Source organism: Apus apus, chromosome 1, assembly GCF_020740795.1.
Source record: "Apus apus isolate bApuApu2 chromosome 1, bApuApu2.pri.cur, whole genome shotgun sequence".
In the NCBI taxonomy this organism is placed as follows: Eukaryota; Metazoa; Chordata; class Aves; order Apodiformes; family Apodidae; genus Apus; species Apus apus.
This window is the reverse complement of record NC_067282.1, coordinates 168,347,018-168,491,196: the sequence shown is the minus strand read 5'-3', so window position 1 is coordinate 168,491,196 and position 144,179 is coordinate 168,347,018. Positions and strand designations below refer to the sequence as shown.

General features: G+C 38.9%; 1 protein-coding gene across 1 annotated transcript; it reads left to right on the top strand.

Moving 5' to 3' along the window:
* Positions 1 to 38,518: 38,518 nt before the first annotated feature.
* On the top strand, positions 38,519 to 127,486 carry LGR5 (leucine rich repeat containing G protein-coupled receptor 5). The gene is made up of 18 exons (XM_051621911.1): positions 38,519 to 38,736; positions 74,296 to 74,367; positions 88,753 to 88,824; positions 90,416 to 90,487; positions 101,140 to 101,355; positions 104,136 to 104,207; positions 106,767 to 106,835; positions 109,947 to 110,018; positions 110,817 to 110,888; positions 110,993 to 111,061; positions 111,202 to 111,273; positions 114,171 to 114,236; positions 114,442 to 114,513; positions 115,441 to 115,512; positions 117,468 to 117,593; positions 122,466 to 122,611; positions 123,329 to 123,412; positions 124,665 to 127,486. The coding sequence occupies exons 1-18, from the start codon at positions 38,519 to 38,521 to the stop codon at positions 125,753 to 125,755; spliced, it is 2,733 nt and encodes a 910-aa protein (XP_051477871.1). The 3' UTR covers positions 125,756 to 127,486.
* Positions 127,487 to 144,179: the final 16,693 nt, after the last annotated feature.

Sequence of the window (144,179 nt, the reverse complement as noted above, 5' to 3'; positions counted from 1 at the left end):
GCACAGGTTTCCCAGGGAGGTTGTGGATGCCCCCTCCCTGGAGGTGTTTCAAGGCCAGGCTGGACAGGGCTTTGTGCAGCCTGGTCTAGTGGGAGATGTCCCTGCCCTTGCAGGGGGGTTGCAACTAGGTGATCTTCTAGATCCCTTCCAACCCAAACCATTCTATGATTCTATGATTCTAAAGACTGAGGCAATCTTAGGATTTTAATGGCTTTTAAGCATAGAAGGACTGAAGGGCAGTAAAGTCCTGAAGCTCATGCTGAATTTTAGCCAAACGTCTGTTACCACTACTTAGCACAGTACATAGCTATGCACTGAAGCCTCATATTGGACTGTTTCCTAGCAGTGATATGGTTTACAGGCTTCAAGTGCAGTATGCTCACATGTTTTGCTGAATCTCATTTACTTATCCTTGGGGAAAATACTATTTCAGTATACCACCTGCAGCATCACTGGCAAAGAAAAACAAGATATTCAGCATATGTAAGTTGGGCAGCATTTACTCAGGTAATAGAAAGCACAGAAAGGCTGAAAGATTACAAGTTAATTAATTCCCTTGCATCAGCTTAGCAATTAGGAGCCCTGGCCATGGACCATGACGGTAGAACACAGAGCAGAAAGAAAAATCTCTCCTCCAAAATCTGACTTCAAAAGAATGAGAGAAATGGCAGAGATGACAGGAAGCTAGAAAATATTTAAGATGGTGATAAGAAGAGAAAAAAAATATCTGCTAGGCTGTTATGGTGATACCCTAGCAGTCTATCCACTGATATGTTTTTTGCAGACATCAGCAAGGGCAAGTTTTGAAGTGGGATATGTAAGATAACAAATGTAGTGTTTTACAAGTTTTATAAGGAGCTCTTCCCAACTGGATCAGAAAACATCACATGATAAACTTTTATGAGAAACATTAACAACTGAAAAAGCACTTTGCAGTGAAATTTGGTAGGATGACCACGAGAGACTCTGGCTTCCTTTTCTGATTAACTATTAAAATGTTGACAGTCAGCACCATACAAGCCTTCAATAAATTCATTCCAATCACAGAGGAAGAAATAAGTTTTAATATCCACTTACTGGGTAATTTGTGCTGTTTTCCTGAATATTTCAGTAACTTCTCTAATGTTTTCATTATCATTTTCATTTAAGCTTCCTTCACTCTGTAGTCTCAAGAAAAAAATCTTAAGTTCTACTTTACTTCTTACAGGTAAGTAATGCAGTGTTACTTTTGTTTCAGTATTTTTAAGTGTAAGTCAAAATCAGAATTCTTGTAAGAAAATTCACAGAAGTTGCCCATAGAACGTGTACTCTTCACTTTTCAAATAATTGAGTGGAAAACGTGTTTGCTAGTGGGCCTGCTAATACAGTTTTAACTCAGTGGCAGAAAGCAAATAGCTAAAACTGACTTGTTCAAGATTTTAAATAAACTATTTACAGTAAAAAAATAGGACTCTGTTAGTTCCAGGAATAATAACAAAATTGTTTTTCATACACATTTTTTATTACAAACTGGAATCTTATTTTTTTTAAATATTAAAAAACTGCAGACCTCCCTCCTTGAATTACCTCTGTTTATGTTATTAGAGACAGCTTGACAGGCTTTTGAGACACATGATTTGAAAACACTGCACATCAGCTCCATGCTCTTTGTTCTACAATGGTATATAGATTTATAGCTCATACTTAACAAATTTATGCCAGTAGAAGTGACATTCACCATAGGGCTTAATCATCCCTGGACTTAGCATAGAAGTCAGTTAAAGGTAGAAGAGCTCTATGGCTCTTTCACCTTCCTCCCTCACATTTACGTATTTAAAGGGATTTAATATGCAAATATCCCTCACTTGAAAAATGTTGTTGCATAAAATTAATTGACAGAAATTATATGCAACAGGTCTCCTGTTCTGACACTCAGTCAGATCTGCAGTTTGTGATCTCACGACCAGCTGCTTTATTTGATAGTGTGATTCATGTGCATGTAAACATGAAGCTTGAAAATACCAGTGCTTATTCTGAAATGCTCGATTGGATTTTGCTCCAAGAAGAAAGACAGAGGAAAAAAACATAAAAAATATAAAGAGTTGGCACAAGAAGAACTGCATATGCAAAACTACAAGTATAATTGAAAAGCCAGATTCAAGCTCTTTTGAGCAGCAAAGCAGTTTAATCTGGTAGAGTCTTGATCACATAATGGCAACCAACTCAAAATACTCTTTCATTCCTAAGGATTACAATAGAGGAAATTATCTGGGGCCAAGGGATCTTAGAGTGGGTGAGATTTTATCACCATTAGTGCATATTATCCTCAGTGAGAACAGCAGGATTTAGTCAAATACAAAGAATCCCTCACAATGTTTTCTTAGCAAAATGTGGTCTTTTTGAAAGAAAAGAAAAGAAAGAAAAAAAAAAAGGGAGAAAGCTTTGTATACCCAGGCAGTTTTGGCGATAGTAATTCCCATCCCAATCTCAGTTTTTAATGTGCATGGAAAGATGGAATACAGAGGCTGACAGAAAAGATTTACAAGCTCGAACAGGAAGGTGAACAAAGCAGTGCAAGAAAAGCAAGGCCATTTCCTCTGATTGATCACCATAGTCTAATTAGAGCAACAACATTGTATCCAGTTCCCTCACCTAACAGCCACTGAGCCATAACGACATAACAGAAATCACCAAGAGGGTAGGAAAGCAAAGCACAGTGGAAAGTTCCATTAAGTTTTCCTGCTGTGGATGGCTTACAGGGTGCTCAGAAATTAACACTTCACGTCTATTTTGCCATATATACATCCCTCAAGAGATGTTCATTAGAGTCAAGGATGTCTGTGTTGAATGACTTTGACAGTAATAAACTTCTTAGTAGTTTTATATTTAACATGGAAAACTATTTCCAAAGTACTTTTTGGATACCAGCTCAAAAGTATATCCAGTTCTTGAATTGTCTAACTAATGTATAACTCTCACAGTGCATAAGGCCAGTAAAACTCTTATTCTGAAGTTCAGTCTTTGTTGTGACTGTTTCCCATTTTAATTGCAAGGAAAGGTTGGGCTGTTTTTCCAGAATCTGTTGCATGGAATAAGATATAATGAGTCCCTCAATCATGCATTACATTATACAAGTGAAGGGCCAAATCCATGTCCTGTCTTTCAGCTCCAGTTTGTTATCCAAAAGAATGCAACATTTTGTCTAACCTTGTCAGTGTCATTCACGGTGAAAGGATGCAACATATTTAGGGAGAAATGTACAGATGCTGGACCACGGACACAAACAATACAGTGGCATTTGGCTGACAGTAAGATGGTTGGTTAGCTGTGCCTCCTTGTCCAATGTGAACATAAGCCCTTCATTTCTGACTTCCAAATGACAGTCTTTTTTCTCCAGATGCCTTTTTAATTGTTATTTTCCCCTGTGTTGGTGTAACCTATCATGTCTTCTGTTTGAGCTGACGCTACTTGCCTAGGAGAAACATTGAGTTTAGGCACCAAATGTGGCACCAGTAGCAGGGAGTGAGAGGACAGCCCCAGCCTTGCTGTTTACTTTCTCCATATCCTTGGAAGGAGTTGAGGCAGTGGGAAATATCTGGGCAGAGAAAATCACCTTGTTTTCTCTGCCAGCAAGAAGACCTGTAAGCTATTGATGGCTCTACCACTGGGTCATCTCACTTTAATTCCCCTTTGGAGCTGCAAACAGCAAAGGTGTCTACATTTCTGGGGTACTCAAAGCAGTGTGGTGAAAGGTATTCCAAGCCAATGCTTGCCTTGTTATGCTGTTAATTACATTTTGGCTTCCTCTCATTTTCCATTTCATTTGTCTCCAGAGCCTTTCATTTGTGATTATTTTTTGGCCACTGGTTTAGCTGTGCTTGCCTATATAGAGCTAGACTATAGCTACAGTTTATAAAGAAGTGGAGTTCAGACAGCAGCAGCTTGACATGTTTTCAAATCGCAGCACCATACAGTAAAACAGCTTTTACAGTGGTGTTAGGTATATAGAACTTAATTTTGAAGGCAAAATTTCTGTTTCTACATGGCATATGTTTCTTGCTATTTTGGTCTTAACTTCAGTTCATAGTAACTTACTGTATTTTTTTCCTATTCGCATTTCCAGTTAACTTACTGTACTTAATTGTTAAGAACCTACTAAATAATTTCATTACTGAGGTTTATTATTCATAGCACTAGGAATATGCTAATAAACAAGATCAAATTCTCTTATCTTGGTGCTTCGTATAGGGGTATATGTTTGAAGATTTACATACATCAATACTGATTTTTAAATTACGTATGCATCAAATCCATAAAGACATACCCACATATGTACTCTGTATTGATATTTATACACACAAAAGACATTTATAAATATAGTTAATTGGTACATAAAGATATCAACAATTTCTTATTTAATTGATAGTTAGGAAAAAGGAAGAGCTCAGTAAACAGGGATCCTCACTTTGGAGGATCACAGGCTGATTTTTACTGCATGATAAATAAATGAGCTGTTGAATATAACTAAACATGAGGATAGAGATACCTTGGAAACAAGACAGCAAGTCAAACTCAGAAGAACATGGATACTACCCTAAACCACAGCATCACTGAAAACTTGTAAAAATAATTATTATTAACTAATGTCTGTTTCAAATATGGTATAGGCAGAGAATATAGAACAGAGGAATGTGTAACTGTGTCAGGACTGGTAATTTCTTAGTAATATGGTATTAATGAGATCATTGCTGAAACACATTGCACTTCTAAAGGGATCTTGACGGCAGGGACTCAGAAAGGAACTACAAGAATAGCTGGTGGTCTGGGAATAATTATTTTGTAGGGAGAGAGATGAAAAAAGCTCTGTTCATTTAGTTCATTAAAAAACTGACTGGATCATGTTGTACAAGTAGCCATCAAGGGGAGGGATTTTTGATAGCAAATTGATTTTTAGCACATCAGAGGAAGGCATAAGACCCAAAGCTCATCTTGAAAATGGCAAGTAGAGTTTCTAGCCATCTAGTATCATGGCAGACAGAAACCATATTTCTGTTTCCAGTTGATGAGTTCTCAGTTCATAGAGCGATTTTGTATTTTCTCTACTGTACCTTTTTGCAAGGCTTTGCAGTTCTTGCTGCTGAATCTCATGCCTAGTTCCCCAGCCCTCCAGGCAATGTAGCTTTTTCCATCAGCTATACTGAGACTTTCCTCAGTTATCCAAGTTTCCCCATACTGTACTATCAGGAAGTTTTAATCCCACTTCTTTTAAGACTATCAGCAAAAAGATTTCTCCTAATATAGCTTCTTAAGGATCAATCCTAACTCCCTACCCTTCAGCCTAATGGCTTCTTTTTCAGCACTGCCCTAAATCATCTACCATGGTCATCCCACAGTTGCTGTCTTAAATTCCACTTTCTCCATGCAACTAAGTAGTTTTCCTTTCAGCAGCATAATGACTGCATTGTAGAAGGGCAGGCAGAATATATTCCCTTCAGTTCCTTTCTCTTGAAAATGAAGTTATCCTATTAATAAATAAATAAATACATAAATACAGTGGGAAAGAAAAAAGAAAAGATTGAGTTAGTTTAACATATCCTGCTTTGGTAAACCAATATTCCACTTCCGTTTTATCTGTAGCTTTAATCCTCTTTCATGCAAAACACTTGTCTTGAGTCTGGTACTATAACTAACTAAATAGGCTTGATTTAAAATAGTTGCTATTAGACCTGTATTTTGGTACAAATTCTGAAAGAGGACAGCCACTGCTGAGACTGTTACCCTTTTGGTAAAATCACCTCTAACTTTGTTTTTACTTCTGTTAGAGTTCTTTCCATTATTTCATTCCCATTTATACTTCATTTTTCTCCTGTAGCTGGCAGCAGTTAACTTACTGAAAAACAGAGCACATTATTCTTTCCTTTTGGGTCAAAAGCTATGGTTTCTTTAACCTTTTCAGCATTCAGTTACTTATCTTAGGTCTTTAGTTTCTGTCTTCATCCCAAAGTATCTCTAACCTTGTGTTTAGTGCATCAATACAGTGATGAATTGCTGCAGAGCAATCATCATCTTAACCTATAGTTTTTAACCTGCTTCTCTGTGGCTGTCTCTGCCCATCCGGTGGTTAAATGCAAGGCTGTTGATTAGTTTCAGTGTGGCTTGAGCTAATGGGTTTTTTCATTATTAAGGTGTGTTTACAGACTATTTCTGTAAGTCAGCTGACAGGTGGTCACTTGGAAAGCTGTTGCTATTCATCAAAGACATGCACATGTACCCATAACCTAGCAAACTCTGGTCTTTTGAAATCCTAAAGCCACTTACAGGTCTGAATCTCTGCATCCTCCTTACATCCTTCCAATTGCCCAGTCTAAGGTTATTTTCTACAATGTCTTCTTTAAATACAGACTCCTCCAAGTACTTAAAAGTTTATAAGCCTTTCTACTGCCCTCCAGTTGTGCCAGAAATTATTGATGGTTGCTGTAACAACATAGACTTTTAACTCTATCTTCAGAATGGTGTTTCCTAAAATATGTCTGCAAAATAAGTGTGTCATAATTACATATTCCCACCAATACTTCTTTCCCTAGTATAAGCAATGAAACAGATTTGAGTAAGCAATTATATTTTTCTGCAAGAGCAGGGAATAATGTGAAAAACAACAACAAACCAACCAAACAAAAAACCACAAAAACCCAAACCAAAACAAACCACACCCAAAACAACAAAACAGGATATTGCAGAGATGACTGACTTACGTTCAGTTCTTTAAATGTTTTTAACCCCAGCAGTGTCCAGGAAGTATCGCATCGCACTGAATAAAGAGGTATGTGCACAACCCATATTCCATCTTAGAAGCTGCCTTCTTTCAGCAATTACTTCCTTTTATCACCTTTGTATGCTCATGTGTAAAGTCTGTGGAACCCAAAACTCCTAAGTTTTGAATTAAAAATCCTGTTTCTTAATGTGATCTCTAAGAGTGATCCCTTAATGTTGTCTCTCTCTGCCTTTCATTTAAGTGAAGTGATTTCAGTCCAAAAACTGACCAACTTTCTATTTTTGACTGAGGAAGGTGAAACACATTTTAGGCTGTAACGTTTAAGCATAAGCTTGATACTTACTCCCATTTTTTTCTAGAACTAAAAGGGCTTTCAAGAAGATTAACTATAAAATGTTATTACTCTCAGTTATTGACTAATACTCTACCCAGACATATGTTTTCTTGTACTTTGACAGAACTACCTACCTGAATCAAACCATGGCACTTTTGATGCCAAAGGCAAAACTAAATTCATGACAGGATTTTACTCTATAGGATATATTCTCAAAGTATACATTTCAACAGTATAAAATGTCCTGTTAGCCCCATGCCAACACCACCAGCACCACACATAGCAGGACATTTTTGCATTGGCATGAACAATCCTGGCACCTCCCTTCCTGTGGTTTTGCTTTTTCTGTACACAGGCATTTAGATTTAAATTTTGGAGGAAAATGCTACTTCTGTATCTATCATAACATCTACATAGCTGCTCGTGCAATATAAATAACTGTTAATAAATAACAATAAAATTATGCTTGTTTCAGTATTTACACTACCTTTATGTCAACTCTAACCAATGTTGTACTGACTTTGCATTTAAGTTTTTCTATCTTAAAGTCCTCAGCAGTGTGGGCCTCTATTATATCAGAGTGGTTCTTGATCCTTGTCATAACAGGTATATTCTCAGTATCAGTAGCCTTTCTGGCACTCTCAACAGAGTACTCATGAAACATTTATCATAGTGTGGTGAGTAATACGCATTTAGAATCTGTTTGTCTCTATTATGTTTCACAGCACTCTAAAAAGCAACCCAAAAAGTACATACCATAAGCAGAAAATTTCTTATGGACTTTGTATTGTTCCTAGAATGTATATTTTCTTGAGAATAGATTGTAATAGATCAGAATCTACCCTTGATTTGACTGACTAGATACCCATACTTAAAAAAAATTCTCATTGGCTTGGTTCACCAGGATGTTGGAGAACACAAACCTTCCCCAACACAGTAAAAATGCAGTAGCACACAGAATAGTGAAAATTATATGTTAAATGCAACTCGGAGAGGAAACATTACAGGTTTTAATACAAGGATCACATAAAGATAGCCCAGAGAATCAGAGATGATAGACCAGTACTCTTTCACTAGTCTTTTTTTTTCTATAGAATCCTTCTACTTAGCAACATCTATACACATTTGATTAAAAAAAAAATATTCCATCAAAATTAATATATCTTCATAAATTTAAGTTGAATAACAGTTACCTGTGCTTTGAAAATTATTCTAAAATAACCATCTTTGGTAGAAGACCTGCACAAAACTAGAAGTGAATCACAGTCACAAGAGCTTTTGGCATAGACAAAACATACTTTTACAAAGAGGTGAAAGGGCTACTTGGCAAAACTTGTCCCTTGCAAGCATACACCATCCTCACCAGAGCTGAATAATAGAAATATTTATTTATTTTATTTTAATCCAGGGTTCTCATGTATAAAAATGTTTTATTGTCGCAGATCTTGTTTGTGCATGACTGTATAGAAAAGTTTAGATTTAAAATGTAAAAAAAGAAATTGAAGATAAAAATTGTCCAGTTTTTTATAACAAACAAATAAACAAAAGTTACACATGAGTTTTAAACAGATGTCTTCCATGTGTAGGCTGCTCATATTTTCCCACTTAATGTAGTGTTTCTGTATACAGTTACAGTGCATGATATACAACTTAAAAATGCCAGAGAACTGTCATACACTACACTTGTTTTCATTGGGTGAACAACCTATGCTAGAGCTCCTTGATCAAATGTCATACAACAGTCACACAACATTCTATTAAACAGAACAGAAAAAAACTTTGCAATCAACACTCACACTTGTTGTAAATATTATCTTCTTCCTCAACTGCCCTGCTTCCTCTCTGATTATTACGTTTGAATCTGCTGACTTTATTGACATAATAACCTTTATTTCTATAAGCCCCACAGAGCCATTACTTAAAAGTGGTTATTACTAGATGTACTCATATTTGTGCAAAACTGCAGAGTTGTTTGCTAATTCTAATCAGAGTTATCTTTTTCAACTCTATTGAAGAAGGCAGAATTACATGGAAATCAGCAAGAGACTAATTTACCCTTCCCAAACTTTTAAATTGGTGAGAAAATGTCATCAGGACAGCTCTCATGTTCACTGTTTGCTCTCAAACAGTATTTGCAGCATTGGCAGTTTACACAACACATTTTCTTCTCTCTTTCTGCTCTTTTGTGTTTTTCTGAATTGTTGAGACTCAGCAAACATGGAACAGAGTGGTATCGGTTTTGTTCATTTTTCTGATTAAGAGTCAGCTTTAACTGCTGTTTAAAATCCTTCCCCAATCCCATGGCTTGTGAAGCACACACTACCCCACCATGTGAGCTGCGCCTTCACGTGCACCTGACCTACTCCCATTTCCTGGCCTACCTTCACAGCTCAAAGAGAACTGCAGAAGATAAGTTCTGATACAGTCGAGTGGCTACAGGGTACTGAAAGCAACATTAAATAAATGAACTATTGTTAGCTATCAGTTTGACTCTCTGCCAACCAGCAAAATGAATCACTTTGAAAAATTAAACAAAAAGAGGTTTAATTTGACATGACTGTTGTTTGACTTTCCGCTTTTTTGTTTTAGTAGGGACCCAATGTTGATGCCGTGCTATGCCAGCCAGAGAATAAGCACCACATATCTGTCCATTGCCAACCCATAACTAATGCATTAAACCCTTTTATTTTTCACTTCTATTGTTTGTTATTAGAAATGTGTAGTGGAGACCCATAAGTCTACAATAAAGCCTCTGAATATTGCACAATTACAACTTCTCTTCCTCTTAAAATGTTTAGCTGTTTTACTTTGCTCTCTATGTAGTAAATAAGCCTGGAGGAATACTGAATACAGATAGCTAAACAATTTCAGTTCTTCTAGTAGTTTATATGTGTCCTTCAATCTCTTGGAAAAGACAAAGGGCAAGGTTTTTGCAATAAAATGCTTTATACAGTGAATTTGGCTTGGTTGTATAAAATATTAATGCTGGAGTAAATCATCAGTTTGGCAAGAAAGTTCGCAAAAGGCCTGCTGCCTGACCATTTACAGTTTTGTGTTTCTTCTCCTCAATAGTTATTTTTTTCCTCTCTTACTATTAACAATAAACACTCTTTTCCTTATTGCTATTTACAATCAACACTGAGGGCCAATTTTTCTACCCTGTTACAGCATGCGACCACATTGGCATCAACTCCCTAACACTTGGTGTAACCAAGGCAGAAGAATTTGCTTTTCACTTTTATAGACTGCATTTCATCTAAGGATATATAAGAACAAGCCTGACCAAAATCAAGTCCCAAGATCTAAACACTCCCAAACTTTGGGAAAGTATAGAGCCAGCCTTTGCAGCCTGTTCCACTTCTGATCCACATTTAAGGCACTTCTGCCTTCAACCAAGAGGTGCAGATTATTTACAACACTCTCTACACAGAACACGAACCTGAAGGGAACATTCAGAATTATTAAAACTTGTGGTTTGTTTCAAAATCAGTTTCAAGTTTAGACATAATTGTGGTTATAGGGGGCATAAACCCCAAACAGTTCTGAATATTTATTTTCTGCCTAGTGCAAACTGAATTGCATCAATAGTTTTGCCTAAAAAAAACCAAGAAAAACACCTATCTAAGAAACCTGAAAACTTAGTTCAAGTTGGCTGCAGAAAGAATTAGACAAAATAAACTGTTACTATGATACGTGTTATACCATGTTCTAAACACAACAGCAGAAAAACATTGCAGTTTCTAAAGTCAATCAATCAGTTCAGTCAATGTGATCTATTTCCTGCAGTATTCAGAAACTGAAAAGTGAAAAATACAAAACTTTCATTAATACAAAAAGAAATAATTATTTTAAGAAGAACCTGCAGTAGGGGTCATTTGCACTGAGGACAAGTGGCTTCCACTACGAGAGTTTCTTTAAAGCTATGGCCTTGCCTGCTTATGAGCCCTGGCCCTGCCAGACACAAACTCACCTGGGCAGCTGACTGGGATGCTGTAAAGACACCACGGCCTGTTTCAGCTTGTGGTGATGGAAATAACAGGCATGGCTCTTCTTCCCTCCCCACAGAGGAAGCAAGGGGAGGTCAGTGAAGCTTCCTGTTACTTTGCTCATGAGCAGACAAGAGAACTACACTTTTTCAAGCTACTAGAAGGGGCATTTATTTTCAAAAAAAGAGAACAGTAAAGATGAACACAGGGTAGAGAATTACTCGGCAGGAGTAAATCCTGAACTGCATTAATTGCCCGTAGTTTTTCTCATTGATTTCTAAAAACTATCAGGGTGGGGAGGGGAAGAAAGAATAATTAAATAGAGAATACACAGCTGGGAAACTTAAATACCCCAGCCTTGGCATGGGACATCACTCCCTCTGTACACAGAACTCAGCTGTGGGGCAGATTTAGATGAGAGCAAAACAAGATTTCTAAAAGCTGTAAGTCTGCTTATGTTATCCTAAAATATGACCAGAATGCTAATGGGGCACAGTCAGACTCTGTTTCATGGACCTCCCACGGAGTTCATGCTTCATGCACAATACAAAAAGAAAAGTTTTGCGTGTTAGGATAAAATTAACTCTTCCTTTTCTTCCCTCCAAATGAAGAAAAGAGGCACTATGCATGATGTGGCTGTGGGCCTGGGAATTCAATTCCCTCAGTGCTGTCAACACCACTGGCAAGGCTGTGAGGAGAAGTGCAACTATCAACAGCAGCTTCTCTGCCATGAGAGTTACAAGTGGGGTAGTCCGTCCAGCAAAGGGATTGCCAGCCACACGATTTCTATCTGCCTAGATCACCCTTGTGAGCTGCTGAAAAGCTGTGTCACAGCTGACTTCTCTGGCACACGGTTTTATATTTATCCCTCTGAGAAGTATTCTTGGTAGGCTAACCTACAGATGTAAGTGAATTTTAGTTTTGGGTTAGAAATGAATGGATGGTAAACAGTGTAAATATCAGATACGCTCCTCTGGGAGAATGAAGGCCTAAAAACAAGTCACCTTTCTATCTGCAGTCTTTTCTACGCCTCAAATGCCTGTTCCCTTACCACCTGCATTTTACAGGCTGAAATTATTCATTGAATATTTACCAACAGGCAATATATACTTTATTTTCTGTGGGCAATTGATTTATAAAATTAATTAGAGCTGTAAGCTCTTAAACCCCAAATTCACTACTTTAATGTTTTCCAGTGTTTAGCATCTGAAAGCAGCCAAAAAGGTCAGTAATAGCTGTTGAATGTTTTGATGCTCTTGGCAGACTAACTGTAGGTTCTCTGTTTTGAAAGGAGGGAGAGATTTATAAGAAGCTTTAAAAGCAAGAACAGTATTTGCAAGTTACTGAATGCAACACTTTTTCCATTTTAATATATATCCATATAGTTTTGAATAGTAGTAATATAATTGTTACTTGAAGTTTCCCCTGAGAAAATATAGAACGATTGTATTCACCTTTTAGAACATTTCTTCTAACAAAAGAAATATGTGTACACAGCTTCTAGGTCAACACTCTTCAAAAGAAAGTCCCTGTGTATTTTTGTAACAACTGCCCTTTCTTTCCATTCCAGTCCCGTTACAAATCTCAGATTAGTATGTGGTGATTTTGTGGTGTGTGAGATTAGATTAATTAGCTTTGCAAAAGCTAATTAACATGCACAGAAACTCATATGTTACAATCTACTTAAAGCTTAATTCATAAATGCAATAATGAATAAATAATAAAATGTTAACAAAATCACACCGAAGAAACCAAAAATCCCCAAGCCCTTTGTTTGGAGCATCTGAGCCCTAAGAGTAGGGAAAAAGAAAAAAGTTACATCTGAGATCTGTACAGGCCATCATGAACCTGTAAGTTTTGTTTACTCAAAAATGAAAAACACGACAACACATGCTGTAGTATGGAGTCTGAAGACTATAGAGTATCATCTTTTCCTCAGGGGCTCCAAGCAAAAGCCCACTTGGACCGAGGCACTAGCATTCTCTAAAGCCTTTGTGCTGTGTCCAGGAAGGATGCAGGCATTTAAAACAGGACTAAAGTTGGAACTGAGGCCCTGAGACTAAATTGTGATCCAAATGAGAATCATCAGCTGTTGCCTAATCTTGACATTGCTTAAATTCACCCTATATATATATATGTATGTATTTATAGAAATATATTTGATTCAGTTCTTTCTCTGCCACTGTCAGCCTAGATATGGTCAGGATCCAGAAAAAAAACATGTTCCACTGGCTTCACATCTCTGAGTAACTGAATGCAACAGACATTCAGGGAGACATTTAACACATAGTCATGGAACTGGACTTTCTAGAAACAGCAGATGTGAGCCATCAAGTTGGTTCTTTTAACACTCAGAGGTGGGAGCATCCCTATTTACAGATCTTACAGTATATACCCAGGAAGAGAAAAATGCAAATTCAATAGCTTTAGGATATGTTTTGACCTCTGGAGCTGTTGTCTAGTATGGATGCCATCATGCAGAAAAGATTGGTTGTGATGCAGCAATTAACAGCAGTGAGTATTTTTCTGAATGGTAGCAATACAGAACACTTGTCATTCAGATTGGGTATTCTGGGTTGTGTTGTTTGTTCCTAAGTCTGGACAAAAATCAAGAACATGACTGTGAGGTATGTGTCCTAAATAGGAGGTACAGACACAGATGTGTTCATGGCCTTTCTGGATCAATGAATTCGGAGTGCTTTTATGGATGGTGTCACAATTTCAGCAGTACGGGCAGAGTGTAATTCAAAGGCACCTTTTGGGAAGTAAGAAATTTTTTCCTACCACTGATTATATGGGATTCCTGAATCTTAGTAAATGCGCCTGCCACATAACATCATGCCTCATTGTGGAACAACATGCAGGTCTGTGCCACCATGCCACCCTGGGGCAATGAAACTGAAGCACACAGCCTGAACTTGAAGCCTCAGTGTGTTATGGCCAAGTTCATGATGTGAGCTTTTGTTGCCTCCTCTCTCTCCATGCTCAGCACAGGATGTGGGATCCAGTCTAGGGGCATGGTGCCGGGTTTTTAAACAGCCTTTAGAAGGGCTAGTCCCTAGGCTCTGAACTAGACAAATTGCTCAACTCTCATGAAGGTACAATTGTCTTTGAAAACACTTTCTAAATAAACAGTCTGTGATTAATTTTTACTCTTTTTTTTTTTTAGGCTCAACTTGGTAGTGTCTACAGTACTCTATGAGGCTTCTCATATTAAAAGCACTGTAAGTCTTGCTATTTCAGGTCAGTTAGTCAGGAACCTGTCTAACACTTAGATTAAGGGAACCATGTCCTCACAGGGTATTTAACTGAAATCTATTTAAGAAATTGATGTTAAACCAATGCAACTTGCTTCTTCAGGCAAAGCTCAGGGCATGCTGCCCTGCATTTATCCTGCATATGCCGACTCCTCCAAAGGAAGCACAGGACATAAGTTCCCAAATTTGAGAACAGTTCATTCCATATAATCCTGAACTCACTTGCAAAGAGGCCAGGCTGTGTTGGTTAATGCCATTCTGGCTATGGTTCAGTACACACTGTTCCCTCTAGTGCTCTCATTGCTCCACATCCTTCACTTGAGCCCTGTGCCTGCTCACTTTTTGGTGTAACATTCATATTTCATCTATCATGCAAAATTCCTCATGGCATCCCTAGCAGATATGCTGGGTGATCTAGAGACATCACAGCCCTCATACATAGCTCTAAAAAAGGGAGCTTGGTTTATTGCCCTGTCCCTAGCAAAATCTTTCCACTCAAAGCCAGTACATACCAGACAGCATGAGCAAAGTTGACTATCCTTATTTCTTATTGGTGCTAAAAACCAAAGAGTATCATTGCTATATGAGGACGAAGTGAACTAAGGTAAATACAGCAAAGGTTTCCTGTCCTCTTCTCTGTGTTTGACTGTTATTGATGCTTGCATGAGCTGAAGCCCAAATTTTAAGAAAGATTAATATTTAGAAATATAAAATCTGGTCACTTTTAACTGAAACTTAATTCATGTTTCACGTGTGGATTTAGGAGACTTTCACAAAACCTCTGGTCTGGTCTTGGATGATTCTGAGGTATTTTTGTTGGGCCCCAAACTCTATAAACTAGCCACTACTAACAGCTTCCTTCTGTGAGAGGCTCTGTTTCAAACTACAGCAAAACTCAAAGGTTAAGTCCAAAATAAACAGTTCCTGCAAAAGTAAATTGATAAATAGCTCCCCTGTAATCACATAATTAGTGGTACAATGTGTTAACCGCTTTTGTGAAAGCAATTTAAATGCTCACCATTCACATTGTCAAAAATATCATTGACCCAGTTGCTTAAAAACAATTGATGAAGTGAATGTTGGTCTTAACTGTCATTATTAATGCTGGAGCAGATCTTACTGTGTGTAGACAGCAACAGACTCTTCATCTGTATGTATCCACACTGTGGCTTTTTATTCTTCCCTAAGAAAATGTGAAGGTTGGGGCAGGGTGGCAAGGATCCACATCTGGCCTATTCACTTATCTCCAGTTGTTAGATCCACTAGCCAAACTTCCTACATACTGAGAGCATCAGTAGCTGTTAGGAAAAAATGTACCTCAGCAAATTCAAAACATTTGATATCCAAAGCTTTAGCAATACAAACATATTTCATAGAACATTAAATGGCCACAGTTGAGTGATTTGCTCCCTAAAGGCTTTCACATCAGAGAACACCTGAAAAAATTACAGGGATAGACTCATGTTTGCAAAAAATGTAAAACCCACAGTAACAAAAGGGATTTAAGGAAATTTTCCACCCCTCGTTTGGGAAATAGAGATCAAGATGATTAGATCTAAGTATGATTAAGTCCAAATTAATGTTGGAATTCAGTCAACAGAAGCAAATACCCTCATTTTAACTTTATCCAAGATTATCAGCAAGACTGCAAAATTTCTGCAGTCTGCAAAATGTTTTCTCTTTATAAAAGGTCTAGTCCTTATGTGTGAAAAGAGTTCTCCTCCTGCCTGCTATTAACCTGGTAATTATAGAATAACATTTCTCAGTATGTAGAACTTCCTTGGGATATGGACTCACTTTCATGGGCAACTGTCCTAACAGAGGCTGAGTTGCCCATTATAAAAAATTAAAGCTCTGACTCTTGTGATTGTGAAGAGTGGCTGCAAAAAATTGAAGAGTTGGCTCAGAAGGGTCTGCCTGAACTTAGGCTCTTGGTCATGCACTAAATCCACCAATGACAAGAGGTGCTAATATCAGTGCTGCTCATTATTTCACTACTGATGCATGTACCAAAGAAAAATAGTATGTTAGCAGGAATTCTCACCCCAGTGTTTCTGAGAGTAAGCAGCAAAAGATGGCAATAATAAGGATAAACTTGAATATACGAATGCCAAGGTGTTTCACTTTAAAAGCTCATGGAAAAGCACTAGGTTCCATTGATTTCATTTTGAAAGTGAGCTCAGCTTTTAAAAGACAGGGAAGTACTGTTACAGGAAGATGTAATGATTTTACAATAACAGCAGATACCCAAATAGCAACAAATTACTGCACACAAAATGCCCAGTTTGCTAGTGAACAGCTGTGCAGCCCACACCTATAATATTAAATTTTCAATTTTCAATTCCTTCACTCCTGGGTTTAAAGAAAGATTCTTTACTAATAAACAAATAACCATACCTGTTTATATTATCTTCCATCCAAATGTCATTTAACAATAGTTTTGACCCAGATGAGCTGCTCCCAAGCTTTTATATCAGCACACCCGGTTTCAGGACCATAACCCCACTTCTGTCTGATGTCCCCAAAAACGTGACAGCTCCTCTGCCTGGGGAGGCTACACTGGCCATGATTGTAGCCTCATAGGAGAATGAGCAAAAACATCCCCACCTTCAGAAATAAATGTATAGACAATATACCTTTCACTGTAAGTTCTGAATATAAATACGGGCACACGTGGTCACATGCACAGGTAGACAAATGTCCATTCAGGCAAGCTATAAACTAATTAAGATATTTTTCCTATACCTTGAACAAGAAAAGGAAAAAAATAAAAGCTTATACTGTTACAGATATTTTATTTTTGAATACTTAGAAAGAACTTTGACACTTCAGTAACAAGCCAAGTCCTAGAGGGACTGTACAAATAATTTCACAAAGAATCATATCCAGGGCAACAGTATCAGTGTTGATGTGCACATAAAGCAGGATTCTGACGTGTGCAGCTCCTGTGATAGACTTGGAAGAAGACAAACCAATTTTCAAGGAAATAGGCAGCCAAAGCTATTAAATAATAGGCATGACGTTGAAGTCAGTAATTCAGTCTCCACTAGTTCAAATATTCTTCCATACTGACAGGGTTTGGAACCCAAGTTTTACTGAAGAATGCCATTAACCATCAGTGAAGAAAATCATGAAAATTAAGACTGGAGCTGTAAAAGCAAATGAAAGAATGTGATGGGGGATCAGGGTTGCCATGTGTTGTTTGTTGTGGTAAAATGCCTAAACAGTGACTTTGTCTATAAAATGGACAACACCTACACTTTCACTAGAAAGACACAATAGAATAAAATAGCTCTAGATCAACAGGAACAACTGAGAAGGCCTGAATTTGGATTCTAGGCATTCAACACTTAGATGAGCTCTATGCTATAATTATTCTTGTTCAGAAAACTACTTTTCTACAAGCCCATACTATTGAAAAGAACAAACACTTCAAAAGACCATCACCTGATTGTTGTGTGTTAGCTCCCCTCATGGTTTGTATAGTGCAAACACAGTAATTTCTGCCCAGCCTCCGGAAATGCAGCTTAGCACTGATACAAGAACAAATGCTAAAGGCAAAACCAGCGTAGCTACATCAAGCAGGTAATATTTCTGCTCATTTGCTTTCTGCTTCTTTCCTCACTTTGCAAGTATATCTCTTTTTAGAAAAGTAGAATCAGGATCTGCTCAATGATCGTATTTTCATATTTTTAATAGAAAACAAAAGTTAGATCTTTCCATGGCACAGCTGCATAGAGCAGAGTAGGAGGAAACTCCAGCATGTTGGGGGAGGCCTGGGGGGAAGGGGAAGCAATAGACTTTCATAGTGTTGTTCCGGACATGCAGGAAGAAAGACAAGATGCAAGGGATGTGGTTTATTTTGGCTGCAGCTTTATTAACTCAACTCCTCTGGGAACTACCATCAATAACTTGTACAGTACAGGTCGTCATTCTTTCCATAATCATTCCCACCTGCTGGAGAGCTGCAGTTGGCCTCCTTTCTCCCATCACTCTTCCCCTCCCCCCTACACACACCTTCACAGCTGGCCACCAGCTCGCTACTGACCACTGTATCCTCTAAAAAAATGGAAAGGGGAGAGAAGAAGCAATTTTCTCCTCACTGTTACAGACTTTAGCAGTTCCTGCTCCCTCTCAGCTTCTTATCTTTCTCTGAGTCCTCCTCCAGTTCCAGCTTATGAAACATTCAGATCTGCATGGAACAAATACCCGTATTGTACATCTGCTTTATGGAAGAGACAGCAATTAGATTGGCTGAGCTTCACCACCTCTCTGCCCTGTTCCCCAGAGAGTTAACAGTTCACATTTGCTACTTAGCATAAAGCTGTTAACAAACTCTGTGTATACAGACTCAACAAAGTGACTCAAATAGAAATAAAAGCCATTTATCCAGAATGCTGACATTTGAGATTGTTGTAACAATGTTTACTTAGATCAGTATTTGAAAATACTGTTTTAAATAGCAAAGGAAGTTGTTATTTTACACTAGTCAGAAAAAAGCGAGAAGCAGAGAGCAATCTCATTTCCATGATTTTTATATATGCATCAGATGATCTGTTGGCCTCACATTCTTGATTTTGTTCTTTAGCTTTAAGAATGGGCCTGATATCAGCAAAGAGAGAGAACGGAGGGCTTGGAAGGAGAGGGACAATGCGTCTTACAAGAGCAAAGACTATATTGAAGTGATTATGTGCCCTCTGACTATCTGCACATGCATTCAATCTCTTGGGCTGCTCACACATGAAGTTTCTATGAAATGTGTGTCTGCATGTATACTTGCTCCTCACCTTCCCTGGCAGGGAGATGGGCCCTATATGTGCAAATGGCATGTGGAGGGATGAAGGGTGAGCAACGGGAAAAAAAGAAAAGGCAGCAAGAATTACACTTCCATCAAAAGTCTATCCTTTAAGAAAACAGCAAATACACAGCTGAACGCATGCACAGAAAAAGGTTTATCAGATAGGCATTTGTCAGATAAAGGGCACAAAATTGTCTATGGAAAAATCCATGAGAGTCCAGTGGTATGACCACTACATCTTAAAAAAAGCAATCTGTCTATTTTTATACTTCTGTTCCTCTAAGATTTTTGTTTGTTTGTTTTGGCAATGTACCTACATTTTCTATCAATTATCAGCAAACACAGGAAAGGCTTTCTAGGATCTTCAGTGCAACAAATGTTTTGGTTTGGAAATACTTATACTTCTTAAGCCATTAAAACACAATTGTATGCAGTAGCTATGCTATCACTGACATGTCGTTGGAGATAAGTATCTCCCTTCCACAAGCAACAGCTGATGCATGCCCACTGACTCTTCTCCCTACTGAACTGACCCTCTTTTGTCCTCTTTTGTTGCTTCAGTAACGAAATTAAAATAATTAAAAGTTATGTCAGTTGTAGATGTGGTGCAAGACCAGAAATAGGTCTGTTACCATTGGCTTCAGAGAAAATGGGTCATAGGTATGCATGATGATGGCTCTAGGAATATGAAATTAGGAGGATGTTGCATTTCTGTTTTCATGTGCTTTTTTTTTCCACACCCAATTAATAAGCCAACTGCATAAAGAAAAAATGTGTATATCAAGATGGAGCACATTTTCATCTGGCTTTTATATTTTCTGAATTTATTCCCTCGAAAATTAAGTATATAATTGAAACAGAAATTATGTATATATTGCTCTTAAAAATCTAGCATGCACATGATGTTGAATGCTGAACTACTTAGAGAAATTTACTCCTTTGCATTGTTCACAAGAAGCTCCATTATGGGAACTGATGGATCTTTTCTGGAATCAGGGACATTTGTCTCTGTTCCCGAATGCAGAAGAGCGGAAATATGGTATTCTATCATTTTGCTGCGCTTGGTCCAGGTCCATTCAATTTTTTCCTAATGTTTTGGAAACATACAGACATGAAAACCAATGTCTGCCTGGCTCAGCAGGAGATGGTAAAATACTTCACAAACACCAGATGGGATTTTAACAGTGTTTGTAAAATATAAAATGCTTGAAGCGTTCTCTGCAAACCTAAAACTGAACATGTTTCATCTCATTATAAGCCTTATTTTCACCTAGTGAATTACTTTTTATTTTCTGTTAGAAGGCTGACAACACTAACAGACTTCTCATGTTTAAAAGAAAACTCAAAAATCAACCTCTTTGGAAACTAATATAGATATTTATGATAAAATACTTGTATGATGTCACCATGGTAAATCCCATGAGATCATTTTAATGTGACTAGGAAAAAAATATTAATGATATTTTTTGTTTCATTCTTCTATTAAATGACTATGGCATTTGTGGATTTTAAGGTATTGTATTATATTTATGTTTTTAACCATCAGATAACACTTTGAAAGTAAAAAGCAGACTGCCTATCCATTATTGCATTGAAAGAAATAATAATGAGTCCCTGCTCCTCCAGGATTAGGAATGCTGCTGACTGGAAAATTTAAAGAAATCTACTTTTGCCACAAGCTACAAAATGATTTAAACTGAAATTGTTCAGGGAAGATGAGCCAACTGCACTGAGTTCCTTATTAAAAATAAAAAAAAAAAATAAAAAAGAAAAAAAAATGGAAACATTTCAAAAGTATTGAGAAGAATTTTTTAGATTACTTTCTAACTAATTTTGTGTTTGATCAGTTTTCCTTTCAAAGCTTTACTCTCAAAATGTAAGGCACTAATAGCTGAAATCATTCCTTAAAAATGGAATTATATATATTTAGAATCAATCAAAAAGAACAATTTGTGTGAAAGCAATAGTGAAGTTCACAACCATTCTGAAATTTCAGCATGTTGCCCTGACAGGGAATGGACAGAATCATCAAAAACTTGAAAGCTTTCCCAGGAAAGAAAATAATTTTAAACTGGATGAAACAGTGAAGGTAATTTGCATGCAATATAATATAAATGTCTAGAAGGAAACCAGGTATATATACAACCAGACTTGCAGCCTACTTGTTCTTCCAAATCCAAACAGTATGTGAATTAACTGAGTATTTTAAAGTATATTTCACAGAAGTACCCTTATTTCCCTTACTAAACATTTCTGCTTATGGGGTACCTGCACTTTCCTCAATAGAGGCTACATGACTCTTACATAATTTGATCATTTCCTTTCCATCAGACAAAGCAGTTACTCCAAGGCTAGATCTGTAGCTAGCACTAATAGATATAGATGTGTGCATTCCTGATCCGGGAGCCCTGGTCTCCCTGACTTGGTAAGCTGTGAAGTCTTACTTTATGGTTCCATTCTGACAGCACTTGCACATTCTGACAGTCTCTTGCACTCCCAGCAGCACAGCAATGGGGATATGACTGAAGGACTCTCTTCAGAAGACTGAGGGGGATCTAATTAATGTCTATAAATACATGAGGGCTGTGCATCAAGAAGGCAGGGACAACCTCTTTTCACTTGTGCCCTGTGATAGGATAAGGGGAAATTGATTCAAACTCAAGCACAGGAAGTTCCACCTCAACGTGATGAAGAACTTCTTCACTGTGAGGGTTACAGAGCACTGGAACAGGCTCCCTGGAGAGGCTGTGGAGTCTCCTCTGGAGACTTTCAAGACCTGTCTGGATGCCTTTCTGAGTGTTCTACCCTAGTTTTTTTTTTGGTCCTGCTCTGGCAGGGGGGGTTGGACTCGATGATCTTTGGGGGTCCCTTCCGACCCCTAATATTCTGTGATTCTGTGATTCTCCTCACTCACCGCAGTTGGAGTTGGAGGAAGTGACAGTCAGGGACTCCAGAGAACCTGGAGATCCTCCTTCTTACTCTCTGGCTGAATACTGTAATACAAATGGAACAGTAGCAGTTGGCATTGCTCTAGAAGGCGAGTGCTCAGGGCCTCACCACTGAGTGCAAATACAAGGTTGGCTTTGGATGGAGGAGGCATTCCAAACTCCTGCAATCCAGAAGAACTCAGGTGGGAGAAGAGGACCGTCTTACCTGCCCTGGGGGTACTTCTTCATGGGACCAGGGGCAAGTTCAAGGGCAATCAGGGCCACAGGGAACGAATTTTAGTCAGCACCAGTTGTAGGTAACGGTGGAAAATGGCTTTTTTGGCTACTTCTTTGAGAATTAGGTACATCATTTCAATGCAGTTTTAGCAATCTGCAACTTCAGTTTTGGGAACTAAGTGGTGGCAATGCAATATAGCTTAGTTTAGAAAACTTTCATTCCAGAAATGCCTATTGCCATCTGAAGGTACTTAGTAGAGAGCAGCAGTCTAGATGTATTTTTGCATCAGGTTTACCAGATTCTCTCAGTTGTGATTTATATTTATCATTTAATTTTAAAGAGGTGTCAAAGGAACTGTGGCCCCTTAGAATATGCCCCTTTTAGTGTGACTCTTGGATGACTTTATGCACAAAAGTGCAGGGTGTCGATTGAAGTAAAGCCACAAATGAGTTATGCATGGTCATCTTTAAATCAGAAGAGCATTAAGTGCCTTCAAATTTCCCTATCCCTTTGCACTGCAGGCCAGATTTTCATAAGGTGAAGCCTGATAGATGTATATTTTATGAGCCTAACTTATGCACCAGCGAGCACTGCAATTGCATCCTCAAAAATACCTTTATTTTGAGAAAACAGACGGATATTTGTGTGACTGAGGGACCAGTGAGGTCTGACTGAATTCATTGTGAACCTTTCCACCAACTTCAGTGGAATTTATGTTAACAGCAGAATCATATTTTTACTAAGAAGCAAAAGATTTCTGTAGATAGTGGCATAAAACAAACAGCAAAAGGATGGAGCCAGATATTTCATGACCTCTGGCTTGCTTTGTGAAAATCCCACACTGAAGGTCATCCAAGAAAGAATTCTTTCAGGACAGCCAATGCTGGTATAAACTTTTGTTATGCTTTTTGTAAAGTTGCTTGTTCCATTAACTCAGTAGCAGATATTACTTTAGCTTTTGAAGTGCTATGAATTATTAATTGATTATTTTTATTATTTTTTCCTGTGGTGCATTATTGTGCTTCCTGAGGGTTTTATCCAAAGCGCAGTTTGTGCTTTTTGGTTAAATATTTTTAAAACATTAACACTGTCAGGATAAAGCAAAGCAAAAATAAATTCTACTCATGAAAATTTTATTTTGGTTAAGTAATGTATATGCATTGCCTACACATTTGGCTGCATCCATTTACAGACAAAATCAGCCTTTATAGAAATTTATGTGCTGAAACAAGGGACAAACTTTAAAAGCTGGAACACTTCGACAGAGAGCTTTTTACAAGGGCCCTATAACATGAGTTACTCAGTTCCACATGTGGCACCGCCTTGAAACCTAGAGCAATTTTGAGCATACAGTACCAGAAGAATCCTTACCCTGTGCTTGAGCATCTTCATGAACTCTGAAAGAGCCCATAACTATAGACCATGAGTCCTGTGGTCCTAAGGGCTACGTGAGAGCCACTGACTGGGAAGTACACTCATCCCTAAAGTCAGCAAGTAAGCTGGCAAAGCTCAGCACACAGTGGAAGCAAGAAAACAGCAGGAAAAATTGTCCTTTTTTGTGGGCACCTTCACTTTATTCACAGCAATTGTCCTCAGAGTTCCCTACAAGGTAAGGAGTAGTCTCTGAATTTCAGTGGGGAAAGGGAATCTGTATCTCCCTTTGCCACCTTTGAAAATGGTAATCTGCACAATGATTTTGATGCTGCAAGGAAAAAAAAATCAGATTGATTTGGTTTTTTTCCTATTGCTTTTTGGCCATACAACAAAACTATCAATTATTTTTGCTACTATGTGCATGTATCCAGATGCTGCTTTTCAAGTAACACAGCCTACCCAAGCTCCACATTATGGCTCCATCCATGTCCAGTGCCTTCAACTGCACTACATTCTCATTCCTGTCTTCCCTTTCTCGTCCAAGAGAGAGTCTATGAGGCTGAATGAGCCCTGAATTATACTGCTTTTCATGGACCCAAATGCTAACTGCCCTTTCTGTATTTCAAAATTTACATCTGGAAACAATAATAAAGCCACTTTGCCTATAAGTAATTTTATCCATGCTACTTACAACTTAAAGAACATTTTCTTTGTATTTCTATTTAAATAATTTGACAAAGAGGTTTCTCAGACACTGGCTGATTTTCTTGTCTTGGCTAAAGGGTGCAGTGCACCCTTTCAACCTCCAAATGTGCTCTCTCGCTTTCTTCTGAAAAAAAAATGCCTTTGAAGTTACTGAGGCAAGCCAGTGGTGTTGGTTCACCCGCCTGCTTCCATAAAACCTATTATTCATAAATTGGAACACCTACCTGATGACTGTAAAGGTGCAAGCTACAGGCTGGAATTCAGTCCATTTCAACAAACATTCTCCCACGTTCTTATTACAGCAGGCAAACATAATGTGCAGAAGAAAAGATTTTTAAAGAATTTGTGTGTAAAGTAGATAAGCCTAATATAAGATGAAGTTAGGGGGAAAAAAAAATCATATTTAATGAACAATGCATGCTTCTCCAAGGATTTTTCAGACAGCATATGGAAGACTTTTTTCTTTTGCATTTTGTGATAGGATCAAATAAGTTAAAACTCAGATAGAGCAGAGAGCAGGTTAATCATATTCATATTTTTACATCACTTCTTGAAGATCCAGGCATTCATATCAAGACTGTAATCTTTTCTCCAGTGCATTGAAAATGTGCTAGAAAATAAAAAACATGTATAAATCCAATGCCTAAAGCCATGCCTCTTTTTTTGGCTTCAGAAAGCAATTCCTTCTTAGCAATGGCCTTGACTCTTCAAGTATATCTGTGCTGCACAGTACTAATGCAGCCACTTGGCTATTCACAAGACTGGAACTAGCTCAGCTTTGCATTTGTCCTGAAAGAACCAACAACTCTTTCAAAGGCCACTCAGGTATATCAAAGTAGATACACAGAGGCATGTAAACACCCCCATTCTGTGTCATGAAATAGACCTTGTGAATCAAAATTCCCACTGACTTGAATTGAAATTAACAATACAGAGAAGGAACTGAAAGATTGGCCCCTACAGCTACAGACTTAAGATTACAGAGGAAGAGAATGAGTCCCTGAACTTATGCTTGGATCAACGGGGGCTGATCCCTCTACCATTCACATCTAAATCCTAACTCAAAAGACTCCTTTTTGTATGTATGGCAGAAAACACAGGTTTTGAAATCTCACCCCTTAAATCCTGATATTGTCCATCATGACTCTCAAAAGTCGGGTATAAAGGAGAGAGAAGTTCCTAATGTGAGGGTGCTTTCAAAGCAGGTTGCTTGCTCTGTTCATTTGCCTGCATACAGTCCAGAGTTGTAACTGATGTTAACTGACAGTGCCTTAATGGTCAAATGCAAGTGAATTCTGCACAACTATCTAATAAATACTACTTACATGGGGCACTTCTAAAGTAATAACATAAAAGCAGTGAGTTCTAAAAATCTCCAGTTTATTAAATCTATATATGAATCCCACAAAGTCTGCATTCTGTTGTCCTGGCAATGTCTGGGTCACTGCTGAAACACTGAAGGTGCAGATGGTTCACAAACCTGAAGGAATATGGTCCTGTTTCTGTGAAGTACTACTGTCATGCCCATTAAGTATCAAAAGGACAAAACAAGTTACAGACATGATAATGTAACTAAATATATTTTAAGTAAATGTCCATCAAGCTACAAAGCAAATCAAAGTGTGATTGTGACTTCTCTGTTTATAACATCTAGAAGGTGCCACAACAACATCTGGAAAGAACAGCAATATCCACTCCACAACTTTCTCCACTCTTTCTGATAGGCTCACCTGGGGGCATATGCCAATACTACCATTAATCCTTTGGACTACATTGTATGTTCAGCATTTTCAGTAAGAATAATTGAACAAAACAAACTGGAAAACATATATCAATTTCAAAGACAGTTTTGCCAACAACATTTTCAATGCCAGTTCCTCTTGGTAAAATAGAGGGGCAACTTGAACCACATGAGGCTCCTCTAGTTTATCTGTGTAGCTTCTGATTATAATTTTTTTTCTATTTATTGAAAATCTGTCTGGTAAATCTAGGGTATATTGACCACAGTGGACAGTCTTCTGGAAGATTAGTAGGAAAAGCATAAAAGCACAATCATTTTTTTGACAGTTACCTGTAACTGAAATCCCAACACAGGCCCAAGCAAACCTTTCATCTGACATATTCATGGACGGATTATGGGAACCTGTTGTGGAAAGTTGATCTCACCATTTTTTCACATATAATTCAAATTCATCAAATGAAAAGCAAACTCCATATCCATCCATGGCCTAAAGAACCGAGAAAATCACACTGGACACTTGAGTGGGGAAAGGGAGTCCTCACAAAGGCTATGTTTAGCCTTCAAAGACCAGATTTTCTAGGCTACTTTCATTGTTGATAGAAGGAGATGAAGCTCCACTGTGGGAAAAAACAAAGATGCCTGGATTATGGCTTCAGGTCTGAATAATGTTATAAAGAAACTTCTCTCTCATGTGAATATTGTATGTTTCCCTGCTTTCCTCCGGCACTGTAAACTTCTCTTTCACATAACTTAGGTACTGTTCAATACTTTGGGGAAGGATGGAGAACTCACATTCACCCATTTTCTCTCCCATGCAGTGCATGGTTCTGTCAAGCAGCTCTGCTCTAACAGTTGGACACAACATAGAGGTGTTAAAAACATCCCCTTATTTTCACACAGCCTGTGCAGCCTTCCCTCATTGTACAGGCATGTCAGAGACTATTATCTGAACCCTCAGTCTAAGAAACTGTGTCCAGAATTCCTTTTGAAATGAACTGTATGTGGTTTAGCACAGTTTTACTAATAGCTATTAGTTGGTACAGGGGACATGCAGCCATTTTCAAGGGGTAATGTTTTTAAACTGAAAGAAGAGAGATTTAGGTTAGAGATCTGACAGAAATTCTTCAGCGTAAGGGTGGTGAAACACTGGAACAGGCTGCCCAGAGATGTTGTGGGGGCTCCACCCCTGGAGGTGTGCAAGGGCAGGTTGGATAGGGCTCTGAGCAGCCTGTTCTAGTGGGAGGTGTCCCTGCCAATGCAGGGGAGCTGGAACTCGATGATCTTTAAGGTCCTTTCCAACTCAAAACATTCTGTGATTCTGTAATTTTCCTTAATGCCTGAGGAGCTCCCTGATCTGCAGCCTCATACTCTGCACCTGTTTTACACCTCTCTTGTGAAGGCCTGCTGGTAGGCAAAGACTGAAAGGGCAGAAAATGGATGCAGACCCCTCCCTTTGCACAGCTAGAATGCTGTTTTTTACCTTGGGATAGAAAGGGCTTTCAAGATAAACATAGGCTTAAAGGCTATATCATACAAACTCAAACTTTCCCTCACATTTAGGACAGAAATGCAGAACAATGTATGTTGGAAGGAGCTTAAGAGGGGTTATCTGGCTCAACCTCCAGCCCAAGACAAGACCAAATTTAGTTCAGGTTATCAAGGCCTTATCCAGTGGAGGCCTAAAAAGAAAATAAAGAATCCTGAAATAAAGTATGCCTCAGAGTCTGGGGACAAACTAAAAATAAGTGAGAGATGAGATCCTAGTTTTCTTTTGAGCATTACACAAGGAGTTAGGAGTGGTTAGAAGGATCATCAATTCTCCACTCCCCCCATCACTTTTAGTACCGATAATCACAGAAAGTAAAAACTTGTTTTTACCTACTATTTTCTTTTCTGGTCTGTCCGAGGGGTTTTTATCATAAAACTATTGTTACTTCAGTGTCTGGACATTTCTAATGCAAGTTTGCTATTGCTGCTGTATTTTAAAGGCCAGATGAAATCCATTCGAGCAGCCATTTGATTCTATTTTTGCGTCAAAGTGTAAAATTGTTTAAGCTGCAACTCGTGCCTTCTCAGTTCCCCTCTCCGGCACCCGCAGCCAGCAGAGGGAGCCCACGCTTCGAGCTTGGGCTTGTCCGACTGAGACCCGTGAGCGATGGAAAAAGGCAACACGAAGCGCAGGGCTCCTGCGCGGAGAAACTCAACCAGTTCTGATAAGAAATGGTAGCCAGGTTACTTTTTAATTCAAGCAGAAGTACCCCTCTCGCATGTGTGTGTGTGCCTTTGGCAAAACAATAAATAAGATCCACACCTTCTAGTAATAAGCAGTAAAAAAAAAAAATATTTGGGGTGTACACACAAATGCATGGGAATCCATTCAACTTCTTCACAGATCAACTTGTAGATACCGTTGGAATCTTTTAATTAATCATTGGCCTCATATGCCTTTTGTCTGCTGCTGCTTCTTCAAAAGTCAAAATAATGTCTTAATCTACTGCTTTATCTCCTTCACTTCAACCACTGCTTTAAACTTCAGCCTTGCAAACAATCATATACACCTACTTTGCCCATATGCAGAATCCCAAAAAAGCTATGCAATGTACAAGAAAGGGGTAATGGATACAAGTTGGAGCATAGGAGGTTTAAGATGAATATCAGGAAAAATTTTTTTACTGTAAGAGTGACAGAGCACTGGAACAGGCTGCCCAGAGAGGTTGTGGAGTCTCCTTCGCTGGAGACATTCAAAACCCGCCTGGATGCCTTCCTGTGTGATGTACTCTAGGTGACCCTGCTCTGGCAGGGGGGTTGGACTAGATGATCTTTCGAGGTCCCTTCCAACCCCTAGGATTCTATGATTCTATGATTATAATATATACCTGTGACTTTTCCAAAGAGTAGTTTGTCCTTTAAGCGTCTTACTGAAATCTAGTTGTTTGGGTTGTTTGGTTGGTTTGTTAGGTTTTTTTTCCAAATAGTTTTGTCATAACTCATGTTGCTTTTTGTGTGAAAACATTAATAAAAGGTACCATATTTTTCATGTGTAATGGGTGCAGTTTTACAGAAGTTTCTCCAACCAGCTGCAATTCACCTGAATACAACTCAAAACTTGTTAGGTTTAACACTGGTGAGGTACCGGGATACAAAAGGGAAGAATGGCCTTGCAAGCTAAATGCAATGGAATTACCACAAAAGCCTCTATTATTTGGACAGAAAATAGTAATTAAGCTGCATTTGAGAAATATCTGTGTACCTAGTAATATATATATTATTATTTTTTTTAATCCATACACCCATAACAGTGGTAGGAGTTGAAATAACTTAGCCTCACCAGATTACTCTGAACTTCTACACCTCAGAATAATTTAATGATAAAATTAACTTAATACTGATTTTTATGTTTTCTTTCAGATACATATGCTCAAGAAATATAAAGTAAGAGTTCTTACTCCATGGAAAAAGGTTCCCAAAAACTGCAGTGGGAAAGACTTTGCTGATACACTGCTGGACAGCTGTGAAACTGGAGGAGATTCTAAACATGAAAGCTCTGAAGTAAAATATACCATAAATAATATTTTTTTATCACCACAGTACATCTTAATTTAGGATTTCAAAATGGCTTACTTAGTCTAGCTTTTAAAAATGTTTTTAAGTTGTTTTCAATTTGTAATTAAATTATCCAAACTTAGGACAGCAAAAACTACCAGTGCCTCAAAATAAACTGTGACATTTTGAGAAGTAAATAAACAGACATACCCCGATCTGAAGATTGCTGAGCACAAAGGTAGAAGAGTAGCATCTGATTTGACTCAAACTCACCTGTGGATAACATGTTCCTGCCCTAAAAAAAGTTGAAGATGATGCTATTATTTACATGCGTATACATAACATAATGCATAATCTGACAATTTATCCTGAAATGCTGACACCGTATGGAAAGGGCAGATCTTGCCCTGTTACAAATGAGTCAAGCTGCAAATTGTTGAGAAGACAGAAGTCTGAAGCAAAACAAGAGGACAGCTGCATTCTGCTTGACCACCCACAAGCAACACAGTATCCCTTATGAAGTCTTCTCTTCCCAAAAAAACAGTTGTTTTAAGTATACTCCCTAAAATCACCAGCCAACAGATCCTGACTCTCATGACTTCTTTCAACATAGTATTTTCTAGAATTCTGAATTAAGCATTAGCATTTTTAATATTAAGTGCATATTTGTTTCACAGATTAAGATGTGTTTCCTGAAAAGGAAAACCTATATAATGGAAATGAAAACAAAGAAATACAAATACATTGCTTTTGACTTGGTCCTTTTGACACTCGTTCCAAGTGGTCAAACTTGAAAGTAATTATTTTTCAATACAATGCATTGCTTTCTCCTTTTGTAATTTTCTTTCTCTTTGTAAATTTTAAGTTCCATCTGTTTTTACCATTGTTCACAGAAATATTTCAGAAAAAAAAAGATAAACTTGACCAAATGCTGCTTTCTATACCACTGCTGCTTCTGACAGGTTCCAAGTGGCATTAGACCAAAATGATTAGTACTGATTTACTTTCAACCTTCTGTTTCACCTATCTCAAGGGCTCTTATATTGAGCCAAATGCAGACCAAAAAATGTACATGAACAGAATATACTAAGCCTGGGCTTTTCATGTTCCTGCCAAAGTTTCCTGTTTCCTGCATATAACTTCTCCGGGCTCTGCTCTGCTGTAGCAGCAACCCTAATCACAATCAATGCAAGAATACTTTTGCATAGCAACCTTGATTTAACTATCCACAAATATATAAATTAATTAATATACTGCTTTGAACCACCTTCTGGAGGAGTCTATTACTCTTAATAAGCTTCAGAGAGATGCCTGAGAGATTAAATTTGGGTGGTATGAACACTCTCTCCTCGTCTTCTACAGTCTCCACTAATTACTACAGAAAAGTAGCCAAACGCTCAGAGGCCCAGGTTAACAGATATGACTATATTGGCTTCCATGAAACTGTACTCATTCTGTATTACTGAGAATCTTGCCTTTTCAGCTACTACAACAAAATTAACCTCACTCTGGATTTGCAGAAGTTTAACAGATCTGAACCAGGTCTATAAACTATAAATTATAACTTATTTCAAACACTCTTTTAAAAAGAAAGTCCTGCAGCAACCATGCATTTTTAGATTTCAGTGCTAATGGCAGCAATTAGAGGAATATTCAGCATGGGCAACTGTATTGGTCTTATTAGAGGCTCTTAGGTTCCCTGTGTGATCTCAATGGACACAGAGAAGTGTTCTCTCAGCTTGAAGGCAGGGGCCAGCAAACGCCTTCTGCAGGTACCTCTTGGTCTTCAGTCATGACAGATAAAGCTAAATGATGCAACACCCTGTTCCCTGCTTTTGTGGAAATGCTTTATCTCATAGGTCTATGCTGACAGCCTTTTAAGGTGGGGGTTATAAATAAAAAATTCCTTCAAATATGTTGCTTGCCTCAAAGGCAAACACATCCCAAAGTAAATGTGCCTGCCCTACAGTGAGGTAACCAGCTTTGCCAAGGCACAGAAGAGCAAACATGTTACTGTTATATAAGGCCCTGACTCTGACATTCAGTCCAGAAATGTATCTCTATCTCTCAAAAACATTTAATGCAAATACACAGCAATTCACAGACTGTGAACACTATCAAGAGCAGTGGTTGTAGAAGAAAGGACATAGAAACTTCAGAGATGTGTATTTCAGTGAGTTTATTGCAGGTACCAAAAATTCTTGCCTTTCTCTTGCATTTTTTTTGTGGCCCACCTTCCTTCTTCTTCTTTATAAAGTCCTCCTTGTCATTCCCCTGCTCTAAATCTTCTAATAGTTTTGAGTGTCCCTATTCTCTTTTTTAAAATACAAGAGATTCTCCAAGTCATCCACTCTTACCTTCCTATAAACATGTGCTGCAATCATTCTTCCTCTCTTTGCTCCACATTCCCCAGCATAAGGCTCCTTCTATCTTCAGTTCCTTGGCAGCTGTCAGCACACAATCCCACTTTTCCTTCCTGCTGGTTTCTCAGTCCAAATTTTTGACCAGTTCCCTACAGCAGGGTTCCAGCATGTTTGCCAGCCATGCAGAAGAAATAGCATTTCTTGTACATCCATGTAAGCACTCTATATGACCTGTGTCACTGGCAGGCTGTAGTGGAGCCTCTGTGCGTGTGCTGAAGCTCTCAGACCTACATTTTGCTCCTTCCCTCCCTTTGTGTCCCTCTGCCTTACTGCAGATAGGACAGCATCAACTTCAAAGAGTCCAAAGAGGTGGGTAACGAATCTTGCCAGTGGTACAAAGTGAGGATGAACCATGTGAGCCACAAAAGCACAGACATTTCAACATCTGTTCTGATTAACTACATACTAAAAAAAGCTTTGTTGATTAATTTTCACTGGGCAATATGCAAATAGTTCACAAAAACCTCTTAAAAAAGGAAGTCCTATAAGGTATTTCCTGTTTGATTTGTCCAAAGCCCTATTCAAGAACAGGAAAAGCACTGTTATCAGAATGATGGAGATATTTGAAATGTTTTGGTCTTACTCATTAATGAAAAATTCTTGACTGCCCTCTTTGCAAAGAAATCTGCTTTTTCTGTGCTTACACCTCAGAAGCCAAATACACAGAAAGAGATAAAAATACAGACCTCTCCCCCTTCTGGAGAGGAATTTACAGGAAAACAAGGTATTACACCACATCTAAAGCCTTCCTACAATTTGTCACAATTAGGTGCTTCTTTCTTAGATGTATTTCTTCCTTTTGCCTGCCAGCTGATCCCAAAATGACTAGAACTATTACAACCACCACAAAAAAAGAAAAAGAAGAAAAAAAAACACGTTATGGTGACCTCCTTCAAACAACAACAAAACAATGTAATCACTCATTATGCAGTATCATGCAAATACACTTCAAAAACCACAGGAACCCCAGGGTGTTTGCCACACAGACACAGTGGAAGAAGGAAAGATGAAAAGAATTGGACAGAATTTCTATATGAGCTGCTAAATTAAGAAATTACTCTATGCATGCACATGGTATGTATCAACTCTTGTCTTTTACCCAAAGAACGCAGATCCCCACAGCACGTAGAGGACACAGAAACACATCATGCATCTCCACACGCACACACATTCAAAGGTTTTATGTTTTACAAGTGTTAAGGAAAAAAGCAACACCAAAACAAACAAACAAACAAAAACAACTACAAACAAACCAACACCTGTAACCCTCTATAAACTGGAGTAAACTTCCTCACAGATGTGGAAGTATAGACTTTCCATGGGAGTGCTGAAGTTTTGTTGCATTGAGTGAACAATATTTTTGAGACCCTCCTCAAGGTCCCACCAAGAAGCACTGAAGAATGCAGCACTCTCTGGACTTACTACTGTGCTGTAATGAATGGTAATGCATTTTTAAATGTTTGACACTGATAACTGCTATTATATGGAACAAGTAGCTATTGATTACTTACGTGGGGTGATAAAGCAAGGTCCCAAGACTGTGCAATTCCAGAAACTGCCAAAGGGGTTCATCCCTCACAACGTGTCCTACCAAAACTCGTATCTTTCTTTCAGTCTCTTCTAAGAAACATTTGAGCCCACCTGCCATTTAGGTTCAAACCTACTCTGTGTTTTCCTGTGCATGTAAAAAGAGGACAAATCAGTTCAGAGACCTGTTGCAATGATTTACTGATTATCAGAAGGCACAGTTAAGACCACAATACAAACACCTGACTAGAGGAAGGCTACAGCTGATTTGACCTGCCTTGCTGCCACACTCTCATGGGTCACAGTTCTTAAGAAACTGTATCATGGCTGTTGATATGGTTTTCTAGGGCTATAAGTGAGATGAGCTTTGAATGGCCAGCTAGATGTAGCCTGAGAAGACTGATAAGTCAAAAAGAGAGCTCTTTTCTGTTTTCAAATATTAGTTGTTCTGCTACAAGGTATTACTTCTCATCTAAGGCCTTGCTATTCTTCATGTACCTTAATAGATAGCTTACATATTCTCTTCTTTTAGTGTTACATGAGACATATACGGATAAGGTAATAGACCATTAAATGTCAACTTTAAAAAGCAACCTTTAAAGTACTCTTTAAAGCACATAGTTTCTGTATTGGTGAAATATCCACTTAATGCTTTTGCAGCCTGGCTGTAATTCCCTAAATGCATGTCACATCCACTTCAACTCAAAATAATCAAAGCTTTTCTTCATATAGCTTATTTGCACATCTTCACTCTAATACATGGAGCTTATTTTCTAAACAGGGGATTACTCTAATGATCAGCTTTCATTCCCTCCAAACAAACAGTAAATCTGCATTCTACATATTTACATTTTTTCCTTGTTTCTTTTCCCAAATGCCTAGCTATTTAAAAATGCCTGGGTAATCCTGACTTTTCCACTAATGTTGCATGCTTTAGTATCAGATATTTTCTGATTAAAAATAAAGTTCATGTCAGCATTTGCTTCAAAATTATATGGATAAGTCAGCTGTCACTGTATGAATTGTAACAGTAATAATAATTCTGCTTTTCTATTTTTGTCCCTTCTTCTCATCAGCAACTTGACTATTGAAGAATACTTCACGTGAACCCAAGTAAATCTTACCTGTCAAATGTTTGATCTTGGTCCTACCATCACACTACAGAACTGTTGAGGGAAGAGTGCAGCTAGGTGGCAGTGTGCCAAGCAAAAGAATCAATATTAAAAGACGATTTCTAAAGATGCACGACACAACATGCCTTAAATAGCATGAAACCTGGACAGAAACAAGTTGATTCACATAATCCACAGTATTATTGGGATTGACAGGCTGTAGCCATGTGGTAAATTGGGCCAGGGCAATTAAGATTCCCATATTTCTTTCCACTTCTAGGGGTGACTGCTCTAACAATCCCACATTTTGGGGTACCAGCATTTATCATTATGTAAAACAGAAAAGGTTCTATCTGCCCTGGTCTAAAGAACATGACTTGGCTTAATGAAGTGATGTAAACACATGCAGGAATGTAAGATCCTCAGTGAAACATGATAGATACATGATGCAAATGAATGTGAATGCATGCTGACAGGTAAATACAGAAACAACACAGCATACAAATATACTTTTGCTGTATTTATAAAAAGTCTATATAGTGATAAATCTTAAAAGACATGCACCATTCTCCAGGGCTAGCCAGAATAAAAGGATAAATCAGGTGTCCTGCAAAGAGGAAAGGATCCTTCTGCACAGATCAGTGGGCAGCTGCACTACTGGTCTACAGTAGCACAGCTTAGTGGCTAGTGGAACTTCACACTTGCCCAATGAACCCTTTCAGTAAAATTACTTGAACATGTCCAGTGAATAATTTCTTCCCCAACAGGTAGAAAAAGAAATCCCATCCTGCACAAGAACCTTATTTTGTCCACAGCCTAACCACAAAGCTGTACTGCCTTCTAGGAATTAAGCTTCATTCATAGACAGGAAAGGGAAAAACAAGCTATATTCAACTGTAAACTACCTCATCCTTCACTACTGTCCTTTTGACTGCAGCCTTAATATTTAAGCACTAGCTGCTACCTTTGCTAGTGCAGGATCTGTTAACATTTCTGCTTTAAACTCCATTTTGGCTGGAACAACTCAACACTTCAGGATTCAGCATTAATTGCCATGGATAAACACTCTTTTGAAAAACTAATTCATCCAGCTGAAGCTTACAAAACAGAAATAGCAATGAATATTTTGGATATTCGATTTTCTTTTTACAGACCTATATTTTAAAACAAGCTTTCACATAACGTTTAAAATCTGTCACGTGCTACGTAACAATCTAAAAGATGCATGCTAAATATATATCTGCTGTGCATTCTTGACATAAGCTTTTCTGTGCTAACAATACATGACACAATGCATCGTTTTGCCTATTTATATGTAACATTCCACGAAGATATATTTTATCCTGATAAATTTCAGGCTGGAGGGTCATCACATTGTATATCATGTTCAGAAGACAGGTTATTTTGTCTATCAGGAAGTCAAGAAGAGATTCAAGAGAGTGCTCTGCTGAGATCCCTAAGGGGTTTGGGTTTTACTACCTTGATGAAAGCCAAAGACCACTGATGGCTGTACCATGGATGTCACTCCAAGTGACCAGGACATTACGCTGAACTGTCAGAACCTGCAGGAAATCCTTCTGTTCCAATGGCCTTTTGGAACAGTAACAGCACCTCCCAGAGACGTTACCAAACAGATGTTTTTCCTTTTTTCTTTAGGGAGAACTAGAGACCTATGAGAAACATGAAAAGGAAGTAACTCTGTGACCTAATTTAAATGTACAAAGGTAGGAATTATCCATATCCATTTCTATAAAATCCTTCTTTGAATCTTCAAGCTACTCTTCTTTCAAAAAACCTTCAAGTACAATGGTATGTAAGTAAATTAAATATTTCAAAGAAAGTCCCTAGCTGAACTAATGTATTCATGCAAAATAAAAAGCACTCAAAGGAGGATTTTTACAGCTAAACCCTCACTAATAATTAATCTATAACTTCAGATATCATGCGCAAGCTGATAAATCCTCAACAGAAAATGAACAAACAGTATACACTTTGCTTTCTAGAACAAATAAAACATGTAGCCTGAGGTTATATAAATACTATTCCACTACTGTTATGAAAAATATTTACTTATTTGCTAAGTACAACTATTCTGATGTCTTTTGGCAGCAACATCATGCAGTACAGGTGCCTAACAGAAACTATTTCACTCTACAAGAAAGTAAAGTATTCATAATTTATTGAACCATTAACATGTACATATTCAGCACAGTGTGAAACTTCTTAAAAGACGTTAAATTCAATGATTAAAGTGTTGCTGCTTCACATGGACATTAGACATGGATAAGAAACAGTCAGAGGGTTTTGGGGAAATAGCCTTCTGGACAGGTATCATGGTACATAATGAAAAATCCTCTTCCTGTAGAATTTTTCTTCTCAGGTGTTTCTTCAGGACATTCTATGCTTTGAACCATTGTTTTTATTAGTTTAGGATAAGGTGATGCTTGAGGAGAGGTTTCCCAGCAGCCCCATGGGCCTAGATTTATAAAACATTCTGGTCTGTCTAACCAGCCAGACAGCAGATCCCTTTTTTATTATTTTAAATAAAGCACTTGAGCTCCGTTGCAAGATCCTTCTGCAGCTCAGATTACATCAAATGATGGGCCAGAGGTGAGAACAGGGATTATAAACTGGGTAGAACATAAAAGCATGCTTTTTTCCGGCCTTTTCATTAGGCTGTCATTTTAGACTTAATTGTAGATTCAAAGACAGTGGTAGCAGAAAGCCTTTAACTAATGCTCTCCAATGCATACCGAGTAGCCCGACCTACCATGCAGTCACCAGTTTAAACAGGAATTGGGCTGGGGCTGGATTATTAACTGGAAGCTGGTCCCAAGTCTGGAGCTTGTGGTCAACAACAAAAAGGTTGAAAGAGATTGCCATCCTCACCTTTCCCTTACCATTGGCTTTGGCACACTTAATCACAGAAGACTTGTGTGAAGGCAATTTTCCACTCAACGGGAGGAGCAGAAACCTTTGGCAGGAGGCTGGGTGAGAGACAGCTCAGGAGCCTTTCAGTGGCAGGCTCCCTGCAAAGGCTGTTTACCTTGGCGGCCGGTTGCTTTCAGAAAGCTGCTCCCTCTTGTCAAGCCTGTAATTTAACTGAGTGGGAGCAAGGGAAGCAAGTGGATCCCCATCTCTGAACAGGACCACCGCCCACCACCGACTGGCTTTCCGCACCAGAATTAACATCTGGGATAGGAGCCCCCCACTTCCAGCCCAAAGAGGGACCTTTATCCCACCACCTCACAAAACCCCCAGAGCCCTCACATGCCAACCGACTTAAAATACAAATGCAGGAAGGAGTGCGGGGTGGTGAGGACAAGGTTCTACTGCAGCATGCCATGCCCAGCCGCCCGCCCCGCCGCCTTCCAGAAACGTCCACCCGTGCGCCCCTGCCCCGAGGGGAGATGACCGTCCTGAGGGGAGATGACCGTCCCCAGGCCAGCCCCGGCCTCCGGCGGCCGCGGGCCCTCCGGGAGGGCGGGGATCGGGGGGACCCCCCCAGCCTCCCGCCCCCCCGCCGGGCCCGAGGCCGCCCCCCCCCCGCCCCGCTCGCACGGCGGCGCGGGCAGGGCCCGGCGTGCTGCGGCGGGCAAGGCTGGGGCGGCGTCAGCGGGCGCACGGTGCCGGCTCCAGGGCTTTAAAGCAGCGTGTAAGCTGAGATGCTACCACAGACAGCGGCGCGGCGGCGGCGGCCGCAGCAGCTCCCCGAGCCCAGACGGGCGCCCGCCTTTCGCCCCTGCCGCGCCGCGGGGCATGAGAGCGGCCGCCCCGCAGCTCTAGGCATCCCCTGGGTTCCATGGCGACGTCCCGCGGTGCCTGCGCCCTCCTCCTCCGCCTCCTCCTCCTCTTCTGCCTGCCGGGGCTGCGGCGAGGGGCGCGGGGCGGCGGGCAGCGCCCGGGGGGCTGCCCGGCTCCGTGCCGCTGCGAGCAGGAGGGCATGCTCGTCCGCGCCGACTGCTCCGACCTGGGGCTCACGGCTGTTCCCTCCAACCTCAGCGTCTTCACCTCCTACCTGTAAGTGTGGGCAGCCCCCGCGGGCGGGCCGGGGAAGGGGGCACCGGGGGCCGCCCCCGCGCTGGCGGCTGCGGGGCGGCCCCGCGGGAGGGCCCGGGCCGGCCCCCGGCGCTGACAGGAGGCTGGCGGGGTCGGTGCGTTGCCGTGCCGCTGCCTGCAGAAAACGCCCGACTTCAAATAAGTTCCTAATCGCTTTTTAATCAGCGGGCGGGTTGTAAAGCGTTTACGGGTATCTCGCTATCTCGGTGCCCGGTCCGGCGCCTGGAGGATCGCTCGTGTGATGTGCCGTTTCGAGGGTAATTAAAAGCGATTGCAGCAGCAGCAATTCGATTAGATCTGCAGGGACGTTATCTTCACCTTTGCTTCCCGGGACAGGGCTTTGAACTGCGATTGCTGGTGATTTAATCTTTAACAGATCTCCCCTCGGGCTGAGGAAAGGCAATAAATACCGCCAGCTCCCGGGAGGCGGGCAGCGCGGGGAGGGAGGCTGGTGCTGTGCCCGGGCGGCCCCGCTCTGCCTCCGCGGCGGGCAGGTGGCTCTGCCCCGCACCGGGTTCGGCCGGCGGGCCCGGCCCCACCGGAGCCCTCCCTCTGCCTCCGGGTGCCCGCCGCGCCGGGCATCCGCGCCGGGCCGGGCTGCCGGGCTCGGAGGCTGCGCTGCCCGTCGGGCGCGCAGAGTTGCAGCGTGTTAGGGACAGGGACGGCGAGAGCGGAGAAACTTTGTGTGGACAAAATAGACACCCCAAACCGGGAGGGAACTTTTTCTTTGTTTCCCTCTTTCTGGCGAAGGAGTCATCGTTTAGCCTCTTGGTTTTGTGTGTTGAAAAGGGTTGGTGCACTGGAAGTGTTGCTTCAGTTCCTTCCTTACTGATTTCATGCAAGTTCACTGTGTTCGTATGTCCAGTAGCTTGTTAATTTAATACTTGCCCTCCATATCCAGCGTACAGTCTGTCTGTTTTCTGAAGGCGTTTGTCCATCTGTATATTTTGACATGTTGTTGACATGCTGGCTACTATGGTTACTGTAAAGATGCTTTCACAGTGTTACATCTGGCGTACTAAAGTGATAAATCCGAACTCACTTCTCCATTAATGCCGTACTTCAAAGGACATATAACATATGTTACATCTAAGAAAGTAGTTTAAACTAAAGTAGAAATGGCCTTTCTAAGAGAAACACAAACATTACAACATCGGCAAAGCAGAAATGAAATGCAACCAATATCATCTATGTTAGGAGAAAGCTTAGTTTTGTGAAAACAGCATTGGTTTAGCATGAGGATGTGCAGCTGAAAGATTTTTCTAAATGTTATTTATTTAAATACTGTTCTGAAGTTTATCTTAATAAGATAAGTTTTAGCTTATTTTGTCATAATCTCAAAATCAAAGCTCTTAGTAGTGCTAAGAGGCAGGAGTCAGCGTTACTGAATGACCATTTACAGTAGAGTAGAACTTTGGCTATACAATAAATGCCATCTTTAAGACACATACAAAGTCTGCCACCGATTTTAAAAATAGCAGGTCAGGGTTTGAGGTATACACAAGATGCAATATTTCCTGATGCTTTGGGAAGTCTGAAGCAGAAAGACGGATAATGAAGGCATAAAGGCACACTTATACTGTGCATCTCTTGTCTCAAGAAGTAGATGTCCTAAATTTATGGTTGCTTGGAGGAATGCTAAAACTGGGAAGACTTTAGAGAACCCACTGCTTGACTATTTTATGAAGAAAAAGTGAAGCCAAATATACATGATGATGTCAAAATACCACTATTGTGTTTTCTGCTGTTGAAAAGTCATATACCTCCAGTAACCTGCTTCTCAGTGAGACTGTCATCTGGTCTGCACTTTTGTTTTTAAGTCTTCCTGTCTTTCAGCAGGGGAATGTCTTTCTCAGTCAAGATTTCTAAGCTGTTCAGTAGCATATACCCTAAAGTAAAGAAAAACAACACTGTGGGACAGGCAGATTTTTACATGACGAAGGCTCCAGACATGCAGTGTAACAGGATAAAAGGCGTCCAGGAGAAAAGACTAGTTTATACACATAGGCAGCTACACTTACCTTTTCCAAATTTGCCAGGCTGTTATCCTTGGATTGATTAATTATTGCCTAATTATTGCAGAGTTGTAGCTCCTGCCTGCCTTCTGTAAAGAACTGTCAAGCCTCATTTTCTGTAGATGGCTAAGCAACGGCAAATTTTAAAACATGCCTGCTTGTTATAGAGATGTTTGCCTCCTTGAGCTTCGTAGTGGCCAATCAGATGCTCCTTGATTTATTTTTTTCCCTAGAAAAACAGAAACGTCTTTTTGCACTGTCACAATTATTACTTAACATCAAAGCAGGAGACTAAAACCGTGTAGTCATTTTAAGTCCCTTTCCAGCAGAAAACCCTGTCTTCTCCAGTTGTTTCTGATCTCACACAGTAGATCTATCTGGCCAAAAATGGTCTGTGATACTACCTTGTGTTAAGTTTGGCCTTTTAACTTTTTTTCCTAAATTTTTGTCATTTTTATTTTATCTGGACATTTGCATGGGGGTGGGGAAAGGTGAAGGTTTTCTTAGTGTGCACTGGAAATTGTGTGAAAAGTGGAAATGCCAAGGCTATTAAGGTTTGTTGAGACAAATGTGTACAGAGCATGATATATTACGGTGACTGAATTTTGCATGTTTTTTTTAATGATGGTACTCTTGTAGCAGAGCTAAATGTAGTCTGCAGATGGACCTGCTACACATTTCTCCATTCTCATTTATATTCCCAGGCAGGAATTCTTGCCTGCCATCAAAAATCTTTGTATTTATGATTATGTGTCTGCTGCCATGAATGGCTAGACTTTTTAAAAGTGGACAAGGAGAATCCAGGAGTTTCTTTCCGTTCCTTTTTCTTCATTTACTTTTAGGCTAAATAATGTACTCAATGTATTTAATGCCATTCCTGTTGACTTAAATGTGAATTCCACATGCTGATGAAGGGCAGCACTGAGTCTCTGTTTCAAATTAAGAACGTGTCACTTTCCTATCAGTGAAAAGAAGACGCCAGGATCTGCAGGTCTCTTGCATGTGGGACCCTCATTAATTCTCAAACCAAGTCTGTGAGTTAGTGAAATATTGTTACCATTTACTGTGATGTGGAAAACTGAGGCAAGAAGGACTTGCTGAAAGTTAGAGGTAAAGTTTATGACAAAGCCTGTAATTAAAGCCAGAATGCCTTATCCTAACACCATTATTTAACCACAGGCTCACCCTACTTCTCCTAAATAATTACCCATTAAAAATAGTATAGAATCTGGCAACTCCTGTTCAAGAATATTTAATATGACGAGCATTGAAAAAAAATACCCGTTTTTGTATCTCATGTGATGACAATATAGAAGATGGCTCTTAAAGATTTTGAGGGTCTCTATTCTGTGTCTGGATAGCACAGAAGAATTAATTTATGATAAATACCAGGGCTACCCAACAGTTCAGATGCTGTGTTCTTTGTGATCAAAAACTGTCAGTGATAAAACTAGTGGAATATTTTCATAATGTCACTGTCTTAGATTGACATAGACATGCATGTATACATTGCAGCATACTGCATGTTACCTTTTACATTAAAGTTTAATTAATGAGTTATTTTGGGATACATGTTATTTGCATATAAAAAGTTTAATTTTGAGTACATTGTAAATATACATAGTAACATTTTGGAAAATATGATTCATGTAATTTAAAATTTTCCATAGGAATAATTGATTAAGAAAAATTGTTTTTCAAAACTATGATAACGTTGATAGTATTACATTAAAACCTATGAAGAAGAAATCCGTGCATATTATAACTTTCTTAACATATTAATCTTCAAATAAATTTTGGCCTTCTGCTTTATCCATTGCCATATTGCATTTGCTGATAAATATTCCTGTAGAGCACAGTCAAAACTCTGTAGGGTATGTGAAACTTTATAAGACTCTTAAACAGAAAAAAAAAAAATTATAAAGAATTTGAGAGGAAAAAACCATAATTTTTGAAGATTAAAAAGTATATTCACAGAAATTAGCCACACTTCTGAAATAAGAAAGATAATTGTTCCTGTTTCAGGAATGCCCCAAAACATTAAGAGCAACCGTTTGTTATAAATTTGCACTGTTTTAGACATTCTTATCTCACAGTGCCAACTCACATCCCATCTGCATCCTCATCTAAGGTGTCTTGGGAATAACTGTAGTTTTTCAAAGAGATCAAACACCAAGGTATCTTCTTACGAAGAAGTAAACTTTATAAAGAAGTCTCTTACAACTTCCAGATCCCTTGCCAAGATGTAGGTGTTACATAGTTAGTAAAATGTCTGCCTTTTCTTAGAAAGCACTTCTTTACATAGCTACAAGCTTTCTAAACCATTTTTTAGCCTTTCTATTTGAAATAAATTGAATTATTGCAGTGTGGCTTCAGTTAATAATCTGAGTCTTGTCCCAGTTGAGGATGAAGGTGCATCCAGCTTCTGGATTTAGAATTTAGTGTTAAATTCCCCTTTTGAGGAGAAAACAGGGCATTTCCTCTCTACTCATGGCCATAGGACATATGCAAAGGTAAAATATATGCATAGATAATAAATTGGAGGTACACAAAACCTGAAGTAATAATTTAAAATTTGTTTACTGGTTTTCAAGGGATTTGCTTTAAATTTCAAAACATTATGTGTCAACTCAAAGTCAGTTTCTTTGTGAAGATTAAAAATATATTTAAGAAGAGAATGTCACTCTTCCCACTTCAGAATACAGTACTAAAAATAACTCTTTATGCTGCTTCCTAAAGAGCCATGTGCTCCTCAGAAGGGGGAAAAAAGCACTCACACACTGCCTCGCTCCTTTGTAGTGTTTGCTCTGTGGAAATGCTGCGTAAATTGACAGGTAAATGGAGACTTTCTTTAAGCTGGTAGAATATAAGGAGCTGGTAGAGTGAAGGCACCTTCAATTTGGTTTGGTATCTGAAGTGCATAGGACAATTGGCCGGGCAGAGGGAGCCTGACTCCAGCTGAGAAAACGTGCACTGGGCTGACCTTCCCAGTCAGCATGCCAACAGAGATTAGACTTTCCTCAAGTGCTCCCTTGTTAACCCAGTCTTTTCTCCAATGCCATTTGTCTTTCAAATGCTTAAAATTGCTACTGATTTTGTAACAGTCCAGACTGCTTTCTTTTATTCTGTCTGTTGGCCAAGATAATATTTCATCTGCATGCACTGCTTTCTTAATTCTCTGTTGGTTTTTTTGAATGGTCTTGATTAATACAATTTATGGTATTTTCCCTGACTTCCTTCCTTGAACTGTCCAGCAGATCTGATTCTTTTCCCAGTAAAAATCATGGTAAATAAGGTGTGGTTCCTTTGGCTCCAAGTAAACTGACTGAGGGCAAGAACATGATGTGGTGTTTTTGACATACCAAAACAGCTTTAGACTTCAGTTAGAATAAATTACCCTAACATCTTTAAAAGGAATGAGATGTGATCAAAGCATGCTTACTCCTCAGAGATTTAGCAATTCATGTGGCAAATCCTTGTGCTACATGCTCTGTACTGTTTGCAGAGAAGACCTGAGAAACTTCTGTACAATTTTACTGATCAAATGTGAGAAATGTAATGCTTAGGGAATTACAAAAAAAATGTATGTAGTTGGGTAGGTATAGGGCCTGCAGTGATGCTACTGTTACTTGCTGAAGGAGTGTTATGCTCTTCTCTCTTGGGAGAGAGAAACTTCAGAAACAAGGTTGAAATGAGAAATGCCCAGAACTAAGACAATGGACAGCTTCAACAATATATGACAATAACTCATGGTAGCCTGTTTTTACTCCCAAGATGCATGCTCATGGACAACAGCTTGGAATTTTTGAATTAGAGACCTTGGGATGAGTATTAAAGCAGCAGCACCCAAATAGAAGTACCATCCTAGAGTGCGTGTGCCATTTAGATGAAAAAAAACCCAAACATAAACTGCTACTCAGAGCAGTGTGGTTGCTCAGACTGAGAGAGCACAAGCTGGCTAGACATCAGCAACAGCTGGAACTCCAAACAGGAATGAAAAGGGGTAGCAATGCAGATCTCCAGGAGGTAGATGTCTCCTGCTTGACAAGACCTTTGCTAAGATAGTACATTCCATGTCACCTCCCAGTTTTATTATTTTGCTGTGTTTTACTAGGTTTTAACTATGAGCTTTGGATTTTTAGGGTGGTGGCCACAGCACTGAGGTCCATCCCAGAAAGGACAAGTTACATAGTCATGGCTAGACACTGCTGCAAAAAATAATTATTCTGAAGTGTACTGTTATCCATCAGTGATCATGATAATAATCAGCCAATCCGAACTTAAGATTTCGTTGGTAAAAAATGGGCTCTTAGTTTGGACCCAATTGTATGATTTGGCTCCAGTCCTGCAAATACATATCCAGATACTTAACTTTAGTGTCAGGAATGTCACTGAAATCACATGTGCAAATGTTTGTTGGATCAAGGCCTTGAGTAATTCTAAATCAATTATCCCTTTCCCCAAATATTAACTCATTTGTGTGGAATAGTTTCACTAAGATATTCTGCTACAGTCTCATTACACAACCTAGAGCATTATGTGTATCAGAAATTGCTTTAAAGCCTTTTTAATTTATTATTTCAAAATTTTATGTAAAATCACTGCTTAGATTAATCTGGAACTCAGTGTCTTTCAGCAGTATAAGTTATGTAACTGCAATTAAGTAATTTTAAGGACATGTTTTTGATAAAAAATTGCTACAGTTTTTTGCATTATAGTATAAAAGTGTAGGGTTTTTTTACAGGAGATGATATTGCGTATGTGGAGATGTGTGTATAGATAAGCTTTGGGTAAATTTTTAAAAGTGTCTATCAGCCTAAAGCATTACAGCCAACCATAGCTCCCACCACACAGAATCTCTCCCTTCTTTTTCAGACACTTGAATAAATGCTTTTTTTTTTTGCTTTTTTTTTTTTTAATTGGGAGCAACTATGCTTACTAACTACTTACTTAAGCATTAAAGTACTTAAGTAATGCAGAAGTATTTGCTGGACTAGGACTTAATTTTTATACTGATTGTGCATAAACATAACCCTTTAAGTCTCGTGATTTTTTTGTGCCTATGTTATGCAATTTTTCCCATGAAAAGTGTACAGTAATTTGAAGCTGGTATTTATGAAGGGCAGGTAGGAAGTAGAGAAATAAAACTGGCTTTTAGTACTACTACTTTTCTGTTTTCTTCTTTTTTTTTTTTTTTTTTTTGCTGTTCCTTCCTTTACCAGACATTTCAGTCTCCTTTGATTGAGGATGGAATAGTTACAGCACTGAAATAAAACTTTCCTAGCCATTGTTTCTGCGGCAGTAGGCATCTTACAATGCCAGTTACACCATGTCTTCTGGATCCTCTGATAATATAAATGCTAGTCTAAGTGAATGAGAGAACAGATGTGAGATGATGTCAACATTAAGGGAAGTGTAACTGCACTGATTTGGCATTCACTGAGTCTGCAAATGAGTCTCTGTGTACCCTGAGGGGAGAAGTAGGTCATAGCTGGCAAAGAAAGCAAGTGAGATTAGACAAAATTCTCTCTCACCCATCACTGAAAGTTACCTGTTCTGAACCAGCTTGATGAGTAACTTGCCTTTGGGTCTTTTATCCTTGATCAATTTGGCATGGAGGCTGCCTTGGAAATTAAATCTTTCTCCTGTTGGTCTTGCACACGATGAGGTTGCAGTTAGGCTTGTGGTAGGGGGCAGACAAATTGTCCAGTGTCCAGAAATGAGATACATCCATATGAAGACACAAGAGACCGAAGTTTCTTCAACACCCTGGCTCACTGAGATTGCCATTTTGGAAGAATGAGGAAAAGGCAGGAGCTGTTTCTGGGTATAAAGAGTATGATCAGACCACTATAGCACAGGTGCAGGTAGCAAGACCTTTGAGTTCTTCTCCTGGATACAGTAATGAATTAGTTTACAAATTTAAGCAAATAATGAAACTTCTCTGTAGTCTTACTTGTTATATGTGATGGCTGGGACATCTGAGCTTGTGCGATTTGGTAGTGGCTGACAAAGGCTGGAGATCTGTAGATTAAAAACACTTAATGAGGAGCTAATTGTGAGTATAAGATGGTAAAATAGGGTGAAATCCCAAAGGATTTTCTTCTCTTCATGAGTATATATGTCTGAGTTTCAATTTTGCCGTGGCTCTCTATGTGGGCAGAACTCTGTGATATGTAGGTTCTTATTGGAACAAGTAAAGTCTATGCAGGTGTCTGAAAGCAATATTTGACCTGCTGACAAGAAAATACAGGATCCATATGCTTGGTGCAGTATGGAAGTATTGCCTGCACTTGTGCTGAAGTTGTGTAAAGACAAGAATTTGGAAGAGGACCAAAAGAAGTGCAGGTTTGACTTTGTGACCTGACAAGGATCTCAGGGAGTAAATTCCAGTCCTACAGTGTCCCCACATAAAGCCTCACTATATTAACTTTAACTTGCAACAGACATACACAATTAGAGGATGATGTGAAGAAAGAGGCAGCAGATAGCTTGGGGATCTGTCTTTATCAGTGCTACGGAGTAGTGAAATGTGGCTCTCACCAGGCAGCTTCACCAACTTTAAACCTTAAGGAGAAGTGGCAGTAATGCAAATCACAGTTTACAATTGTGGCATGTGTCTGCAATAAGACTTTGTAAGGTACAATTACCCTGATGTAGTTATTATCAAAAGCATTTGTGACTAACTGGCCCTAGTGGAGGTAATGCCTAAGTATATTGTTGTGGTGGGGTGAAGAGTATGGGTTTGCAGTACTGCTGCTGGATGTTTTGAAAAATTGAGTGGTGGGCACTGTGGAGGACTAATTCATAGCAGAATAAGCGGTTCACGTAGTGCTATTTAGACCTAGCACTGAAAAGGGACAATGTGAAAGCTTGTGATCTGAGAATAGGATCTGGGAAGGCTGTAAGTTTCTCAGCATGTGGAGGCTTCACATTGCCTCTTACCTGTTGCCTGTACATATGTAGAGTAGTGTGAACTGTTAAGTGCCAGAACTTCTTTCTGGCTAAGACAGAAGATGTGAAAAGAAAGGGCAGGACAAGCATCTCGGAACAACCTATCTGCCTGAACACCAGAGATGGCAGAGAACATAGCTGAACACGCTCTTGAGATCTTGAAGTACAAGGTTTTAGTATGTAACAAATACTTACTGAATACTGCTAAACCCAAAAACTATCATGTAGGATAGAAGAAGCCATTGTGTAGAAAGAGACATATGTTAAAGAATAATGTAGCAGAAGTGTTTGGATGGAATATTTAAAATAAATCATTACAGAGAATGGAAAAAAAAAATCAGTGCCAAATTAATCTCTGTATGTCATTCCATGCTGTAATTAAATAGGCTTTTGCCAAGAAAGACTTCAGGTAGTTATTGTTCTGCTTATACTACTGGAACTTAATTCTGTGGAGTACTGCTAAAGAAAATAATTTGAAAATTTTGAAAATTTTTGAAAAGCATTCATTAAGATAATTAAAATGAAGCATTCACTTCAGTTTTAATGTGCCAACTTTTCAGAGAAAAGCTTTTAATATGTCATTATTGTTGATGGTGTCTGTCTTTCTGAAAAAATAAGTCCCTTTATTTTTTATTATTTTTTTTTAAATACTATAAGCTTACAGCCGAGTGTTCCTTATTGCCTTGTTTGTGTCAGGATGGAGACTCTGGCAGGAGAGTTGTGTTGTGTTGTGTCAGGCAGTTGTGGTTGACTGTGCAGACTTTCCAGCAGTTTGAGGAAGGAGGGATTTTCTTTTGCTTTTCAGTCTTTTTGTTGTTGTCATTGATAGCAACCAGTGAAAAGAGCAGCAGATTTTTTTGGAGGATGCTTACACAGCCCTGTGATACATTCATTCCATTTATCATAGACAGAACTGTCACACCAAATGGAGTTATCAAAATCACGTTTCTGTACATATTGGTGCCTTAGATGGTTTGCCTTCAATGGCTGTCTCCGGTCGATCTGTGAAGAATCCCATAAACCTGAAACCAGATGTGCTCTGTTTTCTACATTTATCATCAATCATGGATACAGCATCTTGCAGTCATGTAGCTCTATGTTCCTGCCTGTCTGACCATGGAGCAGTGCTGTTAGGGCATCAGATTTCACAAGGAAATAGCCAGATTCACTGGATGGTATTATTTGCAGTCTTATGTCTCTGTGTGGGAGGTACATAGGGAAATGCTGCATGCTTTCAACATGCTGCTAGTTTAATCTCTCCTGATAAGGATTTGTGAAAACTATTTATGAGCCAATTTGGTTCCCAATGAAGCTAGAACTGAAACTCCTTTTGATGATATGGATTGAGCTCCTGGTATGTCACAGTTCATTTTGTTGTAGAGGGTTCTGTTGGGTCATGGTGAGTCTAATCTAAGGGAAATTACTCACTCTTTATCCAAATATCGCCATATGTTGAGTACACAGATTGGTTTTTCATATTTGGTGAATGAATAATTACCTAAGTACACAATAATAGTAATTAATTGTAAATGACATTCGTGGTTTTGTTTATCTCAGGATGGAGAGCTTCCATTAAAGTGGGCAAAGCTTTTATAAGGCAGCATTAAGGTGGTTGTTAAATAAATATGTACTGATCAAGATTAGACCAAGTGAAAATTAGCGCTCTGTGTATCATCATGTAGCAATGAGTTTGGTAAATGGATGGATGTCCTAGCCACAGGAGAATAATAACAGACAGATATAAAGAAAAAAAATACACATTACCAGCAAAGCATTATGCCCATATTCTTTCAGTCAGTAATATCACTACTAGCATTAAAGATAGATGACATACATACCTAGCTGAAACAGAAGGCAACAAAATCAGACATGAAATAAGCCTTCTGTTCATTCTTATCTGTAAAATGGTGGTGTTTATCAGAAGAAATTCTGGCAATTAAAATATTTGGTAATCTAACATTTGTTAGCAGGTTTAGACATTAATCAGAGTCTTCCTCTTTGTTACTGAGTCTGTCACAGAGAAGTGCATTGGACCAGTACTGGCCAATGTGACTCCTTGGAAGATGAGTCTAAAGAGTTCACAAAGCAATTGATACTTGTATGCTGTGTAACTCGTGGAGCAGCTCCTGGCTTATTAGGCAAACCGAGGCCTTCAAACAGTGTAGCAAGCAAATGTCTGAGTTAGTCCGCTTGGGTGCAATCAGAGCAAGTTCGTTGCTACTGCGGTGACCTCAGGTGCACTTCGGCAATGTGTGGTTCAAGACTATTTAAGCTGACCTGAAAGAAAGAGCCCAGAGCTGCACCAGGTGGGAAAGACAACATGGAACAAAGGGAGCTTGAGGTGTTTCTTTATGTACTATGGCACCATTATTGATGAAGATGAAATATGAGGTGAAATTTCTCAGTTGTTACAGTGTGAGAAAGAGACTTTGAAGGTGCATACTAAGATGATTCTACAGTGCTGCTTCGGAGCATATAATTCTTAAGTGTTTTAATGATCTAATATATATGTATGTTTTTCACTTAAATTAAAAAGAGAGTTTTTGAATATTTTGTCAGATGTCAGGGCAAGCATAATGACATAACTGCACACAGAAATTGAACTCAGTGCACTGGGGTTTAAATATGGAGACAGAAACCCCAACAACATCCAGAGATCGGTCTCTCCTTTTATGTCATCATCAGAATGGATACTGCAGCTCATGTAAAATCAAAAGGTTTATTTCCTATTAGTATTTTTTTTTCATATTAATAATAATCTTGTTGACAGCATTGTCTTTGACTACCAGGTTTAGAAAAAATACATAATTAAATGTTCTGATAGGCAAGCCAGTGGTTAGGTTTACTGCTGGCATAAGTATTAACGTATTAACCTAAGACACAATATTGATGGCTAAAAGTTCAAATTATGCAAGTGAAATTACACATTAGACCATGGAATAATGTCTTCAAATAGATGACGTGGAATAGACCTGCAATTTTATCTAAATAAATAATACTTAAACTTCCTGCTGTAGAGAAACAAGCTTGAGATGTCACCATATAAGTATATATATGAGGCTAAGTGATATTAAAATTAATAAAAGGTTGGTTTTAATACTGCTTTTTTACCTTGCGCTGGTCTTTCAGTATTACATAAAGTGTGTGTTGCAGTTGACTTTGAAAGATACTGCTTAAGAAGAATTCAGCAAGGAATACTGGATTGGACTTTATGCTGCTTCCAAAATCCAGGCTTGGCAAGGGAGGCTAGAGGTACCTTTTGCCATTTAAAAATCTTTCTTTTTTGTAGGTTTCTTAAAACAATTCACCAGGAAAGTATAAAAGGCCTAAGCCTGGTTTTTAGAAAAGCAGTCATCTCATAGATATCCTGGGAACTTTTCCACTAGTCACACCTGTCAAGCAAAAAATCTAGGTGTCCTTCTCTGGCTTTTGAGGAGGTTTGCCATATACCATTGTCTGCCCCATCCAGAGAGGGTTACTAGGAGGCAAGTGAGCCCCACTCAGACTGATTCACAGCTGGGTCAGTGAAGCACTGTTCCCCAGTTCTGTGAAAAATGATGATCTGTCAGAACTATCAATTTAGCTCAGTAGTTGAAATTATTGGGTTTTCCTGGATCTTAAAATCTTACATCTGTGTGCTTAAACGTTCACCTTTAGAAGACCTGACAATATAGCTGCAAGCTTTGCTAGGTATAGGTAAAGGTCTCTGGTAAAATGATTAGATTTATTATAGTTATTATGTTTTCTGGAGACATAGACAAATGCAAGCTCATGCAAATGTGTGCATCTTCAGCCTAATGGTATCAGCTGCAGGGCTTCTGTATAGTGCAGATCCTTCAGACACTCCTGAAGTCTTACTCTTAAAGTGTAAAATACATTAAGATATAGAAATTAGTGTATTTTTTCTCGGTATCTCAATCTTTCTTTCTGTCAAAGTGGAAATACTTTTGAAGTTTTGTTGCACATTAAGGTTTTTCATTAATACCAAGGTATCCTGTATTCATAGGAGTTCGGCAGTTGCATACTTTGGGATACAGCTGCAGACCTGGATGGTTTGTGTTTGGAAGGAAAGACACATCATGCTGTGACTGGTGTGTCATCAGGCAATCCAGCTGTGGGGACTGTTACCTCCATATAATTTTCTCAGGGTCTGGTCCCTTCCTACGAAGTGTGTGTTTGCTATCTGCATCTCTGAGTGCCTGATGCAGCTGTTAAGCCTCTGTCCTTACCATCTTTAAGCTATTCACATGGGAAAGTGACATCTTAGACCAGAAAACAAAGTTTCTTCAAGCTTCTAAGCTTACTATTCCAGATTTAGGAAAAGGTTTTACATAAGATTTTTCTAGCTTTTAAGTCTGAGTTACAATGTACATATACAGTGTAAACATTGTATTAGTCTTCTTTCTAAACAAAATAATTTTTTTTTTTTGCCCAAGCCTTTTATGGGAAGGTTATAAAAATTACTTTAGAGTTCCCAAAATAGTGACTGTTCAATGAATACTTTTTTTTTCAATTCTTTGGTTACCAAAATAAAAAAAATACACAGTAACCCAAAATCAGTGCCAACTTTGAGACCCAAATTTGTTTTTTTGCTATCATTACTTGTGTCTGAAAGGACAACAGAATGAAGATGTTGTGGGCATGTTGGATTCAATCCAAGGGTGCTACTTGAGGCTAAGTGATGATGTCTTATAAAATTGATAACTTAGTGAAAAAAGATGAGAAACAGGGCAGGAAAGGCTTGATTTATGTGCTTTATTTTCTGATCATGTTTTATCTATACACTTTTTCTTCTGGTCCTGTCACCACAGAATCTTTTCATACAAAAGCATAAAAAACAAAATGGAGTTTTTCTCCAAGCTGTGAAAGGTAACAGATTTAGGACTTGCTAGATCGATAAGGAAAAACAACTTAGGAGAGGTAAACCACCAAAAGTCAATTTCCAGGGTGCCAGCATGTGTGCTGAGTCCTGACACTCCCAGCGCCAGTACTATTGCTGATTTCACTTAGCAGTGTGGAGCACTGTGAAAAGAACTTACTCTCTGCAACTGAATTCCTTGAATAGGATCTGCTTGTCTTTGCTGATTAAGTTTCTGAATTCACAGAATTGGAAGAAGATAATGCTCAGAATTTTCCGGAAGATTTGATTTGGAATAGGAAACTTGGAAAAAATATGCTTCTGTATTAAGATTCCCTCTCCAAAAGAGACAGTTTAAGATGTTCGTGTTGGCTTTCCCCATCTAAAAACCAGTTGGTCCCACCCTCCTGGTCTAGGTTTCGTCTCCTTCAGCAGTGCTGACTCAGATGTTTGTTGGGCCATGCTCCTAAGCACATCTGTGAAATAATCCAATTTAAAAAGAAACACATTTCCAGTCTTTGAAAAATACATATCTTATTTCACTGATCTGTTTCAGAATGTAGCCACAGAAACGGCCAGACCAGCACAGCTGAAGGGACGGGGACAACATCTACTTGAGAGTTCAGTGAGCAACTGAAGGGGAATGGAAAACTATTCTAGTACTCTTATACCATTGCAGTTTCCAATGCAAAAATGAACATGCAGAATCTTGTCTTTGATTTAGTTGTATTCATGTGCTCATTAGCGAAAGTCTTTTGCCTCAATTAGTTGGATAGAGTTGATAAATACAGATTTTGTAAAAATTCCATTGAAAGTGCCTGTAATAGACTCATCAGATATGAACTTACAGCTGAAAATGCCACCTTACTCAAAAATAACTGTGAAATCTATCATCCAGAACAGAACTTTAACAAATTATTAGGAAGACTCTAATTATTATTATTATGCAATGGGGAGCAGTATGGCTCGTTTGTACATAATGGACATCTTTCTACAAGAAAAATATAAATCCTTAAGACGCTGTGGTACTATTATCATGCAATAACAAAAAAAAAAGCATTGGAAAAAGTGATTGCAGCAACCAACTTCAAATACGTATTCTGTTTTTGCCTTATGCCATATGCAGAAGGGCACCTTCTCTTCTTCCTCCCAGCTACCAGTGCTTGCTTTGAAAATCAAGCCAAACTCTGCATCCCCAACCAATGCACAAGTAAAAGAGATAAAAGTGCAGTAGTCACATTTATCATCTCATATATCACTTTCCAAAAAAAACACCCCAAAGGTACACATTTTTTGTATTTCTAAAAAACGTAATCATTCTCCAACTACATGTTTCATTTTTAAAAAAGTTCAGAAATGTAAGAAATGGTACACTTGGGACACTAAAGAAAATGTACCTCTGTAACTATGAATCATCTCATTGTGTGTTCAAGTAGCCAGAGACTGCACTTTACAGGAGACATACAACATGACAACATTGATCAGAACTTCTTTTGGTGTTACTAAGATTTCTATTTTAGCGTTTTCAAGGCAGTTCTCTGTTTCTTGGTTACCAAATAGCAAATCCCCCAAATATGTTTTACAATCACATTCTATGTATATATATGACATTATAAGGAATTATATTTAACAGATAAGGTAAACAGAATTGGTTTTTTAAATCTTGCTTCTCCTACATGGTGTTTAAGGCAAAGAAAACTGTTATATATGCTTCTGTAAAAAGTGTTTCTTAAAATTGACTTTATTTGTTTTACAGTTTAGAAAACTCTGCAGGTAGCCTTAAGAGCCTGTTCAATTCATTATCATTAAATCAACAACCAGAGCTTCTTTCTGCCGTTCCCTGGCAGGATTAATGGATTTTGGCATGATTTGTGCATTTAGCAGTGAAAGCTCTTGCTGGGTAAGCTAGTAAGCTTGACTAATTCTCAGTTGTGCTAACTTCATAAACCTATTTTAAGGTTTTAACTTTGACTAAAGAGTAAAGGTAATGACTTCATGCTGCTACCTTTGAATATATGATCCCCTAGTACTATTACGGTTAATAAGGGTAAATAAAATACTGAATATAAATTGTATGGTACACGTGAAAAAACGTATGTAATGGATATTTTGCAACATCCTCTAAACGGTCATTCTTGGTGGTTTAAAATGAGGTTCCACAAACCAATTCATGTATTAATATTAAAAGACCTGCATATATTTAAATGCTTGAAATATTAAATGATACACAGAATTATTAAACTCCGTAACAGGAACAGATCATTTGTATTTCAAAACAATTTACACCTGAATCAGAAAATTGAACAATTATTATCTCATTTGAATTAAAGCTAGCTTGCTCAGCAAAGCCATTTTAACCTGTAAAGCATTCCAGCTACGATTGGATTTTTCACCTTTCCAGACAACCCTAGAATCAGTATTCAGAAAAGCCTGAAGGAGGAGAAAAGAGAGGAAAAAATATTTTCAGCCTGTCTGACAAGACTACATAAAAAGCTTGTGATCAAAGGGTGTTAAATACACGTTACTGGTGTGACAAACAACATTTTTGTCCCTTTATTAGATTTATTTTTCTTCTGAAAACTGCAGTGGCCAGTGTATAGTTTGTGAAAGAAAGCCGGCAGGGTTGTATTCTTTGATTCCTAATTAACACCTTCAGTCTCAAAAGAGAACTAACAGAAATACCATAAAATGTTGCAGCTGCATTGTTATTCCGCTTGGTTGGTTTGTTAAAAGTCGGCTGGGCATTGGCAGCTGCAATAAAGGAAAAGCTCAATGGATGTTTTGTATTGTGCCCACTGAAGTGAAAGAAGGCAACCATTTTATTTTCAAATGGGCAGCTGCATAGTGATGCTTAAATGGAGCTAAATGTGAGATTTACTGTTAATTTATAGTAATTGGTTATAAATAAAGTAGCAGTATAGCTTGGCTTTCATCTATTAAAGCCATAGAACATGAAGGGAAATGAGTTATGAAGGGTAAAAAGTGAATAGTAAAATGCTAAAGTGATAGAAAATGCTGCTTAAAGCAGTTACTTAGAAGGAGCAGTGGTACTCAGTTGTGCAGTGTAAGGCAGCAGCCACCTTGGAAGCAGCTAGCCAAGCCATTCTTTATATCATGTTTTAAGAAGTAAAGGTAGACATTGCTATGTCCCACTGTAGTGAAAACTGAAATTTTAATGCTGGGATCAGAACCAAATGCAACTCTGTCTGGAGAGCACAGGTTTGTAATTTGGGTAGTAGAATAAAGGAGGCATTTAACTCTGGTCAGATAAATCTCACTCACATTCAAAAAATGCAATTAGGGAAATATGTAAATCTAGATGTTTCATCAAATGCTAGCTAAGGGGTTACCAGTTCTTTCCTTGCACAATGACTGAACTAAAGAACTTCAGTGTCTGTGTAAGAACCATTGTCCCAGCCCCAGAGCCTGTTGGAAACAGAGTCCAGACTGGCCGTGGGAAATACCTACATATTTGACACAGGCCCCATTTCTGAGAGAAAAGGGGGTGGAATAGAAAGTATGGAGATTTTACTGTTGCATTCTAATCAGCCATGATCTGCCTAATTTGCTTTGATCAGGAAGATAAACTAATTTTCCTATAGGCTGGATAAAAGTAATTAGCAATCCAATGCTTTCATGTTTTTGAAAAGGGTAAAAAAAAAAAAGAAGAGCAGAAATTGTAATGGTGGGAGCAAAGTACCCCTTTTCGGCTCATCTGAAAGCATTGTCAGTTGAAAGTAGGATGGTGCCATAGGAGAGAGGCCCTGATTAAGGTGGCTTTATGGTCTGGGATGTCATTGTACATACACCGTGATCTGTAATGCTACTTAGCTAAACGTTTCTGAAGATTAATTTCACATCAGTTCTAGTAAATTTAGCTCCTGTTACCTTCTATGGAAAAACCATAACCCACGTAAACAGTATTTCTGCCATTCTCTGAGGATGCTGTTTGATTTCCCAATACATTTTGGTGTCTTTCTCCACAATTGCATTAGAGTCGGGGTCTGCTGCTACCATAATGCTTTAAGATGAGGGTTTCTAAAGCCACATAATGAAATATTAAACTCCATAGCAAAAGCCAATTTACTGGATATCCCCGTCTCCTCATGCTGTTCGGTAACGATGGTGTGGTTCTGTGGGTCCGAACTGTTAGCCTGACATACCCACCATGGTGTGCTATGCTTCAGCTGGTTTTGCAGGAGCTGTTAATCCTCTTCTCTTTGGCTTTGGCCATTCCATTGAAGTATGAATCAAGGTGTCTTGGAAGGTACGAAGTTGCATTATAAAACCAGTGATATGCAGGTATAATGAAATGCCAGGAGGCAGAATAGTCATCTTTACCCAGGCAAACAGTTCTCATTCAGATAGTCTTTCTGAAGTCCATAGGCTGCAGAATCCCCCATTTTAAATCACTGTCTTTAAAATGAAGATTGTTTTGGAAGTATTTTTTAGCCATCTTAACTAGTATTAAACTGAGAAGCTTTCAAAGAATATGTGTTCCTGCAATTGTTGCTGTATGACTGCTGCCAGTCAGCAGTCTGGTGCTCTCAGTAACAAGCCCGTTATCATAAGCAAACATCTCTAAACTGTCCGTCACACATGACTTCAATGAAATTACTGGACTGCGTTGTTTTTAGCTTTTAGCTCGCTTTCACAAACTTGACTTACAAGGATATAGAAGGTATCTTGGGGGGGCATTAAGGGCCTAAAACACCCATTTCTTGTGGAGGCCAGACAGACCTTCTGTGAACATTAGGGCCTCACATTTGTACATACTTTTGTGCTATGCAAAAATAATGCAGAAAGGAATCGTGTAACCTTAGCCTGTACTAAATGAAGGTTAAGGATTACATCTGCCCCTAAATTTTCCCATCTTTTGCATGAACTGAGTAGTTCAGCAGGCAGTTACAGCCAGCTTGCTTATTAATTCTGTCCACCTACCTCTTTGTATTTTGAAAGTTCTATTTAAAAAGTCATATAAGTATAAGGACTCTACTTATCATTTGTATTATGGTTATACTGTGGTCCACAGCTGTAATTGGGATTGTGGATCCACCATGTCAGGAACAGTTAAAATACAGAGGCAGGCTCTATAAAAGCTTTAACAGGAAAAACACAGCTATTTGTGATGAATGGGAAAACCATTTTATGGTGTGGATAGAGAAACTGGGGCATATGTTCTATCTCAAAGACGCTCCTATTAAAAAAATAATATCCTTTAAAGACTGAGTTTGGAAAATTAATTTCCCCTGCCAGCAAGATGCACTGAATAGTGTTTGGGGGAAACAAACAAAAAAATGTTTGATAGCACTCTTCCACTGCAGTAGATAACAGATTTTTCAGTTGTTTTTCTATGATGTCCTAAAATATGTTGGCATTATGAACATCTGCAGTATTTGTATTTTAACCCACGTGGTGTCAGCTGCAAAAGCTGTGTTAGTTTGAATGTGAGAACATGGCCACAGAAACCAAAAATTGATGGAAGCATTATGAAGAAAAGTAGAAGCATTCATTGAAATACCCCTGAGAATTGCAGTTAACCTGGGAATATGTATTTGTTTTACGTAATGACACAGCACCACCTTATAGATAAAGCATTGATCTGAGATTCAGAAATGTATTTTACTCCCTTTTCTTATTGCATTGCTTAGTGTCAGAGCAAAATTAGTTTGTCTTCCTATCTACAACCTCCTCGACTCCTAAACAGTAGTTAACTTTTTCTTTGTTGTTCTTTGAAAAGTATTGCATAATTGAAGTTTGCTGTATAAAAAATACAGGATATCACTTGTTTCTAGTCCCAAAGGTTTCAACACACGTGTGAAGTCACATCTACATAGAAATTTTTAGGAAGATTTGTGTGAGTCCTGCCCATGTTCTGAACTGTCTGCAAACCATCAGCAAAGCACTGAGCCTGACTTTGCCTGAGCACTAACTACCCTTGCCAAAAAGGGTGTTTTTTTATGTAGAGACACCTAAGAATCTGCATGGGAGAAAACCTCACTCCATCTCATTGAACCCAGAAGAGTCTGACTACAAGATAGAAACTCATGTGAATCTGGACTCCTGAAGCTCTGCTTTCATGAAACACATCCTGAGTTACAGAGAAGATTTCAAAAGTCCTTAAGTGTTGTTACAGTCTAATTTGCATTCACTTTCATTAGGGTTTTACTAATTTTTGGTAAACCATCCTCACTAAGTACTCTGTATTTCTAAGACCTACCTCTTTATATTTTTATAAAAGAAAGCCCAACAATCAAGTCATAAGTCTTAACATATACTGAAGAAAGTACAACTTCTCGCTTTCCAACATAAAGAAAAATAGTTTCTTTCATTAAAAGAAAAGCTTGAGTAAGCACCCAAGCATTACAGTATGCTTCAGATGTCAGAAAACCTAAGCTGTGTTGGAGCAGAGGAGGAATCAAGGAAACATTTAATCATCTGATTTCCTTACACCACTACTAGTGTAAACATTTTGCATATATTTTATCTTGTAACTTAGTTGCGTCTGAATTCAGCTGGTGTTTGGCTCCAGATTCACATACTGATCTAAAATGCAGCTGTCTAAAGTAGTGTGTTACTCTCTAGTCAGTGTAGTCCTAGCTGTTGGAGAGCATTGACCAAAAAAGGTCACTTACCTGAAGATTAGATAAATCCTTCTAGGTTTAACTAACACTAGGAGCCCAGAAACCTGTTTCACACGCGGACAGCTAGCTTAGGGGTGTTAAGAGCTGAATCCCAGCCTTGGAGGTCAGTGTGATTGCATAAGCATAGGTAATCTATCTAGTGCACTCGATTTGCCATAGGGTATCTTAGCTGGCCTTCAGTTTTCCCTTCAAAAGGCAGCAGACCATATCTTAGGTAATAATATTATGTTTGCTAGGTTCATGTGGGTGTCTCAAGTAACCAAGGATGTTTCAAAAGACTCTAGAAGCCTGTGTTTAGCAAACTGAGTCTCCATTCTTTAATGCAGTTGGAGCTTCATTTAGATTCTCACACACAGCTGCCTTTGTGCCATTTAAGGTACCACAGGTTATCTGAGGTGTCTCCATGGGGGGATATGATATGGCCTCTACAGGAAGTGCATCCCCTATCATTTGGAGAGTGTTGGTTGGAAACCAGGCATGATATGCTAAGTCATCTCAAGAAGTGACCCATGGATAAAAAAAGTCTGGCCTAGTTTACTTTTCATCAGCCAAGAGCCATGGCGTAGTTACCCTGGTAATCTTCAAGACACATGGAGAACTGCAGTGTTATTAATGCAGTAACTTGGGCAGGTTTGGCATAGAAAAACCCGTCAGTTTAAAGTTGTGTGGTAGGCTTCATACTAGTTTTACAGTGAGTTGGGCTGAGTGTGGGTGATCTGTTACTAGAGCCCCCAGCACAAGAAGGATGTGGATTAGAGCATGTCCAGAGGAGGGCCACAAAAATGATCAGAGGGCTGGAGCACATCCCTTATGAAGACAGGCTGAGGAAGCTGGGGTTGATCACCCAGAAGAAGACTGCAGGGGGGCCTTATAGCAACCTTCCAATACCCAAAAGGAGCCTATAAGAACACTGGGGAAGACCTGTTCACTAGGGCATTTAACAACAGGACAAGGGGTAATGGTTTCAAGCTAGAAAAGGGTAGATTTAGGTTGGACATTAGGAAAAAGTTCTTTAATATGAGGGTGGTGGATCACTGGAACGGGTTGCCTAGAGAGGTGGTGGAGGCCCTATCCCTGGGAACATTCAAGGTCAGGCTTGATGGGGCTCTCAGCAATCTCTTCAAGTGTGAGATGTCCCTGCTTATTGTAGGAGGGTTGGACTAGATGACCTTTAGAGGTTCCTTCCAACCCAAAACATTCTATGATTCTATGATCCAATCTGCAAAGAGTTTTGACATGTAAATTATGAGATCCCTTCCACTGATAACCAAAAATTGGGTGGGACATAACCACATAGGTAGACAATAAGGCAAACAGAAGAAGCAGATGCAAGGTCTGGTCTTCAGCCATAATTCATGTGATTTCATATATATAAATCCTTGACTAAGCATCTCCCTTTCAGCAGAACTAGAGGGAAGGATAATTTTAGTGTATCCTTGTTAAGGATGCCCAGTGAACTTCACTGATCCCCATACTGGGTGTCCTTGATGTTCACAGTAAATTGTCCAGTATGGTGAAAAGGTCAGTTTGTTCAAACAATGAGATCTCTCTAGACTGGGGGAAATTTGACAGGGCTCTGATTTTCTTAATTGAAACATTTGCCTAGCATTGCATCACTAACACCTCAAAATTTGACTGGAGTCTCCAGTGTATGAACTTGTTCTGTTTTTCTTCTTTTTTTTGTGATGCATAAACATTTTGACCTGATTATTTCAATAATAATAGTAATAATAATAATAATAATAATAATAATAATAATAATAATAATAATAATAATAATAATAATAAAGTGCTTTGTGCCCTTCAAAATAGCTCATACCTTGGCTCTGGTATAACTTAGTGGATGCAAAATGAAAAAAAAAATTGGAAAGAAGAGAACACAAATATTATTACGATGTAAGAAAGGCCTAAAATAAGAATTTGTGTGTGTAAGGGGCAGAGGTTCTGAGGGTTTAAAGTCTGTCCATTTGCTATATTCAGAAAAAGGTAAATTGATACAATATTGCCTTAAAAAATGAACAAAGAGCAGTATGTAACATAAATTGTTAGGCTTTGTAAATGTATACAGTTTTTATAAGATATGAAGTAAAAATGTTGAGTAATGATTTTTATGAAGGTCTTGTCTTTATTTTTGATATAAAACAAACATAAAGTCCTCTGACATCTGATTAACTGAAATTTTAGACTGTTTCATTTGATAAAGCAATCAGGTTGTGCTTTAACCACTTTCATTGTTGAATTAGAAGAAACATACCTTCCACTCTTAAAATAGTAATGTAATTGTAAAGTTGTCAGTCTAGGGTTCCTATTTGAACTGATTACACTTGATAAAAATAACAAGCCATGACAAATAGCAGGGCTAGGTTTCAGTAATTCACTGAAGAATGTCTCTACCAAGTCTTTGTGGCAAAATGTCTTGTTTGCAGGACAAATGCAGAGTTGAAATAACAACCCATGAATACCACTGGTGAAATGGCTATGTACACAAGGTGAATGCTAAAGTTTTCCCTTCTGAATGGACCTTTTAATCCAGGCATTATCTAGGCTCTGAAAAAGTCTTCAGTGGCCTTACGTACAGATTAATGGGAAAAGCTGAGACTCAGAGTTGGGCTATTTGCAGAAACAGTTTTCAAGATTTACTGATGGTTGACAAATGCCATTTAAGCTTTCAAAGCCATCAATATGCTATTGAAAGGGATTTAGAGGGAAATCCTCCCGCTATAGAAGAGGAGGACTTTGAAGGATCTCAGTAGAAGCCCTTGGTCTCCCCACGCCTTCAAACCTTTCACTGGCTTCCTTCAGCATATAGAGCCCTGAAACGCGTGGCTATGGGAAAGGGGGGGGAGGTCCCTTTCAAAGGCATTTGTATATAAGTGAATGTGCCAATCTGCTTTTGTTCAGGCATGAGAACTGAATAGAAGTGTTTCCAGAAAAAGTCTCTTGTGCTCATGGTCAGCTTTTCAATAGGCTTTCTGCTAATAGATTTTTAATATGGGAGCTGGAAATGGCAAGATACAAGTTTGAAAATTTTATAGAATTGAAAAATTGCCCAGAAAAAGCTCTCTGCCCTATAGCATTTGTTAATGATGCTACCATTTCCTTCTTTAACACTGGCTTTTAAAGAAAAGTAACCTCATACATTATACATGTGACATGACAAATCACCTGAGCTTTGAGTTTAATTATATAAAGTAATGTCATGTCTTTTTTCCACAGACATTTTAAAACCTGTTTCTGTGTTCTTTCTTGTCTCTGGTTATTTAAAAGCTCATTTTCAAACCACACACCTTTATTAAAAAATGTCCATTATGGGATTAGGTTAGAAAAAAAAAAAGACACCTTAGATGATCATGTTTTTTGTTAAAGGAGTTTAATTTAATATCGGGATGGCTTGAAGTCTGTGTTTTTTCCTGTGTTGTGCTGAATCTGCAAGATTCAAGATGAAAGTTCTGAAGAGCTTAATGAAAGTGCCCAAACAAAAGGTGGCAGAACCCGCTGGACAGTTCTGGAGAAGGGATCTCTCTGGAATCTTTAGTGAATCATGCAGGGATATACTGGGTATATCCATTTGCAGTGTTAATGCATGTAGGGCCACATGGTGCTGCTGTCTTCTTCAATCTGACACAAGAATGTGAAAGTTCAGATCCAAATGCCAAGACCATGACTATGAGGGGTATCCTTCATCTCATCTTCACACCACTCCCTGCATGGGAGAGGAGAACACACAGCCTGTGGGCTGACGTGGTCTCTATACTTCGTGTGTGGTGTGAACACTAGTCTGCATCCCACCAAGTCCATACTCCTCATGAAGGGAAGACAAGGCTAAGTAACTGGATTCTGCAGGAGGTGGAAAATAGAGTAATATCTCTCAGCAGAAGAACTGCTTCTGCTTAGTGAGTGCCCTGAGTTTCTTTCTGTCCTATATTGCATTTCTGCCTGCACCGTTTTCAAGCTGGTGTCCATTTTGTCACCATTTCTGGGGGAGTAGTGCAGCAATACCAGGATGTGGCAGGTGCTGTCTTGTGCACTCTTGTGCAAGGTGAGACTAGTGGTCATCAGCAGTTGCTGGCACGTAGGAGGTGGGTGTTGCTGTGTATATTTGTGCTACTTGTTCATCACAAGGCAAGTTAAGCCTATGAGACATCTCCCAGAGTGTGTAAGCCTTCTAGTTCCAAAATGTTGATTGATCTTTGCCCAGAAAGAACAATCACATTGCAGATTATTCTGAGTAATCCTTCTGGTTTCCTGATGGAGCTGGCTGGAAAGCTGAACTTCATGTGAAAGAAAAATTGAGCAAAAGCTATGGAAAAAGAGAGGGTGAGAAAGGAAAAATTAGCAGAATCAGCACATAGCTTTTGAAGCAGAACACCAGGAATGATACGTTAAGTACCCAAATTATTGGAGCAGGCATGACAACCAAACAGAAAAGAAAGAAAGGCTTTAACAGTGAACAGCACAGAAGTAAAAGAAATGGAAATAATCCATTTCCTCTATTTTTGAACCTACTCACTTGAAAAAAAAAGAGCTATAAGGATGAATGTTACCATCCCACTTTTAACTCAACAGATTTTAGAAACGACAAAAAGGTTGGAAAAATGCATAGAAATCTTCCCAGGGAATCCAGTGGTGCTACATTCCAGGCAAAGCAGTGTGCTGTTGCATGATTTCCACAACTATGAAATACTGCCTATTGGATAGAACCTGGCGTTAGGCACTGGGAGGCCTGGGATGACGTCCTCCTCCCATGGGAGTCAATGGGAGTTTTGCTACCAGCATCAGTGGAGCCAGGTGTTTAACCCCAGGCACTGTTCTAGTGCTGACACTGACTTGCTGTGTTACAAGTCTTAAGACACGTAAATAGTGGAGCGGCTTTCCAGCATTTTTATAGCATTTGGAATAGCTGAAGAAGAGAGATCTTGGAAATTTAATTTCAATTGCAAAAAAAGCAGAGCAGGTGGGTACAGTATAGGGGACACACTTATTTCACATATGCACACAGGTGCAGTAGAGTTGGCAGCAACCATTTACATTTTCCAAAGGTTTGGGTTGGCTATTGAGGTTTTGTAATGTTGTTCAATATTGTCTCTAGGAAGACCCAAAACTGGTACTTGAATACTGAAAGTGAGACACAGCAGTGGATTTGATTGAGCAATACCAGTTAATTGCTAGCCCTGAAGAGATTTTCTGTTGATCATCGCAACAATCACAAGAAATGGTGGGTGACTGGCCTCAAAATGAGGTTGCCAAACAGTGGACTATGTAAACACTGTGAATAAAAGGAAGGAAACGGGTAATGTATTCTGAATGAGAGTCTGCTGCCTTTACTCATACTAAATATTAACTTACCCTCTGAACAGCCCACCTGAGCTCAGTAGAAATAGGCTTGAAGAATATTTTGCCTCCATGTATTAGTTATACAGCTCTGATCCCAGTAATTTAAGTTACTGGAAAGGAAATCATTTATCCAAAGAGAAGACACAAGAAGGAGCACAGCCTTTTTCCCTGAAAGTTATGCTGGTATAACCACATGAAAAATACATGCCAGCCCAATACAACAGTTGGTAGAGAAGTCTCTCTACCAGAGACTTATTCTTGGTAGGATAAATTAGCCTGTTTTTTGGCCTGAATTGTTTAAAACTAGCTCAGGTATTTCAGTACTCTGCCTATCTGATGGGCAGCTGTTCAGTTACAAGCACACAAAATGTGTATAGACCATTATAAGATTGAGGACTTTATGTATATTCATACTATTTTATATCAGCCCACATGAAGGTATTTCATGATGAAAGTGAATTTTGAATACTTAAAAAAAGTGTACCTGATGGAGAAGTATAGTATTTTTAAGTGCATTGTCTTTGTAAGAATCAAGTTACTCATGTTTTCTGGCACTTACTATTGCAAAAGTTTGGATGTTCAGGCTGTCAGTGAAAAATCTGACAGCTCAGTCATTCATCTGAGCTCTGTAGGAGGTGAAGAGGCTGTCAGCCAGACAGGAGCTGGCAGATCTGGAGGCTCATTGTATTTCAGCAAACAAGCTCTGTCAGACATAAAGAGAAGATGTTTATATTAAAAGAAAATCCACAGCTTTGTGTATCAGAAGATTTACAGTATTTACATCCTAGGTGTAGGATCACCCTGCATTGTTCTAAGCCAACACTGCCAACTGAAAAAAAATGTTCTGCTTTACCTTCCTTATTTGTTTCTCCTGTATATTTTAGCTTGTTGTGGCACAAACAGCAGTGCAATTAACCAGCTCAGGGAACTGATTTGGATTAAATCCTGCTGGATTTTTAAAAATCCAGATCAGTTCCCTACTTTGGTTCAACAACATCTTCAAAAGGAATGGGCAGTGCTAGGGTTGGGGGCGGAGAAAGTAATTCTTTTGGTAGCAACGTTGGATGAAACTGAGTGTGGTAATATGGCAAGAGTTTAAAGATTGGATTGAATTCTGTAAGGAATTATTTCAAGTGAGCAGCAACAGAAAAGTTATAAAATTAGTAATTCAGAGTAGAAATCTAGCAGTTCTGATACAGCATTGCATCCTTTGCCAAAACTCTTTGATTCCTCTTCAACAACACAAGGTACAACTAAACTATAGAGAAAGCAGAAGTGACAGTGTTGAGTTAAAACAAGTCAAATAATGAAACACCAATGCATACAAAAATGGGAACCTACAGATTAAGAGCAGCGAAGAAGCTAACCAGAATTTTCCTGAAAACTCCTCTGAGATAAAAAGATCAGTTGAGATCAAATAAGTGGACCCCTGTTTTTGCAAGTTCCTTTATCAAGCTAGAATTTTACCCACTCTAAAGTATGTGGGTTTTGCAGTGAACCAGTTTGGGGATACCAAATTTATATATATATGACTAGATTATATCACACAGACTAGCATTGTGCAGAGACCCTGCATTGTGGAAGTAGTATAACATCCTACTGTACCTGGAATAATTAGCCTTTCTGAGGGCACCTAGAGTAGTAATGTGACTTCCAGCCCTGGACATGGCTCACTCATCTGTAACTTGGGCATCTTTGCACTGTGCAGTGTAGGACAGACATACAGTTCCTGCTCTAAATGCAGGTTTGTTGTGCACAGATTTCCCGATACTCAGATTGAACCATCACTATTAGAATGTGTTTGTAGCAGATGCTCTCAGAGCTGTTTGCCTTTTAATTCTTCAAATCCATGTTGTGTAATTGAGTTGAGGCAAATTAAGACCAGCAAAACAAACAACTTGCAATGTATCTTGTTATGAATGCAATCAAGCGAATCCTAATTCGTTTCTAACTTCAACAGCCTCATTCAAGTAATATGGATGTTTTGGTGAAGCTGAGTTTTAAAACTGGCTTGTGTAACATATAATCTGTGCTGTGCATAACTTCCAGTTGTGTATTCAGCCCAGTGGGCTGTGTGGCCCATAATACCTGATTTAGGAAAGTTGTACTTTATGACTTTAGGGTTGTGTTTTGAGTCTTTGTGTACACATATATTTTGAATTGGCTTCTGCTGTAGTCAGGGTGTAGTACACTAATAAGCAAACTATGCTGTGCTTTTTGTAGATTCTCTATATAAGTTACCATAATTTAGGAACAGCTTCATAGAATTCAGAGGGATGAAATTATAGACCTGAAATTAGAAAGACATTGAATGCACAGTTTCTAAAATGGATAAATATGTCCATTCATTCAGGAAAAAGGAAAGTTTTCCTTTTTTTTTTTTGTCATTTTTGTAACAAATAGTTGTAAAAATAAGCAACTTCTAGAGTTGCAGAAAATATTCTGAAACTAAGAGATCCCAAGGGACTTTTTTCTGAGACTCGGTCACTTCTAATAAATATCTTTTCTCGATTTATCTGTACTGGTCTTCATAAAAATAAGATAAACAGTACCTGATAAACAAACAGGTAATGATGAAAACAGGACATTCTACCAGTTGTCTACAGTAAAAACTAATTTGTTTTCCTGTTGTGTATTGTTTTGGTATTTGAAGAAGATGAATTGTGTGTGCAGTACTCATATAATCTATTTGAATTAGTGCAGCAGAAACAAGTAATGACTCAGAAAGTAAAATTATACTAATACAGTCACTGGGCATGGGAAGAAGATAAATTCCATTTGGTCCTCTTTTAATTGCTTCTGCTGACTTCTGTATCATAAAATATTCCTTTAGTTATTTTAGCTTTAAAATATATGAATGAAGTACAGTAAGTGATTGACATGTTGGAATGATTTTGTAACTTGAACCTGGTAATTATTACTTAGCAAACTGAGTCTTCAGCACCAAATGAGCAGCCATTAATCAGCCTTGAATATAAATCAGTAATTTCATCTATATAAAAAAAAGCAGAGAGCCGGAATCTGTACCTAAAATGAAATGTCAGGTACTTGTCACATTAATTCAGCACTGTGTGTGTTTCATCTGATCTTTGATCTTTACTTTCTTTTTGACCCTAATTGTTTGCTCTGCCCTGCTCCCTCTGCTGGAGTCTTGGATAATCTGAATGGCAAAATTGTTTCCTGAAAAGATTAATCATGCACATACTGTTTGTTTTACAAATGTTCTGCAGTCTAGATTTAAGTAAGTCTTTGATGGCTGTTTGTAGGACAGAATTGCCTACTATGTTCAGAAATAATGCATGCTGTTCAAAAATCACTGTGTTAGATAGCTTCTGCAGTAATAAGCCAAATTTTGTTGCCTGTGATGTTAAAGGAACCCACTGACAGGTGTTGGGAGTGCAGAATTTTTGCAAAAGCATTTTGTTAGTTTGTGTTGAGTCCAGACATGGCCTACCAGCCTGGTTTGCCAAGATCTGATGTTTACTATTCACCCAATGGGTTATGGGCCAATACATAACAGCAAAGGAGTGGTATATACAGAGCCTTCCTGACCTTGCTGGATCACCTTTGAGATTTCCCTAAGTTCAAGGCATCTGATCCTTCCCATGGGTACCTAGTTACAGTTGCAGTGGTTATATATTTCGTAAGGAAAATGCAGTGCTGGAACAAGCACCAGTGGTGTGCCAAAGAGAAGGACAGCGCAAGAGGGACAGTGGGAGTACTGTCCTTTTCCTGGCAAAGCTCTCCATCAGGTGGACAGGCACACAGACTCTCACTGCAGTGTTTATTCTCATGCAACCATGTACCATCAGTTGCTCTTTGCAGGACATGTTTTAATACAAAGAGTCTCTGGAAACAATGAACTTCCATGTCAAGTAGCAGGAATTTTCTGTAAAAAATTAGTAAGAAGCAATCCTGTTTTAGACTTCTTTCACTTCTGTGTTAATTTCTAAAAGTATAGAATGGGATCAAGTACTGATCATTTGCTATTACAAATAATATTATATGGGGTACTGAATTATTAAATGTTTACTTCTAGTATTTATCATCATCATTGTGTAGAAGGGCAGAAATACACATGATATTGCCACTTATTATTTACTGTGAATACCTTGATAGAGAGATTGCCTGCTCTGTGTAATGTCTTTTGTAATTCTCATTTTACTGCTTCTTCCTGCAAATCTATCACTTCTTTTTTCCAGAAGATTTTTCCAACTACAAAGATGTACTGCTTCAAATGTGAATAATTTAGTGGAAATTCGCATCTTAATCATAGTTTACTAGAGTCCTTCAAAGAACCACAGATGAAGTTTGAAACTAGTTGTGAGAAGAAGTGCTATGATTTAATTGTCAGGAAGTGCTTACAGTGCTTATTTACGCATGCTTATACTCTGCCCTGTGCTGCTCAGCATGGACGTTTTAAGCATGCAAATACATTACTGCTAATGTTCATATTGTTTTTGGAGTATAATGCGATCTGGGACCATTAAAAGGAAACTACAGTCATTGTTTTCTAAGGCTATTGACAGCTTATGAATCACCATTTGGAAAACGAGTGTAAAAGGACACTGGACAAACCCTCATCAGTCTTTGGTTCCTCCATGGCATATAACCAACTGTTTGCCTGTGAGATGTCACTTCACCATTAGGTGTCTTAGTTTCCCTTCTGTAAAATGATGGTAATTATTATTCAGTTTATTTATTGGGATCCTTGAATGAAAATATGCTATAGGAATTAATTTCTAAGAAATAGGAACTACTGCTACTACTACCATGTTGGCAAATAGATTTATCTGGTTTAGTTAGCCATAGTAGATGCATTTATTTGTAATATCCATAGTGGAACATTTGCTTTAGTAGATGGTGTGCACTTAATAGCTAGCATATTCTTCCATCATAGAGTGGAGCTAGGAAAGTATTCTGTCAACAGCAGAAACAAGAGTGCTGTGTTAAATAGGTAGATATAGCAAGAGAGAAGCAGTAGTCATTCTCACTGCTTTTCATTATTTTGTGTTACTGCATATGATAGTGCAAAATGTTGCTGTAAGTAGATTAAGAAAATGGTCTTAGTTTAGGAGCTGCTCCCAGTAAGAACTCTATGCATTCAGTCTGTTGTCCATATTTTTAGGTGAGTGCTCTATCTTTCAAAGGCTTGCATAAAAACCCTTGCAAAGGGTAGACAAGTTTGTACCATTCAGCATAATAGACGTATAGCTTAGTAGGAGATTAACAGGTTCTTGAAAACCTATAGAAGCCTTGCATATATCCCAAGACAGATTTTTCTTCTCCTTTAAAAGTCTTAAATATAATGTGGACAACTGATCTTCCAAGCTGAAGACTCACTGAAACATCTCTTGTAATAACAGCTAATAACAGATTTGTAACTTGGCCTCAAGACTCATCTATTATGTTAAGAACTAGTTCCCTTAACTTGTTTTACTGGCTTTTGGAAATTCACTTTTAAGATGGTAACTGGATATTTTTTCAGGACGTATATGTATGGAGAACAAATCGGGGGCGGGGGGGTGGGAGGTGGAAGACCTGTTGTATTTGGCTTCTCAGACTCGGCTTTGCAATTTTGCCCATATAGTCATCAAGACAAACAGACACACGCATGGTGCGGTTTGCGAGATTTTCCGTTCGTCAAGGATTTCATCACAGATAGGATTTCTTTTGCAAGTCGCCAGAGACACAGTGTGGTGATTGATTGGCGCACAGTATAATTAAGATGCCATTATAGTGAACCTCGTTGCCAATGCAGTCATTGAAGCAAAACTTTTTATCTTTTGAAAAGATAAAAATGTCATTTGCTGGTGCGTAGCTTTTATAGTCAGCAGTTGGACACCAGCTGCAGGAATGCTGATGGGAGAACAGACGGTGAGTTCTTCTGGCTTTCAAAATAACCTGTTGCTTTTGCAGTACAGCACATCAGCTCACAGTGCAGGTAGTTTTCATAAAGGTAGATCTGATAATATTGCTGTTTACATTAGGAGCATTTTAAAACTCAAGAGTGTACTCCTACAGGTGTTGATGGGGTTTGTGTGTACTTTGGTGGTGGGATATAGGAGTAGTTCTGTTACACTAACTTACTTAAATATTTTCAGTATTGTGATAATTGTATCTTTTTCATCACTGAAGCTTGTAAGAGTCTAACAAGTTTGACAGTAAATGTTTGCAGTTTCAACTGTTTGGTTCTGAGTATACATGCACAGGTACACAAAAGAAATTGGGGAATGAATCTGATATAAAATCAGAACCATTCCACCGAGGATAGTTAAAAACCTAGTACCTTGCTTTTAGTATTTTTCAGCATTATACTACAAGACCTGATGCCCAAGCCATTTTGCCTCCACTTCTCTTTTCCAGAAAGAGCAAATTGCTGATTTTGACAGGCTAGCACTGAAAGGAGAAATCATAAAAGCTATTTGTTGCACTTTTTGGAAAGAAACTGTTGCAGCTGCAGGACATAAGCCATTCCCATTACAATTGCCACTGTTCTTCATAGTAAAATATGTAAGCCTACAATTTACTAACTAGCTCTTTCTGGCTGTTAGCTGTGCCTGATCTAGCCATAAATCTCATCCTAGCTATGTCTTCTTGACAGTGTGGTCCAAAGGCCAGCGAGTCTGCTGAGAACCTCCTTTATTTTTATCTGGATCACTGTGAGGAATTTCTGCTTAGCAGCCCAACTCTTGCAGTATTGCTCACATGAGACCCAGTGACTGATTGCATTGCATTAACTCTTTTTTGTTTGTCACATTCATGCAAACATGCCCCCAGAAGTAGCTCAGGCATGGGACTTCTTTCATAACGCCTTCAGTTACTTCAGTGAACAAAAATTGGATTAAATCCATCCATGGTGATTTGGACCCAAAGGAATATTCTGAATTTTAAAACTGTAAGCACAGGTGAATTAGCGCTTTGGAAGTGTAAGAGATGTAAGGATTCCAGGGAGATATCTTGTTGCCTATTTAACCAACTGGTACAGTTAGAAGATCTATAGGGTTTTGATATTTGTACCTGAAAGTTTCTCAGTTTTACCAGCTGTATCAGCTAGCCCAAAGATACTTGCCTCTCCCTACAGTAGTCTCTGTTATATTGTTAAACCCTTATTGCTACAACAGTAACACAGCACCAACATAGACTGGAATGGCCTGTGTATTAGTTACTACTGTGTTGAAAACTAGTTTGGAAAGACGTTATTAAGCAAATTTGTAAACAATTTCTGTTAGCTCCACCCTCCGTGAAGTTTTTTTAAAAGGTGCGTAGGCCTGGCATTCAAGGACATGGTTTTGTGGTGGACTTGGTAGGGTTAGCTTAATGGTTGGATTCAGTGATCTTAAGGGTCTTTTCCAAACTAAACAATTCTATGAAATATGCATAAGTAATGTTTAGTAATTCTGTTGCCCCAAAAACATCTTTGTATGTTATATTCCAAGAGAAGAACAGTCTTGAAAAAAAGGAACCTGTCTAACAGAATGAGCTTATTTAACTGTTAGGTTTAAAAAGAACTAGCAATTGCTGCAGTGTAGACTAGGAAAAATAAGAGGTTCTCCTCCATTATATGATGTGGAGCACATACTTTACCACATGAGTGAAGGCCAAAAAGGGGACTGGGACATTTGAATTTGCTCTTGATAAATCCACCTCTGAGGTCTAAATATGTTTTTAAGATAAGTGCATGTATTGTTGATTCTCTCATTGTGCATCAAAGCACATAATGAAAGCCTACTTCTTTTACTCTGATCCTCTTAAGATATTAGGGCCTGATCTGTAGATTGCTTGTGACTAGTGCCATCGTGGGGTCCTGCGGATGATACAGGCAGTCAGGTACTGCCTACTACTAATAGAAATTCATATGATAGAAGAATAGTCTTCAGGTTTCCCTGATTAGCCAGAGCTCTGGTTAATGCTGGTTTTGTAGAACGCCCTAAGTATATGTCTATTTGAAGATTAATCCCTCCCATCTTCCACCAAGGCTGGCTTTTTAAGTCTAAAATGTGCTTTGGTATGGTTTACAAAAACCCATTAAGAGATATTGAAAATTTCATGCTCAAAATTATATTGTTAAAATATTTGGTTTATCTTAATATTCAGTAGCATATTATTCACTACCTGGATGAGTTTTTCTTTTGCCAGATAAATCCATGCTTTTGTTCCTTTGCCAGAATAAGTCCTTTGAGCCTTTATCAAAGTGAAAGGGTAAGAACCTACTAAACAGTATGAAAGAACTAGGTGATAAAGTATTACAGTAAAGAATGAATTGAATAAGTACACTGTTCTCAAATTATACCTTGATTTTGAAGTGAATGCAGAGACTTTACCTAACAGTGATTTGATAATTGTTGTAAAGTATTAACACATTTCCTTTATTTCAAAATCTCTACGTGAAGTATGTTTTTAAATTACACATTTTAAAATTCAGCAAAAGATCAAACCTGGAAATTAACTATGCTGACTAAAAGCATATATTCTCTAATGTGAAACAGACTGTGAGTAATAAGAACTAGATGGGATAGGAATAGGATGCCTACCCACCAAAGTACAGATAACTTACTTACCTTCTAAGCTCTCACCAGCTGGAAGAAATAAAGTTATCTAAATTCTACCCAAAGTAGCTGGAAACTATAAGCACTGCTACAAATATATGTGTATATATATATATTTATATATATACATTGAAATAATGGGGAGTTTTAAATTATCACATAATGCTTACATAAAATATGCAGGTCTCTGCATATTGAATACCTGCACATTTATTTTAACAGTCTACAGGAATTTTAATGTATCTGCCACACAGAATTTTATTATGCAGTTTGTTTACAGTTTTTGTAGTTAATGCAAAACAATTATAATGGTACCAAGGGGCATGTGGAAGACAATGAAAACCAATTAAAAAGCATGTTAAGAATAAAAAGGTATATGAAATTTAGTCTGAAACATAGCTTGAATGAGCTCTGACAGAGCTGATATGGCTGGTTGTTTCCTGTGCCAGGAACTACTGTGGAACCCCAGCAGGAAGTGTGCTACAGAGCAGGATCACATTACACCCTCGTTTTATGGTTCATTTCACTTATTTAATGCAATTTGAGAACCTGCAAAAAAAGAGGACTGTAAAAAGAGGATGTTTATTATTTGAAAATATGTAATTTCTTTGACTCAAGAAAGTTGGGTTTTGGGGACACCTGATGTGCCTAACATAAGGCAAGGCAAATCAGTACCACCGTGCAGCAGGTTGTACCACAAAAGTAAAATGTTTCCACCTTCATGAAATGTAAAGAAAGATGCAGATGGTTTGTATCTCTGCACTCTTGCCTGTCTGCTTGAGTAAACCAAGTGTGTTACCGTGCTACAACAACAAAGATCGTAGTAGTTTTCCTTTACTACTCCAAGTGAATTTTAATACAGTACAGCGGTTTATTAAAATTATGTAGACTAAAAGGGTTGTTTAGTGTTCCAGCTGATTTATAGAGCGTGATAAAACATTCCAAAATCTTTGGAAAGAAGGAACATGCTACAGCCTGTATTTGGTTTGACAAAGCTGTGTTCATACAAAAGAAGAATGTTTAATGTGCTAACTAGATAATGATTCATCAATTCTGGCAGAGGAACTAATTTTTGTTAGTCTAGTACTTAAAAATCTGTGGAATGAACAGCTGGATACCACAGTTGTGGCATGCCATATTAAGTCTCTGTCTGTTTTCCCCTACAGTGATCTCAGTATGAACAACATTACTAAGCTGCCCTCAAACCCTGTGCACAATCTCCGCTTCCTGGAAGAGCTGTAAGTATCATTGTATCCTTGATGGGCATAGTCAGCACTAGACACATTCCTGTGTTTGTCTCTCATACTTACTGTGGGAACCAGATAAAACAGTGCAGGAAAGCTGTCAGCCTGACACTTTTGGCACATGCGGAAACACTTAGTTGAAAAAAAACCAATTGCTTGTGATTCTGGAAATGAACTTATAAAAGAGTTACCATGAGGCTACAACTTCTCTAAGCAGAGACAGAGCCAAACAAATTAAAATTTTTAAACAAGGGCTGTTTAAAAGAGCTGGATTGCTATTTGGAAATAGTTAAGCAGCAGGATATTAAAAGTTTGAATACTGGCTCATGTTTATTATAATCACAAGTAAAGCTATAATCAAAACCAAAACCTGCTGCCCCGTTCTGCCTGTGTCAAGGACAATTGAGTCCACATTTTATAGTATCAAGACTTCTTGTCCTAATCACTCTTAATTATTGTTTCCTTACTCTTGAATTCAGCATCCCTGAAGGCTGACTGCAAAATGCAGAATCCTGCAAAAAGCTTAGTTACGCTATCTAGTGCATTCACTGGGGGGAAAGAGTACACTGCGAAAACTAGCTAATCAAGCACAACATCAAAAGAGAAATGCTGGTTTGAAGTGATGGTGACTAACCAAAAGTGAAAAGTATTGTGCATTCATGAGACCTGAATTTGGCAGTGACCCCAGTTTTAATGGCCCAGGCTTAAAACATAATTTAGGTTCCTGAGGAGTGCTGGAGACTCTGTAACTGATGCACCATAGATCTTGTGGGAAAAATCTGGCACCTGCATTTGTATGAGTGCCTCTAAAAGTTGATTAAAAGAATTGTCTAGGTATCCAGCCTCTTATGAAACATGGTTTATAAACTTTTAAAAGTGAAAGCATCCATTTTTTATAGCACATTTAGCTGCTCACACACCATAAAACCCACATAAGATAAGCAAAGTTATGGTGCTGCCCTTCTTACAAAGGCATGGTGTATTTTAAACTATGAAATGTGTACAGTCCTCTGCAATTTAGATGGGTATTGCACTGACAACTTTTGGTGTCCTTGCTAAAGCTCATTTGAATTTTGCCACCTGGTCTTTCCACCTGGCATCAATGAAAAAATAAGGAATTAAAACCATTATGTAACACTAACTTTGAACAATACTCTATTTGCAAGCAGATTTTCCTTTCCTGTCTTACTTTTATTACTGGTAGAATTTGCATTTAGAAAACATTATTTCTTTTAATTCTCTCCTTTCTTTTCCTTGGTTATCATTATGTGTATTGCTGTTGGTGCAGCTTTCAAATAACGTACAGTCAAGGACATAACAAGGAGAGGTGTCACACATGAAGCCTTAACAGTATTAAGTGCATATCAAGTGAGTCATGCCACAAACACCCTGCTTGTGGATTTTTGCATCATAGAATCATGGGATGCCAGGTTGGAAGGGCCCTCAAGGATCATCTGGCCCAACCTTTTTAGGTACTACTATAGTTTATATGAGATGGCTCAGCACCCTGTCAAGCTGAGACTTAAAACTGTTCAACACGGGGGAATCTACCACTTCCTTTGGGAAACTGTTCCAATGTATGATTGTCCTCGTGTTCATGTTTGCTGGTCCAGTCACCTGTCAACTGTAATAAACCTACTACTCTCCAGCCATTAAAGAAAAGAAGAGAAACAAAAGTTTGTGCTTTTCCTGGAAGGAAATTCTAATACTTTAAGCTAAGTTACCTTCACTCTTTTGGTCCAAAGCTAGATGACCCAAGTAGTGAGACTTATGGCACTGCTTAAGAAACTGCTGAGCAATCTACTTCATCCTCCTAATCAACACCTTTGAAGGTATTCTTACCTCATTCTTGTGTTAGTCCTGCTTTTTCCACTCAAAATATTAAACCATTATCCTTATAACCCTCTGTTCCAAATGAAGTAATTTCAGTCCTTCCTTGCCGGTAGTACCAGAAGAATATTTCTTTAGTATGTTTTACATATACACAGTCATCTACTCCGTTAATTTCCATTTCTCAACAATTGTGATGCTGTTTTGTGCAACCCCTCCAGTTTGTATTCACTTATCAAGTAAGCATAGAAAACTGAAGCCTTTGAAGAGGTGAGGCAACTGGTTACCCCCTCTTAATGCAGATTCAGACCTGTTGTGCTGAGAGATTCTTCAGTGTTTAGAGGCGTATAAAACAACTCAGTCTAGTATTACAGAAAAAGAAAAAAAAAAAAAGGTATAGACAATGGAGAGGGAACCAGGTAGTCAATTTTTAATCAGGGGGTAGCAGCCATTGTAGTTCCCATGATCCCGTATGTTAATTTCTGAGCTGTGATTGTACATATGAAAATAATCTTGTCCATCCAGGCATTGCTACATAATTTTTATTCCCAGTTTACCTGAGAAATCTGTGGGGTTTTTATGTGACTCATTTAAAGGAGACTATTGCAAAATAGAACTTGGCCCCTAACGTAGAACACTGTAAAAATAGGATTTTACAAGATGTTTATACCAAAGCAATGTTTCCATGAAATTAAAATACATCTTAGACATGTCTGTCTGCTCTTTGAAATACAACAGCAGGAGCTTAAAATGCATTTTTTATGGTTTTTTAGAGTTGCAAAAAGTGCTACTAATCCCTTATTAGAGGTCTGGTTCAAATATCTGATAAAAGCTAACGATTGATCCACTGAGTTTTAGCTTGGATGTTATGTCCTAGATGCGTGGTTTGGCAATACCGGTAAGTCACTACCCCAAAAGAACTGAGATTTTATTAAGACAGTTAAACCAATTGTTTTGACTCCAATGCAAGAATGTATAAGCCAGCTCTGTTCAGCCAGTTCTGACCTTCTAGGCTGAATCTGAGCCACTCTTCCAGCCAAGGTTAGACACCTCTGCAAGCAGCAGCATTGTAATCCTGATGATCATGCCTGGTATTTATCCTTAACCAAAGATTTTGATCACTGAAGTGCAACATATTGAAGTTCTGCTGAATTTCTGAGGTGTGTGTTCCTCTAAAAATTTTGGAAAACATTGTAGTACTCTGAAAACTGAACAGTTCTAGCTCCCAAAAAGTTTGGTTTTGAGCAAGATCTTTTGTTTGAGAAAATGATGGGCCTTTCAGTCCTCATTTTCTCTAAAGTGTATCTGATGGAACTCCCACCAAGAAAGAAATATGCTTCAGCTGCTTGATTATCAGCAAGTTGCTCTGCATAAACTTGTACAACACTATTAAGTCAAATTCTTCATTATGAATTCAAAATAACTGCAGATATTTATCAGTATGACTGAGTCCCAGATTCCATCTCATGTGGAGTGTTTCTACATATGTGTCATTCTACAACACATGTAGAATGCCCATATTAGCAAAACAGTAAATTAGAGTGATGCATGAAGAAAAGGCTTTTTTAAAAGTGTAAAGAAATATCTAGGGTGGAACACTTAGGAGTTTAAGAGTCAGCTACATCTAAGTGTAGACATACCATTTTGTGATTAGGATCACTTCAAAGTACTGCCTGAAACTGTTTTATTTTATAAATTAATGTCTCTATGAAGAGTGAGGAAGAAAGCCAATAATAATTTAAAACTATTTGAATCAGACCTAACTACAAATACCTCCAACTAGATAGATCTCAATACATAATACATATGCATATGCATGGATATATGCACACACGCTCACACACGCACATATATATCAGGCGTTTATTTTAATTTTAAACACGGGAACTTGCTCCAGATAAGAAAGAAGTCCAAGTGATTTTTAGCACATTGCTATTTTTCAACAACTTAAAAATAGGTATTTTAGTAAAACAGCAACAAAGGACTGTTTTGTTACAAATATTTCACCTACAGCCTAAGTTCCAAATAACTTCCATGTCACAAAATTAAGCAATGAAACCACCTTAAGTTAATTGCAACCTACATACAGGTACAAGAAAATTTACTGATACTCATGTTATTTCCTAAAATAACCCTGAAGTGAATTAAATATATGTTCAAAGTTTTTCAGATTGATCATGGATTACTAAAGCAGTTACCAAGGACAAAGTGCCTTTAAGAGCACATTTTACTACAATACTGAATCCCAGAATTACAGATACAATATGAAACAAACGTATTATATTAATTTCACCATGATTTGTGAGCAAATCCCTTTACACTGCAGAAGTGGTCAAGAGGGTGCTGTGTACATGAAAATGAAGTCCTAAATTATCAGGCACAATCCATTACCATCTGTTCTTATTTATTGTTTTCCCTTTACTTCTCTCTCTGCTTTTTCTGCCTACAAAGAGGTTTTCAAAGCTGTTAATGGGAAATAGGTGTTCTTTTCCCCACTGACTTTGAGGGGTGGGACTGAGCTCTCTTGTTATTTACATCTTTGAAAACTGTGAGCACTAGCTCCTGGGGTCTTGTACAGTCTTTATTTTTCTGGTGATGCAGGCACATCGTGGCTAGCACTGAAAACTGATTCTGTACTTTTTATTATCATGTAAGCTAGTAGAAAACATGAAAGTGCTGCAGCCATAGTACAGAACTCTTTGGAGAAAGTGGGGAATCTTGTCATTTATTACTTAAACAGTCTTTGAACAGGATGTTTAAATACTAAAATCTTTCCCAAAGATCAGTCTGTCTTGATTTAAATTCCTCCAAGGCAAAGAAGTAAAAATACCTGCAAGTGACAGGCACAACAAAAGTAAAAACAGAGTATCATCTAGTGTTCTTGAACTGTCCACGCGTACTGCCTTCTGATGTTACCAGTTTTACAGTTCTTGCACAGCAGGTTTAAGTGGAGCTCTTCCTGGTGGAAATTGGCTTGTGCCACGTCCGTCAGCTAAAGTTTCAAGAACTTTCAGTGCTACATGACTTACAGTCCCATAGGTAATTTCAAAGCTGCAGACAATCCAACACGTAAATTGTAGTTTCAGTTTCTTCACATAAATTGTGAATTTGTTTTATTCACTTCATACCTGCCAACACATCGAGGCAATCTGTTCAGACTGTGCCACTGTGTTCCGTACGTGGCATTTTCAGTGAGAGGTACCTGTCACCAGCCAGGCAAGTGGCCTATGGCACATTGTAAATTCTGCTGCTGCAGGACAGACTTTGTTGGTAACTCAGAGCTGTGGCTCCCCAGCTTTCCTTTAATACAGCCAGGGAGGCACTCAGATTCCTGACAGAGGGAAGTGCACCGGTCATCTTGAAATTAATCGTATATTGGTAAAAACAGTGAGAAGATGTTTATGTAATTTATCTGTTGGAAGCAATTAGGGTAGTTTTCTCCCTTCGTTTTTGCATACACAGTTTGATTTACTAGAAAAGGACAAACCCAAATGCAGAAGGTTCCTACTGTAGAAGATAACAAATTGGAACTTCTTTCACATTCACAAAACAAGGGCCGTGATGTTCTGGAGCTGTCAGTGCCTTTGTTGTTGTCCCTTTGATGCCACCAAAGTGAGTAACAACAAAGAACTCGCCCATGTGGATGTGTCAGCCTGGCACCCTCCAAACAGCCCTTTTTGCTCTCTTATCAAGAATGACAAGATGAGGAAAAAAACAAAAAAGAGAAACAACAGAGCAAATGCCTTACTAAATTAGAGCTGCTTGTATTGCTTGTTGAATGGCTTGTGCTGACAGACAATTATTCTGGAAATGTTAATGCAAATTGTGTGGAGCAACCTTGACACTGGAACTGCTGTGCATGTGTGGTGTAAAGGACAGAAGAGGAGAAGATGAAGGAAGATAAAAGAGAAGTTAAAATAGTCAGACATGCATGCAGGCAGAAACAATAAATGTTCTAGGTCGATATCCAAGAAACCTTGTTAGTGCTGCTGCGTTGCTCTTACGGAGCGGGTACGGAAGTTTATTTTTGGCTTGTAGCTTGTAAATGCTTTCTGGAACTTGTAATTTATTATCCAGCAATATTCATTAAGAACTGGTTTAGAATATCAAAAAAAGTCATAGGAAGAGTTTTTTGTGTTATATGATCAATACAGATAGTGAAATTATACTTAATTAAACTACGGTGAAATGGTGCTTTATTAAACTTGTTATATATCTGTAGATCCTGAGGCAGGATTTTTATTTAAGTCTTACACATTCTGTACTGCAGTAGCAAGTAGGCAGAAATAATTTCTATTTTTTGTCAATAGAAGTTCAGCCTGTTTGCAGACTGCTTGATTTCTTTGCAGCAAACACTTCTGATGCCCACACTGTTCTATTTTCCACTCTCTTAGGAATATGTGTTATGAATTCAGTCAATATCACATTTATATCTAATAGGCTCACAAGCTCAGGAAAAAACAGCTTCATCTCTCTAAGTTGCTTTTTTGCATTTCCAAACAGGAGTAGCAGTAATTTCTTAAGTAATTATTTGTTTTTTCTTCATTGTACCACCTTTAGAGAATGGTAGTAACCTGGAAACTTGGATCGACACAATCTGTGTTCTTTGCCTATCACACAGGAATGGCAAAACACATTTTTCATAATTGATAGTTTGATCATGGTGTGTTGTACAGCTGTACACTTCAGCCAATTCCTGATATTAATTATTACTCTAATTAATTCTTACCCTTTCTGATGATACTGGCACTACTGGGATGAAACCAAAGCCAGCATCCGGAGTGTAAATGACGTTGGAAGACCAAGCCTAGCAAGTGTAATGTGTATGATCCACTATTTGTTGCTCCATCTTGCTGTCACATTTAAACACTGAGAAAGGAATGTTAACAACTTTAAGGTTGTTCGGGGAGTAGTGATTTGGCAACAACATTCTTCAAACACAGAAGTGAAGATACGTCTCTTACTGATTGTCTCCTTGGGATCTGCTGCTGGGAATCAGCATGGAATTTCCTGGCTGATGTTGGAGTACTTCCTGACAGTTGTCCTTGCTGGGATCCGAAGGCAGGTACCTGGCTGCCTGCTTAGCAGAAGGGCCCTGTTGGAGCCCTCTGGAAGTGCTGACAGCAAAAGAGCTTGTTCTCAGCACTGGCTGTGGACAGGTTCACAAAAGGAGAGATGAGTTGTCTTTAGTAGTTACTGGATCACACTCATGCCAGGTGCAAGAGGAGGCTCTGCCTTTTATAAGTGGAGAAAGAAATAGTACATTTAAGGCCCTATCCTTAACTGACAAAAATCTATGATCTGATTTATCAAAGCCAGCTCAAGATCAAATACAAACTGATTTCATTCCAACTGCTTGAGGTCAGTTGGAGTTATTCCAGTTCACACCCTATGAGAATTTGGCACATGCATTTAAAAAGGCCCTAAAGCAAGAGCAGACTGTGTTATATTTGAATTTCCAGCTAATCTGCACGCAGCAATAAATAAAATATATGCACAATTACAACTTACACATTCCCTCCCCTTTTTTAAAGAAAGGAAAATATCTTTACATTTTCTTCTTTGATCTCTCTGAGCATCAGATTTTTTAATATACCATTTGACCAACATTTATTTTTATATAACTGTAATGATTACAGTTTTAATTAACATGACAGATTGAAATATAAAAAGATAATTAAAAAACAGAGTAACATTTAAATCCTAGTCTAACAAAGTAATTCCTCAAAAACATTTTGAAATATATATGTTGATATGGTCCATTAATTAAATAATAATTAGCACAGTAATTAATCAACCATTATTTACTACATTTCTATTGCATTGGCCCCAGAATAATAACTAAAAATTATCAAATTTAACTCTTTTCTTGACATTTTAGTTTACTTTGGTTGTGCTTGATGAGTATCCATATTGTGAAAGCTTTTTTGATGTAAGAAGCAAGAACATTTCATGCTACCTATTTATAGATGTACATGTAAACTGAAGAAAAATTATAGTCACAGAAATGTATAAATTATATATATTTCGATAGTTGGACTAAGGATATGTGTAGTTGTGTGCTTGTGGATCTTTGATTAACTGGAAGCAAAACTGAAAAAAAAGATTCAAGATTGTTAATTTTTCCTTGAGCAGAGGTGATTTTTTATATCCAGACCCAGTTGTTTTGGAAATTTATATTTTCCTGTTATACTTCCATATTGTTCTTCTACAGACAGCAATTTTCTTTGTTGGAAATTGAGATAATAGTTTTAGGATTGGTACTAGTGCTATTGGTACAGCTTCTCAAACAGGTAAATTACTGGCAGATGTAATACTGAGGTAGTATGCAAATGAGAGTCCTATTTCTACTTATGTCAGCACAAAATTTTCCACAGACATCAATGAGCCTAAGATTTCACCACGGATCTTTATCAGTTATTCAGGAAAATTACAGCAGTTGGAGGGGTGGATCAGGCTTTTAAGACAGACGTTTCAAATTACAAAAGAGAAGTACTTATCTGTACTCAAGGTATAAAAGACACAGTCCAGGACTACTTTGATTTTAATGGAATTTTCTACGTGGCATACTAGTATTTTAGCACCAAATTCAGGAAGGTGAATACCACATGGCAGCAGAACTGTCCCAGCTGGTGGGGTTTTTCACTGTCTTGGGCTTTCTGTACTTCCAATTTCTATTCACAAAAGCAAATACTTTTTTCACCAGTCTAGGTTCTTCTATATAATTCCTTTTCAATTTTCTGTCTGGAGAGTTTGTTAGCAGTAGTATATAATGTAGCAAATCAGGAATGAAACATCCCTTTTCCAAGAAAACAGACAAATACAAAACTGACTGAATTGCTGTGTCATTGATGTTACTCTACTCATCTTTAAACTTACATATCTACATGAAAAGCCAAATTCATGATAGCATTCTCTTAGTCGTGTTCTCATTCCTTAAATAAAATCAGCAAACCAATTGGTGAACAGAAGTAAAATGCACAGTCAAGGGGACTTCAAGGCAAGAGAGTCGTTCATGGATACTTTGTAAAAACCCTCAGCATCTTTGCACAGTTGAAGGATGATTTCAGATTGCACTCACAATTACATTCTGTATAGGATACTGCAGCAGATGTGGACTGATTAAATATAATGCAACACAAGTGATGCAATGATATATAGCCTAATCTGTATTAAAGGGCATGTGTTGGCACTGGTCTAGAAACATTGAGTCAGTCTGGAATTGCTGTTTAAATTTATTGGCATAATAAGAGGACTCCAGTATGTTTATCATAAACTTGGGTGTAATGAAGTCCTACTTAAACTGTACCTGTTCCAAAACAGAATTGCAAGTTTTCCCTGTGTTTTAGCTTCTTCATAGTGGACCTTGACCCTTTTGCACTGCATATTCCTATCATATGCTGGGCCACAACCAAGATCCAGAGTGCTGCCTATTCTCCTGCATTTCAGCACCTTGCAAGATCTGATCAGTAACTTGTTCCAGAAAATTCCATTGCATTAATCCTGTTAGAACATGGTGTGAATATTAATTAATGTGAACGTATGCTTTTTCCCAAGGAGACTGTATCTTCCTTCATGTCCTTCCTATAGGTTTAATACTACTAGATTTTGACATACACTTTGCAGGTGCTTGTTCAGCATTTGCTGGACTAGATCTTACTCAAACAAAGAAGGAAAGCAGCCACTCCCCCTATCATACTGTTACTGTCTGCTCCAGACAGTGAGTAGCACAGTTTTTCTTTCCACAGCTAGTGGAGACATGCTTTCTTTTTTAAATGCCAGTTTGTTAGATGTAGAGAGAAAACTTCTTAGTGTTTCAAGTTCAACTTCCATCCCCGCAGGTAATGAGAAGACACTTGTTACCAGGCAAGGCTTGTCCTGATGCACAAAGCATCCACACATAAAGCAGTTTTGAGTTGGTGAAGAAAAATTATTCTACTAGAAGCTTAAAGAAATAGTTGACTGTGCACAGTCACAACTTCAAGTTTATTTGCTTCTTTACAAGAAATGAAGCTTTTCTTTTCAGACATGAGCAACAATTGAAAGAAGCAAACAAACATAAAAAAAACCGTACTGATCATTTTCAGAGTTTTTTGTGGGTTTCTCATTCGTTGTGTTGTCTTTGGGAATATTCTCCTGACTTGGTGATCACCATTTCTCAGAACTATGACACTTCAGGAGAAGTCAGAATACATCAAAAGGGTGAACAGATGGGGAGCATTCAAAGGAGAGCCCAGACACACCATTTCTTAGATCCAACCATAGGCCGTGAACCTGACCTGCAGCTATTCCAACAACGATCAGAGATTGCCAGGTGGGCTGAGCTGCATTGAAAGATATTTTAGAAATTGCTGAAGGAGACAACATACTTTTCTTTCAGATCATTAATTTTAGAGCTTTTTTAAATAAGCATGCAGTGTTATAAACATTTAGCCTATGCTTAAGCCAAAAGTATCCTGCTATTTTGACTCCAACAGTGGCAAGAAGCAGGTAGTAAGAGAAACATGTGGTAACGCTTTCTCATAAACTTTTCCAGCCTCCATTAATTTGCAAAATTACATGAAGCAGCACAAGTAAAATCTAGGTCTAAAATAATATAGCTAAAAAGATATGATCCAAAATCAGTAATGCTATGTACTTGTGATTACTTTTTTCTTAAAGAGATGTGATACATTTGAGCCTGAACGTACTCACAGAGACATTTTTAAATAGTGTCAGAAATGCTGGAAATAATAGAAATTATTTCTAAAAACTGACATTAGAAGTTGTTCAAGCAATAGAAGCCAGCCATTTGGTTAAATAAATGCTATAAGCCAGGTAGTTAATTCCTGCTCTCAGAAATCATTAACAAATTGCTGAACTATAGAGACACATAGTATGTCCTCGTCTGTTTTGGAAAATCTGTATTTATCCATCCAGACTGAAATCACTACCCAGAGTCCATCCAGAGTTCAGTAGAATGCTGGGCTTCCCTCAAATGATTTAGGGTAATGGAAAATAAAATCCCCAAAGTGGAAAGGAGTAAACACTGATAAATACTTGATAGGTACTGTAGTGTCAACAAGGGGATTAATTTTCCCCTATGCCAAAACTGAGAAGAGAAACACAGTAATAGCAGGAAAAACCCACAAGGAAGGCTTTAAAAATGGTCAGAAACAAATAAGTCAAACTTAATGAGCTTTTCAGCATGCCTTAAAAGACCAGTGTGCTAAATTTTATCCGAGAATATTGAAAGAATTAGACAACAATCCAAAGTAATAATTTTTGCTGATTTTTACCCAATACTACAATGCTGGGTAATTCCAAAGGGCTGGGATGATGCTACTGTTCTGCCAAGTCTTCAGAAGTGGTCTCATGGAGCATCTTGGGAATAGATAGGTGGTTTACCTGGAGTTGGTTCCACAGAAAATCATGAAAAGGGTCTAATGGGAAAGGATTTAATAGCGTAACAAAAGGTCAGACAACATCAATACATAGAAAATAGTTGTTGCCAGATGTCTGCCTTTTCTGACATCGTCAGATTGATTTGTGAGAGAACTACATGGACATACATGCTGGCATTTGTGATACATTCGATGTAGCCCTCTACTGAAATATGTAAGGCAATACATGATGGGTGTGATTTTAACATGTGATTTCATGTGTCTGAAGTGTTTGTACAAGACATAGTTAGTAATTGAGAAGTTGTGATCTAAAAGGAAAAGAAGCAGAATATTAAAAATAACTTACATCTCAGCTTAACAGTGCAAGTGGCTATCACTGAACAGCTCAGGAACATGGCTTAGCAAGCCTCACTTACAACTGTCTGTCAGTTTCAGATATTCCTCTAAAAGGTGCTGGATCTGGGGCCATGTGGAGGGGTCAGGCGCTTAGGGTGGTATATTATGGGTGGCCAGATGATCCAAATGGACCTTACAGTCAGAATGACAAGAGTTCATTCTGGCAAATCTTCCCTTGAAAACAGTTGGACAGAAAACTAGACCACCAAAGCAAACAGGGAAAAAAGTTACATGGAGAAGTTTCAGCCATCCGAGACAAACTCAAATAGAGCCCAATGCAATACAGTCGCTAAAACCATCCTGGATGTCAGCGAGATGTGGAGCCTGTATGTGTATAGGTGTGTCTCTGTCCTTAGGTGTTTCTTTCTAAGCATGTTAGATAGACATTAGAGGTACCATAAAAATGTCTTCAAAATTATGACAGTGCAGTTTTTTAAAAATGCCAAACATTAAGGCTTACCACAGTAAGCCATGATGATGCTCTGAAGCTGGGAAAAGTGAGTATTACACACTGAAAAAAACTTTTAAGCTGTGTAATGTCCCAGTTAAATTGCCACAGTCCTGCATTTGCAACAGGGAGGAGCATGCTTGGTAACTGCCAGAGTCCTTCTCCAAGAGCTCTTAAACAGGTCTGCGTTTCTCAGCTAGCCCATTTTATGAAGAGTTCAAACAGGTGGTATGAACATGTAGAGCGTTTGGCAGTTTCCATTGCAACAATTGTGAAAATTGCCAGGACACAGTAATTCTTAGGAAGGGGTGGTGGCCTGACAGACCAGCTTGAGCCTTTACAAATGGGTTCAGTTCTCTGCTCTTTATCAAGCTTATTCCATATGACACTCAAAGCAGTAACTTGCAGCTGTAGCTGAAAACCTGAATACCTGCTCCTACTGTTTTTTGCAGTAAAGTTTTGCAGGCTTCTCACTTTCTGGTTCATGCCAGGCTCATGTCCAGAGTCATGTCCAGTCACGTCAGTAAAATAACAGAGAAAAAGTGTGCTGTGGGGATGAAGCAGTCTTTAGTCTTTCCAAAAAACGTATCATAAACTGAGATCAGTAGGTCCTGAGCCTCTGGTAGTCTGTGATCCACAAGTGGCATTTACTTTCAGGGACCCAGTCTGATGTGTCTAACCCAACTCACACCTGCTTGATCCAGTAACAACCCAAAATCAATTGCTGTTTTCATTACAAATGAAAGCTGAAGCTGGAGAAGCCCTTCACACAACTGAAAAAAAAATAAAATTGACTCAGCCTTAGTGTGCCTCACCTTGGAGTAAGTGTGAGCCAGGTTTGGTTCACTCATCAGCCTGCAGGAATTCAGGTGCATGTGCCCAATTCTCAGATGTCTGAACATCAGAGCCCAGCGAGAGACAAGCTCAGCAGCTCTGTCTGAAACTGAGTGCCTCTGCAGAGCACAATTAAGAGCACAACTGAACAGAGAGAGGAGGAGCCACTTGCTTGGAGTTAAAGATTACGTGGCTCAGCAGGTGTGTTTGTACAGGAAAAAACCCTCTCCACAAACTGAAAATGCCTGAAGAGTCATTGGAATTGGGATCTAGAATGTTTTCTTTCTTTATGGCCCGTATTTTATTTTCTGTATGACGGAGATGTTGAAAGAGGAGGTGTGCACAGGATCCTACAGTTAGCTTGGGGCAACTAAACTCCAGAAGAAGACAAGGTGTAAGGGCTAGTCAGTGCTGGATCTGTGGGACTGCAGTCATAAGCACCTGGCCTTTTCTGTGAGCAGGATTGGCAACTCTAGTGCCTACTTCAGTGCTGTTGGTTCCAGTCTGGCAGCTTGGTACCTAAGGCATTTTCTGGATCTAGTCCTCTGGTCTCTCCTAAGGGGCCTGAGGCCAAATCAAACGTCAACTCTGTTATCCCATCAGCTGGTTTTGCTAACTGTCTGCAGTTTTGGTGTGCAATGTCTTAGCTGATTTGAAATAGCAGTTCCACTTGGCTTAACTTGATCTGCAAATAGAAAAGGGTTGCATTGCATCAGCCTGCATCTGTTGCCAGCAAAGAGGGGGCACCGTGGCTCTACTGACTCAGAGGAACTTGACTGGGAATCTGATCCCTACCAGTCAGTTTTGCAGCTAGGGTGCAGGTATTATAGCACATTCATGCTGAGCTGAGATGCCAGGAGGGTAAATGCAAGATGCTCTTGAATTACACTGATGGGGAACACAGAAATGCCATTATTTCACATAATACATGAACTCTTTCCTAGGCATAAACCTTACATGATGCATGACAGTCTGCTCACAGAGTAAACTATGAATCAACCAGAATAGCAGTTTTATGTGTCATTATTTTATATGAACTGTGGTCATCACTATGTGATTATATTCTGGTATTAGTGCAAATGAGTTCAATGTACAGAGACATCATACATTCACAATTCCTACAGTGCATGCCTGTAAATCCAGTGATACTGTTGTCAGTATATCTGTGTTTTAGTTACTGAGATTTTTCTAATCCTTAAAAAGAAGAATTTGATGTGCATTCTAGACCATTTGCAGTGAAATTATGTTTTCTCTCTGTGGTCCAGCTGTCAGTAAATCAACTGTACAATTAAAGCCTTTCCTCTTTTTTTTTTTTTCCCTTTTTTTTCCTTTTAAAAGTGTATTAATGACAAAACACGGCTCTTAAACTGCTGCCTCTGGCATCAGTTGCTCAAACGTAGCTGTGTTGCACTTCTTAACAACCAAATTAATTCCACATGAAGAGAAAAATTGTTCACTCTTTTTCTTTTCCTTTTTCAAACTTTGCAGACGTCTTGCAGGAAATGGCTTGACATACATTCCTAAGGGAGCATTTGCTGGCCTTTTCAGTCTTAAAGTGCTGTAAGTAAACTGTGTGTTGTCTGATATATTTCTGATTTCCTAAATGCTCCAGGGAACTAATTAACCAGTAAAGTTTTGATCAAGTAAATTACATATTTTGATCAGCTCATTTTGAACAGTTCAGTTGAGTTGAAGATACATATGAACATCATTAAATCCTTGTTTTTTCATATAGAAAATATCCTAAACACAAAGGTTGGAAAACATTAATGGCATTCTAAAACCAACTTGCTCATGAAGTAGATATCTCTGTACTTGAAGGTAAAAATTGGTTTGGTTAATAGTTTCTTTAATTGTCTCAAAAGTTCTGATTTCAAGTCTAAAAATCCAGTGGCCTTTTATGATCTCACAAAACTGGGGGTAAATTGCCTTTTCCTTTTCTTGAGAGCCAGGGGGGACACCATGTAATTTAAAATGCAGTTCCTGTTTCATATTTTGTTCTTTACATTGAAATTACTATAAGATAAATATGACAAAACCCTGTATTATTGTCAATAATAACACAGTACATACAGTTGCTAAAATTGTTAGCAGGCTACATCTCAAAATACTCACACTAGTGGAGATCTTTGCCTGTGTAAAGTTCATAGAAACTTCTATTACTAGCAAGAATGCCAACCTCCTAGGCAGCATCAAGCCAAGCCAGATGCTACTGTAAGAGTATACAAAGCTCTACTGGAAAAAATACATAAGTGGGAAAGAAGTATGAAGAGCTTCTCACTCCATCTACTCTTAAATGGGCCAGCTGTAGATCTTGTTAGCCTAAGGAGATTTAAGCCTGCCAAAAATGATTTCATTTACGGTGTCCCATTGAGTATGCCTCTTTTTGAAGGCAGCATGTACTACTTCAGTTTTACCCACATAGAATCCTTTTATGTATACAGGAGTTGGTCCAAACAAGGATATTAGGCTGTGTGAATGAAACCATATTCCAAGGGAGGGAAAGATTATTTTGGAATTAAGAATAATTTTTTTCAATCTTTGCAAACTAAATGATGTGATATTTCAGAAAAGAGATTTGTCAGGTCATTGCTAACAACATTCCACTTGAGAAAGTTTATTTAATTGGGAAAAATTCAGCAGTTTTTACAGAGATTATTCAAAGCCAATCATAAACTCCTCATACAGTTAAAAGTTCTGTTTGCCACAGCAGCCTTTTCCTGAGTAAGGATCGGAAGAGTAAATCCTTCACAGCTTTATCAGGATAAAGAAACTGAAATACTTCAGAAGGAAAGTGAAATCAGTATATGAGGATGACAGTTTGAGAATCACTGGAGGCAATTAGGAGCTCATGCCCTATTGAAAGCAAATCAGATTTGTACTGTTAACTTCCTCAGCTGCTTTGAAAATCCTACTGAAAGCTGATGTGTAGCTGTTAACAAAACTAATGTTCTACAGGTATTTTTTTGCTTTGAAGAGACCTGGCATTTGACAGGGGCAGAGGAGTGGAGTATTTGTGTAGCTTTCCTTTCTTTGTAATCTTGAAGTAGAACCTGTAGAAAGGAGGTAGGTAAGCTTCTAAGAAAATCTGCCATAAAAGAGAATTATCTTTACTGTGCTGATTCTAGTTTTTGTGCTCCTCAAAATGCAGGATGCTGCAGAATAACCAGCTACGGCAGGTTCCTACTGAAGCACTCCAGAACTTGCGCAGCCTGCAATCTCTGTGAGTATGCTTGATAAATCAACCTGTAACCTTGCATGGGCAATAATATGTGATTACCTATTAATTGCCTGTTAACGTTACTTAACAATGTGCTGAATCAGCTTTCTCTTTTAACTCTGAGCTACTTTTCAAGACAATTATACTCTCAATTAAACATCAAAAGTGAAGAATTTCACTCCAGCAGCTTCTTTGCAGTGTTGTAGACTGGTTCACTGAGAAGACACTCCTTGCCCTGCTTTGGTTTCTGTTTATCAAGAAGAATATTGTCCCTTGAGCACTGGTCTTCCCCATGGTTTCTTGTTAAGATTCTTATAGGGGAAAAGAAAGAAAGAATCTGAAATTACTCCCTTGTTTTTTTTTTTAATTTGGTATAATTGTTTTCCTTGTAAGGAGCATGGAGAACACTATTAACTCATGAAACAAAGTGTAGTAGAGGATGCTTAATTATATTCTGTGCTTCAGGCAGGTCTCTGTAGTTATAGTTCTTGACTGTGCCATGCTGACTTAGTCCATGAGCTTCAGTTTCAACAGAACTCCTGCCAGCACTGCTAGACCAGGAGTAAGGATTGGCTTCTTTGTGGTATGAATGAAATTATTTTTATGTGCTTCTGCCCTGTAACACAAGGATGTTTGTACCAGGTTGTGCTAAAAGCTAACCTAACCCAGTATCCACTCTTCAACAGCAGATGCCAGAGGAAAACAAAATGCCAGGCAAAGAATATAATAATAATCCTTTGGTAAAATGTCCCAGCTGCCAGATTTCGCACACAGGGACTCACTGAACCTGTTGTGGTTTCTTTGAATTCAATAGCTCTTAAAGCATTTTCTTCTCTGATTTTGTACAATTGGTTTTTGAGTCAATTTAACACCCCTGATTTTTTGTGGCAGCGTATCTGCTGATCAACTAGCCCTTTGTAGCATAGTGAAGTACCATCTGCTATTTACTTACTTCCCACCACATTTGATGTCTTCTAAGTGCAGCATTAGGAGAAAGTGAATACAACAGTTCCTTACTGGTGTACATCAGATTTTATAGACCTCTGTCATATCTCCACCAGCCATGTTTTTCAGGTGTGGGCTGTTAGGATTGTTTCTCATGGGAGCTCTTCCCTTCCTCTGGTCATCCTTGCCATTCTTAGTGAACTTTTTTTCAGTTCTCATATATTTGATTTGAGATGAGTCAAGGCGGGAACAAACCTAAACAGCATGTTTATAGTGTTTGCACACCATGGATTTATAGAGAGGAAATACAGGTGCTTTTTTGTTTGTTTTCCTACTGAACCCCCAAACTTTGTTTTGCTTAATTTTTTTACTGAACACTCAGCTTTTATTTCCATATTCATTGAAATTGCAGGACCTCTTTCTAGCAAGAATTTGTCATGTAAAGTTTGAATTCCCTTTTCCCTAGGTGCCTCACTCGACACCTTTCTATACCAAAATTCATCTGCTCTGTTCTTGTTCAGTCAATTGAGTATCATGAGTTCCTTCTACTGCACCTGCAGTTCACATTTTGCAACTGCTAGGTCACCCTTGCAGTCTCAATGCAGGATGCAGTAAATAGACTATGTTTCTGAATCATCCACAGAATTCCACTGTCACCTGATTTAAAAAAAAAAAAAAAAGTAAATTATCTTCTGAATTTTGGACATGCAGCATAAAATATCTAGATCATTGAAGACAGGCAAGCAGCAGGTTCTTTGGACAGAGTGAAATGTCAACTTTCTATTCTCTGTGCTTCAGTCAACGCCCTTTTATTTTCATATAAGTACTTTGAAATAAAATTATTTTCCTAAAAAGTTCCAAGATCCAAATGTGGAAGTCAATCTGGAAGTTCAAGTAACTATCACCAAAAAAAGTTGCTGCAGTGTGTGCTGATCACCAGCATCACTGGTAAAATTCTAACACTGACAAGGACAGAGTGAACATCTGTACCAAGTTGTCCAGCCTGGTTAGAGTTAAGATGGATAGGTTGAGAGATGTACCGTGTTGAACATGCTATCTTCTTTTTTTGTGTACATCTAAGTTCCACCAGAAGGTTAATATCTTTTGTATGCATTCAATTCACCCAAAATCTGAAGAACAGAATTAATTAAATTAATTGATTTCCAGCAATATTACATCATCTGTGTATACATACCACTATGCAGACACACATTATACTGTATTAGCTCCCAGGTTCTTAGGTCCATCTTGGACAACATTTACTTCCTTAATATACAAAGCATTTGTTAAGGTTTCTAAAGGTGAAACAGCTTTAAGAATTAATTATCTTATAATTGTTATTTGGTGAGTGCCTTTCTTCTTTATTGACCAGACACAGACTGAAATATCTCAGCCATATACTTTTGAGGTTACAGTTCTTTCCTTTGATCTTTGAAAAAGTCATGAGAAAATGCTGGTCTAGTATATTAGATTTTCTTTCTGCTAAACAAACAAAAAAAATCTTGCTGAGATCACATCACTCTATACACATTCTGGACCAAAACACGATAAGCCAAGCAAACAAGAGTTCCTTTGTTGCTCTTGAAAGAGACCGTTGAATTTTCAGCAGAGTTTCTAAACAAAATGACAATCTCACTCAGACTTTGTGACAAATATTTTTTCCTTGGGTGAACAAGTTGAAGAAGGAAACCAAACATAGTTTGTGCAGTCTGTGTCAAGGACCAATATTTTGTGACAGCATTAAAGCAGAGGGAGAATAGAAGTGGTCAGTAGAAACCTTTAGACAGCTGTGAAGCAGACCCAAGATGGAGTGATAGGGGTTTGTACAGAAAAGCTGCTATCACCTGAAAGATGATCACCGGCAAGAGAGACCTCTTTGTGGAAAAGAAAACTATTATTCTTTTGTTTGCTTAAACTGGATTGCGCCTGTCAGATAAAGGTGTGCACAGATTCAATTTCTTGTTTCATACAGTCTAGGAATTTTCTGCTCACAAGGTGGTTCTTGCATTGTTTTCTAACTTACAATAGGAATTATTTCTTCAAACCTTTGAAATAGCAGGAGTCTTTTCAAGAGTGTAATTAAGAGGTTAAAAGCTTTCACAAAGGCAGTTCCTCTAAGATAGCAACTTCTTGTGTTTATTATGTTTAACTATGCAGGTGGCATGGTTTCTGGAAGCCTCATTAACCCTTTGCTTTAGGTCAGTATAAATGCAAAAAACTGAAAACTGCTGCAGGGTCTCGAATCTCTGCCTTCTGTGGGTTTGCTCAAGGAAGGCAGTCATGTAGAGGGGCAATCCGTACTAACTGCCTTGCTACCTTGATTAATGTGAAGATGATTATGTTAAGATCATTTTTAATATATTTTAATGTAGTTTTATACATATATAACGTGGACAATATATGGGTATATGTATGCAAACACGAGTTGTCCATGTTCATTCATAATGTAAATTCATCAATACTTTTTGCACAAGAAGGTATTTCTGGGTTATAGCTCTTCTTACTGTGTAGTTACAGGCTCAAAAATGACAGTATAGGTATCAATATTGATAGATACATAGTTTACGTTAAATGGCCTGTGGCACACAGAAGAACTGATGTATTTCTTCCACTTTCTCGTCCAAGTTGTAATATTGCTGGCATGTGGAATGGCATGACCAGTTTGAGTGACAAGTATTCATAAATTTCTTAAGGCTTGACCTACCTCTAGAATAGATCAGTCTTCTTCAGACAGCAGACATTATTCAATAAATGCTATAAAATGAGGAAAAAAAAACAAGAACAACAATAAAACCCTAGCACCTTCAACAGCAAAAATCTATGAGAACACCTTTATACTGTTGCCTGAAAATAAACAAGCAAACAAACAAAAGTGTTTTTTTCTGTCACCAGAGAAAAGAAAAAAAAAGATTAAACAATATTAAAATCTTCTCCAATTTTATAGAAGTCTTTGTAGTTCAGTAACAGTGACATGCTACTTTGATTAATAAGTTAGTTCAGCTACCAGAGCTTGGACAGTGATTGTGCAGGACTTCTGTTTCCTTTGTGGCAGAAGGATATAAGAAAGTAACCAGAGCACACTGATTTTCAGATGTGGTTTTAATCTCCAAGTTCAGCAGAAGGATATCTTCAGCTTATTTTATGGGCTATATTTTTCCTCTGAAATCTAGTGTGAATACCAATTATGTGGATTACTAGTCCTCAGAATTCAAATGGCATTTATTTCTGTTAAGTCAAAAAGAGGAAACTATGTTTTCAGTTACCATGATTGAAAGGGAGGAACATAGAGTCACTGATGGGTCACAACTTAGATCTTGGCAGACGGGTTTGAAGTGTCACTTGAGTGCTGTCTTCCCTGTTCCTCACCTTGAGCAAACGTATTCCTTTAGAACCAATCATAAGCAGATGGTCTCTGGATTTTGTGTTTCCCACAGCATCAGTATCTCCATTCAGCTTTTAAATCAAAAAGCCTTGTAGTGATTTTGAACATACCTGTACAGTCCAAAAACCTTTTACATATGTATATTGATTCTTCAAATACTATTATTAATTAACAGCTTCTTTTGTGTCCTTTTTTTTTATTATTTATTTAATGTATGTATTTCTTTAAATAGTTGGGGTTTTTTCTCTATTGTAATTGCCTTGTCACTTCTAATGACATCCCTTTTGTACCAGACTTGGCATATAATTTAAGTCTTTTTGAACAAGAAAGGATTGTTAACAGCAGTCAGAAATAGTCAAAATCAAGACCAGATCGGGTGCTATCTCACTGCCCATGCCAAACCAGTCATGAAGAACATTTAAAAGGAAGCATTATTTTCTGTATCACCTGCTTTCGTTCCTGTAAAATGTAATAGGACTTTTACTGTAATAATAGAAAATAGGGCAGAATACAGCACAGCCCCTTTTCCAAAATGCTGGACCCAGCTGATAGCCGGGAAAAAAAACCCAAAACATCTTCTCTCCCTTAACAATCTGCAAAGTAGGAATTTAGTGAAGCAAATTCATTTGACTTTGCAAGTAGCAAGATTATAAAATATTATCAGATAAATGTGTTTTACATTTCCTAACAGAATTTGTAAATGGCTTAAATTTTATTTTAAGGATATTTTGGTGTTTCTGGAACACCTAAGGATGTCACTAAGTTTTACATAAAAGATTAGACATTGCCTTAGCTGTTCTTAATAACTGCCTGACTGAAATTGCCTGAAAATGGATATTTTGTCTTCTCCCTACTCCTCCAAATATTTGACATTTCAAGAGAAGTTTCCATTCTTAATCCGAACAAAGAGTTGAAGGCTTTGGGGGCACAGAATTCTGAAATGTTTCCAGTTCAGGCTTAAAATGAAAAAGCCTTTTTTTCAGAAATATTAACTTTAACCATTTTATTTATTTATTTATTCCCATTTTGATGCTGGTGTTAATCATCCTGGTTTTTTGTTAAAAGACAAAACTACTTTGATGGATCACATTCTCCCAAGAAAACTGTATTCATTAAAAGACTGGAACTTTAGTTGTGGTTTTCCATGTCACACCCCATGATAATGAAGCCTACAGAAGGCATTATCCTTAGGAAACCAGGTACCTCAACAGGTACCCACAAACTCCCTGAGGAGGAATTTCCCACAGTTTAAATGAAGGTTGCCTGTACCCATACAGGTGTTTGTACACATACACAAAGACATCTCAGACCTCACCATTGCAGTCACCTCATTGTATTGCACATCTTAACCATCTGAGCTACTGGAGCCCTGGAGCACACTAGGTAACAGAAGAGTGACTGAAACATGGGGAACTAGTACAATTTCAGATCATTCCTCTCAGCCACAGACACTTTTCTATCTTGATAAACAGCTGGGAGGAAGATAGAGGTGCAAGGTTCCCTGAAATTTACATGCTACTGTTTTTTTAGGGTGCAATCCCTGACTCAGGCAGCTGTAGGACCAGTTGAAGTGGGTGCAAATAGGCTGAACTAGATCTGCAGTTCCAGACCACTGGGTGATGTCTTCTTTCATCCAGTAGAAGTTAGGCATCTGACTCTTTTCCGAGTAATCTCAAAGGAGGGTTTTTAATCACATTTGTAAGGGACAAACAGATGTCTCAACCTCAGAACTGCTAGCCAAAAATCATCCTGCATGGCTGAAGCCCACAAGGACGCACAGCATATGTGAGAGGAAAACAAGAAGCTGCTGTTGGATTGTTTAGCAGTACAGGGGCTCACATTAGGTTTCTGAAGAGATCCAACTGGGCATCATACAGTGACAGACAGTGGCTCCAGCCAGCCTAGCAAAGCAAACTGCTCCAGAGTGCTCCTGGGCACCAGCCATGACCATCTGTCCTGCTGCACTGTTAACAGGGTCCTTGGCACACTTTTGACCTGTGCCAACTGACATTTCCATGAACTATTCCCCTGGGGCCATCTGGCAGTTTGCAGGGCCCTGGGACCATCCCCAGTAGACACTCTGCATACAGCCACCGTGTTCAGGAGGCTAGGGGAGGTCACTAGAAGCACAGGCCATTCTGAGCCAGTTGGCTGCAGGACCTGGGAGTGTTCCCAGCCATACCAAACGTGCCAGCCTAGCTGGGAACTCCTGATCTGAGTCTGTAGCCAGATTCCTAGGATAACCCAACAACTCTTTTTTCCCACCTTGAGGACGTGAGGGTACCCAGGATCAAAGCCAATCTTTGTTCCAGTAGTGTTGTAATCAGCTGCTTGTGCTGTGTGCAGGGTCCTGGTGTCCTGGCAGCTGAGTTTTCCAAATGAATGCAGGTTTACCAAAACACCTGAGCAGCATGTTTGGCTGTGGAGAGAAATACTAAGGATTGTCACTCTCAGAGCTGCAGAGACCTCCTCATGTAAAAAGGAGCAGTGGGACAGAACAAATGCTCCCTGACTGGGACTTGTGACTTCTATTTTTCTGTCTTGCTGTTGCCACACAGGGCTCTTTGTATCAGTCCTGTAGAAGCCCATACCAGGGCAGAGCTGAAAGTGAGCTGTGGGAACTGCTGTGCTGGTGTGTTGTAATTAAGCTTGTACAATAGTCCTAGCATTTTCCCCTGTGGACTGAAGGGGATATCCTGCGTAAAGGGCCATGTTTGAAAAACATGGCTCACAATGGCCAGCTATATTTTCTTTACATCCACTTTGCAGAGCCAGTTTGAATGTCACTTGCCATTACTTAAATGAGGCTTTAGTCAAACTCCTGTGAAAAAAAATCCTTGAGAGAGTTTTTGTCACCACATGCTAGCAAAGATGGTGGGGCTGCTGGTGACCCTCTCCAGCCCGTTATACCCTCGCCATGCAGGCCCTGTCTGTCATTGTCCCATAACTTTTCTGAGGTTCGGCTGTGGAGAGAAATACTAAGGATTGTCACTCCCAGAGCTGCAGAGACCTCCTCATGTAAAAAGGAGCAGTGGGACAGAACAAATGCTCCCTGACTGGGACTTGTGACTTTTATTTTTCTGTCTTGCTGTTGCCACAAGAGGAGAAGCGGAAGATGATCAGAGAGGGAGGAGCACCCCTCTTCTTTAATCCACCATTCCCAATACCAGTCCTCCTGTGCTCTCTCACTTCTCTGCCTCTCCTGCCTGTTACAAATAGCCCCTTTTCATGTGGTTTTGTCTCTCCTGTTTTAAACTTCAATGTCAGAAGAAACATTTTGTCCTTGACTTCTTTATCTGTCTTTGTGGCTCTCCTCCAGTCTCTGCATTAGGCCCTCATCCACTCCAAGAAGCAGCAATCCATGTAACACCTGTTTATTTCAGAGGGGAGGTTGACCTTGAAGGAATCCCCTTCCCTAGCCAGTATCTAGCAATTTTATTTAACCAAAAATCAATAAGTAAGACACTCCATCAAGGCATTAAGAGATTTCTTGATCACAAGGTACATCCAGATTTTAGCTGGACTTGCTATTGAGAGAAGACTCAGAAAAAGGTAAAGAAATATATATTCCCTTAGAAACCTACCAGTGGAGTAAAACTAAGTATGCAGTCATACTGAATTGATTAAAAAATGCAAATAAAACCTTTTTCAAACATTTACCATTATGCATTTTAGAGTAACAATAAATGAGTCCTGTTAACAATTCTATACGAATGATATCTTGTCATAATTTCTGCACATGGTTGTAGCATTCACAGTATGTCACAGGAAACATCAGTGGGATATAGTCCACAGAGCTCGAGCATTTGCTTTGAAAGGTTTGGACATGTTAAGTGAGCTCATGGTGAATTTCATACTGGCTGCTTTATTTACATGCTACCTATCAGAAGAGATCAAGCATTTCTGTTTCCCTAAATTGGCTCTCCCTGGACTATAATAGCAGCTTTGAAACTTGCCACATGTTATCTTTATATTTTCAGTTATAAATAGGGTCATGTTTGTGAGTTAATGGGTTTAGTTCTGGAAGTGCCAAAACTTTGATCAACACATGTAAAACAATTGGCTGAAAATAGCGATTTGGATCAATGCTTTCTACATCAGCGTGCATTACCTACAGCATGACAGGAAACATAACCACTGCTGAAACCTTTTAATATCTGCAAGAGGGAAAATGGTACTTGGAAATTTCAAAAAGATTAGATAACAAAAGAGCACTTGAGGCAGTACTTCTTACGAGCACTTGCAGGATACGTAATCCAGTTACAGGACCTGCAGCACAAATCACTGTCGTTTCTTGATTTCTTCCAAGCTTTTTTTAGACAATAATTCAACTACCCACAATTACATTTATATTACAGCAGTCTTGTCTTTCTTTCTATGTTGCGTATTTTGTTCACGTAGCCAGTGATGGGCTTATACTTGGAAACTTCAGCTATGAAATAAATTAATTCCTTAATTTGCTACCAATGTTGGTATAATAAAAACCATAGTCTCACTGATGACAGTAGAAATATTGCCATTTCAATCACAGGATCACATACAAGCAATGGACTGTTGGCTTTGCCATGCAGCCAGGCATCCTCTTATTAACCACTGTGGAGTCAACAGGGATGTCAGAGCTGCACAGGCAGGCTTCATGCTGAACAAGATGTTAACTGTAATACAGTAACACATTTATTTTGAATAAAGCCTCCATTCTTTAATCAGTGTAACTGTCAAACTAAGGCAACTGTAACTTTTTAATTTACATACCACCATCACCCAGAGAAGAAATTTGCTTCTGACTGAACACAAAGAAACCTCATCTACTCATTCAAATTATAACTTATTTGAAAACACAGCCGTAGCATGGTTGTTGCCTGGGGAATGGGGGAGGTACAGCATGAGTATTTCTAAACATTTCCAGCCTCACCCATTTGTTGACAGACCCTTGAGTTATTTTGGAAGCTCTGTCTCTGCTGCCTGCCATGTCAGTTTTTATATTGAAAATTTAATTGTACAAGGGCTTTGACACTGAACTGTATAAATTTGTTCCAACTGACCTTGTCTCAGTTATTTGCCAGGCTGGCACGGAGCCTTAGCAGTCATTATTTGTTCTCATGCAATAGGTAGGAGCATGGAGCAGGAGATAGAAAGGACCTGACATTTTACATGACTGTAAATGAGGAAGCAGCTTTAAATAAAGAGATTAGTATGCCTGCCACAAAGAGTATTGCATTTCTCTCAAACAGACCAAATTTAGGTTGTACCAAACTACTTCTTTGTACCCTGGGTGTGGCTGTTTGTTCTGTAGTGTTTTCAAACATCTATTTAAATTTATTTCTGTTTCACCATTCACTTAATTACTCCCCTGTGCAGACATCTTCAAGAAGAGTTTTAGAGTGAGGCTTTCATGTTCTGAGCAAGGTACAAGTCACCACAATGCTTGAAAAGCAGAAAAACTGTATCGGAGTAGACATCAGCATCTGGATGTTTCACAAAGTTGTAGAAATCCAAATCTTTCCCGGAAAGCATTGCAATGTGAAAGCAAAACAGAGCAAAGGCAAATTAATATATTACATCATATTTCTAGTGCCACATGTGCAAAAGGTTCAGTAGATTTAATCCTTATTTGCACAAGTGTGAGAGCAAGGTATCACCTGCAGGCTGTGAAGCGGTACGATGTGCAATTGAGCTCCCTCTGTTGGCGCTGCAGCAACTGAAGTCTATTTAATTCTTTTTCAAAAGAAATACTTTGCATTAGCAACACTAATTTTTAAAAAACATTTTGCTTCACTAGTGAAATGTGGGAACATCAGTGCTCATTGTAATCATTGAGATAAAGGATATTTAAGAAAAGGTAAAACAGGACCAGAGATACTGAAGTGACTTTCAGTTTTGACTCTTAGAATGGAGGTCTAGTGTGTGGAAACCAAATCATCTTGCAGCTCAGCAATTTATAGATTCTGAAGGAGAATCCCTGGCTGAGTTTCTTGCATCTTTTTATTCTGTACTTTCAAATAATTGGGAAAGGAAACAAATTTATACCTGGTTTGTAAAGAGGCTCTGCTCAAAAATGATCAGTGTGTCCTCTCAGTGAGTTGATGGCTACAAAGGAGAGTTGTCTGCAGAGAGTGACTGACAAGGAGACTTGTAGAGACAGTGTGAGGTCTCAGGGGTGAGGCTGCAAGCAAGACATAATGTAGAATCTTCAGGAAATTAAAAATGGAGGTGGCAACCCATGTCCATCCTTTTGGATTGTGTTCTTGGTGATAATTTCTTATGTGCATTGTGTAAATCCACTGTTCTTTTCTTGGAGTCAATGTTTTTCTATTTCTTTTTCTCCTAGACGTCTGGATGCCAACCACATCAACTATGTGCCCCCCAACTGCTTCAATGGCTTGGTCTCCCTTAGACACCTGTGGCTAGATGATAACTCCTTGACAGAAATTCCCGTCCAAGCTTTTAGAAGTTTACCAGCACTTCAGGCAATGACATTGGCACTGAATAAAATTCATTACATACCAGACTATGCTTTTGGAAACCTCTCTAGTTTGGTAGTTCTGTAAGTTTTATTGATTGCTTTTTTAGACACAATCTCAGCTTCTTTGCAGGGCTTTGACATCTTTGTGATAAATTACTTGAAGATGCAATGTTTAATTTAGATGTTGCTTGAGACAACATTTTAAAATCATACATTTCCCTAGTTCTCCTCAGTTGTCAAATGATAGGTAAATAAGTATATACATGGGTTAATGAAACATCTACTTTACCTACTGTTTTAATATTAAATTGATATCTTGGGGCTATAAATCAGTAGCTTCCTATCTGTATTTGCACTAGGCTTAAAGATATTCATTTACCAAGACATCAGTTTCATTTGTTACAGAAAATGTTCTTTTTGAAATATAAATTTAAGTTTTCTAGACTGTATATGTATTACAAATCAAGGTTGAAAAAATTATCTTGGAGAAACAGATTTTTTACGTCTTCTACAGTTAAACGAGCATGTGCAAAATCAATTGCTTTGCTCTAGCTTAAAAGTTTCCATCTTCAGTAAAGAACTATGTAAGGCAATTAAAAAACCACCCTATCTGGTCAGCAAAACAAACAGGAAGAGATGAATTGTGTGCCCTCCCAAATGAGAGAAGATTAGAAACAGGAAATCAACTGAAAGCTTTCTGGGTGACTTGGAAAGAATGCTGTCCAGTAGAAAAAGCATGCATTTCCCTTTATAGAAAGTATATGTAGTTTTGTACCTTATGATGTTTGCATACCACTTCAACTAAATGAAAGATAAGTAGCTCGCACCAGAATCTGGAAGATACGTTGCTGAGACCAGTGACAGCTTTTTATCTCCTGCGAATGTACCAAGTGGAAAAAGTTCTAGACTGACTGGAGAAACTGAGGAGGAGAGCTTAAGTGGAGATTTCAGGATACTTTGGAAAATTTTCCATTATTTGCATTATTAAAAAGATAATAATATATTCAAGATTTACAAGCTGAAAGCATAGTCTATAAGACATTTAGCATATTTTAGTGTATTCTGGCCGCAGTATAAGTTTTGAACCTGGCACACATCGGGGTTCTTTATTGACAGTTATAATCACCATCTCTGCCTAGTGCTTCATTGTCATATAAACACAGAGGGCATCAAAAATTGGGGGTGACAGCTGCCTTGTGCCACAAAATCTTTGCCTTCTGTTAACATTAAGTATCAATCCCATTCCTGTTAAAAGAGTAGACAGACTCATGATTTGACTGAGCTTCTAAACTTACCTCAGTAACTAACTCTAAAGACAAGAGACTTGTCTTGAATGTTGTTCTCTAGATCTCTGCCAGAAATACAACAATAAGAGGACAGTTAAGAAATGCAGGAGAAAATTACTTTTTTTCATATCCTGATTGCTTCTGCTCAGCTAGGTTTCCTTATTTGAAATCTGCATCGCTTATTTCTAATCTTCCGAGCTTCGTATTGATTAGTAATTCAATCATTCCTCATGATCTACAACATCTGATATTTTTGGCTCATCAGAACCTTTGTGTGTAGTTCTGCTTTCTTTTCTTTGCTACTCTATACAGTCTGGCAAATTTTCAACTCTGTGCAAAAATGCATGGCCAGTTGGAGCAGGTTTGAAGCTCTATCATAATACTTCCCAAACATAATTGGAATTTGGAGATGCACTCTTCATGCTAACTAAAGCATTAAAGATCAGAGTAGTCATTAAAAAAAAACAAAAAAAAACAACACAACACAAAAAACATTGAATAGATGTCTTCCTAGGAAAGGAAAAACCCAGAGAACATTTGCATTTTGCCATCAGAATCCCTGCCTTTTATGGACAGGTAGACTCAATTTCTGTCAGTTCTACAGGACATTCAGAAAGCCTGGGATATTTTACATTATATTTAGAGCAGAATGAAGCATTGAAGGGAAAGTGCCTGGCAGCGCCTCATTCACAGCCCTTCTTTTCTTTCAAAGTGCTATTCCCATAGTTTCCCTCTACTATAGGGGTAGAGTGTCAGGAATAAAATAAAAGGAAAAATATGCTGGGAAAAAAAGGCATCGTTTTTAAAAAACAACCTGAAGTGGCTCTAATTTGTATCTACTCACATGAATGAGCTTCACACAGAGTAGGTTTTTTCCATGTCAGTCTAAAAGACCTAGAAATATGCAGCACTCTGAGCTTTCCTGCTGGGGAGATAAACTGAAATATATAACAAAATTACTTTTAATTTGCTTACATTTATGAAAGTAGGGTTTTTTATAGTTTCAAAGAAAGACAAGCTACAGCACTTTTAAAGATCAGTCAGTTTACTCATCTCAGTGAAGCTATGAGTTCTTTCTCCTGTGGCTTTGTGTCTCATTCTGCAAACCTGTCTGCCATATTATCCATCTCCTCACCTGCTTCTGTTCTGTGCCATACTCTCTTAGCATCCTCCAAATACACATTTCCCAAATACATACCTCACACCCCATACACAGGTTTTTAAGGCAACACGTTAATTAAAAAACAGTGAGAATATGTCTACAATTTCCCAATATTCAATGTACAAACCTCAAGCTGGAAGGCCAGTATATACCTTTTTTAGAAAATCTAGGGGTTTTTAAAACAAATCCCTTGTATGAAGCCAAATGGAAGCCTGGGTGGGTGGGGAGATACCGGGAGAAAGGGAGGAGGGCATCGGAGGTGTCTCCTATAGATGCTCTTGCAAAAGCATGACCTGCATATAATCAGTGCATGCCTAAAATAAGTTTCTTTTGATTTAACCATCAAAATGTTTTGCTTAAGTCCACTGTGTGCAGTATGCTTTCCTGACTGTGTGCTTAATGTTCCCCTGCAGACATCTCCATAACAATAGAATCTACTCCCTGGGAAAGAAATGCTTTGATGGGCTCCACAGCCTAGAGACTTTGTGAGTTGACCTCTTATTTGTTTCCTTTTTTTTTTTTCCAGTGTTTTCATTAATATTCTGAAAGAATAAAAATAGCCTAAAAGCTAAATGTGGGTTTTGGCTTGCCTAATCTTTACTGGATCTAAGCGATGGTTTACAATGAGTCTATGTAGCAAATCCTATTTTTTACTATAAAATTACTTTGCCTTTTTAATAAGCATTGTCAGTTGATAAATTGTTTGAAGGACAGTTGAAAACTGTACTGATCATTGAAAAAGAAGTGGCTACTCTTGAACAGTTATGTTTGCCTAGTTTAATACTATTTATTTGCTTTGTTTCATCAATAAAGCTAGTAGCTAGATTGGGCAAATTGTCATAATCAAAAGTTTCAACATCAAGAAACTGACTCACCATGGAAGAAGGTTATAAAATTAGGTGGTTTTCTTTTTTTTAGCCCTGAAAAAAGCAAAAGTGCCAAGTGGCCAAATTACACATGTGTTTTCCAAGAGGAGAAGTGGAATATTTCAGTTGTATCCAAATTTTTTTTTTCTTTGGAGAGCTCTGGTAAAGACTAGCACTGGTAAAGATTGCAATTTCTGCAAGTTTTCACTGCAGTTCTGCTCAAACCAATTCAAATTGTCTTGAGTTTTCTAAAAGAAAACAATTCTACAGAAGAACACCAAACAGGAGCACAGTGCTGATGGTTAGCACAAAATATTTTGCTACAGTTAGTCAAATAAAGATGCTGTCTGCTAGAGTAGGCCACAGGTACCCAAAATGCTACAGGGACAGTAAAACCTTACATATCCTTCACACTGGCACCTGCCACAGTCAGTGGCATGATTTCCTGAGATTTTAGGTATTTCACCCAGCCAGGACAGAGGCTAAAGGGCCTGTTAGGAAGAACCAACAGACAAAGTTTGAGACATGAGTGATGCTGGTCTAAAGATGACTGTTTGCTTTCTATTCCACAGAACTATGTACTGCCCACTTCCATGTTTCATTAAGATCAGAAAGCAAGAAGCTTTGGGCTTTTCTTTTGTCCTTAGTTTTGATTACATCGATCCCTTGGCACTGAATTGCAATTATACAGTTTTGACTTTTAGCTGGCTGTGAGTTGCCAGGAAGTCCCTTAGTGTAGCACCGGAAAGGGGGACGGGAAAGGGAGAAGGAAAATGTAATAGTTTGTTTTGTTGTTTCAAGTGAGATTCACATGGCACTTGGTCAAAAACGGGGAAAAACAGAACAATGGAATAAGTAATTGCAAACCCAGTCCCAGCCACCTGGCATGAGAGAGATGGAAACACAGAGGACAGTCAGGAACCTGAGACTAAGTGTAGGTGCAGTCACTCCACTGCAATAGGAGAATGCAGCACTTGCCTCAAGCACAGAAAGCGCACACTGTATAGACTGGTTTCCTGACGGTTTCAAGATAATCTAAAGAGATCCTGGTGCAAATGTTGGATGCTGGCTTTAAGATCATTTGTTTGCATCCACACATAGGTCTGGAAATCACATATCACTGGAGGGCAAAACCAAACTGTATATGCCTGTAATCTCTTTTTGTCAATAAGCGGGAGAGAGAGATTTACAAGCAGGAAGGAAAGCCTTGTTGAGTTCAGACAGCAGTTTCCTGCCTGCATGACTTCAGCCTGATACTATTTCAATTTCAATCTATTGTAAACTGGGATTTCTGATTTGCCTGCTCAAACAGGCTTTTGCTCAAGTTTTTCAGATTGTGTTCTTCAGAAAGCAGTGCCAGAGAGCATCACAGCAAACTGGCATATCTCAGTTTTAGTTTCAGGTGTTTCCTGAATGCTAAAGGATGCACATGTCATGCTGGGGGCAGAAGCAGGTTTATAGTCCATTCAGCCTACCAGAATAAAGTCATAATTACCACTGCAGCATGAGCAGTTCTTAAAGCAGATGTCACTGCCCTAGCTAAACTGCTGTTTTTACAATCTGTGTGATAAGAAACATTCTCCAGTGTTCAACACACTGAATTTACGTATGTTTTCCCACTTGTTTTAGCCAGAGGAAGATTTCCCCCAGTATTTTTTACCCTTCAAACTCCCAAATTTAACCATTGGGGAAAATAACTTTAGAGATTTTTTCATCAGAAAAAAGAAGAAAGACTTATACAAATAGGCCATGAGTCAGAGGCAAATTAAACCTTTATAGTGAGATGTAATAGCCATGTAAAATGCATCTCACGGTACAACGTTGTTGAATATTCTGTCTGAATTTTTTTTTTCCAGTTAATACTTTCAAGTAATGAAAAGGATGGGGAATTTACAAAACAGCAAATCCCATAGTAGTATCTAAATCCACTTATGTTTTCTTTATTTCAGAATAGCTAAAATGCAACTAAAAATAGGATGCTGTTAAAAATTAGGAATGATATTTTGCCCTAAACAGAGTTTGTTGGAAAACATCCATGTACTTTTAAGGATTTTTTGGCTTTTGGCTGTATGTATTTATTCAATGCATGGGAGATGATATTTCATTACAAATGCCAACAATTCTATGTTATCTGTTATGCAGTGCATAACCTAAATAATAAAATCTATTTTCACACAGAGATTTAAATTACAACAGTCTGGACGAGTTCCCCACTGCTATCAGGACACTAACAAACCTAAAAGAACTGTAAGTACGGAGCTCATATTAGGAAGGAGGATGTTTTGTCTAGTGTGTGATTGTTTTTTTAATGCCGGTGATTTTATCAGTAATCCTTAAAAACTGATATCCAAGGAAAAACTACTAAATGTGCCAACATGCATAAAAGATAATTTTCAACATTCAGTTTAGAACATTCAAGTTCTGACAACTTTTACTTTTAAACTGCATTGCACAGTGTTTTATTTTCCAGGAACTTCATCCTTGGAATACAGTAAATAAAAAACACAGCTAAATCACTTCAAGCGCTAAACACAACAGTTGGATTTTGCAGACAATCCAATATATCACAGACTTCTAGAAAGAGGGTGTGGCACCCCTATTAGTCCATCAGGTTTAAATGTCTTTAACCTTCTTCCCTCCCTCCTCCACATTAAATTAAAGCAGTTTCTTTTCAATAGGAATAGTTCTTTGTAATTCTGTAAATAAAACATTTCTGGATGCACGGACGTAGTTTGCATTTTAAAAAAAACAAACAAAAAAAACCCCCAAAGCAAACCAAAACAAACATTTAAAAACAAACAAACAAACAAAACAACAAACAAAAAACCCCACAATAATTTAAAGAAACTAGCCAAGTTTATTGCAAGAAGCAGCTGAATTATTAAAAAATTAATGAAATTATATTCACACTTGGTACACACAATGTACATACACATCAATGCATGTGTTTAGAATTCTTTCATTTTGTATTATTTACCATGTTACTGGTACCTTCAGCATACTTTTTTTTTAAATTAGGTAATCAAATAATAGTTAGACATGGTTGTAACTCTGTACATTACAAACTGATCTTAAAGGCTCTTTAAGTAGCTACCTGGGATTTTTTTTGAAGCCGGGATTCCCAGGCAGTGCTGCCTTCACCTGAGCACCTCTAGTGTTGCCAGTGTGCTGCTCTGGAGGAGGGACTGGGGCTATGAGTTTCTCAGGCCAGTTGTTCTCAGCTGCTGTTATGTTGTCCGTGGGCTAAAATAATGTGGCCTTGACGGGTTGCCTTTTTGGAGTCCTCTGGAGGCAGCAGCCAACGTGGATAACCCAGGTTTGCAGGGAATGCACCTTGCCCGGTCCAGCAAACAGCCTGACGTGCCTGAGGTTACTGACCGGTTCTGTCGGACTTCACCTCTAAGTATCAAACTTGTAGTTTCAGTTTAGCTCCTAGGTGCAAGAAATCTTTGGAGTATGAAATTGCAACCTGACATCCCAAAACCAGCACAAACTATGAGACCATGTGCTTCAGTTTGGGTCCTGGCAGCCAGTTGTGCGAGCACGAGGTGTCTCCCATGAGGCTGCGCATGCCCTGCTGCTCTCACCCAAGTGGGAGCCCATGCCCAGAGGTTCAGCTCATTGCAGGGCCACCTCAGCAGGCGTGGTTCTGGGTGGAACCTCATTTGTCTCTCAGAATTTGTGCCTGGGCTGAGAACACAAGCTATGGCTTTTCATCTGAAGCTTGGAGGGATCCAAGGCAGACAGTCAGAGGTGGAGATCTACTGACAAGTGGCCAGTGAGTCAGGGCAGTATCTATTTGATGCTACAGGGACACCATTGTCCCTGATGCAGTGCACTTCAGGGTCTCAGATGTAGGAGTAGTTACCTCTCCAAAGTAAGTGGGTATAGCTGTTACCCAAAGTTAATGCATATGTAATGTTTCCCAGAGTGGATTTTGAAAATACCTGTAGAAGCCTTTTTCACAGTGTGACTTTAATACAGTCTTTTTACCCAGGGGTGCAGACAGATTTTACTGCTCTTCTGCTCAGAGTGTGAGCTGGCAGGCTGTGAAGTACATTCAGTTCAGACAGGGTGTAGCACCTGGGTACAGCGCCCCAGGAGATGGGCTGCAGCAACACGTGTGCTCTCTTCCAACCGGCTCAGAAGTGCTCCAGGCTCTTCTGTGCGTAAACACACCGGAGTCTGCTCTTGGCTGATGATGGGGCCGCTCCCTCACTCTAATTTGAGTCCAAGTGGTGATGAAGGGCCAGACACTGCCCTGGGAAGTAGTCCTGCTATCTCCTTAGCTTTTCTGCCATGCAAGGAATCCCATTCAGTGCAGACACAAAAACCACTGTGTTTACTGGTTTTAGATTAAATGGGATCCTTGTATTGCTCAGATTCTGCATCTGCATGGATGCTGGTTTTACTGCATGCAAAAGAACTGGGGATTGAGAGCCTTGTTCTGTAGCTCATCAGCAGTAGCACAAGACCTAAACAAGTAAAACCAACAATGTGGGAGATGTTCAAGTAATGGCCAAGTGTGCTTGCATCAGTGAACAACTTGAGGCTTTCTAAGTGCATAAATTTAAGCTGGGAAGCCTTTTTTATACCCGACTGAACTAATGGGAGTTTCCCACACAAATCATCATTGTTCCTTTGAAATCTTAGTTGTTTCTTTTGTTTTTCACAATGGAGAATTACTCATATGAATAAAATCCAGTAATTAATGATGAGACAAAGATTTGGCCCTCTATCCAGAAGGCACAACCACATTGGGTAGTTTGTTCATGTCCACATGTTAAAAATCTCAACAAAAAGGCTGTTGTGGAAGACTCAGCACATTACAATGTAATGTATAAAATAATTTACTTGATAACTTGTGCAATCTGTTATTATACCAGCAAAAGAAATAGCTGCAGTTTGGCAAATACAAGGGGAAAAATACACAGTGTTTTATTTACATGTATTTAATTATTAAAATTTAACTAATAATTGTGTTAGTTCATATGTGCACATGTACATATTTGCATTATATCTATATGTATATACACATAAATTCATAGCCACATAACATACAACTACCAAGCAGTTTCTACTGACGGCATCTGAATTTTGAAGTGCCAGTTTGCAATTTACTTCATCTGAATGGTTTTGTTCATTTAGAAAATTGCAGAATTCCAGCTATTATGTTGCTTCCCTTTTCTTTAGCTTTTTTTCAGTTCTGTCTTATTCCAGAAAACAAGGACATATCTTTACATACAGACAATTTTCTTACTTCAAACAAACAATCAAACAGATTTGTTCTGCATTATGAATACAGCTTGTGCCTTCACTTTTTCTTTCTTACTGTGTAAACGGTTTCTCCTTTTGTAGGGGATTTCACAGCAATAACATCAAGTCAATACCTGAGCGTGCATTTGTGGGGAATCCGTCACTTATCACAATGTAAGTGGTAATACTTTTCAATGGCTCTTCTTGTCAGAGAGCATGGAACTCGGTATCTTATTTGTGGCTAATTGTCAAATGGGTCTTTTTCTGAATGCACATCATTACACACGGAAACAAGCTAATATCTCTCCAGCTTTGTGGAAAGAATGGCAGTTTGCATGCCCTGTTTCAGGGAAGCAAGCAGTGATCTCTGGCCTTTGACCTTTTATTTGAACTTTTTCTTCTGAGTCTTTTAGCATTACTGACCGTGTAGAAGCTAGTAGAAATTACTTGTGATGGATTCCAGTCTAAGTCTCCGTTGCTTTACATGAGAATGAATCTAGTGGACAAGCCTCAAAATAAGAAATTGTAAAATAAATGTAAGAAAAATTGCAACTTGAGCAATGCTATTCTATGAGCAAAAGCAGCATGGCTTCAAATATGCAGGGGAACTTCTGAGTATGTGAAGTTCTGACTTCTTCACCTGCTAAATTTAAACTTGTCTCAGGTCATAACAAAGTTTTTGGATTTCTATTTTTGCAAACGAGAGAGGAAGAGGGAGCATTTTTTGACTGCTTTCTGGCTTTAAACCCAAGAAAACAATGACTACTTGAATATTCAAAACCTGAAACGGTGGTTGATGAATATAGATTAATGGGTTAGAAATGCCCAGAGGAGCACCTCTGCAGCAACCAGAGGCACACAGCTTGTCATTCATCATAGAGAGTTTACTCATTTGCTTATACAATAATCATGTAATATTTTACATTATTATTTAAAATATTTTTCGTAAAATGTCTTTTTATCTCCTTTTAGACATTTTTATGACAACCCTATACATCTTGTTGGAAAATCTGCTTTTCAACACTTACCAGAACTCCGAACTCTGTATGTGTTTACATTTTATTTTAATAGTCTTTATAGACTGCAATATTAAAGTTGTCCCAGACTTTGCTCACCAACTGTATTGAAATGATGTTTTAAAATTCTAGAACTTTAAATGGTGCTTCACAGATAACCGAGTTTCCTGACCTGACAGGGACTACAAGTCTGGAGAGTTTGTAAGTGCTAGAGAAATTTTTTTGCTTTCTTTTATTACTTTCATAGTGACTTATTCTAAGGAATGCCCTAAAAAAGAATCTTTTGCAGTCTTTAAAAAGTATTCTTTTTCATTCTTTTTTTTAATAAATACTTTCAACAGGACACTCACTGGAGCACAGATCACCTCTCTCCCCAAATCAGCTTGTGACCAGTTACCTAATCTCCAAGTCCTGTACGTTTCAGTAAGATTATTAACATTACATTAACGTAAGAGATTAATGGACAAATTAAATAATTATTATTTCAAAATTACCCAATTACTGCTATTTCTGTGTATCACGTTACTTCTTAGGAATTCAACTCAGTGAGCGGGCCCCCGTGTTACTCAAAAAGTTCACAACCCTCTTATCAATCAGGATTTCCCATACGTTGCTGAAAAAGATAATTGCTTTGCATATTTTCAGGAAGGAGTAAAATGATTCTTGATTTCATTTAAAGAACAACAGAATGACTTTGTTTACATTCATTCTGTCTCTCCTACACTATTCTGGGGTTTGTTAGCTCACTGAGGCAGTTGATTCAGTGAAGTAAAGGGAAAATATAACTGAGTAAGGAGTGCAGTTTTGAGTCCTTGTTATACTCCTCTTTTAGTTTCTTTTCCAACCAGACAGAAGTAGCTGACTGAATTTTTAATAGACTATTCCCTGGCATAGTTGGGGCATAGTTTGTGTACTAAATATCCAATATCATTTTAGCTTGGAGGTTTTCTTGGTGTTTGCTTAATCACTAACAAAAGTAATCACTGTGTCCGCTTCTTTGAGAATGAGCCAACAGCACTTTCCTCTACATATTACATCACTAGGAATGTATTTGGTATTAGTTCTCTGGCCAGCATTGAAATAGCGTTAATTATTACACATTATTTGAATACCATTGTGGATGCCATGAACATTTCCTGAAAAAATTAAGTTTTAGTTGATGGACTCAATATAATCATTTCCAGAATGATAAAAAGACAGAAGCAGTCTGTTGCCAGAAGAAAGTCTACACACAGAATTTAGTTTAACTATGTCCTGTATTATTCAAAACCCATAAATAATATCATGACAGAAGGCAAATAAACACTATGGTCATTAACAACCTCTACAGTTCATAGCAGAGTAGGACTGTCCATTAGAAATTTCATCCTGTATTATTAGAGCTGAAACTTAGAAGGATAAGGAACCAATTTGACATCAGTTTTATATACTCAAAGCTGCTCTTTCCTCAATCCCATGAGGTTGGAACCAGCCTGCCAAGCACAAATTTAGGTTTGCACATTCATTTTGCCTGGGCCATAAAGTATAACAGTGTGCTGAACCCCACAAGTTACCTGGAGACTGTGATCTTGAAAGGGCTTCCTGGTTCAGATATGTGCACAAACACTACAAGTGCAAACACAGCTATAAAAGACAATTTGGGCATCCTACCTAGCCACTAATACTTCCAGATGTGTATTAATGTACATGGAGGCTTCCTGGGTGTCTGCACACCTGCATCAAAAGGGTATGTGAGAACAGGGTCCCAGCAGTCCTAGAGACGCCCTCAGCACAACTGGGTATGCACCTCCACATGGGAACCAAAGGCACTTGTCCTCTGCTGGTGCCAAGAGCCTCATGTATAAACAAACTGGGAAAAAATCCTCAAAAATTAAAAAGTAAAAAATTTCCTGAAGCTCTAACAGAAACTGAGGGGAGAAGGGTTTCAGTTTTGTTTGGGAATTTTTTTTCCATATGTGAAGAGGAAATGTCAGTATGTAGAAAATTCAAGCTGATAACATACTTTTAAGAAGACTTAAGTCAAAAAACTGTGCATCACAGAATAGCCACAGTCCACCAGACATACCAAGCATCTTTTACCTTGCCCTAAAAGCTTCCAGCTCATTTGAGTTCTCCTCTGTCATGTCTGATTTGGACCACAGAGTATAAGTGAAAAATACAAAAACAGAGGCCGTAATCTTACCTGCTGTAATAAAATATATGCCTATATTGATGGTCACCTTAGTGAATAATAAAAGCAGAGTGCAATACTTTGAAAAAACACACAATGCACCACTTCCACGAATCAAATATAAAATATTCCAAATGCCCCTGGTGGAATAGTAACAATGAAAATAAAATTTTACCAAGAGTGTAAATGGGTAGATGTGAACCAGTGAAAGAATTTGAAACAGGACTAAAATGGGATTGCTCTTTTACGTGACAATATTGGATAACTGTGGAAAATTACATTTTTCCTAGTTATAAGCATAAGCTTTTTCTGCATATTCTTTTCACAAGTAAATTTCCCATTCAGTTTTCCCTGAGCAAGATGTGTGTATAGGATGAGACTGTTGGGTGGTGGGGGCGGATGTTTGATTCCTGGGTTGTTTTTTTCCCCTCCAATTTCTGCAAATTGCCTGTGCTTGGTTTTGATTAGTTATATTATACTATAAATCAATCCAGATGTTTCAGTTATTCTGTAATTTGTTGTGTTTTGGCTCAAGTCTTTTTAAGGTTTCTTTCTTCCATGTAGTGATTGATTTCAAAGTTAGTTCCAATATTTTTTTAACCGCTCCCTCAGTTACAAGATGCAACAGTCTAAGAATCAGAGGCAATACTGCTTAATTAAAAGTGCAGAATGGACAGCTGATTACAGTTTGTTGTGATTATTACCAGAAAAATACAGCATCTTTTCTGAAAAAAATGAGTATATATGTTTAATAGATTATTTTTAATTGTTTAAATGTTTGTCACAATGTAAACTTCATGAAGTCTGTGGTGCAAATCCAATATTTCCTATGAGCAGATGGCCAATATCATTACTGAAAAACACTCAAGAGAAGTCTACACTTAATGCAGGAAATCTTCAGGCAGTGCAAGGAATTTGCAAACATAGGTTATGGAGTTAATACATCTTGACTTTTCCCCTCCTCTCTCCTCCTCTGTTAGAAATCAAAATCTGATGGATGAGAGATGGTAACTGAGTTTTAATGGTTTTGGTCTTCTCTGAGGGTGGATAAAAACAAGTTATTTTAAATTGAGCATGAAAGTAGACAACGAAAGGTCTTTTAATGTTACTTTGATGTTAATCTTTTCTTGTGTATTACAGGGATCTGTCTTACAACCTGCTGGAAGATTTACCCTGTTTTACCGCATGTAAAAGACTCCAAAAAATGTGAGTGTCAAACCATCCTAAAAGAAGATGCATCTATAGACAAATTTGTTTGAGCATCATTACTTTGCTTATTGCTGGCCAATTTGACATATCCTAAGTACATACCCTTATGCTATATTCAATCGGATCATAAAAACAATACAAAACACCCCAAAGTGTCCTCCAAGTGCCTTTGAAACTGAGGAGATTCTTTTTGCTTTTTCAGTGACTTGCATCACAATGAAATTGGTGAAATCAAAGCAGACACGTTTCGGCAGCTGGCTGCTCTTCGGTCTCTGTGAGTACAGCCCTAACAGCTATTCACCCGGGTTCTCAAAACATGGGGCATACACTGTCTGCCCCAAAACAAGCTTATTTTTGCTTTTCTTTGATCTTTCACCCATCAGGTCATAACTGTGAAAGCAGAACATGCATTGTGAAGTGTAGCATCTGCAGCAACTAATTCAAAATTGTAAACTTACAGCTATAAAAGCTGTTCCTTTTAAATGTTTCTCAGTTGGAAAAGGTGATCATCATGGGTCCCTTCCAACTGAACTATTCTGTTCTATTCTGCTCTCTACTGAGAGAGATACTGAGCCAGAGTTAGTATCTGTTGGCAGGTTCATGTAATAATCAGCTGTAGGGAGCATAAAATCTTATTTATAGAGAACAGTGTAGTAAGAAATAGATTCTAACCTCGTGTCAGTTTATAGTTTTCACTCAGACATGTATGATAGCAGAGTAATTTTGTCAAGAAATTTACTCACGGGTGTAAGTCTTTGTAGGATCAAGCCCATACATTTTTTTAGGAGTTCATTTCAGGGTTTTTTTCAGGGGTAGTGAAGATTGAGAATAGAAGTTAAGCCTAATGACAATGGATTTGTTCTTCTTGGTCACATGAGGACCTCTTAAAAGTAGTCTGTATACCCCACCCTTCTCTCTTCTTTCTTGGGAAGCTGTGAAGCAGACTGAAAATAACTGTGTCAGACTGCAGAAGGCATTAAGAAGTTCTAAGAGGAAGTTGTCAGTTTAATAACTAACATCATGAACTGACTAACATAATTTAAAAACTGGAAAAAGATTTTTCAGTATGAGCTATGCAGAAACTTTTTAAATATTTGCATGTAATTAATACCTCTTTTATATTTAGGCCTCCTAATCAAGTGTATGAAAACTTCCATATTCACTCATTGGGTATGTAATTTTCCACTCACTTTTCTTGTAGGGATTTAGCTTGGAACAAAATTAAAATTATTCACCCCAATGCCTTCTCCTCTTTACCATCTCTGATCAAACTGTAAGTATTTGTATATTTTCTGTATTCAAATTGTCACATTTTTCTTGAAAGAGCATACAAAAAATCAATAACTTCGTGCCCCACTCAGCAGAAATTGACACTTTCTCTATTCTAATCTTCTCATCTGTTGAATCCATATTTAAATTCCTGCTTTCTTGTAGTTCACCTCCTATAGGTATTATGGCAAAGCTGCATATGACACCGTGTAATTAGAGTGATTTGGAGTCCATGAAGCATATCAATGTATCTGCCTTTCTTCATTCAATTTGTTTGCAGTTTAGTCTCTTTTAGCAGTGTGGAATATTGCCTGGTTTATATCAGGACTAAAGAATTGGATTCAAAATTAAATAAGAAACATTTTTTCCAGTAAGCATCTTTAATTCATTGTTCCTCATTTGATGGGATATTTTTTCTTCTTTAGTAACTTCAGCCAGAGTAGTTTGTGGTCAAAACATCAGCAATCCAATCTTGCATGCCTTCTTCACAAGTACTTCTCAGTCCTTACTAACTTTTTCATGTTTCCTACTGTCATTGTAATGCCACTAAGGTGTATCTCTGAGGCACTGAGTGTATGGGAAAGATGTAAAAGAAAATTTCTCTGGAGTCGTCCTGCTCCATGGTTTTCACAAAGACATACTGATGGGCATCTGCTCACAGATAATCCAGTAGCTGCTGGGAAACCTAAAATTGGAAAGGGCATTACTTTCTGTTGATCTGCAAAGCTTCCCCTCAGAAATTGTGCACTGGAAAATGTCCATAAAGAGAGTATTACCTGTGGCATCCCTTCTTGGGTGGCCTTCTCAGGACTCTACTGCAAAAGAAAGAGTGAGGGAGCATCATGCTGCCAGCAGTAAATTGGTAGCTTTGATCAATAGTACAGAACAGTCAGGAAGGGTTAAAGATAAAGCCCTTTAACACACCTGCACACACACAGAGCAACACTGAGTACCAGTGTTTCCTGAAATACTAGTCTGTAACCCTGGTCTGACTGCAATCAGTGGTCATTTTTACTACTGCAGTAGCAGCAGAATGTCACCTTTTTTATTTCACTATGTTGTGAGCAGGAGGACACACACACAAACAGACTAAACCAGAAAAGGTAGAAGACCATCAACATATGTCACATCTAGCCCCCTAGATTTCAGTAGATAGTCCAAGAGACTTTACTGTAAACCCTTGGGCATAAAAGCATTTCAGCAGCATCAGATTCTCTGTCTTCCTTCTTGACTGTTGACCACCATAAGTATTGCAGTATAGGTAATTGTGAAGAGGACTTAAAAGACTTACAGAATAAATGGAAGAGAGAGGGAGAAGTAGAGAGTAGAATACCTCTGGACTTCCCCCTCTTCGATTGCTTTACCATTTCTCCTTGATCACAGTCAATTTTTCATTCACTTTTTTTATTTTCTCCGTTACATATCCATGCTCTGTTCTGTCTTTGTTCAGCTCCTCAGACAAACCTCAGCTTAGAACTGTCACCTTCATCTGCTCCAGCCCAGTCCTCTCTTCCCCTGAAGGACACGTCTTCCCCATGCACCCAGCCTGCTCCCTGTGGAGCTTTCAGGGCAGCCATGCCCTCTAGCATCCCGCTGAATCCCTTCAACTGTGGAAGCTCTTCTGGTACTGGCTCACTTCAATTCAAACAATCTGTTGAATGGATTTTCGATTCATTCTCTAGTCTCAGAACCAGCACTATAGAAGTTTGGAGTCAAAATCTGGCAACAGAGACTTAGCTAACTGCTGGGCATTACTGTTAGCTTTCTGCTAGGCGCATAGGCGTGTACCTGTGGCGTGGTGCTGCAGCTTTGCTCTGCTGACTGGGGCCTCTCTTTAATGCAAACATTTTTGCTTGAATCAGAAAATTCTAACCTGTTTTTCCAACATGACGCTTCTAGTGCTGAAGAAAAAAAAAGTAATGAAAGCCTGTAAGCTGATTTTTATTTGCTGTTATGCAGGGATGTGTCATCCAACCTTTTGTCCTCTTTTCCTGTGACGGGGCTACATGGTTTAACTCATTTAAAATTAACAGGAAATCATGCCCTACAAAGTTTGATATCATCTGAAAATTTTCCAGAACTCAAGTGAGTATATCATTAAAGCTAATAAGCCACATTTGTGTTCATGTGCAATGGAAGGTGTGTCAGTGTGTAGTGCATTGCTTCGTATTGTCAGTCTTTGATCTGTGCTGTTAAAACTAAAGCAAATATGATAAAAATGATAGACTTCTTTTATTATGCTCACTTTTAACTGAAGAAACTATGAAGGGTTTTGAAATATTAACCCCAGAACTTGCTTAATAGGAGCCACATCTGCTTCCTGGTGATACGTTTCAAAAGCTGTTAAAACAATATTGCTTGAAGCTTAGTGATATGCCCTTCTTTTGCTTACTGTGCTTACAAAACTTCCATTGTATTTAATGAGAACACAGCAAATATCAAGGGAAGAAGTTCCAAAATATTTGGCCTCTTTTGTTTGAACGTGTTTTTCTGTAATCTTATTATTATGATTGAGATAATACTTTGCCATTATTACTAACAATTTTGATGCTAGTCATTTTCTGCTGGATGCTTTGTGGTACAGGAAGGAAATATTCTCTAGAGTTCATTTGCAACTCTGCCAGTCACTGGGTGACCACAGAGAAATCACAGTAAGGAGAGTTTTGCCTCTGACTTCAGAGTATTTGGGAGTGTCCACTAACTCTCCCTTGGTTTTTATCTTTTAATTAGAGGATGCCAAGTGCAATGTATTTTTTTCCATGTTTCACTGTAAAAGGTTTGGTATGAAAAAAATTTGAAACAATGAAACAGTGTGCACATAGTTACAGAATCACCAAATGGTTGAGGTTGGAAGGCACCTCTGGAGGGTGTCTTGTCATCACCCTCTGCTCAAGCAGGGTCACCTGGAGCCAGTTGTCCAAAACCATGTCCAGAAAGCTTTTGAATATCTCCAAGGACGGAGACTCCATCCTTACAGAATCATTTTGGTTGGAAAAGACCTTTAAGATCATCAGTTCCAACTGTTAACCTAGCACCACCAAGTCCGCCACTAAACCATGTCCCTAACACCGTATCTGCACTGCTTTTAAATACCTCCAGGGTGACTCGACTGCTCAACCACTTCTCTGCTCACTGTATTTGCCTTTTGAGGTGGAAAGGTCTCATGAGTCTTAGCAGGCAGACAACTCAAGGAGACTTTATCACTGATTAAAAGGACTGGGAGTGTTTGGAGCTATCAATAAGAGTCATGAGTAGAAGTGCGGAGGTGATTAAACCTCTGTGCACAGCACTGGAGGGATCCACACTAGAACACTTATATGATGGCATGTTAATAGAAACAGAGGGAGAGCTGCACAAAATGGTTCCAAGGATAGGGAACAATGCCTTAAAAGACTTAATAAACCAAATATTTGTAGTTTGACACAGAGGAGTTTGGGCAGTGACTTCATCACAGTGTAGAAAACTACTCTGTAACATAAACATTCAAAGTACTAGAGGCCTTACTCCTCTCTTACACCAGAGACCTTCAGATGGGTCTCAGAGGTCAAGAAGCAAGTACCAGAAGAAATTGTGAATGGTTGAGACTGGGCTTCTGCCATAGTTTTTCTTCCTTCACCGATTTTGCCCACATGTTGAGACAGGTGACAATTCTAAAATACCTGAAGGTTTTTTAAAAGAATGTGAGTATAAGAAAATTGTTTACTCCAACCAAGCAGATATATAGTGATGTATATACCAAGGCCTAGAAGCATAAGAGGTGCTGCAGTAGTCCTAGAAGAATCCACCATTCAACTGAATTATGTACAACAAAGATTTTTTTAATTCTTTTATCAAAATTATACTTTATACTATTTTTTTCCAAAAGGAAAGTTATGTACATTGCTCAAATACAACTGCAGTATATTAAGTCTGGGTAAGCAGTTAACAAGAATCTGTCAGGCAGTAGCTTAGGTCTTAAAAAAAAGGTATGAAAAGTATGATTAATATACTAAGAGCTGTTTACCATCTGTAAGAACAAATTATATCCAGTCAGGAGATAACAGGGTAGAATCCTCACCTGGAGTCTGCAGGACTTTCACCATAGATAAAAATGAAGAGAGGACTTCACACAGGATCACTGCACAGACAATGCATGAAGCACCAAACTTGAACAGAGATCTAAACCAAAGTTAAATTTCACCCTTTGTAATTGTTGGAACCAGACACTGGTTACAACATTAAAGACAAATTCCTAAATAAAAGCTTCCTGATCATCTAAATGGGTCGTGGCTGTTCAATACACAGACACATCAAAAAGCTGAGCATCCTCTGTCCCACCTCCAGTGATGGCATGAGAACTCTCTGCAGACCTGAGCCCAGCCTGCTATGGCAAGCTCTGAGGAAGTAATGTCAGGCTGCCAGCCACTCCTTCCTTCTTTATCTGATGCTTTGATTCAGCACTGTAAAGCCCTCAGTCTCTTGCTCCATCCATCATAACTGTGCCTTCCCATTCACCATCAACCTCACACCTTTGTCAGATGGAAAAAGACCTTGTGTTCTCTGCTGTTTAATCTAAAGAAAAAAAAAAAAAATAAAAATATTAAGGTTATAGATACCATCAGTAAGATAAGCAGTGTATAAAAATAAATTCAGCCAGGGTTTCTAAAAGAATTTAATTTGACAAAGTCCAAATCTAATTACCCACATCAAATAAGCACCAGCCATAAAAAGGACTGCTTCCAGCACTGTGTGGCTGAGAGATGCTGCCTTTTTGTTGTTGTTGTTAAAAGTAGCTTTTGCAAGAAAGAAATTCCTCTGTCACCACAAAGAGCTGATACTAATTTCCCTGCACTGCAAAGTCTGCATTGTCCTCTGTGGTCTGGGTCCCAGTCCACAGAGCCCATTCTGTGCAATTGCAGCCTACAGAGAGAGTAAGAAATACGAGTCTTGCTCTTTAAAGATAATTGAAAAGCAGTGGGATTTTTTGGCTACTTCATTGAAGCAGTGAACCAGCACAATGTGAGAGGTCCACATCTCCAGTGCATGACAGGCTGGCAGGCTAGTAGAAGCCCAACAGCATGTGGAAATCTGTCATTATTAAGCAGATAGAGCTGTTTGGATACATGTAGTTAGTCCCTTGAGCCTAAAATGTCCACTAACATTTCAATTCTCCAGCTGTATCAATGTCTCCAAAAAGGTCTGAAGCCACAAGTTGCAGTGATCACCTTGTGGAACTGTCAGTGTGATCACCTTGTGGAACTGTCAGCGTTTCTGTTGATAAGATTTTTTGTTTGGTTTATTGAGGATTTTTTTTTCAGAAAAAGGATGTTTCTGGTTGGGGATTACAATTTTTTTTTAGCCCAGGTGACTAGCTATGAGTTAGTCTAGTAATCCATGGCTTTAATAATAGTTTATTTAAGAAGGGCTTCTGGGAAATGTGTTCAAAATTGTTTAATCAAGATAATCTCCTAATTTTAAATGAGGGCACTCACAGAAATGGGTTAGAAATTAAAGATTTAAATCTGCTGACATGAGGTTGCTTGATAGTTGGATCTTGTTTAACTTGAATTATTATTGAGTACCTTAAAAATACCTTATGTAGCCTTTTGTAGTGTGTACGAGGGTACAGGTTATTGTTGCTAATTCCCAGCAGAAATGTAAGTATCTCGAGTCTAAATGCCCCAAAAGGCACTAATTAAAAAATCACTGTAGAGCTTAGGGATCTGTTTGTTCCCCTTTGTATCAAGCTTTTGGCTAGCACACAACTTTAAGTCCTATTGGCACTGGGCCTGATTCAGATTGATTTCTTTGCAGATTTCCCAGGGGGTTAGAGGTTGCTTGGAATGCTCATTATGTTAATTCACATGATTAACCTGTTGAAAGTAATCTGATAGGAGGATATAGTTCTATTTTATTCCTTTTAAGTTAAGTCAGAATAACTTCTAATCACCTCTTTGTATTTTTTGGTTTATTGAGTTTTTGGAATTAACTTGAATTGTTAGGTTTTACTATGTACGATTTGCCGACTGTGCGAATTAAATATCTTTACTTCCAGAGCATAACATCTAAGGAATAGAAATAGTAGTCTATGGAACTTGAGTGATGTAGTTCTTCCATGCTACCCCAGAATTTGCAGATCCCCAAAGGAATTAGATTTTAAACATACCAGAAATGAGCCATTTTCTGACAAAAGAAACCCTCAAAATCATTGAAACTCACTGACCTATACCCAGTTATGTGGTAGGAATACCACTGATCTTAAAAGAGCTAGGAATGAGCATCCATTGCCCTGCAATGGCCATGCTCATTTCTAAGACAATTAAGAAAACTTTTTCCTCAGTGGCATTTGTTTTCACACACTCTGCATTTCTGATCCATTCACCTTTTCGTTTTGAACACCGCTTCCTTGATCTGTGCAAAAATGACAATCTTCTTTTTGCCATCTTACTATGAAAAGAGTTGGATCTGGAAAGAGTTGGATAAACTTTGAATTCCAAAAAATCTCATTCTCCCCAAACTGGAGAAATCCCATTTGGGAACTGATGATTTAATTTTGCCTGTTAGCAGGTAGATGCATTTGTGATCTTCGGATCTGCTTTTTTAAAGAAACCATTAAGAAAGCAACATGAAAAAACTTGTTACATGGTAAAATTATGCAAAATTCTAAAATAGAAATACAACTCTATGAGTCATGTTCGCTCAACAACTCACAAATTTCCCACTTCCATATTCCAAATGCGTAAGAAAATTTCATTGTGCCTTTACTAAAATTAGCCTAGAAAACGTCTGCATTTCTGATGTGGAATTGTATTTGTGAGTCTTCATTTTGTATTAGTCTGGCTGATTTTTACCCATAGATATTTTTACTTTCAGTCACGGTTTTTTAAAAAAGCACCTTTGTGCTAGCAGTAGAAGAGCAGCACAACCCAGTAACTCTGGTACTAAGCCAGTGTGGCATGCTTCCTTACTCTTCTACAGGGTCATGGAAATGCCTTATGCTTATCAGTGCTGTGCCTTTGGAGCTTGTGAGAGCCACTACAAAATCTCCAGCCAGTGGAACAAAGATGACAATAGCAGCATTGATGATTTTCACAGGAAGGATGCTGGGTTGTTGCAAATTCAAGGTAATCATCGTTGGCTTTGGAATCTACATGAAGGCTGTGAGTGGCCTGTGATGTTAAACAAATCCTGTACGCTTTTACAGTCACAGAGTGAGCTTCTCCCTCTCTCTAACCTAATAGTGTGTTAATCAAGCATTCCTGTGCTTAGCAAACTCGTTTCAGGTCTGCCTTTCAAAAATCTCACTCACTCATCTTTCCATCTAAATAATGTGGGAAGGAGGGAGAGAGACCGGGAACAAAGTGATTTGGGCCCGGGAAGAAGGGAGGGGTGGGGTAACATATGCAAGCCCTGCTCTGTGTGTTGTCTGTGTCCTGTGTGTGTTTGATGAGTGTGAGATTAAATTATTGTTTTTTCCCCAAGTTGAGTCTGTTTTGCCCTGGACCTTCATCGGTGAAGAACCCTCCTTGTCCTTTGTCTCGACCCATGAGCTTTGTCCTCCTCATCCCAGAGTGTGTGTGGGAGGGGGAGTTGAGTGAGCGGCCATGAGGCTGTTCCTTTGTTGTCATGTTGGGCTCAAAACCACGACATGGTGCCAACTTTTAAAATAATACTGAGTACAGTAATTCAAAACCAAGTAGGCATACGTCTGCTTCTGCTCACAGTTTGGCAGGCAAAGGGACAAGACCAGGCCTTAAATACCACAGACGTTTTTGCAATTTGTACTGGGGAAGTTTTCCTAAAAACTGCTATATCAAATCTGGGTATTTTCTCCCCAACAGATGAGCGTGACTTTGAAGATTTTTTTCTTGACTTTGAAGAAGATTTGAAAGCTCATCATTCAGTGCAATGCTCACCTTCTCCAGGTATGAAATTTCCAGCCAGATAGGAACCCAAGCACAGTATTACCAGATATTCTAGATGCAGAACAAACTCTGAATCTGATACTAGGGAGGAACATGATGTTTTGCAGTAATTTGATGAGTTTAATACAAATGCAGTGCACAATAATATAACATTTTGCATTAAAGTCCAGAAAAGTATTCAGCTACTAAATTCAACTATGAGTGTAACAAAAGTTTTGCCAGTCCTCAGGTAGGTCCTTTTTTGTAACAGCAAATAATAATACATTTTATAAAAGTTAGGTAAAGAGGAATCGAAAAGGGAGGAAGCAAAGTAATTTAGTACCGTTTGACCAGTAAATATTCTCCTATGGCCTAAATACACTGAGTTCACAAAAACGTTCCTGCCTTCAAGGTGAGTTACCATGAGACTCAAGAAAATTTAGCTTCCATGCTGATCTTTCAAATGGTATCTCAGAAAACTTGCAAACTGGCACAATAGATGCTTATGCCTACTTGATAGCAACAGCTGCAGTCATGTGGAGTGCATCTTGGCTTCGAGGTTTGTGTATCCACTGAGAATCACAGACCACTGTGAAGGGCTTGCTTTGAGATAGCATGGCTGGCTCAGACCAAGATAAAGAACATTTCTCAGCCTGCAGAGCATTCAGCTTCAACCACACAGCATATTCACGTCAGTTCTGTGAGAATACACCACAGACTTCAAGCATAAGACCCTGATTTCAGCAGTGGTTCATGAGAAGCTGCTCAAAAAAGACAGCACTTCCAAATGCAAAGACAGCCTCAATTTTCTTGGTCTGTGTAATGACAAACAGCCAAAGTGCATCTGTCCATATCCAGTACGTCACACTTCACCAGGACTCATTAGCAACCTGTCCTAGTTTAGTGAGAGGTATCTTTTTCAGCTTTTTTTCACACACTGGCAAACATCACAGCATTTCTTGAAACTACAAACTGGATATTTGTCTTGCAGTTGTACCACTAGGGAAAAAAAGAAACCCACAGACTCTTTGAGTTGAGGGACAAAGGCTCATGTGCTCCAGTAATGCAACATCCATATGAGCAGTAGCGTGTTGTCAAGTTCTTGGGTTACTTCAAAGGAAGAACAAATTTCCAGCTCCCCTTTTGGACTGCAATTCACTGCTTGGCTGTGCTGTGAATTTGGAAGAAGCATGAAATTTAATGTCTTAGAAAGTACAACATTATTTTTAAATTTATATGTGTTTCCCTTGTCCTCTTCATTTTGTCATTTCAGGTCCCTTCAAACCATGTGACCATCTCTTTGGTAGCTGGCTGATCAGAATTGGAGTGTGGACTATAGTGGGTTTGACCTTTGTTTGCAATGCACTTGTGTCTGCTACAGTTTTCAGATCTCCATTGTATATATCCTCGATAAAAGTTTTGATTGGTTTAATAGCTATTGTAAATGCCTTGATGGGTCTGGCCAGTGCAGTACTGGCCAGCGTGGATGCATCCACTTTTGGTAGCTTTGCTCAGTATGGAGCACAGTGGGAAAGTGGAATTGGTTGTCAAATAACTGGCTTTCTCTCAATTTTTGCTTCAGAGGCTTCCATTTTCCTCCTCACCCTAGCTGCACTGGAGCGTGCGTTCTCTGTAAAGCACGCTACAAAGTTTGAAACAAAATCCTCCTTTGCTAATGTAAAAATTGCCGTTTTCTTTTGCTTTGTGTTGGCACTAATCATTGCAGTGATGCCACTCCTCACTGGGAGTGAGTATGGGGTTTCTCCTCTTTGTTTACCTCTACCCTTTGGAGAACCCACTGCGATGGGCTACATGGTAGCACTGGTACTGCTGAACTCTCTTTGTTTCCTGTTAATGACTATTGCATACACAAAGCTCTACTGTAGTTTAGAAAAGGGAGAATTAGACAACATTTGGGATTGCTCTATGGTCAAACATATAGCATTGCTGCTTTTTACTAATTGCATTCTTTATTGCCCTGTGGCCTTCTTATCTTTTTCCTCCTTACTAAACCTCACTTTTATCAGCCCAGAAGTGATTAAGTCAATACTGCTGGTGATTGTCCCACTGCCTGCATGTCTAAACCCACTCCTTTATATACTTTTCAATCCACACTTTAAGGAGGACTTGGGAAGCCTGCGAAAACAAACTTTGCTATGGAGGAGATCAAAACATGCTAGTCTGATCTCTGTAAATTCAGAAGACATAGAAAAACAATCTTGTGACTCAACACAAGCATTGGTAACCTTCACAAGTGCCAGCATATCATACGACATGCCTGCCAGCAATTCACTAATGCCATCATCTTATCAAATGACAGAAAGCTGCAATCTTTCGTCAGTCGCGTTTGTTCCATGTCACTAGTTTCAGTGGCAGTACAGAAAATACCTATGTTTACAAATTTTTTTAATCCCGAAAGTAAGTATGGGTGTGTGTATACAAGCAAGAGAGTGCCTCTGATTTATTGTCACACACATCAGAAAACAGACAGTGACAAAAGTTGCAGCAGGCTGAAAATCCTATACTTGAGCCTTCTCAGCCTGCTTCTGGAATGCTGGGACAAAGAGAGAAACTGAAAGCTGCTGCAGTTTGTGCAGTTGTATCAGCTGCTCTCTTTTAAAGTAGCACTACTCAAAAAGGGCATCAGTTGTTCAAGAGCAAAAATACCACATTAAATTGGTAAGCCTTTTTTTCAAAGCATCACTTGGTACAGTTTGTTTTCAGGGGTTGTTTTGTCTGTTTGTTTTTCCCCAATTATTGTAGTTCAGTTTTAATTATAGTTTTTCAGTGCCATTATTGTTTTTATGAGAGTCTGTGTGTGGCCCTCTTTCAGCAGAGTATCTAAGTGGAAGAGTAGTCCTGTTGAAGTTCTAAAGGTTTCTGCAGAATAGACTTTGATGAAGTTCCATGTTTGATAAAGCTGATTTAATAGTTTAACTAGCATTGGGTTTGGTTTTTAGAAGTCATTTGACTTGCCAAAGCATGTTTAATTGTCAGCTAAACTTGCAAAATTAACACGGTATGAAAGAGATTAATCAAGATCCCATTAAGCACCTGAAAAGCAATTGTAAATGGCAAGCCATTGTCACATGGATATTTTTCTAGTGAGGTTCTGCACAGTTTGGTCCTGAATTCCTACCATGCCAGTAGAATCACTCCCATAATTATTGCTGATAAAATTGGCAGATGACTCATAGAATTTGAGGGTGGAAAATACTACATAGAAAGGCATAAATACAAAACAGGCATCCTGAGGACCATTAAAGGACGCCAAAGACATTCACATAGAAACATTCATTGAAGGTCGTTTGTCTAGGAATAGAAACTGTACTCCTGCTCATAGCATGATCTCTGTCCTGTGAAAGCCTCTTGTTCATGCTCACTAATCAGTTGAAGATTTAGAGGCCACTGTGTCCTTTTGGCTCAGGATCACCAAAGCAATATCAGGTAGGGGTGAAGAGGTTCTATGATCTGTGTTCTTTGCACTGATACAAGCACTACTGGGATATTTTAAACAGTCTGTGCATTCACATGCTGTAAAGAGCATCATGAAATTGGAAAGGATATGATTATAATGAAGTTAAAGCAGCTTACGAAAAAAGGAATTTGATCACAGTTTACAAGTAGCTGTTTCTGGGAAACAGGAGTTTGAGAGCAGAGGACCACCCAGTCAAAGAGGGAAGGAATCTGAGAAGATCCACTGGAAGTTGACATTAGGGACATGCAGCATAGAAATAAAGGTGCAAATTGTTTACAGGGAAGGTCATTAGCTAGTGGAACTATATGTCACCAAAAATGTCTACATTCAAATTGCATATATTGCCTAAAAAAAGTTATAGGAGCTGCTACTGGAATTCAGGGACTTCTGATGGCTCTGGTTTTGGAAAAGGTTAGATTAGATTAACAGAGAGTTCCTCTTTGGCCTTAGATCTGCTAATACTTTGCTGAATCAAGGCACACACCAGAAGCATCCCAGTTAGAGAGAAGGGACTTAAGGTCTTTGCCAAGTCTACTGTAAAATTATCTCAGACAACAGAGCCACCTTCACTTCCTTGGAATATCAGTCTTTGACTTTGGCCAAGCCATCAGGAGATATTCCAGTATTCTTTTCTCAGAGCTTGCGCGTTTTGCTGAGTAAGCTGATCATTTAAGACACGAAAGTACACAAATTTTCCTTTTTTTGTTGTTAAAAATAGCTCCCTGAGGAGCAACATTTAATAGCCTAGTACTCACTGCTCAGTTAATGGGAATGAGACTAATTTTTTAACATTACCAAGGTCAGGCTAGCCCGGTAATTAAGATAATCAGCTACAGATGATCTCTGTCGTTCATCTGTTACTCCACATAAAACTTCCTGGGACTCAAAGGACAGATTTTCCCCATGAAGAATTTGTTGCCAACAATGGATATGCCTTGATTTTCTCATCCATTCACACTGGCATATTTTTAGTTTTGCAGTTACAGATGGCATCAGTTGACTTTGGCTGACACATTCATCCTTCAAGAATAAAAATGAACCAATGCCAAAATTATGTGTGATAAAGTCAGCTGAATACTTATCTTAATCCTTTATCTCTTGTGGCTTTTGAAGCAGTGCAGCATACAGCTGGAGAATGATGCCTGAAACCACTTTGGATTAAGCAGAGGATCAGTCAGCCATTGCACAATACCTATTACCATGTTTACTTAGCTTTAATTTACCCGGGGTCCATCTGTGCTGCACTGCTGAGTATCAGTGAAATTCCTTTCAGCTCGCTATATTTAAGAAGTTTGTAAAGTGATTGAGAAGCAAAATAATGTTATAATTCTAAAGACTAGTTAAAGAAAGCTTCTTTTATCAGAACTTTTTTAGCTTGCAGAAAGTCCTAAAGGCTTTGTGTCTTATTTTTATAAGCATGTTTGAAATATTTTGATCAGATATTTTAAACTTGAAATTGTTAAAATTCATTTAATAGATTTTTAAAGTAAAATGTGTAAATACAGAACTGTATTTATTACTACAGTGAAATGCAACCACAGTAAAGGACATGAGATTAAGTCCTGTACAGTTTCATATTGATATTTGCTATATTTTCTGCTCATATATATTACTAAATTCATTATCTGTAAATAATATAATGTAAATGTGTAGTGATTGTAAATAGGTGACATGCTTTCTTTTCTATCAGTGTTCCAAACATATGTAAGTTGTAATAAAATGTGACTACACAGTAAAGAGCATTTAATCAGGACCTAACACCTAACAAAATTGCGTGCCTCCTCAGTTAATCCTTCCCAAGTTACTGTAATACTTACACTAATCTCCCCAGGTGTCCGAAATTCTTGGCAAAGTATAAATGAGTTTGTGTGCTCTCATTAGGTGCCCAGGGAGCAAAAAAAAAATGGACAACAGTGTTTCATTTCAGCACAGACTAAGTCTTTTACCAAAACTTCACTCACAGACCCTGATAAAGAGGTCCTGCTCCCTCTGCACGGTGTCCATATGTCAGCAACAACCTCTCACAATTGTCACATGTGAGACTGTCACCTCTGATGTGCAATGAATATGCATGAGTTGCCAGCAGGCTTCAGACCATATTGGACCACATGAGAGATGAAGTTCTGCTGCACTGGGCTGCTGCTTCTGGTGAGACAGCAAAATGTCCCACATGCTTCCTTATTTTCTCTCCAATCTCTTAGGTGGGGACAAGTGGGTTGGCAATCACCAAACAGCTGGCAAAGTTCATGTGATACACGGCAGAGAAGCAGTAGCACTATCACATATAAAATGAACAGGATGCAGATGCCAAAGGGCAAATGAAAGGTGAGGCCCAAAACACGGGACTTGACAAGAGCCAGGTTGCTCAGGCTGCGCTAGAGGTTACAGCTCCTTTGCACTGAAGACAGGCAGCAGCTCAGCAGAGTCATGTCATCATCTAGGCGTCAGGGAAAGGCAAGACAGTTGTCCTGGTTTGAAGAGATTGAAATCATAAGAAAACAGGCAGTGAAGATGCTTTCACCTGCACTTATTTGCACCAGAGTAAGCAATAGTAGAGCTGGGTCCATAAGGGAGAAGAATGAAATTGTTATTTGAGGAGGGAAATACTACAGCTGAATGTCAAAGGGAAAGAGAATAAGTACAAAGGAAGAATGGGCTGGGTAGTGAAAGTCTCAGTGCAGAAGGGAAAAAAGAGGCATCAAGGTTATACATCCTGGTATTGGAAGAAAGATTTTTATTCGTTTAGGTACCAAATAGTGATCAGTAGAGCCTGTGGTCAGAATTTCAGTACTCTGGGCAACATACTACCACACATAAGTACAAGTGACTTCTCCCTTAAAGCAGTCATGCCACAGACATGTACCTGCAATAACAACTGCAGGCTTATGAGGTGGGTTATTTAGGTAGAGCAGACAGAGCACATCACCTGCTCACTGCTCTGGCGCACAAGATACATTACTGAGTTTTATCTGGAAACTCAGTCCTTAGGGAAGTTGCAGGTACATGAGTGGTCAAGGAAGAAGAGCCAGTCAGAGACAGAAGTGAAAGCTGTAAAGAAGATGGGAGCACCTCTAAGAGAAATGGATAGGGATAAAGGCCAAGCATTAGCAAGCACTAGCAGAGAAGCACAGAGAACGATGCTGCAGGAGAAGTGCTGCATCAGCTGAGCATGCAGCTTCAGACCTCATTTCCAAAATGGGAGAGAGCATCCCTGGGTAATCTAGTGGTCATACTTGGTCGTGAGACCAACCACTTGCACAGTCATTGCTGTTATTGCTGCTTCTAGTTTGCTGTCTGCCTTAGTGGCCTATATATACCAGACAGCAAGAAAGCTGCTGCCAAACTAAGTATCAAACATTCTTCTTTCCATGTCTTCTGTAATAGGCAATTCAGCTTTACAGTATTGGGCACCGCTTACTTTATTTTATGAAACATGGAACAATGATCTCATCATCAGACATTTCTCTGTCATCAGTTTGGTTTGCTGAATGAAAGTTAAGGTCTTGCTGGAAACCTCTTTACTCAACCATTTAAAAAAGACTCAAACAATTAAAAATGTTTCTAGCAAGATTAATGTTCTTCCTTCAGGAAAGCACTGGAAGACAAGGAATAGGAGACAGAAGAGTAAGAACATGAGTATGGCAAAGTTAACAAAAAAAGACCAGAACTAGGATCACAGCAGAAAAAACAGTGTTAGAAAATCCTTTCCAGATCCATGAGGCACAGTAACTGCGGATGTTCAGGTGCTGCAGGAGAATGTGGCTCTCAAACTCCAGAGCTTCACTCCTTCCACCAGCAAAGGATGGACTGGCATCTCCACCAACCACAATAAGCACTTTATGTTCACTTTCAAGAATGTGTGCCAGCCAAGGAACAAATCTGTTATTTTCCAACAACGTTATTGATAAAAATAATGTGGGTATTATTGTATATTGTCTAAGCTAAGACTAGGAAATTTATTCAGCTCTTTTCAGCCTTTGCTTGAACAGAGTCCCAGCTACAGGAGATTAGAAGTTGTAAAGAAAAATGCAAACTTATCCATGATAATAAAGAAACTAGAAGGAATTCCATGTGTTATTACCTAACAATTGTAAGCTTAGTGGAAAGAAAAGGCAGTATCAACATTAAGAACATCTTGTTCACATAACAAGAATCACAGACTTGGGCTCCAGTGACTCTGGGGACACAGAAAATATGAGTATGTTCCCTCCAGAAAACAATTTGTTGTGGCATTGTCAAAATTATCTAAGAATCCAATCTCAGTCATTGTAAAAAGCAAACATTAAGGATATTCCTCTTGAGAGCTGGCCCAGAGCCAGGATTTCTAAAAAACTCAGTCACAGACAAAGGGTCCACTTGAAATCCCTATTTAATCTTTTCACAGGTGGCAACATTTTCCATCTGTCAAGCAAAAAATATGCTTCATTAACAAGGGAAAAAACCTGTCCATCTGTGAATCTAAAGACTTTCACTAAGTGTTATGCATGCACATACCAAGAGTCTTCTCCAACTGGCCTAGAAACTCTCAAGACTCCAAAACTAATACTTGAAGGAAGTTTCAAACATCTCCTTTTTCATTTGGTGTCATTCTTGTTATGTAATCACTGTTTTGACAGGTGTGTGCAGTTATTAATTTGGTTCCATGCATAACAACAGCTTCTCAGGATTATCTATAGATGTCACTGCAGTTATTATCAGCATTCCCAGTTTATGAACTGATCTTTTCCTGGATGAAGGAGCTCTCCAGGCCTTCTAAGAAAAAAAGCATTTGAGCAGACTGTTCTGCTAGAAAGAGAGATTTCATCTCCTGTAGGAAGTCCTGCAGCCTTCTGTGAAATCCTTATAGGCCTCTTTTCTGGTTAACTATGAAAATGAACTCCAAAAATTTTTGTGTGGCCAGGGAATGAATTCTAGGATATGAAATCAGTCTGAAGTCTGCAACATGCCTCAGCACTTCTCCCCCTGGATATCATCATCAGTCAGCAAACAAAAGAGGAGAGGAGCCAAGATCATTGTTCCAGGGAAGTACATAGAAGATTGACGAGAACATGCCTAAATCATGGCAAAGTAGCCAAAAGGAAGAGCCAGCCATTGGCATCTTAATTCATGAAGTGGGACTCTGACTTAATTGAATGCCCTACTGTGAATGCAAAGTATGAGGAGCTTTGCTTTATTTGATATATGCTTGTTCCACTACACAGACAATCCTCTGTATGGCTGGATTTTCTAATGGGTTTTTGTGGGTTTTTTTAAGTTTGGGCAACTGGCGATATTCCAGGGTAGTGAAATTTCAGCATACTCTTCAATGCTAAACTAACTTCATACAAATTTTATACACAGATTTCCCTGAGCTGATTATTCCTCAAGGAATCTGGCCATCACTTGCCACTAGGGTAGCCACAGCTCTACATGCTTGCTCTTTTGTTTAATGATGAGATGGCATGTTTGATACTTGTTAAATTCAGTGTCATAAGTGAGCAAGGTGCAAGGCCCATTCGTAGAACAGAATGAGACAGAAAACTGTCTCTTAAAAACGAACTTACCTCAAGCTTCACCTACAACTGCATGGAATTTGGAAGAACTTTGAAGGAAGCAATTAACTATCAAATTTTCCACTGGACTTGTCTCTGTTTTGCAAGCAAATTTAACATCACCCCACATTTGTGTCCAGCCTGTGGAATGTAGATGAGATGCTCCAGCTGCCCGAATGGTCATCGCTTCTGTCCATGCTTGAAGATCTGAAATCCATCATGCTAAGTCCTACCCCAAAATACAGTATGATACAGAAAATCTAATTTTGCAAGACCTATCCTGCAAAAAAGGCATCTCAGTTCACAGCATTCAGGAACAGTCTTTAATCTAGCCATTTTCATTTTGATCCACTTTGCTGTCTTCATGTTTAAAAAGACAAAAATAGGACTAAGTTCGTGACAGTCCGTTTAATGACATTCAACTTGGGTATGAATTTCTTAAGGCCAGGGCCTACTTCTCCCCACCTTGAGCAGGGCTTAGGCACTTTGTTTCCTCCAGCGACACTTAAAGTCAATCAAGGCTTCCTGCTTGGGGAACAAGAATCCCCATGTGCCTCTGCAGAAACTCCTGTGCATGTTTTAAAATGCCCTAATAAGGTGAAATACCCTGATTGTGTTAGCCCAATAAGGAGAAGGTGTCCTCAGAGAATAAGGATACCTTTTGGGCACTATCCCATTCATTTACCACACACTGATGTTGCCTTGAAGGCAGCTGTGGACCAGCTTGCTCAACCAGTTCTACCAAAATCTCTGTTACATTCCTCTTCTACAATCTCTGCTGCTCTGGGTGATGCTGGTACTTCCTCACTGCTTCTCCATTCCACTCCTCTCATGCTTCTGGCTAAGTAATACCCAAGTTGTGCCTCTGGCTTATCAGTTTAGATGCCAGAAACCTTTGCAGTTTTGGGGACATGTGGACCTGCTTGCATTTATCCAGGTGAAGGGGACTTTATATTGTCCCTTAGTTTCAAGCAGCTTTCTCCCCAAACTACAGAAGAACAATGTGAGTTAGCAGAGCTGTTGATGGTATAGGCTGTAAGTCTTGGTGTCCTGCACAAAGGAAACCTGCCATCATCAAGTCAGAGTACACTGGTGCAGAGGTGGTTACAAGAATTGCCCAATCATACATTGACTAATACGCAACTACTCCAGTCACAGGCCAGTCAACTGACATTTTTCACCTGCTTTTGTGGGCAAGTTTGCATTGCTACCTGCAAAGCCAGTCTAAAACCATTTCAGGGGACTATATACTCTGAGGAGATGAAGATCTTTTTGGTTCCATATTCCTTTTAAGAATTTGAATTTTGCCTATGCACAGCAAGACAACTATTTAACTATGTCTCTTTCCCACCCTGTTGTTGAGGAGTAAGACATAAAGATCAGTAATAACGTCTTACATTTTCTTGCTCTTCCTGCAAAGACCATTACAGTTGACAAATCCATCTTAATAGGAAAATGAAGTGAGCAACTCGGGATCATTTCAAAAGAAGCCTCACGAATGCACAACACAGGATCGAATCTTGGAGAAGCAGGGTCTCCCTTCCATGGGTTCACCCATCTTGAAATAATCTGCCAACTGCATGATCAGAGAAAAAAAAACAAATCTACAGAAAGTGTTATGGAGCACAATGGTGGTAAACTGATACTAACTGGCTGGATAAAAGTGTTATGTGGGAAACAACTTGAGTATTCAAAACTGATTACTTTGAAAGGGAGATGGGTTATCAGCACCAAGGGCAAAGTTGCATACCAGGGTAACTGCAACTAATACATAATTTCAATTCTTCATGAGGAGTTATTCCTTTCTATTACACTCTTATTAGAGAAATACAGTAGAAAAGAGAGCCATCCAATACCTGCACTGTGAAACCAAGCACTTCAAAAGCAGAGGGAGCGAGATGACCCATTTCTCACTGAGGTGATCTGAATATAACAGCAGTCTTGCAGACCTTGCTGAGGAACAAAGATCTGACACCAGACCTTCCTCAATTTTGTGCAATGACTAGGCCCTTCTCTCGCTTACTTTAACCGGAGCGTTTTCCAACAAAGACAGTGAGGGAAATAAAACCATCATGGTGTGCTGATGCCAATGTGTTATGAGGGAAAAAATATCTGAAGAAAGCCTCAGCAATGATGCCTATGCCAAAAAGGCAGTGGTGCTTTCTGCTGCAGAGGAAAGCAAAGAGGTCTGCATTAAATTGATCCTACTCCCAAAAGGACCATGTGTGAATATAGGAGCAGATCTCAGGGATGATACAGAAGTACAGTATTTATCTACCTGAAAATTGTCAGACTGGAGTGTAGTAATACCCAGCCTTATTTCTAGGCATCTGTCCTCTGAAAACTACCACCTTCCAAAAGAAAAGTGCAGCTCTCCTAGCATGCCAATTTTTAATGTACTGCATGGTAATTGAGCTGTTCATCATCACCTGGACATACAAGAGTTCACTGTGAGATTTGTCAGCCTTGTATTTTAAACAGCCTCAAATGTTAACATTAACAAAAAGCTTTTGCTCCCATGGAGGCCTAGTCCTGCTCAGTCTGGCCACCCAAGTGAGCTTCTCCATCCAAAGGGTTGTATCCTTTTCTGGAGGACATGAGGAGCTAAAGACACCAAGCCCTGTGACATTAGGAAAGAGTATGTATCTAAGGGACAGTGACATTCTTGTTTTGTTGATGTAAGGCAACAAAGGGCACAGCATGGAAGCATAGGTAGAAACACCTACAGCAGAGTTTGGTATGTGTTCAGAATCTCCAAGAGAAGAGAAGGGACCAAGGAGACCTTAAGAAAGGGCCTATAAAAAGGGCAAACTTTTTAGCAGGCTGGGTGTTGATAGGATAAGGATAATGGGTTTAAACTGAAAGAAGGTAGTCTTAGACTAAATATTAGGAAGAAACTTTTAAAGAAGATGGACAAAAAAAACATTTAAAAAAAAATCTCAGAATCACGAAGTTCCTCATTGCAAGAAGCCACAAAAAGAAACTGAAATGGCAGTGAGCAAACTGTGTATGCGCCCATGCGCTGGGCACAGGAGAGGGTTGGACAGTTCCCCTTACTGCAAAAGGGGGAAGAAAAATCCCCAGTCTTAAAGAGCTGTATGTGCATCTGCAGTATGAGAAATTGAGTCAAAGAAAGAGGATGAAGATACTCATGCAGAAACAAAGACTGCAAGGTAAAATCATTCAGAAAACACCTTTATATCAGGGCAAGTAGAAAACAAACAAAACAATGACTCATTGTGTTTTATTGGGGTCATCAGATTTTACCTTTGGTAATTCAACATTCAAACACTTTTATTCTTCTATTCAGTCCACTTAAGCAGGAATCAGTGACATTAGTTTGTACAGAACTGAAATAAAGGTCAAAGTAAATTACCAGTATTAATCATTTAGCTCTATCCTCCACCTACAAGAATCAATAGGCTTTCCTGTGAAAAAACATTTTCTCTCCTTTTCCCATACTCTTGAGAATATTCTTTACACAAGACTGCTGGTGTGCATAGATCTTTCCAGGTCTTTAACCACTTGTTCCCTCCTCAGAGGGTTTTACAGCAGAAAGAAATCCATTTTGTGAACCACAGGTGAACTGTTCTCAGGACTGATCTCTCTCTACTTTTACTATTACCTGTGTTAGGAGAGCACTTTGGAGCTCTGGGCATGGACCAGCATCTCGCTGCTCTAAGTGCTGCATAAATACAAAAGGAAAATAGGCTGCTTGGAAACTCTCAGGGCTAAACTCTAAATGAAAATATGTGCAGACAGAAAGGGGGAAAATGGGTAAGAAAGCCCACAGGCCTTTCCATTGAAGAGTTCAGAGGCTTTGCAAGGACCTTCTGCGTTTCAGTGGATTTCAGCAAGCTTTTCTTTCCATACTAAATATTCCTTTTTGCATAGGGGAACTTCTCATGTTTGTAGGCACTGAACTACAGCTTTACGGTAGAGTGAACATTTCTCATCAAATCTGGGACCCCATAAGTGATACACTGGGTCTGATCTTTTTTTTTTGAAAGGTAAATAAGTGACAATAGAGCCATTGTCCACTAAGAACCATTCTTACACCAAGAGACTTTCATAATGACAGCAACATCATAAAAGTGCTTTGATCTACAAAGGATCAAATATCGTTGCTTCCTATTAACATAACTTTCTTTCCCAATGGAGCACAGAACATTCCTGATAATGGCACTCTATTAAGATAATTAGAAAAAGATTGTTCAGCTCTGTTTGCCCCTTATAGCTCCCTGGCAAATTTTTCCTTTCGTGTCATTCAGATTTTCTACCCCAAATACCTCTGTCATAAGGAAAAAATTTAAAAGTTTCACATTTATGGCTCAGAAGTTTAGGCTGCCAAACTGATGTTAACCAGCCATTTAAAGATTCTGAAGAAGGACCCGGCCTGAAAGCTAAGCCAACTAATAATTATTTTTATTTTTTTTTTAATGTGAGCAAGATTTTAAATAACCCTGTCATAGATCTTTTAATAAAGTAGCAGGAATGTGCCTTGGGTTTTTTGCAAGAGAGTCATGAGAAAGCATTACAGGAAAGGCTTGCCCCGAGGGATCTGTGGGTGCAATATGACCAGAAGCAGAATTCGTACGACAGATGACAGATGGAGGAAAAGACACTTGTTAAGAGAGTATTCCCAGACATCCTATCGGAGACCTGGATTTCTTACTTTGCCTTGCTGTGCAATACTCAGGCTTTTGCCTCTTCCATCAGAGCTGTAGATGTGAGGTCTCAGGCAGCTATGGGAAGCCAGGGACATTCAGTCTTGTTTCACCAGGCACCTAGTGCCACCATGTGCCCAAGTGTGCCTCACAACTGCTGTGAAATTTACTTCCCTTTTCAGTTTCCTTTTCAGTGAGTCATCCCTCTTCTGGACAGCTCATAAGGACAATTTGAGGAAACACCCTGTGCAGATTTTGGCAATTCTAGGAGAAGGGGTGCTCCCAGGCTTCTCACCGTTGGTGTTGGAGGTGGGCACAAGGCTGGCAATGGGAGCCCTTAGGCTTCAATGGTTTTCCATCCAAAACACAGAAACATTGATCAGCAAGATGATTCCCAGTCAAGGCAAAACACTCTGAACCACAGAAAGGAAGTAATCGATGAAGAGATCAACTGATAAAACTGATCAAAGGGCTCCAGCATTATAGGAGAAAAGGATCTCATTAGCCACACTGAGGAAAACTATGACAGGAAAGCCAAAGGCACAGAAAATAGACCCCCAACTAAGCAGATCTGGGAAAGTAGGGTCTAGGAAATCATGCACAGAGAACTCTCATGTCCATACAAACAAGTGGTCAGGAAATTAAGGAAACTAAGTGTATTGGGACTTACTATTGTTCATAGCTATCAATTTATTACTCTATTAAAAACATGTGTTCCTGTTTGCTTCAGCTGTCTAAAAAGCAGGCTTTAAACTCAAAGTATTTGCAGGGTTGGAGATGGAACACGGATGTCCTGAACCTGTTGAAGTGTTACAGTTCCTGGTTCCAAAATCTTAAAGCAGGTGGGACACTAGAAAGTGTGCTGGAGAAGCCAAGAAAACAGTCAATGCTGCAGCTCACTTTGACAGCAGTCTGCCAGCCCACATGTGCAACCTGAATACTGCAGCCCAGCAAGTGTGCAGGTGGCCAATTATGGCAGGGTTGTGTGACAAGAGACTTACACTCCTTAAAAGCAAAAATGTCCTAGAGCATACAACAATCTGCACACATTTTACTGCTCAGTCAAGTTGGGATCTTCTTTGTCATCACCACCACAGTTTGCGTAATGCATATGGAAAAATAATCACTTCATTTGGAAAGCATCCCCTCTTTCAGCCTGTGTAACTGTCTATATACTTGTTCTTTAATCACTGCAGTCCTGAGAGGGTTGACATTTCATGCTGGCTCAGTGGACCTGAAAGAAAAGAGATGTGAGCTGCACTGGAGGGCTTCATCTGGAAGGGCACTCAGTCAGTGCCAGCAGTCCAGGTGCTGACTCTTGCTGCCTCCACGAAAAGGCGTCAGGATCCCATCTTCAGCAGTTTGGGCACCAAGAACTTCCAGGATCCCAGATCCATCCAGCAAAAAGCCAGGAGGCTCTGGTCAGTGTGCTCAGCTCTCTAAGCTCTGAGTACCAGCACACAGCCTGGCTTATGCCTCTAAGACACAGTGACTGCATCGACTGACAATCCAAAATGTTCTCTGCCCTTGGGACCTGATCCAAGTCTACACACTTACACTCCTTCCAGTTCCTCTTTCCTTCCAAAGAGAGTGGGCATGTCCATAAAAAAAATATTTGGAACAGTGTCAAGTCCACATTAATTCACCAACCAATACCTGTGACAGATGCTGCATGGGCCAAAGCCATGCCAGGAGCCTGCTGACAGAATGTTGAACTGTGCTCGAGTCCATCTCTTGCCCAATCACACTAACCCAACCAGTGTTTCTGGAGTTTCTGGCACAAGTCAGATGGTTCAGAGGGCTAGGGCCCAGGGCTTAGGCTTGGCATCCTGTTGGTGTGTCCAGCAGACCTGGAAGCAATATAACCCAGGCAACCTGGTTGATTTCTGACTTTTCTTGGAGAATTTCCAGTACATTGTCAAATTGCCTGTGATCTAGCAAACACAAAAGCCAATTTTGGATAAGGTTCAGTAGCATATCAGCAGGTGCTTTGTGACTGGATCAAGGTTTCTTGACTCCAAGTTTCTATGGACTATTCTCTATGTAGCCATTTGCCCAAATTCTGATTTAGAACTTTTATCACATCAGAAATCAGAGTGCGTTCAATACAGGGAGTGAGCTCAGGCCCCAGCATTGTTCCTCCATGTTCTCCACCCATCTCCATGTTGGATGGGAAAAGGCTAGGCAGAAAGATTTTTCATTGCTCCATTTCAACAAACACTTTTCATAACTTAATGCCTCTGGACTGCTTTGTAGAATTGGACAGAAGAAAGGCAGAAAGATACACAAACATAATAATCGAGCATAACCTTTGATCTAGGTTGATCTGATAAAGCTCTGGCACAGGGCCTTCAAAAACAACCCAGCATAGCACTCTGGAAAGATTAGACTGAACAAGTGATAAAAGCACAGGCTTTGTGTTCATTGGCACTTCACAGACACTGACCACTCACATGCTGATTTCAGGCAGTAACATAGAGGTTTTGCCTCACAGATGAACACCAATGGTCATTTTCCTATTTCCCATGATGTAATTACAAATCCACTTACATTATTTATAGTGCAATATCTTTCTCTCTCCACACTATTCTTCAGATAGTCCATCAGATTATACTGGACTTTTGCAACCAGAAAACATGTGGAAGCAGGACTTCCTACTTCCCAAGTCAAAACTGCTCCACTCAAAGTTGGTGCACAAGTGCCACATGTGAATGGCCCTGGGCATTGCTCAGCAGAAGCAAACAGACCCACTATAAAAAACAAGGAGCAGAAGTTCTTTGCAGTCTAAACAAGATTGTTGCCCATAAGTCAGTCTTTGGCTTTGTCCAAATCTTCCACATTTGGCTTCTGCAGGTAGCAATAGGACAAGGAGTAATGGCTTTAAATTGGAAGAAGGTAGGTTTAGGTTAGATATTAGGAAGTAATCCTTCACTATGAGGGTGGTGAGACACTGAAAGAAGTTTCCCAGGGGAGTGGGGAATGGCCCATACCTGGAAGTTTTCAAGTTTAGGTTGGATGAGACTTTGAGCATCCTCATCTAGGGAAAAGTGTCCCTGCCCATGGCAGGGGGGTTAGAACTAGATGATCTTTAAGGTCCCTTCCAACCCAAACCATTCTATGATTGTAGGATTGATGACTGAATGTTGTACATCTTCTGCTTAAAGAAAATATGCATCCACACAATATTCTTCCAGTTATTGCCTTGTCTAGTCAACAGTGCTTTTATCCTATGTTTGTGCTCTAGGGAGCACTGTAGCACACCATGAAGAACTTTGGTTTCAGATCAACAGGGAATAAATGCACCACAAAGACCAACAAAATCCTCCTTCTATTAAAAACCACAGTATCTGCTGTAATTAGGGTAAGTTGGTGAACAGGGAGTGCTGAACGTTGTTGTGAATGGCTGCTCCTAGTGTAGCACATGAATCTCAAAGTCCTCATCTATATTCTCTGTAGTTTATCACAACTTTCTGAGTCCATAGTGGGTGCCCTTCCCAAAGACACCACAGACTGTCCTGCTGACTGCTAGCAGCCAGGGCTAGTTTGAGGCATGTCTCCTGACCTCTCTAAGCTACTCCTGCAGTAACATAGTGAGACATAGGTTCCTCTGTGATGATTGTTCAAGCAAGGAGCCTAACTCTGATTCTATATTAAGTGCATCAGAGTACCCAGGTACATTGGAGCCCTCTGCCCATCACCCTCTATTGAAGACTTTGGCTTAGGAGAAAACGAGCTGTCCGTGCTGCCTGCACGGTACTAGAATATGCATCTGCCACAGAATCTGGTCTTGCTATGCACCATCTATATCCATCATCAAACCTTCAGAATACTCTGCACTGATGTCTTTAAGCATAGCCTCAGCTACCTCAAGATAACTTTTGTGAATATAAGTTTTTAAACCACTGAGTTTGTCCTCTGTGTAGGCATATTTTCTTCATAGATCCTCCATTTTACACAGGAATGATGGCATCATACCTGTAATCATACAGTTTAGAACCACTGCCCTTCTGAAAGCCTGTTTCAGTCTTGGGCTGTCAAGGCCCATGTAAGGAATGCACCACCACTCTCTCCTGCCATCCCAAAAAGAGTAGACAAGATTTGCTTTCTCTCGAATGTGCAGAGATCTAAACAGCACACGCTTTGGTTGTGACCTATTTACAAAAGTCTACCTAACTACTCCTGGCAGAAAATGGTATATTTACATCTCTTCTAGAAGAGACAGGAAGTTCACAGAAGACTTCAGAAGGAGAAGGAACTTCCTGAAGGAAAGGTGAAAGCTGATGGGAAAGGCAGCTGTGATAACAGGGAGAAGGAGTTGAAAAATACAGGCTGTTCCCACATCACATCATCATAACCAAAACTTTCTAATGCAGGCTTGTATGGGCAGTTCTTCTGCCTTCCTACTTGTGCTGTATTAACTTTGGTCAATACATGAGAAAACACTGTTGCTTTCAAGACTTGTGCTTCGAAGTCCCCAACCACCTCTCCTCAGCCATGCAGTTTTCTCAAACTGACCAGAGAAGGGGTTGACCTAACTCAAAGGGTCAGAAATGAAAGCCAGATTGGCTTGAAGATAAAAAGTAGATCTAGAAATCAATGAGGATTATCATGTCAAAAAGCAAACATTCCTTGCAGACCACCTGTGGCCATCACATGTTGTGGTAGCAGTGAGAAATTAGCTTAAAATAATTCCCTTGTTCAAAGATGCAGAGTTTTCCCCAGCTCAGACCCTTTTAAGCAAGCACTTACATGACAGCACCGCTGTATTTTCTGTGCTATTTTCTGTGCTATAACAGGCCCTGCTGTCTGCACTGAAAGGCTTCTTCCCACCCTGCCAACACTTTACTGAGCCATGATACAGTCACTTCTGCCAATACTCCAGGTGCAGCACCGCAAGCTTTATGACTGGATTTTATGCTCCCATTAACAGAGAGCAAACAGACACATAGATAATTCCTTGCCAACAATTTTACAAGGTTGTTTCAGTTACAAGCCATACTCTGCTTTATTATCTGCTACTCAGAAAAACAACAAATAGTAGTAGGCAGTAAAAAAGAAAAGTAGCAGTTAACGTCTAAATCCTCTTTTAAGCTAAATTTTGAACTTGGGTTCCTTCCAAACATTAAGTCACCTTACAGATAAGGATAAGCTAACACCTCTGCTCTGTTCTTCAGAACAACAGAAATCTCCGGGCATGAAATACTGACCAACTCTGGAAAACAGACCTTTTCTGCTCTCATCTCATTCCTGACCACTCCCTAAAACAAATGGTAGGATGACCTCCAGCCTCAGGTGAAATGGTAGGATATGTAAGGACATCTCCTGGTTTCAGTCTAGATTCCTCAGGTAAGATGCAACTCCATCTGTTTCTACACACTATAGCTACCTCAGCAACCTACTTGCAATTTCTGAAGGATTAGAAAGATGCTGAAAAACTTTTAAGTCAATGCTGCTGCATCTTTGTACTCTATACAAGCTAGTTAGGGTGATCAGATTTCTCTTTTATTCACATAAACCAGAAGGTGTTTTGCCCCATAATTCTGAATGACATTTCATGGGACACAAAGTCAAATTACCTGTGATGAGGGAGAGGCTTCATTGAGGTTCAACCAGCTTAAGGTGCCCCAGAAAATTCATTCAAATCCATCCTATTAAATACTCTACTTGATAAATATGATCTATTTTGATGATTTCCAAAATCTCAAGGTAGTCTTCTTTGTGGACCAAAGGAAAAACAAAACCAGGCAATATCCAAAATTGCTAGAGAAGAGCAGAAGTCCTGGCAGAGGGCCAGGTCAAGTGATTCTCAGGAACACAGAGAAATCAGCTTCTGCACGTAAGAGATAATTACTTTGTGATAATTTTCTTCCTTCACTGACAATTTACCTGCTTTCAAGGGGCAGCTTTTTGTGATTGCTGATTGTTTGTGGTGCGTGTTTCCTGTTGCTGCTCCTCACTAAGGGCCAGAGTCTCTGATGCTCCTCTCTGAGTGAAGGGCTCCTCCATTTTAATCATTGTGTGAGCAAGTACCCCAGAGGGAAGAATTTGTCTTAGCTTCCAGATTTTGAAGAGTACAACCATGACAGCAACTGCAGTGACAATGGAGATTTTATACATCTTAAGGCCACATTAGGACCATTGCTTCCTCAAATATGTTACAAGGAAGTTTTCCTTGATCACGGAAATTTCAGCTCATCTGAACATTGCTATCCATATATTACTAGGAGAAATGTGCTGATGATCATTAACTCTACTGGGATAATTGCACATCTGTAACAGGCATGGTCTACAATTTTAAAACAGTCCAGCCCAAGAGTGCTCCAAGTTTGATCACTTCTGCTTGTCTCAGGAAGGTTTCCTTTGACACTTGCTTACATACCTAGGGTTTGGGGCTAGGGGGTAAAAGGGAATGTTCAATTTGCTACAGTTAGTAAGCATTATGTAGATGTGGATATGTCCTTTAAAAAACAAAACAAAAACAAAACAAACAAACAAAAACCCCACAAAACAAAACCCAACAACCAGGATGCTAGATGTGGAAGTTTTCTCTGCCCCTTTTTACTTAGCTCCTCTGAAGATTATGTGACTTTCTATTTGGTGGGATATAGTCACTTTGAGAAGTTAGCTGCTCCTTTGATTAGCAGTTAAAGAGCACTGAGGGCAGTACCAGCACAGGTGCACAAGGAGTACCCCTGAAGGATTTTGAGAGCAAGCCAATTCTATACTTGACCCTCCCAGATATGAGGCAGGGTCTCAATCACCTGCTATAAAAGATCAGCAAGCATCCTTAGTCTTCTCAATTTAAACCATTTTTTTTTATTTGTGTCAATCACCTAAACCAAAACTAAAATATACCTTTCACTGAAGGCCATGATTACCTCCAGAAGGAATCAAGCTGGGCAGAAAGGCTCCATCAGTAACTGGAATCCCTGTACTGACTGTATAAAACAAAGGCTGTGCAGCAGGAGAACACTTCAATAAAAGCCCTAAAGAAACTCTATGGAGTCTATAGCTAGCTCTTAGCTAAGATAAGAAGTGTTTCTAAACAAAGTTAGTCAGGTGGAAAAGATTAAATGCTCACAGTTCTGTAATGGTAGGAAGGAACCTAGATT

Excerpts from the sequence above, each read along its gene's own strand:
- LGR5 (XM_051621911.1), top strand. The coding sequence starts at position 38,519 with ATGGCGACGTCCCGCGGTGCCTGCGCCCTCCTCCTCCGCCTCCTCCTC. Across the intron at positions 114,237-114,441 it reads TGTAAAAGACTCCAAAAAAT|TGACTTGCATCACAATGAAA; the intron begins GTGAGTGTCAAA and ends TTGCTTTTTCAG. Across the intron at positions 115,513-117,467 it reads TTACCATCTCTGATCAAACT|GGATGTGTCATCCAACCTTT; the intron begins GTAAGTATTTGT and ends GCTGTTATGCAG.